We start from the raw sequence: 121,896 nt of genomic DNA on the forward strand, positions 1-121,896 counted from the left end.
GAGTGGACTGATGCACAAATTAAATAAAAAGTGTGGATAAACAAAAAAGATAGCTGTGCAGAAAGGAAGGAACAAGAGGATATGTGCTTTGAAAAAAGCAGTTGGTTTGCACAGTGGCGTACACACAGCAATACAGCTATCAGGGAGCCTTCTAGGGCAGCCCAATGAGCTACAGTGCTGAGAGAAAAAAAAAAATGTAGCTTCCACTGTCCCTGCACACCGAAGGTGGTGTTGGACAGTGGAAATCGCTACAGCACAAGCGGTTTGGTGGTTAATGGACCCTGCCTAACGCTCTTCCTGCTTCTAATGAAGCGGCAGCAACCTCTCCCTAAGCTCAGAGCAGCAGCAGTGAGATGGCGGTCGGCGGGAACGCCCCTTTATAGCCCCTGTGACGCCGCAGACAGCAAGCCAATCACTGCAATGCCCTTCTCTAAGATGGTGGGGACCAGGACCTATGTCATCACGCTGCCCACACTCTGCGTTCACCTTCATTGGCTGAGAAATGGCGCTTTTCGCGTCATTGAAACGCGACTTTGGCACGAAAGTCGCGTACCGCATGGCCGATGCAACGCTGGGATCAGCTCGGTTTCATGAGACGCCGACTTTGCCAAAAGTCGGCAACTTTTGAAAATGAACGACCCGTTTCGCTCAACCCTACTCAATACTATTACCCCACTTGCCACCGCACCAGGGCAAATGGGAAGAGCCGAGGCTAAAAGCCAGAATTGGTATATCTAATGGATGTGCCAATTTTTTGGAGGCTGAGGGTTGATGTTCTTAGTTTGAGAGGGGGCCAATATCCATGGCCTCTTCCTAGGCTATGAATATCAGCCTACAGCTGTCTGCCAAGCCCTTACTAGTTATTAAAAATAGGGGGATTACACATTGATTTTTGGGAGCTCCACTTGTTAATAATAACCATTAAAGGCTAAGTATAGAGCTGTGAGCTGATATTAATAGCCTGGAGAGCTCCATGTTTATTACCCCCTTCCCAGACTATAAACAACAGCCCCTAGCTGTCTGCTTTTGCTCATCTTGTAAATTTTCAAATTGGTTGCATGTATCACATTTGAGTATTTTCTTACAACATTGCCATACATAGGAATTGGTGACGGTAAAAAAGAAAACTTTCAGGACTATACAGTCCTGAAAGTTTTCTTTTTTACCGTCACCAATTCCTATGTATGGCAATGTTGTAAGAAAATACTCAAACCACACTGCTTCCGATGGGAGCAAAGTCTCCAGAATTGTCTCTCATTGTGCACATCTTAGACGCCATTCGTCAGCAATTACAAAGGTAGCTGACAGTAGCGGATCTTGATGATTTACACTATGTGCCCAAGTGAATTCAGCATGGCAGAACATTCCTAAGACAACGATTTATGACAATCATAACAACATGATTATTATTCTCAATATTCTCAATACTGCATAAATTAATATTTTGAAAATAAAGGTTTCAATTTTTTCATCATTTGCATATCATAACATGTCATCCATCCTGTGATTTCCATAATTCCATGACTTTACCTTCTTGGTGATGCAATTTCGATGTTGATTAATATATAAATTTACTGTGCTGTAAATACTGTAACTATATATTGAGCCTCCTTCCAAGATTCTTAAAAGAGCTGTTTGCTAAATGTTGAAGAGTGTACGTACAAAAAAGAAATACTATGCAAAGCAGAAGAATAAATTACCGCTATCCTTTAAGTAACTTTTTTTTTAACTCATCCTACATTGCAACATTCACATGCAAAACTTTGTGAGGAGTTGTTAAAGCCTTCCCATGCAGAAGCTTTAATGTAAATCTTTCTGAATGTAATTCTCTGCAATGTAAATTTCAGCTCCATCTATTCCTCCAAAGAAATATTTCCAGGAGATCTGCTCCTCCATCTTTACCATTCTGGTTACTCCATCAGTTTTAATGTAAACATCATTAAGTTTCAATTTCCAGATATTTTACACATCAAGGTATCGCTTCAATGAATACTGATTTTCCTTACCTATCATAAGTCAGCCGGCAGTGATCACCAGGAGGCCGCAACGTTTAATATAAAGGAACATACATAAGAGAGAGCAGAGAACCTTCTCCACAGATCTCACCCAGATAAGCAATATTTCCATTACACGCATAGAGAAACATTATTCCGAAGTAGACATATTGCACACCCCTTACATTTCACACTGTCAGCTGTCCATCTGTAGTGTTAATGTGGAGACGTAATCTATTTCTGCTTCTCGTTTTGCAGCTCAGATGTGGTGCCATCTTGGTCAAACTTTGATGAGAAATTTACATATTGTTATCATAATGTCTTCATTTTCTTCTGTTGCTGACTTATTTTTAGTGAGGTCTAAGAAAAAGGTGGAAGAAAAAGGTTGAAATAGGTCAAGCATTATTGACCTTATTTATGGGTTCGCCAGTTGGCAAAGGAGTGAGTGGGAGTCTGATGGCCGAGGTTGAGGTGAAAGCAGAGAAGGTGGTCGTAAAGAGTGTCAGTGGAGAGATGGAGGCAAGATTTGTTATTTCTTTGTACAACTAATTAGGTGACAGCATTTCCCATAAATGCATTAGTGAGGGTTTAGCATCTATTATAAACTTTGCATGTATCTGCAGCGCCCCAGAGTCCTGGTCGTTGCAGTACTGATGCTCCGCCACTAAGGGGGGCTATGGTACGTCTGATGGCACTGAAGGAGTTCACCTGACCAGGTATCACAGACACCAATACACTTCATAATCTGGCCTCCAGGGGGAGCTAAGGGCACTATGTATTGGGCCACTCCTCACAATCTGGTAAAACTGGGGGTTGGATAGAAAGTTAGGGAGAAGCTGACTGGGTTGGAACCAGGCAACATCCTGTGGCAGAGGGTGTTGCGGGGGGAAGATTCAGGGGGTCCCTGTCAGGGGTGGGATCCTGACAGAGGCCTAGCGAAAAGGAAAGAACGTTAAGGAACCGCGCCTGCACTACATCGCGGCGGTATCTCAAGAAAGGACAAGAAGCGAGGTTTATTGTGGAGAGTGAGAAACGAGATCAAACCAAAAAGGAGATAACACCAGTAGGAGTTGTGCTGTAAGATAGAGGCAACATCCTACTGAGGCGCGTAGCCGGTGGCCGGAACGCCGAGGAAGTATTGGGCTCTAAGCATTACTTCAAACCAACGGCAGGACAGTTAATTATAGGTTGGCTGTCTCACCTAAATCACCTAAGCAGACATAGGGGGCAACTGTGGGAGAGGGGCGTCACTAGGGTCCCGGAAGAACTCCAGGCCTACCCGTCATACGGCTGCGTCCTATCCATATCATCTGGGGGGACGGAGAAGAACATCAGAACAGACTTAAGTTGTGGGAAAGAACATCAGAAACAGACACAACAGTTGTGAGGACTATCCCGTGGTGCTCAGCAGGGAAGTACTACAACACAGGCGCTAGAAGGTAGGCGCAGATTTCCACCTGCTAAGGGAACTCTGGAGGTGCCATCGGACCGGCCGGTCTCAGACAGCCCTGTTAATCGTACTCTGGATTGAGGATCTTGAAGCCTTAAGTAAAGAGGTAAAGAGACTGCAACCCTGTGTCCTCGTTATTCATCGCGACCTGCACCACGCACCACCACCTACACCTTTCATTGGACGCCCCTTAGCAGGGTCACGGACCGGGTCTAGCCACTGTGACAACCCCAGAACTGAGACAGAGAGGCCCGGTACCGAGTACTCCGCGGCCCTGTGTCTGGGGGCGCTCCAAACCTACTGAAACCAATGAACTTTCAGTGTCTTATCGTAGAGAACACGGGTGAGGCGGCAGTACGTAAACATTTATGGTATAGGAGAGGTGAGGATGGATTTGGAGAGGAGTTGTAGGACCCAGCTGACCTTACTGAAGATACTTGGTAAACAGACGAGATGACTCTGCATTGAGAACACAACATGTGATTGTCAAGGTGATAGGGGTGAGGGTCAATTCAGACTATATATTAGGACCTCTTCATATGTTGCTTTGGCCCTATCCGGCAGATACACAATGTTTCCGATGACCCTTTTCATACATGTCCATTTGACTTATGCTAGACCCGTAATTCTCAGACTACCTTACTTTTTCTATAATTTTCTACACTGTGCCATACAAAACAATACAGTACACAAAAAACCTATACTGTAAGGTTAAATGTCAGTAGTATATGACCCTCCAGAAACATACCTCGAATGAGGTAGCAAATAGTTGGCACATGAGTGATAATGGATCAATTAAATAATCTATGGTCCTCACAACACCTCCTTCTCTCCTCCACCACTGTACCTTTCTCACCTAATCGTCTCCAAGACTTCTCCCACGTAACCCCCATCCTCTGGAATTCTGTGCTCCAACACTTCCCATTATCCAACACATTTGGAACTTTAAGACGGAACTTAAAAACCCATCCCTTCAAGAAAGCCTACAGCCGGCAATGACCCTAATGCTGCTACCCCCAACCTACCGTCTCCTTCTCCGTCATCCTGTAGACCGTTAGCCCACAAGGGCAGGACCCATCTCCCCTCTGTACCAGTCTGTCATTGTTAGTTTGTTCATTCTAATGTATGTCTGTATTTTGTATCTAAACCTCTTTTCACATGTACATTACAATGGAATCAATGGTTCTGCAAAAATAAATAATAATTGAATGATTGGAAATCAGACAGCTCTGGGTGGTGGGGTGTACTCTGAAACAGCTGCATTGAGCAACAAGACCTAACACTTTCCGGTGCCCTATTAACTAAAACAAAGTCTTGTCTGCCAGTGATGCTGCTAGAGAAGTCTATAGTTTTATCATATGTCCATAGACCGTGTTGTGCACACCTCACAATAGTCATGTCAAACCAAACTCCCTATACATAAATTATACAGGAAAAAGAGGCTTAGGCAAAAGTTACAAATATCATAAAAATATATTTTTAATAAGAAATAATTAAAAAACAATAATATTCAACAGGAAATCCTCTTCATAAAAATACTGGAAACATCATACAAGCAGTAAAAAAACCTCAATATAGTAAAAATATATGATATGGCATAACGGTCACAGTGTAGTAAATAATGCACTAATGCTCCATATCTCCTATTCAAAATTAATTCACTATGTGGTATATATAATGAGCAAAACATTTTTTACCATGGAAACCATGTTCCTATGACCATGATAAGGGCTATACACGCAAGTGCTAATAACCTCCCAATAACATATTGGGCTGAACTAAAGTGTACTGTGCTATGAAAGTGAACCGTGCTTAAAACTAATGCCAAAATGATGAAACTTAGATAAGTGTATGTTCTTGACAAGAAGTCTTCCACAGCGACCCCGACAGCGCCGTTTCGCTTGAATAGCTTCCTCAAATAGGGGGCGTAAGTGTCTGTAAGCTAGCTACTCTGCCTTTTTATCTAACAACCTCAGCTGTTGCGCGTGTCGGCATGATTGGCATCGTATAGCGCATGCGCCGATCTTTGGACGCCACTGAGCAAAAGTGACTTCCGGAACTCCGCGCTTGGAACGCGAGCGTGGAACGCTTCGCCTTCCTGTATGTACGGAGCAGGAAATCACTGTGACGTCACTGACCGGCGCATGCACAAACCACATGCAGAGGCTGCAGAGTAAACAGGTAATTAACGAAGGCAAAAAGAGGAGAATCAAGGTGAAACAAATACACAAAAACCTAGAAAAAAGCGGCTGCAACCCAAAAGAACCTAATGGCACTTGTGTGCTTCAAAAACGGGGGCTATTAAAGATACACAAGCCATGTAGACCACTATATATTAAAGTGAATAACCCCAAACCAATAAATAAAGGGGCAAATGAAGAAAAAAGACGACCATAGGGCCTAGTGTAGGCCAAAATGAAATAAACAAATAAATAAGTGTAAAAAATAATAAATATACCCAATAATAATAATAATGTGATATAGTAAATCTATACATCACGTACATAAAAAAATTTGAAAAATATATAAAAGTGCAATTTTCTAAAATTAATAAAAAATAGCTCATGCTATAGAACTACTAATGAAAAAGTATGACAAAGTGAAAACCACACCAAAATGTGTCCCTAATTAATAATAATAATAATGAATGAAAATAATGGTAAATAAATACACAACAATAAATACATCCATAAATTATAAATATAAATGTGCATTCAATAACCAAATAAAAAATACATGTATGGTAACGGTCTCCAAAAATAGTTTGTCAGTAGATATGATCTTGTAACTCATTATAGAAAAGCAAGAGCAACAAGACCTAACACTTTCCGGGGCTCTATTAACTAAAACAAACAGTCTTGTCTGCCAGTGATGCTGCTAGAGAAATCTGTAAGCATAAAGTCCATTTTTAATAAATGACCAAGAATGATGATCTTTTGTGCAACTCAAAAGATAATTTTACCCAACAAACAAGTGTTCCTAGAAATGCTTGTTCCCGAAAATTAAGCAGTGTAAATGGACCTTATGACTGTATTCTCCAGTAGAGTCAAGGTAGGAAAAAAATTGTGTGATCTTGGAAACATATGAGTTCACAGTTTAAGGAGATAAAAATCTTTTTGCTTTCCTCCAGAAGTCACAAAATTAGTAAATTGGGTCCTCCTGTGTGTAACTTATGCTCTGTATAATCACCGCTGTTCTGTGAAGGCCTCAGAGGTTTGTTTGAGAACATTATGGATCAAACAGCATCATGGAAACAAAGGTGCACACCAGACAGGTCAGGGATAAAGTTGTGGAGAAGAGTAAAGCAGAGTTAGGTTGTGAAAAAATAGCCCAAGCTCTGAACATCTCACAGAGCACTATACAATCCGTATCCAAAAATGTAAAGAGTATGGCACAATTGCAAACCTATCAAAATATTGCCATCCACCTAAATGGACATCCCGAGCAAGGAGAGCTTTAATTAGAGAAGTAGCAAAGAATCACATGGTCACTCTGGAGGAGCTGCAGAGACACAAAGCTCAGGTGGGAGAATCTGTTCACAGGACAACTATTAGGCCATATTCACATATTCCGTATTTGGAAGCCAAAAATTAGGAATGAGTGAAAAATACAGAAGTGGTGACATGTTTCTATTACAGTTTTCCTCTATTTGTTCCACTCCTGAATTTGGCTTGCAAATACTGATGTAAAATACTGACCAAATACTGAATGGGTGAATGTGGCCTTAGTCGTATTCTCCAGAAATCTGGCCTTAATAGAAGAATGGCAAGAAGAAACACATTTTTGAAAGCAAGCCAGTAGAAGTCCCGTTTGCAATTTGCAAAAATCCATGAATGGGGCACAGCTAGCATGAAAAAGAAGGTGCTGTGGCCAGATGAGGCCAAAGTAGAACTTATTGGGCTAAATCCAATGCATTGTGTGGCGAAAAACTAAAACTGCACATGACCCAGAAGACACCATCCCCACTGTCGAACATGGTGGTGGTGGCAGCATCATGCTGTGGGGATGCTTTTCTTCAGCAGGGACAGGGAAACTGGTCTGAGTTGATGGGTAGATTGATGGAGCTAAATACACTTTTTCAAGGCACTGTTTGTGCCACTTACTGGTCTGCTTGCTGTAGTTTTGATAAAATCACTGTTTTCTCTGGTTCAGATCTAACATTCCAGAATGCGGAGTACTATATAACCCCGCCCACATCAATGATTGGAAGAAAGCTGCTAATCAGTGGTGGGGGTGGGGTTAAACAGAGCAGGAGAACTAGAAGGCACAATACATCTAGTCATGTAGTGATAATCTCCTGCTGATAAATCATTAATTTTCTTGAAACAACAGCACACAGCCTACTAAGTGACATCACCGGAATCAGGCAATATGCCCCTAAATCATGTTGAGCTCACATTAAATAACAAAAATCTGATAATAGATTCCCTTTAATGAGGACTTTCCCAAAATCCATGCTGCAAGAAGAGAGAGAGGTAAAAAGTGTGGGGTTCCATTACCAACCTCCCTGCCATTCCAAACAAAAATAAAATCTCAAACCTAGAAGTAACAGTTTTCCCAAAAACTTAGTATGCAAATTGTCTCTTCAGAGAGGAAGAGGACTAGAACTCTGGCGCCACCTGTTGGAAGTAGCGATCCTGAAAGTCAACAGTGAATTTTTTTTTATTTTTTTTTTACAAGCCTTGCAATATGACTTAGGATAAACCAGAATCTCAATTTGCAGACACGGTGTTTCGGGGTACTGCCCCTCAGCAGTGCCAAGTATGAGATCTGAACTGGCAGGCGCTAGAGGTCTAGTCCTTTTGCTCTCTGAAGAGATAATTTGCATATTTAATTTCCCAGAGGAGCATGCATGGCTTATAAGTCTCCTCACCCTGACATGCCAGGCTTGGTTTTTCTCTCTCACAAGGAGAAACGTTGCCACTTAGACACCAAAAACTCAGCCAATTTATATTTCTGGGAATAAGCAGCTTCCCCTCCAGTACAGGCTGCCAGTTTCTCTGACTGCAGATCATTTCTACCACATCCTGTATATATGAAAGTGTTTCTGGCTTATTAGATGCTGAATGTACACTTTGACACATAATCTAATTATAACAGAAATTATGACAACTAATGCCATTAAAATGACAGCACAATTATGGTTCTACCTAATTAGCTCTGTCATACAAGAAATAGATTTCAGAATTAAAATTAGTTGCAGACTATAAGCACTAGCCACAGGATGTGATAAAAACAGGTGTTATGTGAAGGGGTAAAAGATTTAATCTGCCCTAGCCCCCCCCCCCCCCCAATAAACAAACAAATATGAGGGGTTTTTTTTCTTAGCCAATATAGCCATTATAACGGACCCCCATTGATTAAAGTATTACATATATTATGGACATGTGATTAATTAAAAGCTTGTTGCAAACCCTTTATAAAGGACCTGTCACGTTTTCTAAAAAATGTTTTTACCTGGTCTAAATGCCACTGTTCATCTGAATCTGGAGCCATTTTTCTCATTTTCCTGCACCTCTCCATTCCCAAGATATGGCCTGCTTCTCCCTGTATATACCGTAAATCTAACCTCTTTAGCCAACTGGGTGTGATCCTCAAAAAGACTCCCGTAGAAAATAACTGAGGGCCACACCCACTTGGCTGACAAGACACTTTTTTTTTTTTATACAAGGATGAGGAGGCCATATCTTAAGAACGGAGAGACGCAGCAACAAAAGAAAAACAATGCCGCAGTCAGGGGAACAACGGCACTTAAACAAGATAAATCTATATCTATGGCAAGTGACAGATCCTCCTTAATAAAGCAGGCCTAGACCTTTCAGAGATGATCTTAGGCCACGGTCAGCATTTGGTCAGTTTTTTACCTCAGTATTTGTAAGCCAAAAACAGGAGTGGGTGATAAATACAGAAGTGGTGACGTGTTACTATTATACGTTTCCTCTGATTGCTCCACTCCTGATTTTGACTTGCAAATACTGAGGTAAAAAACTGCCCAAATACTCATAGTGTGCACGTGGCCTTATAGTGCTATGTTAGTAGTTTCTGATTAGACATTGGCAAGTCCAATATCAGTAATATAAGTACAAGAGATGATCGAATTTTCCAAGATTAAAATTTGCCAAATCATGCGACTACCAGTTAAATTCGATTCACCTCACCGCTTATCTGTCCCGCAGTCTGCCATCTGGTCCTTCATACCTCTACTTTACGCCTACTCCACTTGAGCACATCCTCCTTTCGCCTGCTAAAATCGGAAGACAGGTTGTAACGTCACAACATGCTCCGTGACATCACCGTGCATAGTGATGTCAGAGGCCTAGTTGGTGCCGGAAGTCCGAGCATAGAACGAGCTTTACGGCAGCTTAGTGCATAGTAACATCAGAGGCATACTTGGTGCCGGAAGACCAAGCCTACAAGCTTCACGGCAGCTTAGAGCATACCGACATCAACGGCCAGGTTGGCGCCAGAAGACCAAGCATAAAATGAGCTTCACGGCAGTTTAGTGCATAGTGACATCAGCAGCCTAGTAGGAGCCGGAAGACCAAGCCTAAAACAAGCTTTACGACAGCATGGTGCATAGTGACATCAGAGGCCTAGCTCGTGCCGGAAGACCAAGCCTAAAACAAGCTTTACGACAGCATGGTGCATAGTGACATCAGAGGCCTAGCTCGTGCCGGAAGACCAAGCCTACAACAAGCTTCACGGCAGCTTAGTGCATACCGACATCAACGGCCTGGTTTGTGCCAGAAGACCAAGCATAAAACGAGCTTCAGTGCAGTTTAGTGCATACTGACATCAGCGGCCTAGTAGGTGCCAGAAGACCAAGCCTAAAACAAGCTTTACGACAGCTTGGTGCATAGTGACATCAGAGGCCTAGTTGGTGCCAGAAGACCAAGCCTAAAACAAGCTTCGTGGAAGATGTACACAATAAGGTTAGGCAATAAGAGACCTAGAAAATAGGTCTAGCTATGGGACAGGTGAGTGAGAAGGGGTTTACATTTTGCCAGAGCTCAACAATAAAGCAAAATGCAGGAGCAAATTGGAAAAAAAAAAGAAAAAATCCATATTCTAGAGAATACAAATTTTTATAAAATTCGAGGATTATTCAATTCCACTGGAATAAAATGTGCTCAGCTTTAAATCAGCACCCTTCTAAATGTTAACCCCTTAAGCCCCGAGGGTGGTTTGCACGTTAATGACCGGGCCAATTTTTACAATTCTGACCACTGTCCCTTTACGAGGTTACAACTCTGGAACGCTTCAACGGATCTTGGCGATTCTGACATTGTTTTCTCGTGAGATATTGTACTTCATGCTAGTGGTAAAATTTATTCGATATAACTTGTGTTTATTTGTGAAAAAAACGGAAATTTGGCAAAAGTTTTGAAAATTTCACAATTTTCCAACTTTGAATTTTTATGCCCTTAAATCACAGAGATACGTCACGCGAAATACTTAATAAGTAACATTTATCTACTTTACATCAGCACAATTTTGGAACCAAAATTTTTTTTTGTTAGGGAGTTATAAGGGTTAAAAGTTGACCAGCAATTTCTCATTTTTACAACACCATTTTTTTTAGGGACCACATCTCATTTGAAGTCATTTTGAGGGGTCTATTTGATAGAAAATACCCAAGTGTGACACCATTCTAAAAACTGCACCCCTCAAGGTGCTCAAAACCACATTCAAGAAGTTTATTAACCCTTCAGGTGTTTCACAGGAATTTTTGTAATGTTTAAATAAAAATGAACATTTAACTTTTTTTCACACAAAATTTACTTCAGCTCCAATTTGTTTTATTTTACCAAGGGTAACAGGAGAAAATGGACCCCAAAAGATGTTGTACAATTTGTCCTGAGTAAGCCGATACCCCATATGTGGGGGTAAACCACTTTTTGGGCACATGACAGAGCTCGGAAGCGAAGGAGCGCCATTTGACTTTTCAATGCGAAATTGACTGGAATTGAGATGGGACGCCATGTTGCGTGCTTGATAAAGGTTTATACCGAAACGTCGCCGCAGTTGGCAGATTAAAGCTGTAAGTTTTTTCTCATCACTGACCGTTGTGGCGCTGTCCTCTTTTTTACATTATGGATTGCCCTTAAGGAACTTATCTAGATGTGTGGTGAGCACTTTGACCCACCAAGTGCTTCACAGAAGTTTATAATGCAGAGCCGTAAAAATAAAAAATCATATTTTTTCACAAAAATGATCTTTTTGCCCCCAATTTTTTATTTTCCCAAGGGTAAGAGAAGAAATTAGACCCAAAAGTTGTTGTGCAATTTGTCCTGAGTACAACGATACCCCATATGTGGGGGTAAACCACTGTTTGGGCGCATAGCAGAGCTCGGAAGGGAAGGAGCGCCATTTGACTTTTCAATGCAAAATTGACTGGAATTGAGATGGGACGCCATGTTGCGTTTAGAGAGCCCCTAATGTGCCTAAACATTGAAACCCCCCACAAGTGACACCATTTTGGAAAGTAGACGCCCTAAGGAACTTATCTTGATGTGTTGTGAGAGCTTTGAACCCCCAAGTGTTTCACTACAGTTTATAACGCAGAGCTGTGAAAATAAAAATTCTTTTTTTTTTTTTTTTTTTTTTAAGAAAAATGATTTTTTAGCCCCCAGTTTTGTATTTTCACAAGGGTAACAGGATAAATTGGACTCCAAAAGTTGTTGTCCAATTTGTCCTGAGTACGCTGATACCCCATATGTGGGGGGGAAGCACTGTTTGGGCGCATGGCAGAGCTCGGAAGGGAAGGAGCGCCATTTGGAATGCAGACTTAGATGGATTGGTCTGCAGGCGTCATGTTGCATTTGCAGAGCCCCTGATGTACCCAAACAGTATAAACCCCCCATAAGTGACGCCATATTGGAAACTAGACCTCCCAAGGAACTTATCTAGATGTGTTGTGAGAACTTTGAACCCCCAAGTGTTTCACTACAGTTTACAACGCAGTGCCGTGAAAATAAAAAATCATTTTTTTCCCACAAAAATGATTTTTAGCCCCCCAAATTTTTATTTTCCCAGAGATAACAAGAGAACTTGGACCCCAAAAGTTGTTGTCCAATTTGTCCCGAGTACGCTGATGCCCCATATGTTGGGGTAAACCCCTGTTTGGGCACACGGGAGAGCTCGGAAGGGAAGGAGCACTGTTTTACTTTTTCAACGCAGAATTGTCTGGAATTGAGATCGGACGCCATGTCGCGTTTGGAGAGCCCCTGATGTGCCTAAACAGTGGAAACTCCCCAATTCTACCTGAAACTAATCCAAACACACCCCTACCCCTAATCCCAACTGTAACCCTAACCACACCCCTAACCCTGACACACCCCTAATTCTAATCCCAACCCAAATCCCAACCGTAAATGTAATCCAAACCCTAACCCTAACTTTAGCCCCAACCCTAACCCTAACTGTATCCCCAACCCTAACTTTAGCCCCAACCCTATCCCTAACTGTATCCCCAACCCTAACTTTAGCCCCAACCCTAACTTTAGCTCCAACCCTAGCCCCAACCCTAGCCCTAACCCTAGCCCTAATGGGAAAATGGAAATAAATACATTTTTTTAAAATTTTATTATTTTTCCCTAACTAAGGGGGTGATGAAGGGGGGTTTGATTTACTTTTATAGCGTTTTTTATATCGGATTTTTATGATTGGCAGCTGTCACACACTAAAAGACGCTTTTTATAGCAAAAAAGTTTTTGCATCTCCACATTTTGAGACCTATAATTTTTCCGTATTTTGGTCCACAGAGTTATGTGAGGTCTTGTTTTTTGCGGGACGAGTTGATGTTTTTATTGGTAACATTTTCGGACATGTGACAGTTTTTGATCACTTTTTATTCCGATTTTTGTGAGGCAGAATGACCAAAAACCAGCTATTCATGAATTTCTTTTGGGGGAGGCGTTTATACTGTTCCACGTTTGGTAAAATTGATAAAGCAGTTTTATTCGTCGGGTCAGTATGATTACAGCGATATCTCATTTATATCATTTTTTTATGTTTTGGCGCTTTTATACGATAAAAGCTATTTTATAGAAAAAATTATTATTTTGGCATCGCTTTATTCTGAGGACTATAACTTTTTTATTTTTTTGCTTATGATGCTGTATGGCAGCTCGTTTTTTGCTGGACAAGATGACGTTTTCAGCGGTACCATGGTTATTTATATCCGTCTTTTTGATCGCGTGTTATTCCACTTGTTGTTCGGCGGTATAATAATAAAGCGTTGTTTTTTGGCTCGTTTTTTTTATTTTCTTACGGTGTTCACTGAAGGGGTTAACTAGTGGGACAGTTTTATAGGTTGGGTCGTTACGCACGCGGCGATACTAAATATGTGTACTTTTATTGTTTGTTTTTTTTAGATAAAGAAATGTATTTATGGGAATAATATTTTTTTTTCTTCTTTATTTAGGATTTTTTTTTTTTTTTTTACACACCTGGAAATTTTTTTTTTAACTTTTTTACTTTGTCCCAGGGGGGGACATCACAGATCGCCGATCTGATAGTGTGCACAGCACTCTATCAGATCGGCTATCTCATTCACATCGCCGCAGGCTTACAGAGCTGCAGCTGCAGCCTGCTCCTGACCCGGAAGTCCTCCCTGCAGGACCCGGATGCAGCCCCGCGGCCATTTTGGATCCGGGGCCTGCAGGGAGAAGTCGCTCGGTACAAGGTGAGTACATCGCCTTGTACCGATCGTCTCAGGGAAGCCCGCACGGAGCCCCCTCCCTGCGCTATGCTTCCCTATACCGCCGGTACACCGCGATCATGTTTGATCGTGGTGTGCCGGGGGTTAATGTGCCGGGGGTGGTCCGTGACCGCTCCTGGCACATAGTGCCGGATGTCAGCTGCGATAGGCAGCTGACACCCGGCCGCGCTCCCCCCGTGAGCGCGGCCGATCGCATATGACGTACTATCCCGTCACTGGGAATTAAGTCCCAGGTCACCTTGACGGGATAGTACGTCATATGGGATTAAGGGGTTAAAGCACAGAGACAAAACACTTTTCACTGTGCTGCATAGACCAGATCTTCCCTAAATCCTGAATCTATATATGCAGTTGAAACCAGACGTTTACATACACTATACAGACAGACACATATGAATGTTTTTCTCAATATCGGACATGAAATCAGAATAAACCTTTCCTATTTTAGGTCAATTAGTATTACTATAATATTACTATAATTATTAATATTTGCCAGATGCCAGAATAATGAGAGATCGAGACAATGTTTTAAGGCATTTTTATTACTTACTGCAAAGCCAGACGTTTACATACACTAAGATTACTATGCCTTTAAACAATTCTGGACTGCCCACATGATGATGTCATGTGTTTGGAAGTTTTTTAGGCAAAATCTGAGTTAATTAGAGACACCAGTGGATGTATTTTAATGCACACCTGAAACACACTGCTTCTTTGCATAGCATCATGGGAAAGTCAAGAAATCTGCCAAGATATCAGGAAGAGATTGGGGATTTGCATAAGTCTGGCTCATCCTTGGGTACAATTTCAAGATACCTGAAGGTACCTCGTTTATCTGTACAAACAATTATACGCAAGTAGAAAACAAATGGGAAATTACAGCCATCATACCGCTCAGGAAGGAGACGGGTTCTGTGTCCCAGAGATGAACGTGCTTTGGTCTGACATGTGCATATCAACCCAAGGACAGAAGCAAAAGACCTTGTGAAGATGATGTCGGAAGCTGGTAAGATTGTGTCAATATCCACAGTGAAACGAGTACTGTATCAACATGATCTGAAAGGCCACTCTGCCAGGAAGAAGCTATTACTCGAAAAGTAACGTAAAAAGCCAGATTAATGTTTGAAAATGCACACAGGAACACAGATCTTAATTTTTGGAGACTTGTCCAGTGGTCTGATGAAACTAAAATGTTAGTTTTTGGGCATAATGACCATCGTTACATTTGTAGGAAAAAGGGAGAAGCTTTGAATCCTAAGAACACCATCCCAACCCTGAAACACGGAGAGGCAGCATCATGTTGTGGGGTTGTTTTGCTGCAGGAGGAACTGGTGCACTTCACAAAATAGATGGCATCATGGGAAACGAAGATTATATGGTAATACTGAAGCAACATCTCAAAACATCAGCCAGTAAGTTAAAGCTTGGGCGGAAATGGATCTTCCAAATGGACAATGACCCAAAGCATACTGCCAAAATGGTAAAGTGGCTTAAAGATAAAGTCAATGTTCTGGAGCGGCCATCACAAAGCCCCGATCTCAGTCCTATTGAAAATTTATAGGCAAAGCTGAAAAGGCAGGTGCGAGCATGGCGACCTACAAACCTGGATCAGTTACACCAGTTTGGTCAGGAGGAATGGGCCCAAATTCCGACCAACTATTGTGAGAAGCTTGTGAAAGGATACCCCAAACGTCTGACCCAAGTCATTCAGTGTAACGACAATTGTACCACATACTAATGAAATGTATGTAAAGTTTTGACTTCGCAATAATAAAAATATCTTAAAACATTCTCTCTCATTATTCTGGTATTTGGCAAATAATGTCTTTTTATATAGTCTATGTAAACTTCTGGTTTCAATTATAGTGTCTACAGATTGGCTACATTTATCTCTGCATGTACAATAAAAATAGAAATAATGCTATGCTAATGTGTTGCTTTTTGCAACAAAATAAAACTTTCAATTTGATATCCTTTCGAGAACTTTTCCGAGCTCCCGTGTATTTAACCCTCAGCGAGAGATAATGGCCATGGAACGGTTACGGAAGCCAGCAGTGTGAGGCCACAGTCAATCGCCTGCTTTTATAATAGCGACTATAAAGTGGCGAATGTGTGATACAACCGCAGGAGAGCTCATCTCAACCTCTGCTCACAATGACTATTAGCGAAGCGTCGGCTCCTCGCCGCCATCTCTACACTAACATGACCTGGTTTAAGCTGTCCGTTCTAATTGGGTAGGAGACATGCTTGAATGTACAACACGGCTCAGAAGAAATAGCAAGACTAACCTTTTTTGACCTATTATGAGAACAGAAATACCAGAGACAGATAAGTTTGAAAAAAAAAAAAAAAAAAAATTATATATATATATATATATATATATATATATATATATATATATATATATATATATATATATATATATATATATATATAGGCGATGCATTCCTACAGGTGCATTATGTGCTCGCAGCGTGAAAGTATATCTACTCTATGTGCCATGTGTCCTCAACTGGCCATGCACATTACATGAACATTGGCTGAACCCACCAATTTCGAAGGGACCAGCTAAATGTCTCCAACCCTATTTCCAGAGATGGGCCGCTGTCAGAGAAGTTTGGCGGCGGCTTTCTCCCTGTTCATTCAGAACACATGCACGCTTGGCTCTTAACAGACCCATATATTCAGAGTAGAAATTTCATAAATATTCATAAACAGCCACCTGGGATGTCCTATCCGATCTTACGCTGTTCAGTAGCATTTCTCTTGTCCAACTAGCATTTCGAGACATTCAATTGAATTAATCAAGAATTTTGGCATAAAACAGCTAGAAATGTTTCTAAATTTTTGAGCAAAAGTTGCACAAAAGTCTTGCGACTTGAGGTTTTTAATGCAAGTCTCGAACAGCTTCAACAAAGTTGGAAGAGATTGGGCTGGATGAGGTGAAGTCCACACCGCAAATTCCAAAATCTAGGCCACTTTAGTGGATTAAATTATGCCAGAAATGTATTCTAGTCCCTGACTGGAGTAAAATTTCTAGCAGAGGAACAAAGCAGATGTAAGATGCACCAAGTGTGACAAGTTACATGGGAAAGATTCAGTATATTATTCTCCCTTTCATTTATATAAATGCTCTTTCTACGCTTAGGTGTGCAGTACGACTTAATGATTTGACAACTATCAGTCATACATGGAAGGCTGTCACTCACTGAATAGGACTGAACACTGGACTCCTAAGCATAGAAATTGCAGGGACTTAAAGGGATCTATCACCCGGTTTTTCCTGTGTTATCTAAGAGCAGCAAGATGTAAGGGAAACCCAATTCCACTTACTGGGCTGCTAGGAGCAGTTTTGATAAAATCACAATTTTTCCTGCTGCAGATCAACCAGTTGACTGAATGCAGAGCACTGTATAACCCCGCCCACAGTGTGTACACTGTACATTGGCAGAAAGCAACCAATCAGTGGTGGTGGGCGGGGTTACACAGAGCAGGAGGACTGCATGGCACGAGACAACTAGTCCCTCTAGTGATGATCTGATGCGGATAAAACACTGATTTTATTGAAACTACAAGCAGCAACCCAATAAGTGGCACATTGTTGGAATCAGAGCCTTAGCCCCTACTTAAAGCAGCTCTCAGATAACATAGCAAAAATCTGATGACACATTCTCTTTAAAGGGTTTTTTCATATACTATTTTCAGGAGCCCTATTTTCCTGGGGTGAAAGGAACTGCCCATTGAGTGACGGTTTGGGCCACCGGCAGTTTCGTTGTCCCGCTGGCTTAAACCGCGGACTCCCACAGCTTTCCCTCTATCAGAAGTGCATCGGGAAACAGCTGAATTAGACAAAGCGACTGCAGTATTAGAGAATACTCCGGTATCCCAGCATTATTATGGACCATAATTAAGCACAGATGCTCCAAAATATATAACTTGCCTCCTGAAATTTAAGTGGTCACAGCTGGAGGCTCATTACACCATGGCTATTCTCGACTGTGTCCTATTACTGCTTCGGTGATGTTTAGTTCCACATGTCTCTGGAGATCATACTGTAAAAAGTCTGCTATTAAGAATAGAAATTGTACTGATCAGTGCTTAACCTGTACTTGCCATTTATTTCCATCTTCGTGTCCGTCACAAGTACTAGGATTTTTAGTTTTGCTAGAAAATTAATGTTTCTGGCTATTATCACATATAAACTGGTAGTTGGTTAGATCCTCTGCCATATAATGTCATAAAAAGGAGGACATGGTTTAATTTGAAACTTACTAGCTAGCTAAAAAAAGGAGATTTTTGTGTACTCACCGTAAAATCTTTTTCTCCGAGCCACTCATTGGGGGACACAGGACCATAGGTGTTATGCTGCTGCCACTAGGACGACACTAAGTAAACAGAAAGATTAACTCCTCCTCTGCAGTATACACCCCTTCACTGGCTACAATTTCAACCAGTTCTCTTTCTGTTTACTTAGTGTCCTCCTAGTGGCAGCAGCATAACACCCATGGTCCATGGTCCTGTGTCCCCCAATGAGGCGTAGGAGAAATTATCAGCGGAAATCCAGACAGAGCCGTAACAACTACTGGTTAAAGGGGTTGTCCACTACTAGGACAAGCCCTTCTTGATCAAAAATGTTGGGCCCTCCTGTGCCGGCGTTGTTCCCATGGTGTTGGCACTTGTTCTCCCGGGACTCTCACGCGGTTCTGTGACACCGGCCCCCAATCAGAGCTAGCGTCACCGTCTCCGCCTTCGGACAAATCGAACATGAAGAGGAAGTCCGGGCTACAGTTGATCTCCAACTTCCTCTTCCTGCTCAATTCGACAAGAGGCGGGAACAGTGACAGCGACATTGATTGGGCGCCGGTGTCACGTGAGCCGAGGTTATACACAGCCAACAACCGGACTCTGCTACATCTGCAGCAGAGAAAACTGGGGTTTAGCAGTAGGGGAGAGCCTCCGACTGGTGAAGATTTTACTTTCTGCCGCTAATAAACAAATTGGCTTTTCCAGTTCCAGCGCACCGTTAAGGCCATCATACAAAATGCCAGTCTTCATAATTTCCCCCGTTTAATCTATGGTCTAGATGATTGATATAGAGCAGGATTTCAAGAACAAAACTCTATCACAGTAATGTAGAAAGAGAAAACCATGTTGCTTTTTATTTAGGTTACCTTGGGAAATCAGTTGTAGAAATTTTTTTTTTTTTGCTTATTAGGGAGAAGCTGCCGACAATCAATTATTTTTAGCAATGTTAAAAATAAGTTATCTCCAGTGGCAAAATTAAAAAATTAAAAAAACACTGATCAAATTTCTTCATTTCCAATTCAAATTATTTTCCGGGATCTTTTGATACAAACCCACAATGTACAAAACAAGTTATATTTATTGAAAAAAAAAAAAAAAAAGGATCATGTAGAGCAAAGAAACTCTCAAGTCTGTAATTTCTTTCAAACCAAGTAGAGTTTCCGTAACATGTCCCAGGGGTCTGAAGCAGGACATTGAGTCACTTCACACCGCGGTCCCTCGTCTTCACGTCCTCCGTGTCTTTTGTCTTTTTTGAAGTCTTTTTGCATCCTCAGGGTTGGCGGTGTCAGCTGCAGTCTGTCCAAGAGCACGGACTCCTTGCAGACGGCTTGTCAACTGCAGCAGCAGGGGAAACAACTAGTAAAAGGGAGACAAGAGAATCAGGACTTTATAGAATATTTAGAAAAATAAAAAATATATTAAATAGATATATGGTAATTTTTATTTATTTATTTTTTAACTGAGGGATCTGGCCTCCTCCATATTAAAATTTAATTTACAAACATTAAACAGAATTCCAAAGATAGCATCCAATGTGAACGATGGTGAAAGTCAAGGTGACAGCCTATGTTCATGATCAATGAGTCGCTATTTTTGACAACTTGAAGAAAAAAAACAACACAATTTTACGCCTACGTACAAGCAGTATTATAGTAGTTATATTCTTGTACATAGGAGGCAGTATTATAGTACCGTATATACTTGAATATAAGCCGACGTGAATATAAATAGAGGCACCAAATTTTACCACAAAAAACTTGAGTATAAGCCTGGTATGCACAGCCTCCTCATCCCCATCCTGGTATGCACAGCCTCCTCATCCCCATCCTGGTATGCACAGCCTCCTCATCCCCATCCTGGTATGCACAGCCTCCTCATCCCCATCCTGGTATGCACAGCCTCCTCATCCCCATCCTGATATGCACAGCCTCCTCATCCCCATCCTGGTATGCACAGCCTCCTCATCCCCATCCTGGTATGCACAGCCTCCTCATCCCCATCCTGGTATGCACAGCCTCCTCATCCCCATCCTGATATGCACAGCCTCCTCATCCCCATCCTGGTATGCACAGCCTCCTCATCCCCACCCTGGTATGCACGACCTCCTCATCCCCACCCTGGTACGTACGACCTCCTTATCCCCATCCTGGTACGCACGGCCCCCCCTCATCCCCATATCCTGGTATGGACTGCCCCCTCATCCCCATATCCTGGTATGCAAGGCCCCCTCGTCCCCATCCTGGTATACACAACCTCCTCATCCCCATCCTGGTATGTACGACCTCCTCATCCCCATATCCTGGTATGCACGATCTCCTCATCCCCATCCTGGTATTCACGGCCCCCTCATCCCCATCCTGGTATTCACGGCCCCCTCATCCCCATATCCTGGTGTGCACGGCCCCCTCATCCCCCATCCTGGAATGCACGGTCCCCTCATCCCCCATCCTGGTATGCATTGCCCCCTCACATCCCCATCCTTGTCTGCATGGCCTCCTCATCCCCATCCTGGTATGCATGGCCCCCAACAAAAAAACATAAAAAAAATAAACCATCCTACTTACCATCCCTGTACTCCCTCGTAGCGTCTTTTTCCGATGCCAGCAGCTGCAGCGGCCAAGCGATCACATGTGCCCGCTACTAAAGGGAATGAATATTCACTGCTCTCCACACCCCTGGGAGTGGAGAGCAGTGAATATTCATTCCGTTCGGTAGCAGGCACACGATCACCCAGCTGCAGGAAGACGGCAGTGGCGACTACTGTGCCCTCTATTAAAGAGAAATATTCACTGCAAGCACAGTGAATATTCAAATCTCTTTAGCAGTGGTCACGAGGTAGCCGCAGCAGCTGGCTCCTGCCTCCTGTGAACCAATGCTCCGCCGCTGCTGCTTTCCCTCTGTCTTCTGGGACCCTCAATAGGGTATAAGCCGAGGAGGGCTTTCTCAGCATAAAAAAATAGGGATTTTTGTGCACTCAAAGTAAAATCCTTTACTCCCAGCCATTCATTGGGGGACACAGCAAATGTGCTAAAAAAAACTTAGCTTGCACTCGAGTATATACGGTAGTTATATTCATGTACATAGGAGGCAGTATTATAAAGTTATATTCTTGTATCTAGGGGGCAGTATTACAGAAGTTATATTCTTGTATATAGGGAGTAATATTATAGTAGTTATATTCTTGCACATAGGGGGCAGTATTATAGTGGTTATATTCTTGTATATAGGGGCAGTATTATAGTGGTTATATTCTTGTATATAGGAGCAGTATTATAGTAGTTATATTCTTGTATATAGGGGGCAGTATTATAGTAGTTATATTCTTGTACATAGAGGCAGTATTATATTAATTATATTCTTGTACATAGGGGCAGTATTATAGTGGTTATACTCTTGTACATAGGAGCAGTATTATAGTAGTTCTATTCTTGCACATAGGAGGCAGTATTATAGTAGTTATATTCTTGTACATATGGAGCAGTATTATAGTAGTTATAATAATGTACGTAGGCGCAGTATTATAGTAGTTACGGTATATTCTTGTACATAGGAGGCAGTATGATAGTAGTTATGTTCTTGTACAATAGAGGCAGTATTATAGTAGTTATATTCTTGTACATAGAGGCAGTATTATAGTAGCTATATTCTTGTACAATAGAGGCAGTATTATAGTAGCTATATTCTTGTACAATAGCGGCAGTATTATAGTAGTTATATTCTTGTACATAGGAGGCAGTAATGAAGTAATTACAATATTGTACAGTACATAGGAGCAGTATTATAGTAGTCATGTTCTTGTACAATAGAGGCAGTATTACAGTAGTTATATTCTTATACATAGGAGGCTGTATAGTAAGTAGTTATAGCCGTGAACATGGGGCATTATTATAGAATATTCTTGTACATAGGGAGCAGTAGGACAGTAGTTCTATTCTTGGACTGAATTATAGAACAGACAACAGTAAAAGGATTTCCAGAGTCCCTTTAAGTGCTTTCCACTGATATGATGGCAGTCTTGGATTATGCAATATGCATGGTCATAAATTCCTACAACACAAGCAGCACAAGGAAGCAGAATATTCCACTTTTTGGGTCATTGGCCATTCAGTAATGCAGAATTTCATTTTCTAGACAGCAGACAAAAAACGGAGTTTCCATTCTGATTAATATGAGCCCTGCTGGAATCAGGGACTACTGTGATACTAATTAAGCGGCATAATATGTGTAAGCAAATTATAGTGCGACCCATACATAGAAGCTGGCATTTTCTTCTGTGAGCTTCATAATTATACCCAGGGTTTATCTAATACACTTGGCTGTATAAATGCTTAAAACTTCCACTACAACCTGCTACAGTTTATCAGACGCATGAAACTCTCGAGTTGGATCTTTTCAGTGCAATTAATGACACAGTCTGACCTATTCTCCAGCCAAAAACTGTTTACACATGTCAGGTTAACAAAGTGTGACGGATGGTTCCACACATCTCACCAGCGTCTCCGGCATCTTATGTAATGAGAAACCACAGGCACACACTGGTCATTATTCAGGCCCTTAGGCCATCACTATCAATACACTAAAGGTCATTCTCATAATGAGGCAGGCTACTACACTGTAGCTGTAAAAACAAGGTAGATCTCTGGAAAAGTTACCAAGAAGGAGACAAACTATCTAATCTCCATGTTATCCTATGAAAGCAAAGAAAAAGCCAAAAATAGTCTGTACTCGGGGGTCTAAAAACCGCGATCGCAGAAGTCACAACCGGGACTGTGACGGTGGGGTCCGCCAAAGACAGTGCAAACTTCAACTGGATGTGTGTCCTTGCATGCACACTCAGCTGAAGTGTATTGAGGCAGCGGGACTAGTCGGGTCTGTGAGCGGCACATTCAATCAGAGGCCAGCCGCTGACGTTGGTGTGTAAGTGACTAGGGGCATATGGCAGTGACGTCATGCGCTCCTGACGCTTGCACGCTGACATAAGCTGCCAGTTTCGGAAGAAGACGCCGCACGAGGGAGTGGAGAGAAGGTGAGTATAATTGTTAATTTTTTTACTATGCATTAAAGAACAGCGGCAGAACGCGGGACATATGCTAGGACATACATACCAGGACAAGTGATGGTTATACTAAGATGGGGCCAGGAAGGGTAACCTATATAACAGGATGAGAACAATATACATGTACATGTGCGTGTGTGGACAAAGGAATAGGGGTAAGGTGAGCATAACTGTGCTTTTTTATTTCTATTTCAAATAAAGGAGTCTGTACCCTTCTTTCACTTAAAGGATATTATACTGTCTGTGTTGTATTTACAATATAACTATGGAGTTAGTAATGGGGGAATCTCAGACACCTCTCCATTACTAACCTGTGGGATTGATGTCAGTGACCATAAAACAGCTGACATCAACCCCACAACGATTACCCCACTAGCCACCACACCAGGGCAAGTGGAAGTGTCGGGCAAAGCGCCAGAGTAGATGCCCCTTCTCTGGGGCAGCTGCGGGCTGCTATTTTTAGGCTGGGGGGGGGGGGGGGTGGAAGCACGCAAGATCCATAGCTCTTACCAACCTGAGAATACCAGCTCCCAGCTGTCTGCTTTAACTTGGCTGGTTGTCAGAAGTAGGGGGACCACTCAATTTGTTGAAATTATTTAATTAAATACTTTTTCTTTTTTAAAGCTACATGGGGACCCCTCTATTCTTGATAACCAGCCATGATAAAGCTGACAGCTGAGTGTTGCATCCCACAGCTATTAGCTTTACTTGCACTGGTTATCAAAAATAGAAGAGACCCCATTTAATTTTTTTTTTCAATTTATTTATAGCACAGGCTCATGAATACTCCTATCAGCGGTGCATGCTCTCGCGGTCATCAGCTGGGAACTGCAGCTCTCTAACAGGCGGTAATGATCTGCATGACAGCACAGAAAACACCCGATGTTCATGGTGCCGAACACTAACAGTAATACTAGGTGTTCGGTACGGACCCCGAACTTTACTGTTCCGGTTCCCCCATCACTACTGCTGATTAGTATCCTTACAGATTACAGCAGGGGTCTTGGGTAAGGAAAAACTGCGATCAGCTCGTTGTTGCATAGACTAACCAAAAAAGGCATTGTCTGCAATGTCCAACCTATTTAAATAGGTTGTCCAAATTTGGCACGAAAGTCTGCAGTTACCGTGTTTCTACAGACTTGTGAATCTTCATAGCGCACGCTGTCAGGATTCTGCAGTGGTGGTGACGAGACTGGGCGGTCTTGTGAGGTAAGCAATATATCCATTTCTGGCCACATTTCAATTACATGTGCATGGCCTCGCTCAATCCACTTGCATTGAGTGAGGCGGCACACATCTAGTCGGAATGTGGCCAGGAATATACATATTGTATACTCGCGGTAATCTGACTGCCTGGTTCAGCACCAGCACTGGAGAATCCTGACAGCGTGCGCTGTGAGGGTTCACACGTTTGCAGTCACTTAGAGTGACTACAGACTTCTGGGCACTGTGCCTTCAAATCCATACATACTGTTCTCCTGGCAGATAATAAGATGTTATTATACCCATTCAAATGTATTCTATTGGACACGGAGGCAAATTTTTTGTGCTGACTTTTACCTGATTCTTCTCAGGAGAGAAGATAAGTCTCTTGCTGATCCTTGACCATTGTGTAGGAGCAATAACCAACTAACCAACTGTGATGTGCACAGCGATATGCATCATGTTCTATTGCATTTATAGATTTTGTAGAAATTTAACCCCTTAAGCCCCGAGGGTGGGTTGCACGTTAATGACCGGGCTAATTTTTACAATTCTGACCACTGTCCCTTTATGAGGTTATAGCTCTGGAACGCTTCAACGGATCCCAGTGATTCTGACATTGTTTTCTCGTGACATATTGTACTTCATGATAGTGGTAAAATTTCTTCGATATAACTTGCGTTTATTTGTGAAAAAATCGGAAATTTGGCAAAAATTTTGAAAATTTAGCAATTTTCAACTTTGAATTTTTATGCCCTTAAATCACAGAGATATGTCACGCAAAATACTTACTAAGTAACATTTCCCACATGTCTACTTTACATCAGCACAATTTTGGAACCAACATTTTTTTTTTTGTTAGGGAGTTATAAGGGTTAAAAGTTGACCAGCAATTTCTCATTTTTACAACACCATTTTTTTTTTTAGGGACCACATCTCATTTGAAGTCATTTTGAGGGGTCTATATGATAGAAAATACCCAAGTGTGACACCATTCTAAAAACTGCAGCCTTCAAGGTGCTCAAAACCACATTCAAGAAGTTTATTAACCCTTCAGGTGTTTCACAGGAATTTTTGGAATGTTTAAATAAAAATGAACATTTAACTTTTTTTCACAATTTTTTCAAATTCAGCTCCAGTTTGTTTTATTTTACCAAGGGTAACAGGAGAAAATGGACCCCAAAAGTTGTTGTACAATTAGTCCTGAGTAAAATGATACCCAATATGTGGGGGTAAACCACTGTTTGGGCGCATGGCAGAGCTCGGAAGGAAAGGAGCGCCATTTGACTTTTCAATGCAAAATTGACTGGAATTGAGATGCGACATCATGTTGCGTTTGGAGAGCCCCTGATGTGCCTAAACATTGAAACCCCCCACAAGTGACACCATTTTGGAAAGTAGACTCCCTAAGGAACTTATCTAGATGTGTGGTGAGCACTTTGACCCACCACGTGCTTCACTGAAGTTTATAATGCAGAGCCGTAAAAATAAAAAATCATATTTATTCACAAAAATGATCTTTTTGCCCTCAATTTTTTATTTTCTCAAGGGTAAGAGAAGAAATTGGACCCCAAAAATTGTTGTGCAATTTGTCCTGAGTACGCTGATACCCCATATGTGGGTGTAAAGCACTGTTTGGGCGCATGGCAGAGCTCGGAAGGGAAGGAGCGCCATTTGACTTTTCAATGCAAAATGGACTGGAATTGAGATGGGACGTCATGTTGCGTTTGGAGAGCCCCTGATGTGCCTAAACATTGAAACCCCCCCACAAGTGACACCATTTTGGAAAGTAGACCCCCTAAGGAACTTATCTAGATGTGTTTTGAGAGCTTTGAACCCCCAAGTGTTTCACTACAGTTTATAACGCAGAGCCGTGAAAATAAATTTATTTATTTTTTTCCACAAAAATTATTTTTTAGCCCCCAGTTTTGTATTTTCACAAGGGTAACAGGATAAATTGGACCCCAAAAGTTGTCCAATTTGTCCTGAATACGCTGATACCCCATATGTAGGGGGGAACCACTCTTTTGGGCGCATGACAGAGCTCGGAAGGGAAGAAGCGCCATTTGGAATGCAGACTTAGATGGATTGGTCTGCAGGCGTCACGTTGCATTTGCAGAGCCCCTGATGTACCCAAACAGTAGAAACCCCCCACAAGTGAACCCATATTGGAAACTAGACCTCCCAAGGAACTTATCTAGATGTGTTGTGAGAACTTTGAACCCCCAAGTGTTTCACTACAGTTTACAACGCAGAGCCGTGAAAATAAAAATCTTTTTTTTCCCACAAAAATGATTTTAGCCCCCCAAATTTGTATTTTCCTAAGGATAACAAGAGAACTTGGACCCCAAAAGTGGTTGTCCAATTTGTCCCGAGTATGCTGATACCCCATATGTTGGGGTAAACCCCTGTTTGGGCGCATGGGAGAGCCCGGAAGGGAAGGAGCACTGTTTTACTTTTTCAACGCAGAATTGGCTCGAATTGAGATCGGACGCTATGTCGCATTTGGAGAGCCCCTGATGTGCCTGGACAGTGGAAACTCCCCAATTCTACCTGAAACCCTAACCCAAACACACCCCTAACCCTAATCCCAACAGTAACCCTAACCATACCCCTAACCCTGACACACCCCTAACTAATCCCAACCCTAATCCCAATCGTAAATATAATCCAAACCCTAACCCTAACTTTAGCCCCAACCCTAACTTTAGCTCCAACCCTAACCCTAGCCCTAACCCTAATGGGAAAATGGAAATAAATACATTTTTTTAATTTTATTATTTTTCCCTAACTAAGGGGGTGATGAAGGGGGGTTTGATTTACTTTTATAGCGTTTTTTATATCGGATTTTTATGATTGGCAGCTGTCACACACTAAAAGACGCTTTTTATAGCAAAAAAGTTTTTGCATCTCCACATTTTGAGACCTATAATTTTTCCATATTTTGGTCCACAGAGTCATGTGAGGTCTTGTTTTTTGCGGGACGAGTTGACGTTTTTATTGGTAACATTTTTGGACACGTGACAGTTTTTGATCGCTTTTAATTCCGATTTTTGTGAGGCAGAATGACCAAAAACCAGCTATTCATGAATTTCTTTTGGGGAGGCGTTTATACTGTTCCACGTTTGGTAAAATTGATAAAGCAGTTTTATTCTTCGGGTCAGTACGATTACAGCGATACCTTATTTAGATAATTTTTTATGTTTTGGCGCTTTTATACGATAAAAGCTATTTTATAGAACAAATTATTATTTTGGCATCGCTTTATTCTGAGGACTATAACTGTTTTATTTTTTTGCTTATGATGCTGTATGGCAGCTCGTTTTTTGCTGGACAAGATGACGTTTTCAGCGGTACCATGGTTATTTATATCCGTCTTTTTGATCGCGTGTTATTCCACTTTTTGTTCAGCAGTATGATAATAAAGCGTTGTTTTTTGCCTCTTTTTTTCTTACGGTGTTCACTGAAGGGGTTAACTAGTGGGACAGTTTTATAGGTTTGGTCGTTACGGACGCGGCGATACTAAATATGTGTACTTTTATTTTTATTTTTTTAATTTAGATAAAGAAATGTATTTATGGGAACAATATATTTTTTTTTTCTTTATTTAGGAATTTTTTATTTTTTTTTTAACACATGTGGATTTTTTTTTAAACTTTTTTACTTTGTCCCAGGGGGGGACATCACAGATCGCTAATCTGATAGTTTGCGCAGCACTCTGTCAGATCAGCGATCTGACTTACAGCGCTGCAGGCTTACCAGCGCCTGCTCTGGACCCGGAAGTAGTCCCTGCAGGACCCGGATGCAGCCCCGCGGCCATTTTGGATCTGGGGCCTGCAGGGATAGGAGGTAAGGGATGCTTGGAGCATCGAGATCACATCGCGTTGCTCCGAGGGACTCAGGGAAGCACGCAGGGAGCCCCCTCCCTGCACGATGCTTCCCTGTGCCGCTGGAACACTGCGATCATGTTTGATCGCAGTGTGCCGGGGGTTAATGTGTCGGGGGCGGTCCGTGACCGCTCCTGGCACATAGTGCGGGTTGTCAGCTGCGATAGTCAGCTGACACCCGGCTGCGATCGGCCGCGCTCCCCCCGTGAGCGCGGCCGATCGCATATGACGTACTATCCCGTCGGTGGGAATTAAGGCCCACCCCACATGGACGGGATAGTATGTCATATGGGATTAAGGGGTTAAAGAGCTTTTCTCTCATCATACAGTGACATAAGGGGTCCGTTTCATTTGCCACTTCTATACCAACACCACTGGTGCGATGCCGGGTCTGATCTGCCTTCCAGTAAGATCACAATGGTATTGTACTGTACTGGTGAGTGAGCAGGTGATAGAGCTAAACTATAAAACAAATGACAGCTCCACGCGTTTGTCCACAAATGGCTTCAGCAGTCGTACGGCAGCTAGACATTTTTGCCTATGCACAACCCATCCATTAGTTGGGATTTTATATTAAGGTTTTGCTAAATCCATTCTAATCCTTTTTAAAAGCTCAACAAGAAACAATTCCTGTTCCCATCCCATACAGACAGGATGAATTATGACATGTTACATCACATAGAAGGCATTATTTTGGTGAAATGTATTAATGTATCAGCTGTTCTGAAGAGCATGTCATGAGCCTGTGTATGGTGTGGGGTAGTAAGTGTTGCACATTACTATTGAGCGTATGGGTTTAGTTACCTTGTCATACTTGTACCCAGCCAAAAGCAGCAGGAGGGTGAGAGGAAGCGCCAGGTACGAGCCCTGAACTACATCTTGTTCAGGTAACTTTCTCTGCAATTCAAACAAACAGATCATTCATAAGGTAAACGTACAGGTGTCACGAGGAGCAAACATCACATCTCAGACTTGGCATGCTGCTTTTCTCCTTAACTATATAATATACATGTGTACACCATTACAGTGCATGGATCTTCAGGTAAGGAGCCTTTTTAAAGTCTTTCCCAGTAAATCACAGCGTTGTGTGCTGCAGACCTCTCTTTCCCAATTCATCATCAAGAAGTGGCTATTACTGCCTGCAATGCTACTTTGGTAGAGATGTACCCAGCTTGTACATTCCTGTTGTCATACCCATATTACTCTACAGAGACTGCGTGTTTACATTAATGCTGATGCTGCTGTGATCACAGTACTATGAGGAAGTACAACAAAAAAGCGTGTGCACAGCTCTATATAATGGTGCCCAGGTAGGTTCCAAAACCTTAGTGATGCGTATAATAAAACCTGGCACTCAACTTTTATAAAGGTGTTTTTTTTTATTCCAAGCGGAAGTGCAGTAACAGCAATGCAGTAACAGCAAAACGTTTCGGTCATAAACACATGACCTTCATCAGTCACGTATGGTGATTGATGGGGAGTTAAGTGTTTGCTCTGTTTAACAAACTGTAATGCTTAATGTCCTTTAAAGGATGGCACTGATTAGAATGCTCAGGTATGGGCGAAGGCACTGATTAGAATGCTCAGGTATGGGCGAAGGCACTGATTAGAATGCTCAGGTATGGGCGAAGGCACTGATTAGAATGCTCAGGTATGGGCGCAGCCCTGCTGTAATGCTGCAGACGCGGTGTCCAAAATAAAGATATATCAGTATGTACATAAAAAGGCAAACAAATGCTAGACTGACCGTAGGATTGAAGGTGAAAGTGATGTGCTTATGGTATCCCTGTGTGCTGAAGGAAACCTGCGGCAGCGTGTAGTCATACTGGGATTTGGAGAGGGACGAATCCAGCTGTACAACGTACGTCTGAAAAACAAAAAAGTAAACAGCTAACAATCACTTCACATACACAAGTGACTGATGAGTCCGCTCGTCTGACTTCTAATTATTATTGTTTAAAAAATAAAATACATAAACAATAATTACCTCTCCATCTCTGAGCAGCGGAGGAAAATGGAAAAACAGCGACTGTCCCAGAGAAACCGACTGTATCGGGTTGTCCAAATTTTCACTTTTATACAGTTTTACCTACATTTAAAGGGAACATTAAAAAGCCAATTATACGTCACGGTTTTCTGCAAGTTTCATTCTGCAACACATTTTGAAAACTAATAAAAATGAAACCATATCACAAATTAAATCTGTACTTTAATCTCAGCAAATCTCTGCCTCTTCAATATTCTATCCATCCATCGTACAACTCCACGTTAGGACAGATTTAGGAATAGTGGACTAGCTTTTAGACAGTGCAAACTTAATTTTGCCACAATAGACGAGTCTAAATAGTTCATTATTCGGTGTTTTTTTTTCTTTTTGTGCATCTGGATTTTGTGTCAAATTCATCAGAATGGCAATTGCAAAAAGGTTTATTTTCACTTTTCATCATATACATAAGCAGGAAGTGGGAAAGCAGCAGCTCTCACAAACCGGATGTACAGGGGGTGAAATAAGTACTGATTACATCAATCTTCAAAATAAATATATTTATTAAACATATCAATAGATTGTTATCTATGGATTGATTTGCCTTTGTGGATTGGATGGCTCGTTACCGACATCTGGTGAGAATCTCATGTCAATAGCACCTTTACAAATATATTTACTTAGAAAATTAGGGACGTGTCCAATACTTATTTCACCCGCTATATGCGATTTGTCCTAAAGAGGGGAAGTGAACCCCTTTAACCTATTATGGAATACCAAAGACGTGCTGGAGGCAGTATGCCGATGGTAAACATTGCACGCTTTCCAGTAGCCCAATTTTCCTGAAATGACACATCTCAAAGGATCAAGTAAGGTCTTCGACTTAACACCAATCTGAACTAAACTTGAAGACGTACATTTTATGTATATTTTTACGCACAGCCTCTGGCAACAGAACAAAGCACAAATCACAGAGACTGCGAAGTAGAAGGCTCTCATGGATATAAGTGCAGGGCCGCTGCACAGCATGGCATCGGGAAAAACGTGGACGGAAAGGTTGTAGCAAGCGATGGAAAGGAGAGTGCAGAAAATGACTGGCTGTGAAAGGTGAAGCTGAAGAAATGCAGGAAAACAGCTAACGGCGGGCGAGTGATTTGTAATTATTTCCTGGATTATACGTTTTAGGAAAGTTTGACCTCATTTATCACGACCATCACAGGGTAAAAAGATGGGACGGGCTTGTAGGACTTAGCTTAGGCTCATGGTACCTCCAGCAATCAGCTGGTTATTGACAGAGGAGGTGTTAGAAGGTTACATACGGTAATAAAAATTATATATATATATATATATATATATATATATATATATATATATATATATATATATATATATATACACATACACACACACAAAACATAGTGGGCCCTTGGGGGGATTTTCTGCTGACCATTATGATCCATAGGCACATGTGTGGATTGAGGGCTACATTAACCATTTCAAATACAAAACATTTCTAAACCACGGATAAAGAGATAAAAAAAGACATCTGAATAAAATTATTTTGTTGAATGAGCAATGTGTGATCATCATATGCAAGTTAAAAAAAAAAAATCTAAGTAAACTTCAAATTCCCCTCTACGGGCACTATTATTATTACAGCAGATAGGGAATCACTTAAAGGCTTGTTCAGGAGTTTTATATTGTTGGCCTATTCCAATGGGGCATTGGCGTGTGGTTAAAAATGCTTGTTTCGCGATTATCTTGCCATGTAAATAGGCTGCCGATCACCTGATAAACTAAAAAAAAAAAATGCTGGTTAATCAGATGAAAATGATCAGGCATAAAAAAATCAATGGTTCTCTGGGAGCCAGCAGGAGGGTGTATACTGCAGAGGAGGAGGGCAACTTTCTTTGTAATACTTAGTGTCAGCCTCCTGGTGGCAGCAGCATACACCCACGGTCTGTGTCCCCCAATGAGGCGAAGGAGAAATCAATCACTCGGCTGCAGACTGTCCTGTGTAAACAGGACTCGCACTACTAAGAAGCATGGCAGCCTGTGCACACTGAGTGATTATAAATCGCTCACTGCATACACTTTGCTTGGGTCTGCCTGTTTAAACAGGCATTCAAACAACTGCTGATCAGTAAAAGTTTAGTAACTGGCGGTAATATCGTGCCACCGTTCAGTTAAATGGACCCTTAGGAAAGGTCATCAAATTCTGATCTGTGTTTACAGGGAACCTTTCAGCAGGATAGTGTTCAGTAACCTACAGTCAGTGTCAGGTCGGCGCCATTATACTGATTACGATGATACCTGGTGATGAAATCAGTCTTGTGGTAGTTGTTTAACTCAAAAAGGAAAATAAAGATTAATGATCTGCTCGTGCTCTGGGGCGGCCAGTATGGCTTCTGACAGGTCACTGATCCCTCACTGACCTGCCCTCTAGTTTACATAATGAATTAAAAAAAAACAACCCTTCTGCAGGCAGGTTACGGCCGTGGCTCCTGCGCGGCAGCATAATCGCATGTTTCATGTGTAGTTACTACATGTGGTTGAACTTTTCCTAAGGAGTATAACACAAAAAAAAAAAATTTGCGCCATTTTCCAAAACCCATAGCGTCTCCATTTTTCGTGATCTGGGGTTGAGTGAGAGTTTATTTTTTTGTGTGCTGAGCTGACATTTTTAAGGATACCATTTTGGTGTAGATACGATCTTTTGATCGCCCGTTATTGCATTTTAATGCAATGTTGCGGCAACCAAAAGAACGTAATTCTGGCGGTTTTTATTTTTTTCTCGTTACACCTTTTAGCGATCGGGTTAATTATTTTTTTATATTGATAGAACGGTGATATTGAAAGCGGCGATACCAAATATGTGTATGTTTGATTTTTTTATTGTTTTATTTTGAATGGGGTGAAAGGGGGGGTAATTTGAATTTTTTTTTATTTTAATGTTTTTAAAAACAAAAAAAGTTTTCTATTCTAAATAAACTCCAATGTCAGATACAAAAAAATTGCCACATTAAACAAGTATTTTTTATTTTTATTTTTTAGTGTCCGCCATATGTGAAGAACAGGAGTGCCCCCTGGTGGTCACATCATATACTGTGCTAATACATAAAACTGTACTCAGATACACATACAGATACAATAAACTCTTGGTGCATGTTATATGATAAAAAATAAACTGGTTTTGGCCACTAAGGCTTAAAATATTAATATACAAGGAGGGGATTATTCCCAATGTTTGTATAAAGGCTGTAACTTACCAATAGTGTGGAGAGGTGTTCAGGGGAAGTCATGATATTTCCACTCAGATCAAATTGGTTGATTTGTCGGAACGCAATAATATTAATATCTTCTATATCATTATCTCCAACCTTTCATACAAATAAAATGGGTAAGATGTTATAGTGAGACTGAAGTATGTACTGTATGTCAAGCTGCGGATTAAAAAAAAATGCGTTTTATATTCTAGATGCATGTAGAAATGCCATCATAAACCCAAATGTTTGCAAAAATAAATTCCACCATTGTTTTTTGGGTTTCATTTTATTGGTTTTAGTAACAGAATTCTCTAGGTCAGTACGATTATGGCAATACTAAACCTGTATAAGCCGAGGCACCCAATTTTGCCACGAAAAATGGGAAAAACTGTTGACTCGAGTATAAGCTGGGTATGCATTGTCCCTTCATCCCTGTCCTTGTATGCATGGCTCCCCGTCTCCGTCTTTGTATGCATGGCTCCCCATCCCTGTATGCGTGGCTCCTTATCCCCTATCCTTGTATGCATGGTTCCTATTTAAAAAAATCCTACTTACCTTCCCCGTGCGCCCTCGCTGCACTTCGTTCGGGCGTCAGCAGCTCTTCCGGCCGAGCGATCACGTGTCCCCGCTCATTAAAGTAATGAATATTCACTTCACGCCTATGGGAGAGGAGAGACGTGAATATTCATTACCTTAATGAGTCAGACACGTGATCGCTCGGCCGGAAGACTGGCACCAGAAGGAGATGCAGCGAGGGCACGTAGGGAAGGTAAGTAGGATGTGTGCTGGAAGGCGGCGGCTGCAATTACTGTGCACACTATAAGAGAAATGATTATTAATTTCTCTTTAGCAGCGGGCACAGTTACAGCCGCCGGCTCCTGCCTCTGTGACCCGCCGCTCCCCCTCTCCCCTCCGTCTGTCTGGGACAATGACTCGTGTATAAACCAAGGGGGCGTCTTTACCTAAAAAAAAAATGTGCTGAAAAACTCGGCTTTTAAAACAAGTATATACAATAATTTTATACAAATGAGAGTATATAACAGGCCCTGCAGGAAGTCCGCACATGTACTGTAGAGCCGTTCAGAATCCGTACCGCAAAGGCACAAAGTTTATAAAGTGCCAACTTCTACACCACTAGCGAAAAATACATGGATCTCAGGAAATTGCTGCACATATAGTATGAGGAGGAGATAGTAAGGCAGATACCAGGGAGGCACAATAATTAAGAGAAACATAAGAAAACAATACAAAATAATTTACAAGAATTTTCTGAACTTACCTGTATTACCCGATATGAAGGCAAAGCACGTTCAATATGGTCATTTCCTTCAGCCTTCAACTGCACATGGTAGGTGCATCCAGGCTGGAAACAAATGGAAAGCACTCATATAACTAGTCACTTCTGGAAATACTAGAGGCTCGCAAAAATGAAAGGGACTAAATCCTGTGGATATCAGTTAGCATAGGTGACTAAAGCCTGTCGAGATCAGTTAGCATAGGTGACTAAAACCTGTGGATATCAGTTAGCATAGGTGACTAAAGCCTGTGGATATCAGTTAGCATAGGCGACTAAAGCCTGTCGAGATCAGTTAGCATAGGTGACTAAAGCCTGTGGAGATCAGTTAGCATAGGTGACTAAAGCCTGTGGATATCAGTTAGCATAGGTGACTAAAGCCTGTCGATATCAGTTAGCGTAGGTGACTAAAGCATGTGGAGATCAGTTAGCATAGGTGACTAAAGGCCCCGTCTCACATAGCGAGATCGCTAGCGAGATCGCTGCTGAGTCACAAGTTTTGTGACGCAACAGCGACCTCCATAGCGATCTCGCTATGTGTGACACGTACCAGCGATCAGGCCCCTGCTGCGAGATCGCTGGTCGTGTCGGAATGGCCTGGACCATTTTTTGGTTGTTGAGGTCCCGCTGACATCGCTGAATCGGTGTGTGTGACACCGATCCAGCGATGTCTTCACTGGTAACCAGGGTAAACATCGGGTTACTAAGCGCAGGGCCGCGCTTAGTAACCCGATGTTTACCCTGGTTACCAGCGTAAATGTAAAAAAAACCAAACCGTACATACTCACCATCTGATGTCCGTCAGGTCCCCTGCCGTCTGCTTCCTGCTCTGACTGAGATCCGGCCGTACAGTGAGAGCGCAGCACAGCAGTGACGTCACCGCTGCGCTCTGCTCTCACTGTACGGCGGCTCAGTCAGAGCAGGAAGCAGACGGCAAGGGACCTGACGGACACCGAAAGGCGAGTATGTACTGTTTGTTTTTTTGGTAACCAGGGTAAACATCGGGTTACTAAGCGCGGCCCTGCGCTTAGTAACCTGATGTTTACCCTGGTTACCCGGGTGCTGCAGGGGGACTTCGGCATCGTTGAAAACAGTTTCAACGATGCCGAAGTTGTTCCCTGATCGTTGGTCGCTGGAGAGAGCTGTCTGTGTGACAGCTCCCCAGCGACCACACAACGACTTACCAACGATCACGGCCAGGTCGTATCGCTGGTCGTGATCGTTGGTAAATCGCTATGTGAGACGGGGCCTTAAAGCCTGTCGAGATCAGTTAGCATAGGTGACTAAATCCTGTTGAGATCAGTTAGCATAGGTGACTAAAGCCTGTCGAGATCAGTTAGCATAGGTGACTAAAGCATGTGGATATCAGTTAGCGTAGGTGACTAAAGCCTGTCGAGATCAGTTAGCATAGGCGACTAAAGCCTGTCGAGATCAGTTAGCATAGGTGACTAAAGCCTGTGGATATCAGTTAGCATAGGTGACTAAAGCCTGTCGAGATCAGTTAGCATAGGTGACTAAAGCCTGTCGAGATCAGTTAGCATAGGTGACTAAAGCCTGTGGATATCAGTTAGCATAGGTGACTAAAGCCTGTGGATATCAGTTAGCATAGGTGACTAAAGCCTGTGGATATCAGTTAGCATAGGTGACTAAAGCCTGTGGATATCAGTTAGCATAGGTGACTAAAGCCTGTGGATATCAGTTAGCATAGGTGACTAAAGCCTGTCGAGATCAGTTAGCATAGGTGACTAAAGCCTGTGGATATCAGTTAGCATAGGTGACTAAAGCCTGTGGATATCAGTTAGCATAGGTGACTAAAGCCTGTGGATATCAGTTAGCATAGGCGACTAAAGCCTGTGGATATCAGTTAGCATAGGCGACTAAAGACTGTGGAGATCAGTTAGCATAGGTGACTAAAGCCTGTCGATATCAGTTAGCATAGGTGACTAAAGCCTGTGGAGATCAGTTAGCATAGGTGACTAAAGCCTGTCGATATCAGTTAGCATAGGCGACTAAAGCCTGTGGAGATCAGTTAGCATAGGCGACTAAAGCCTGTGGAGATCAGTTAGCGTAGGCGACTAAAGCCTGTGGAGATCAGTTAGCGTAGGCGACTAAAGCCTGTTGATATCAGTTAGCATAGGCGACTAAAGACTGTCGATATCAGTTAGCATAGGCGACTAAAGACTGTGGATATCAGTTAGCGTAGGCGACTAAAGCCTGTTGATATCAGTTAGCATAGGTGACTAAAGCCTGTGGAGTCAGTTAGCATAGGTGACTAAAGCCTGTCGATATCAGTTAGCATAGGCGACTAAAGCCTGTGGAGATCAGTTAGCATAGGCGACTAAAGCCTGTGGAGATCAGTTAGCGTAGGCGACTAAAGCCTGTGGAGATCAGTTAGCATAGGCGACTAAAGCCTGTGGAGATCAGTTAGCGTAGGCGACTAAAGCCTGTGGAGATCAGTTAGCGTAGGCGACTAAAGCCTGTTGATATCAGTTAGCATAGGCGACTAAAGACTGTCGATATCAGTTAGCATAGGCGACTAAAGACTGTGGATATCAGTTAGCGTAGGCGACTAAAGCCTGTTGATATCAGTTAGCATAGGTGACTAAAGCCTGTGGAGTCAGTTAGCATAGGTGACTAAAGCCTGTCGAGATCAGTTAGCATAGGTGACTAAAGCCTGTCGAGATCAGTTAGCATAGGTGACTAAAGGCCCCGTCTCACATAGCGAGATCGCTGCTGAGTCACAAGTTTTGTGACGCAACAGCGACCTCAGTAGCGATCTCGCTATGTGTGACACGTACCAGCGACCCGGCCACTGCTGTGAGATCGCTGGTCGTGTCGGAATGGCCTGGACCGTTTTTTGGTCGTTGAGGTCCCGCTGACATCGCTGAATCGGTGTGTGTGACACGGATTCAGCGATGTCTTCACTGGTAACCAGGGTAAACATCGGGTTACTAAGCGCAGGGCCGCGCTTAGTAACCCGATGTTTACACCCTGGTTACCAGCGTAAATGTAAAAAAAAACAAACCGTACATACTCACCATCTGATGTCCGTCAGGTCCCCTGCCGTCTGCTTCCTGCTCTGACTGAGATCCGGCCGTACAGTGAGAGCGCAGCAGTGACGTCACCGCTGCGCTCTGCTCTCACTGTACGGCGGCTCAGTCAGAGCAGGAAGCAGACGGCAAGGGACCTGATGGACACCGAAAGGCGAGTATGTACTGTTTGTTTTTTTTGGTAACCAGGGTAAACATCGGGTTACTAAGCGCGGTCCTGCGCTTAGTAACCTGATGTTTACCCTGGTTACCCGGGTGCTGCAGGGGGACTTCGGCATCGTTGAAAACAGTTTCAACGATGCCGAAGTTGTTCCCTGATCGTTGGTCGCTGGAGAGAGCGGTCTGTGTGACAGCTCCCCAGCGACCACACAACGACTTACCAACGATCATGGCCAGGTCGTATCGCTGGTCGTGATCGTTGGTAAATCGCTATGTGAGACGGGGCCTTAAAGCCTGTCGAGATCAGTTAGCATAGGTGACTAAATCCTGTGGATATCAGTTAGCGTAGGTGACTAAAGCCTGTGGAGATCAGTTAGCATAGGTGACTAAAGCCTGTGGAGATCAGTTAGCATAGGCGACTAAAGCCTGTGGAGATCAGTTAGCATAGGTGACTAAAGCCTGTGGAGATCAGTTAGCATAGGTGACTAAAGCCTGTCGAGATCAGTTAGCATAGGTGACTAAAGCCTGTGGAGATCAGTTAGCATAGGTGACTAAAGCCTGTGGAGATCAGTTAGCGTAGGTGACTAAAGCCTGTGGAGATCAGTTAGCATAGGTGACTAAAGCCTGTGGAGATCAGTTAGCATAGGTGACTAAAGCCTGTCGATATCAGTTAGCATAGGCGACTAAAGCCTGTCGAGATCAGTTAGCATAGGTGACTAAAGCCTGTGGAGATCAGTTAGCATAGGTGACTAAAGCCTGTGGAGATCAGTTAGCATAGGCGACTAAAGCCTGTGGAGATCAGTTAGCATAGGCGACTAAAGCCTGTCGAGATCAGTTAGCATAGGTGACTAAAGCCTGTCGAGATCAGTTAGCATAGGTGACTAAAGCCTGTCGAGATCAGTTAGCATAGGTGACTAAAGCCTGTGGAGATCAGTTAGCATTGGTGACTAAAGCCTGTCGAGATCAGTTAGCATAGGTGACTAAAGCCTGTGGATATCAGTTAGCATAGGTGACTAAAGCCTGTCGATATCAGTTAGCGTAGGTGACTAAAGCCTGTCGAGATCAGTTAGCATAGGCGACTAAAGCCTGTCGAGATCAGTTATCATAAGTGACTAAATCCTGTGGATATCAGTTAGCATAGGTGACTAAAGCCTGTCGATATCAGTTAGCGTAGGCGACTAAAGCCTGTCGATATCAGTTAGCGTAGGCGACTAAAGCCTGTCGATATCAGTTAGCGTAGGCGACTAAAGCCTGTTGATATCAGTTAGCATAGGTGACTAAAGCCTGTGGATATCAGTTAGCATAGGCGACTAAAGCCTGTCAATAGGCATTATTCATTTATCTATGGGACGTGGTGGGAGAGTTATATTCTGCCCCTTACAGGTAAGATACAGATACTAACCCGTAATCCTCGAAGCCTGAATCTGCCCTCATCATCCGTGACAGTGTCTTCACCATAAATGGAGCAATCGTTTTGGCCTATAGCTTCCACTGACACTCCTTGCTCAGGTTCACCATTTAGAGAGGAAACTGTCCCATAACAACTACAAAGAGATGGGAAAGAAAATGCAGAAACTCAACAACAAATTCATTATCTAAAATTAGATTTATTTTTTTTTGTCATTTGACTCGAAACCATAGATACTGAGTACTAGCTCCCACATGTGCACATATAAATCTATTAAAGGGAACCTGTCATTGGTTTTGGTGCCAATGAACCAGCATCGTTCGTACAAACCCATGTGAAAACCAGTCATAGCGGTATTTGGTTTTAATAGATTTGATCCGGGATGAGTCTGGTCAGTGTTACAGATGAAGCTGAGAAGTTGTACAGTATCTGTTCAATGGCAATGCACCCACTGCCGACACACACACAACATCGAGAAGATGAGCCCTAGTCTTTTGAGAACCCAACATCCAGTTTTGGCAGAGGCATGTTTGGAAGGCTGAACCCCACAACGGCATCCTGGTAGTTTAGTAGTCTCAGGCCTAACAGACAAGGATGGGTTTTCTACTCAATCTGACTTCTTTGTCAGCACCAATCACAGCTTTACACCTTGCAGAGATAGGGTAGGTTACCCCATGGACTGGGAAAACATCCAATTGTCAATTTATTAATTAAAGGGCTTGCCTCAAGTTCTTAAGTGGCCGGTCACCTAGGGAATGAGAACAAGATGCTTGCAGGCACTATGCCTTACAGGCTGGAAGCGTTGGACGGATTAGTGGACTGGGCCAGTTTTAGTCCCGCTGAGTCAAGCCTCTAGTCCGCATGGTCAATCCTCAGGAACGCACCGCACGGTGTTAACCAGGAAGCCGGGAGGACGAGGAGCGGTGCGCACCAGAAGAACAAACATTACGGTAAATCACTCATTTAAGTTTCCAGGCATTACAGAGAAAACTGTATATATACATCTTTCATCAAAAGAGGCTTCTGAATTTTTATTTCATGAGAAATACGTGCATTTCCAAAAATGACATGTCAGGGGAGCTGGGGGAGGTGGTTCCCCTTTAGGACAATAAGGTGTACGACCTGCGATGCATATTTTTATCTTTTTCTTGCAATCATATCGATGACGCCGCTCAGGCAAATTACGTTATCACACCCACAGGGGCGTGATAACATGAAAAGAGGTCCGACTAGTCTGGGGCAACCAACGCCCCATCGACAGGTGAAAGCCCTCATTGGGATAGGAAACGAAGACATTATAAATACATTTTTTTTATACCTTGCTTTCATTCAATAACGTTATACAGGGCTGATTGGCTACTCTGATTATTCTCCATTCTTTTTTTTTTTTAAATGCAGTAGAAAAAGTAATGAAAAGCGTTAAAATTATTGGGTCAGTCAAGTTGGCACATTGTGGACATGACTAGGTGAGTGTGCAGCTATGTCCACCCATGTGCATAGCAGATGGGTCTGGGGTCTTCCTGTCATTACATGCGCTGTTTTCCACCCATTAAACGCAGGTCCGTATATCTTTAGTTTGTATGGAAAATCGCTTGTACCTTGACCAACGTTGCCCAGGGTAGAGTTTACTTGCACGCAGGGGCCACAATTATAGCAAATGCATCTAAGTGAACCTAATTTTTGTGGATCAGTGTTAATGTTAATTGACCTGTATGCCGTCCTGTATCCAGTGATTTTAATCTTCAAGTTCTGCCCTTCTTGTGCTTCTATCATCTGAGACGAAGGCTCAAAACGGAACTCTTTCATCATAGGCTTGAAGTAATACTGACCGGGGCTCTGAAAGGAGAAGAGGAAAAAAATAAGACTCACTTGTACATAACTATGTCCTGTGAATACACCCATGGTGGCAGAATACCAGAGGGAAACGATCAGAAAGAAGGCAATGATTTATTACCAGGTTGTCCCTTACCGTATCTTAGGAGAGGCTAGCTGGTAGGAATGGGTGCAATCTGGAAGTTTGGGCTTAACTCACTTGCATACCACAGATGAGATGCCAAAGGAAAGCCCCAGAAACTTTAGATAAAAGTTTGCTGATTACACAGATTTTGGCGAGATTAGCCAACCATCTAATGAGTATGGAGGCCACCCAATTCTCCACCGACAGGTTACAATGGGGGGACAAAAGGAATGGGCAGTTGGATAAAGTCGCCAAATCCTTTGGTAGTGATGAGTAAACGTGCTCAGATAAGGTGTTATCCAAGCATGTTAACCGAATGTCTTCGGCATGCTCCAATGATTTGTTTAAGTCCTCGCGCCTGCATGTCTCGCGGCTGTTCGACAGCTGAAAAACATGCATGGATAGTCTGTTTGTTAGGAAATCCTTGCATGTGTTACGGCAGTCGAACAGCCGCGAGACATGCAGGCGCCGGAACTCGAACATATTTTTTGAGCACGCTGAAAACACTCAGTCAGCACTTGAGCATGCTCCGATAACACCTTATCCCAGCACGCTCACTCATCACTATGCTTTTGTTTTCTAGGAAAGAACTTGCCAGAGTAGTTTGGCAGCGGCTCTCGCGTAAAGAACACAAGAAATACTCAGATGAACCAGAGTGCTGCCGAGTATGGGGTAGTTGGGTGGACAGTTGACAGCTATCTAACGTGTATGGCCAGCTTAAAAGGAGATTTTTGTGTACTCACCGTAAAATCTCTTTCTCTTAGCCTCTAATTGGGGGACACAGGACCATGGGTGTTATGCTGCTGTCCACTAGGAGGCGACACTATGCATAATCTGAAAAAGATTAACTGTGGCTCCTCCTCTGCAGTATACACCCCTGGACGGCATCAGCCTTCTCCAGTTTTGTGCAAAAGCAGTAGGAGGAACGTAACATGAATAACATAATTATGCCTGTAAGAAGGCCACTATGTAACATGAATAACATAATTATGCCTGTAAGAAGGCAACTATGTACGAGCTCAAGAAAACAATATGAGAACTCAACAGTTACAACGGCCCGGAAAGGGCAACAGGGTGGGAGCTGTGTCCCCCAATTAGAGGCTAAGAGAAAGAGATTTTACGGTGAGTACACAAAAATCTCCTTTACTCTATCGCCTCATTGGGGGACACAGGACCATGGGACGTCCTAAAGCAGTCCCTGGGTGGGAAGCAATGGACGAATATTGTGCAGACAGGCCCCTATACTTAGGGCACCGCCGCCTGCAGGACACATCTACCCAGGCTCGCGTCCGCTGAGGACTGGGTATGAACCCTGTAGTGTTTAGTAAACGTGTGTAAGCTAGTCCAAGTGGCCGCCTTACACACTTGTTGTGCCGAAGCCTGGTGCCAAATGGCCCAGGAGGCCCCTACCGCCCGTGTAGAGTGTGCCGTAATACCGGCTGGAAGAGGAGAATTCTTAAGGCGGTAGGCCTCTTGTATGGTGGATTTGATCCACCTGGCAAGGGTAGCTTTGGAAGCTGGCAGACCCTTGTGGCCGCCTTCCGGAAGGAGGAAAAGAGAATCAGACCTCCGGAAGGACGCAGTCCTAGACACGTATATACGCAATGCCCTGACAAGGTCAAGCGTATGCAGAGCCTTCTCCACTCTATGAACCGGAACCGGACAAGGGGATGGTAGTGAAATTTCCTCATTGAGGTGGAAGTTGGACACAACCTTCGGAAGGAAGGATGGGACCGTACAAAGAACTACCTTGTCGTGATGAAAAGCCAGGAAGGGCCGTCTGCAGGAGAGTGCTGTCAGTTCAGACACCCTGCGTAGCGAGGTGATTGCCACCAGGAAAACCACCTTCTGGGAAAGAAGGCGGAGCGGGACCTCCTTAAGGGGTTCGAAGGGTGGTTCCTGCAATGCTGTCAGGACCAGGTTGAGGTCCCACGTCTCTAGTGGTCGTCTGTAGGGGGGAAACAATCGGGAAACCCCCTGAAGGAAAGTCCTTACTTGCGGCTTGGTAGCAATGCGCCTTTGAAAAAGCACTGAGAGGGCTGACACCTGGCTCTTAAGCGAGCCCAATGACAGCCTGGCCTCCAGACCCGATTGGAGAAAGCCAAGTACTTTGGGTAGGGAATAAGGGAGTGGGGTCTGGCCACGAGATTCGCACCAGGTAAAGAAAGCTTTCCAGGTACGGTAATAAATCTTGGCAGAGGCTGGCTTTCGTGCCCTGATCATGGTTCCAATGACGTCCGTCGAGAGCCCTGCCTGGGTTAGAACCCAGGTCTCAAGGGCCACGCCGTCAAATTGAGAGCCCCTGAGTTCTGGTGGTAGAACGGGCCTTGTGATAGAAGATCGTGGCGGTCGGGGAGACGCCAGGGGGCGTCTGCTGTGAGTTGTACGATGTCGGCGTACCATGTGCGTCTGGGCCAGTCTGGCGCAATTAGGATGGTTGGAACTCCCTCTTGTTTGATCTTCCTCACCACTCTGGATATCAGGGGGGGGGGAGGTGGAAAAATGTACAGAAGCTGGAACTGGGTCCAGTCCTGAACCAGGGCGTCTGCTCCGAGCGACCGCGGATCGTGTGTTCTGGCCATGAAGTTGGAGACTTTGGCATTGAAGTGGGATGCCATTAGGTCCACATCCGGGGTCCCCCAGCGGAGACAGATCTGGTGAAAAATTTCGGGATGGAGAGACCACTCTCCCAAGTCTATTCCTTATCGGCTGAGGAAGTCTGCTTCCCAATTGTCCACACCCGGAATGTGGACCGCCGAAAGAACCGACCCTGTGTCCTCCGCCCAGCGGAGGATGTGTGACACTTCTCGCATCGCCTGGGAACTGCGGGTCCCCCCTTGGTGATTCACATATGCCACAGCCGTGGCATTGTCCGACTGTATTCTGATGTGAGAGGCTGCCAGTAAGTGATGGAAGGCCGTCAATGCCAGAAGGATGGCATGAATTTCCAGGATGTTGATGGGCATGGTCGCTTCCACTGGGGACCACTTGCCCTGTGGTGTAGGTGCACCGCACCCCAACCCGTCAGGCTCGCGTCGGTGGTCAGAACCTTCCATTGACCTGTGAGAAAGGATTTCCCCTTTGCTAGCAAGGTTGGCTTGAGCCACCAGTGCAGGGACCTCCTGGTTGACGACGTTAGCTGGAACTCCCTGTCGAGAGAAAAGGGATTCCTGTCGCAGGACTTGAGAATGGCTAGTTGGAGAGGTCTGAGGTGAAACTGGGCAAATGGGACCGCTTCTATTGCTGCTGCCATCTTGCCGAGGACCCTCATGGCAAACCGGAGAGATCGAGGGGGTTTGCGGAGGAGGGTGCGAACTGCTAGTCGGAGAGCCAGTGCCTTGTTCTTGGGAAGGAGCACTAGACCCCTGGAGGTGTTGAATAACATTCCCAGGAAGGTCAGGGACTGACTCGGGGTTGGTGATGACTTTTGTAGGTTGATTAACCAGCCCATGCAACTGAGAGTATCGGTTGTGATTGAGACGCTGAGCTCGCAGTCCTTGAAGGTGGGAGCCTTGATGAGTAGATCGTCCAGGTATGGAACGACTACTATGCTTCTGGAGTGCAGGACGTCCATGGTGGCTGTCATGACTTTGGTGAACACTCTGGGAGCCGTGGCGAGTCCGAAAGGGAGAGCCACGAATTGGTAGTGGTCCTGGCCTATTCCGAACCTGAGAAACCTCTGATGGGCAGGTGCAATGGGTATATGCAGGTATGCGTCTTGTATGTCTATGGAGGCGAGATATTCTCCCTTCTCCATGGACGCAATGATGGACCGAAGGGACTCCATGCGGAAATGACGGACCCGTACATATTTGTTGAGCTGTTTTAGGTCTAGTATGGGCCGTACGCTGCCTCCTTTCTTGGGAACTACGAACAGATTGGAGTAGAACCCTCGGAAGCGGTCGGTCGTGGGTACCGGTACTATGACTCCTGCTTGAACAAGCGAGGAGACCGCTTGGTGGTAGGCACGAGCCTTGGCTGGCGGTTTTGGGGGGACAGAGAGGAAAAGTCGGTCCGGTGGGTTGGAGGTGAAGTCTATTTTGTATCCGGAAGACACTAGTTCCCTGACCCACCTGTCTTCTGTAATAGGCAGCCAGACTTGATGAAAGAGCAAAAGTCGGCCGCCTACTGGTGTGGTGTCTTCCGGAGTCCATGAGTCATGATGAGGAGAAAGTCTGAGGCTGGCCTGCTTTTGACTGCCAGGTCTTGTCCGACCTTTGCGTCGATCGTGAGTTGTCCCTGCGAGGGGAACGGTTACGATTTTGTGCTGGACGCGAGACGGACCAGCCGGGGGAATTCCAAAAGGATCGGAATCGAGTTTGGTTACGCTTCTTGTAAGTGCGTTTAGGTTTCAGTTGGGGAAGAGAAGTACTCTTACCCCCGGTGGCGTTGGATATCATAGTGTCCAACTGTTCACCGAAAAGTCTCCCACTGAGGTAGGGGAGGTGCGTGAGGGACTTCTTTGAGGCTGCGTCCGCTTTCCATTCCCGCAGCCAGAGGATACGCCGAATCGTGATGGCATTTGATGCTATCCCCGCTACTCCCCTTGCTGAATCCAGAGCTGCATGGAGCATGTAGTCTGCTACAACTGCTATTTGAACCGCTTGGTCCGACAGCTCAGGAGCGGATGCTTGGAGAGCTTGTAAATTATTTGCCCAGGCCAGAATGGCCTTGGCAGCCCAAACTGAGGCGAACGCGGGAGCCAGAGATCCCCCCGCTGCCTCGAAAATTGAATGAGCCATGCGTTCTACCTGCCGGTCTGCTGCGTCCCTGAGGGTTGAGCTATCTGGCAGTGAAAGGAGGGTCTGTGCTGCTAGCCTAGAGACTGGGGGGGTGCACTTCAGGTGGATCTGTCCATTCCTTGGTGTCCTGTGGGAAGGGGTTTTTTCTCAGGCTGTGAGAGCTGCTTTTTAAGGATCGCCTTAAACTCTGGGTGGTTAGAGAAAACCTTAGGCGGCTTCAGAGGTCCTTCAAAGGAAATCTTATGTTCTGGGGCCTCTGGTGGCGGATCAGAAATGTCCAGCACCCGATGGATGGAAGAAATTATGTCCTCAACTAGCGCTGTATTGCTAGGAGGGATTGGGATCAGGGACCCCTCCGTTTCTCTGTCTGAGTCAGAGTCGCAGATGCCTTCCGAATCCTGTGTATCACTGAGGCGTCCCCTGCTGAGTGGGCCGGGGAGGAGGCCTTCTCTGGTCGGGGATTGCGGAGATCTGCATTGTCTGTCCCTGGAATGGGACGGTCTAGATGACCTGGAGCTACGGTGTCTCTCCCTAGAGGGGGATGACCGTGTGCTATGGGATGACGCAGATGGACTTGATCTATGGGTCCACTTGCGTCCTGACCTAGACGTGGATGTGCCAGGGTCATCTTGTTCCTGAGTCAAGCTCTCCCTTTGCTGGGTAACGGTCATAGCCGGGGCATGACCCTGCAGAGCCTGAAGCAATGTGGAGGTTAGGTTATCTATAGACTGCGTCATAGATTGCGATATCTGAGTAGCCCATTCCGGCGTGGCCTTAGACACCAAGGAATTGGCAGGGGCTTCTTGGGGCTCTGACACATTAGTTTGTATACAGTTCTGACAATGCGGGTACCTGCTGCTACTGGGGAGAGCGGTCCCGCAGGCTGTGCAGAATGCATAATAGCAGTTCTGCCTGGTTCTCTTGGACCTTGAGCCCGGCATAGTGCCCCGATGCCGGCAGAGGACCTTGCAGGGGTAGAGAAACTTATAGGGGAGCCTTATAGGTAATATGGATTCACAGCTGAGTAACAAACCCAGCTGTGATCTTACCCCACCAGTGTGCCCCTAGGTCCAGCGCCGAAGATCCACAGTCCTGTGCCCCCCGGACCGGAGACTGGCTGCCTGGTCCTGCAGACCGGGAGATGCAGGGTTAATCTGCAGCAGAAAATGGCTGCTGAGAAAGAGAGGAAGGAAGAGAAGGGGGCGGAGAGCTGGAAAATGGCGGCAAAGCTGTGTAAAAACGCGCCCTTTCTGTCTCGATCCACCCCCTTTATGACACTATAGAGTCATATTTGTCATCCGGGGGGCGGGCCGGGGGGCGGAGAGGAGGCGGCGGCTTCAGCTAGGCCAAAGCCGGGGCCTAAATTAGATGCCTGAGGCCCAGAAGGGCTCCAGGCCGGCGCCAAAGTCCGGGAGGGGGTCGGATGTGAACCGGACCCCTCCGGATTTAAAGGCAGGATGGCGGTGGGGCTATAAGCGGAAGGGGGAGCCCGGTTGGGGTCTCCCTGAGGCAGTATAGAGCTGGTGCTGCCGCAGAGACAGGGGCGCAGGGAGCCCTGTGTCTGTATGTGCCATGCCTGCCTGCACTCCCCCTGGCCCCAACAGGAGCCCGCAGCTGGGCTGGGGTCCCTGGATGCAGGCGCAGTGTGCTGGCCCATTGCTGGGAGCTGTAGAATGCTGCCTGTACAGGCCCTACCTGAGGTGTCTCAACCTAATACCCCCAGAGGGAGATTAGGGAGGGTGCTGTTGTCACACCTTCAGGGGCCTTTATCCTCGACTCGACCTCAACCCAGAAACCAAAAGGAATTGGGGAAGGATGGGGGGGGGGGGTCTCAACTTCGAACCAGCACCCGAGGGACTGGGGAAGGAGCAACATGGGAAATAGCCATCTCTACTTCAACTCGGCACCCCATAATAGGGGGCCGAGGAAGGAGCCATGCCGGGAGTCTCACAGGAGACCCTCTTTTCTTCATCTGTAATCCCGTTGGAAAAAAACGGAGTAAAAATCTTTTAGGTGTGCCTCCTATGCGACACTAAGCAAAAACTGGAGAAGGCTGATGCCGTCCAGGGGTGTATACTGCACAGGAGGAGCCACAGTTAATCTTTTTCAGATAATGCATAGTGTCGCCTCCTAGTGGACAGCAGCATAACACCCATGGTCCTGTGTCCCCCAATGAGGCGACAGAGTAAGAGGGTTTTCCAGTTTAAGAAAATCACCTCCCTCAGCTGCAGTTTGGAAAAAAAAAATTATTTCACCTTCCTGGGTCCAGCACCAAGTCTCCACCACTGTTTCCAGTGTCTGTTATTGTATGCAGCACCGACAGTCAACAATGAGCAGCTCCAAGTAGCTCATGCCATCCACTCAAGCAGAGCAACTAAGCTCAGCAATTGGCTGCAGTGCTGTCACCAGGATGTCAGCGCTGCAGACAATCACAGAAACCTGGAGCAGCAGTGGGGACTCAGCACCGAAAAGAGGAAGACTAATAATTTTTTTTTTTTTTTAAAGAATGTGACCCCTTTCACTTGCATTATGCTGCGGTGTAGCATCGGCATACAACTATCAGTGTGTACACATCCATATACAGGAAAGATATATATCTTGGTACCGTGTTAGCCAGTAGATAGAAAAATGTTTAGAATTGAGAGTCCTCAGTGGTCCTCCCCACTGAGGACTCTCAATACTAAACATTTTTCACATCCATATAGAAACCAGAACGTGGTAAATAAAATGCTGGTATTACCAGGTTTGAGAAGGTTAACATCCCATTGTCCTGGGTGAGGAGATTGGAGCGGAACATCCCACCACTAAGAGACAAGAGAACTCCAGCCAGAGGCTGCTTGTCTTCTGATCGGATCTATGCAGAATTAAAGAAAGAAAACAATGTGAAAATCTTTAAAAAATAAATAAAACCAAGTAGAATTCTAGAAACGTAAGGTGACGTGACCTATACTGATACCTCAAATGTAACTCCTGCAAGGGCAAAAGCATTGAAGTCTCCCACAGTTCCATCCACAGCAGTCAAGACAAAGCCTTCTTTCTGGGCAGTGATGGCGTACTCCAGGTCACTGTGTAATGGGCCCACACTGTGCCATTCAGTCGTCACATGTGGGAAGAAACAGACAATGCAAAGTCACAGGCGCAAACATTTCTTCACTTAATGTTCATTTCAACCTTAGCTGTATTTTACAAGATTTTATGCTTATTTCAGGAACGCTTCTTAGATCAGTTAGGAATTATTTAGCATTCTCCCCCCAGCACCAGATACTTTAGTCAAAATCCACTTTAAATGCTTTATGTAGATATTTAAATATAGAGTACTTGCTCCAATTGACACTGATCCACTAATTCTGGAACAGGTTTTCATGTTCTCCTATGCACCTCTGTTTCAAAATTATTCCTCCTAGAGAAAAGGTGCAAATTTTCACCTTCAAACACCTGGGCGTATTGCACAGAACTTCTCTGTGGGCGTGTGCTTTTACTCCTCTGACGCTTGCTGGCCAATCAAAACACGACTGCACCTACAGAGAAGTTCTGTGGTATACGCCCCATTTTTGAAGGGAACATTCTTTACCTATATTACCAAGGGGGGCAAAACTTGGCCACAGAGAGGCACAGAAGTAAACGGAAAACTGTTCCAGAATCAGCGGAATAGGAGCAAAGAGAGGTACTCCGCTTAAATAGAAAAAAATCCTCTTTAAAGTTCCAGAAATTTGCTGAGATGACACTTGTTAATGGGTAAATGAAGGTTAATAGGCCCTATTCATATTTCTCACATACGATTAGGTGCAAGATTCAATACCTCCTCCGTCCTTGAGCCAGAAGGATGCAATTAACACATACATACAGAGTGTGAGTGTGTGTGAGTGAGTGTGTGTCACTTGATTTATAATGGGTGCTTATGGTACATGTAAGATGCCATTGGTGCATAAACTGGAGGCTACAGAGGTAAATATCTGGAAATCTTCCCAACATACGATGCAAGGCTCAATCGTAATGTGAATAGATCTTGATAAGGATCCTCACAGCCAGCTTGTCTTACAAGGTATATTCTGTAAAGTACCTGGACCTAGTTTTATGCACTTTTCTAATTGCTGTGTATGTACCCCATGTTCTATAAAAACTATAAACATAAGAAAAATTTTCACCAACCTGTATGAACCTTTATCATCAGTAAATACGGTGATGAGAGGTGAAGCTGCTCCTTTCTCACTGATTACTATTTCTACGCCCTCTAATTCGGGGTGTATCTGTCCTTCCAGAAATAAGCCAGCCTTCCCATGAATTTCTATCAGCTTTCCTGGGCAGCTTTCTGAAATTGAGAGGTCAATGTGATTACAGGCTGCACAATTTCTAGCAATAGGAGTTAATCACATACATCAGACATGTGTGATGACATCTGCGTACCTCCGCTCACGACAGCCTCCACAGAGGGGGGATAGAAGAGAAGTTCTTTAGATGATGGAGTCACAGTGATCTTCTCGCCAGATCTAAATATAAGAAAAAAAAAAACGTTCACCTTCATGACCAGGCCAATTTTTCAATTCTGACCAGTGTCCCTTTATGTGGTAATAACTCTGGAACACCAACATATTCCACTGTTTCTTAGACTGTTTTTTCGTCACACATTGTACCTTATTGTTAGTGGTAAATTTAGGTCAATATTGCTTTTATTTCTGAAAATATCGAAAATTTAACTAAAAAAAAGGGAATATTTAGCAATTTTGAAACTTTGAATTTTTAAGCCCTTAAATCGGAGTGTTGCATCATTAAAAAAAAAAAATTGTTAAAGGGGGTTGCTCACTACTTGGACAACCCCTTCTAATACCCCACGCTTGGCCCCGAAAAGATAAAAGCTTATACTCACTTCCTATCAAGAAGGGTTAAAATAGGGATTTTTGTGTACTCACAGTAAAATCCTTTTCTCCGAGCCAATCATTGGGGGACACAGGACCATGGGTGTTATGCTGCTGCCACTAGGAGGACACTAAGTTAACATATAAAGAATAGCTCCTCCCCTGCAGTATACACCCTCCTGCTGGCTCTAAGTGAACCAGTTCGGTAACAAAGCAGTAGAAGCTTAACATTTAACAAGAATGAACTATGTCAGAGCCAAGTCAACACAGAAAAAAACTAAAGCCAATAGGCTAACAGGGTGGGTGCTGTGTCCCCCAATGATTGGCTCGGAGAAAAGGATTTTACGGTGAGTACACAAAAATCCCTATTTCTCCAACGCCTCATTGGGGGACACAGGACCATGGGACGTCCTAAAGCAGTCCCTGGGTGGGAAACAATCCACTGCAATTGCTCCTTGTATCCACAAGTTACAGATGCGGCACTGCCGCCTGCAAAATTCGTCTGCCGACGGATCTATCTGCTGAGGCCTGAGAATGGATATGGTAATGTTTCGTAAACGTATGCAGGCTGGACCAAGTCGCAGCTCTGCAGACTTGTGCTGCCGACGCCTGGTGCCGGATGGCCCAAGACGCACCCACTGACCGAGTAGAATGAGCCTTAATCCCTGCTGGGATGGAGTGACCTCTAACTCGGTAGGACTCCTGGATAGCTGAACGAATCCACTTGGCTATCGTAGCTTTGGAAGAGGCTAGACCTTTCCTTGGCCCTTCCGGGAGCACAAACAGGGCATCTGACCTGCGGAAAGACGCCGTCCTCGAGACGTATCTCCTAAGAGCTCTCACCAAGTCCAGTGCGTGAAGAGCCTTCTCAGTGCGATGTACTGGTGCCGGGCAAAGTGAAGGCAAGACAATTTCCTCATTGAGGTGGAAAGATGAGACAACTTTCGGTAGAAAAGATGGGGATGTTCTCAAAAGCACCTTATCCTGATGAAAAATGAGGAAAGGAATTTGACAAGACAAAGCCGCCAACTCTGAGACTCGTTGGATGGACGCGACCGCAACCAGGAAGGCAACTTTCCATGACAGAAAAGACAGGGGAACGTCCTGCAGAGGTTCAAAAGGGGCCTCCTGCAAGACTCCGAGGACCAAATTAAGGTCCCATGGTTCCAACGGCATCTTATAGGGTGGCACCACATGGGAGACTTCCTGAATGAACGTCTTCACCTGTAATCTGTTGGCAATTCTACGTTGGAACAGGACTGACAAGGCTGAAATCTGCCCTTTGAGAGAACCTTGGAATTTAGCCATGAGGCCATCAGATCCACGTCCAGGGTTCCCCAACGACAGCAGATCTGGTGGAAGATCTCCGGATGGAGAGACCACTCTCCGGAGTCGAGACTTTGACGGCTGAGGAAGTCTGCTTCCCAATTTTCCACTCCCGGGATGTGAACCACTGAGATCATTGAGCGGTTTTCCTCGGCCCAGCGGAGAATGTGGCTTACCGCGGCCCTGAGAAGTGTGATGGTGGAACACTACTCCCCAGCCCAGAAGGCTGGCATCTGTTGTCACGACTAGCCAGTGTACTGGGAGAAAAGACTTCCCTTGATTCAGGGAGGACTTCAAAGTCCACTACCTGAGAGACTGACTCGCTGGGGAAGGAGGAAACGATGATCGAGAGAGGACGGGTTCCTGTCCCACACGGCCAGGAGAGCATGTTGTAAGGGGCGGAGGTGTAGTTGAGCGAATGGGACCGCATCCATAGCTGATACCATCCTGCCGAGAACTATCATACTGAAACGTAGGGAATAAGTATGAGGTTGGGAGAGCTTCTGAGCTTCCTGCTGTAAGAAGAAGTACCAACCCCTGGGACGAGTCCAGTATCATTCCTAGAAAGGTAATTTGCTGAGCCGATACTGGGGAAGATTTTTGGAAGTTTATCTTCCAACCCAGGTGAGAAAGAGTATCTATTGTGATGGTCATGGCCTCCTCCTTGCAGGTGCGGAAAGAGGGGCCTTTGATGAGGATATTGTCTAGATACGGTAAGACCGCCACACCTCGGGTATGGAGGATGGCCACGGCGGTCGCCATGACCTTGATGAATACCCTGGGAGCGGTGGCGAGGCCGAAGGGCAAAGCAGCAAACTGAAAGTGATCTTCCTGAACTGCGAAGCGAAGAAACCTTTGGTGAGAAGGTAAAATAGGAATGTGGAGGTACGCGTCCTGGATGTCTATGGACGCCAGGAACTCGCCTTTCACCATGGAGGCGATGACAGAACGAAGCGATTCCATCCGGAACCGTCGCAACCTGACAAACTTGTTCAGCAGTTTTAGGTCCAGTATGGGCCGTACTGTACCGTCCTTCTTTGGAACAATGAACAGATTTGAATAAAAACCTTGAAACCTTTCACTTTGAGGAACCGGGATAATAACCCCATCTTCTTTTAGAGAGCTTATGGACTGGAAGAACTCTGATGCCTTTGCCCTGGGAGGAGAAGACAGGAAAAAACGATTTGGTGGAAGATAGGAGAATTCTATCTTGTATCCGGAGGACACTAGGTCACGGACCCATTCGTCGTGAACGACCCAGAGCCACGCATCGCTGAAGGAAAGCAGGCGGCCGCCTACTTTGAGGGTGTCCTCCGGATACCGCAGGGAGTCATTGTGTGGGAGTCCTGCCCAGTCTGGACCCTCTGGACCCCGACTGCCTAGGCCTGCCTCTCCAAGAAGGGGAAGGTTTGTAAGAGGTTTGGGGACCTCTATCCCTACAATGTTCCCGGCCAGGTCCGGAAGATGTGGAAGTAGAGGACCAATTTGAGTTGAAGCGAAAAAAATCGGGACCAAGCCTGCTGCTGCTGGTTCAGAAATGGCCGAAAGGGTCTCTGTTGTGGAAGAAATTTACTCTTCCTTCCAGTGGCATGGAAATTAATTGCTCGAGCTTTTCGCCAAAAAGGCGACCGCTCTGATATCGAAGAGAAGTCAATGACGCGGTAACTACAAAATCTCCAGCTCTGGCTATCTGAGTAGCGAGGTCTGCTATCTCGGAGGGGAGATCGGTATCCATCACCGCTGCAGACAAGACCTCAGCCCAGTGGATCATAGCCTTAGGGTATGTGCACACGTCCGGATTTCTTGCAGAAATTTCCTGAAGAAAACCGGAAATTTTCTGCAAGAAATCCGCATTTTTTTTTTTGCGTTTTTTTAGCATTCTGCAAGCGTAATTAGCTTGCAGAATGCAAAAGTTTTCCAAGCGATCTGTAGCATCGCTTGGAAAACTGACTGACAGGTTGGTCACACTTGTCAAACATAGCGTTTGACAAGTGTGACCATCTTTTTACTATAGATGCTGCTTATGCAGCATCTATAGTAAAAGATAGAATGTTTAAAAATAATAAAAAAAATAAAAAAAATGGTTATACTCACCTGCAGGCGTCCGTTCCTATAAATGCCGGTGTGGTTCAGGACCTTCCATGACGTCGCGGTCACGTGAGCAGTCACATGACCGGTCTCGACCAATCACAAGACCGTGCCGTCATCGCAGGTCCTTCACCGCACACAGCGGCAGCATGCAGCTGAGAGGCGGGAAGACATCGAAGGTGAGTATAGGACTATTTTTTATTTTAATTCTTTTTTTTTTACCAATTATATGGTGCCCAGTCCGTGGAGGAGAGTCTCCTCTCCTCCACCCTGGGTACCAACCGCACATAATCTGCTTACTTCCCGCATGGTGTGCACAGCCCCGTGCGGGAAGTAAGCAGATCAATGCACTCCTAGGTGTGCGGAATCCCCTGCAATTCCGCATTTTAATGAACATGTTGCTTTTTTTTCCACTATGCGATTTTTTCGCGGAAAAAAAGGCTACATTTGCACAAAAAATGCGGAATACACTGAAAATAATGGGAGGCATATGTTAGCGTTTTTTTCGCGTTTTTATAGCGAAAAAACGCGAAAAAAACCGCGAAAAATACTGAACGTGTGCACATGGCCTTAGCCACCCACGTAGTAGCAAAAGATGGGAAAAGTGCGGCTGCTGAGGCTTCAAAGGCTGAATGCGCCATATTGTCGATCTGACGATCGGTTGAGTTTTTAATAGAGGCGCCCTCCGAAGAGGATAAAATAGATTTAGTAGCCAAGCGTGATACCGGAGGATCTACCGGGGGAGATTGAGACCAATCTTTTCTTAGATCCTGGGAAAAGGGATATTTTGATTCCATGGGCTTCTGCCCTGTGAATCGTTTACCGGGACGGATCCTGTGAGATTCAACGATTTCCTTAAAGTCAGGATGAGTGGCGAACACACTGTGAAGCTCGCTTGGTCCTCTTAAAGGACACAGCGTGATCCGTTTTAGATAAGGGTTCCTCCTCAACTCTCAAAGCCTTATTCACTGACTCAATTAGAGAGTCTCCTGATCGTGATGAAATTCCTGATCTAGGGACGTGTCAGAATCGTCCTCTGAAACAGGTTCTCTACTAGCCCCAATGGAAGGGGAGCAAGAAATGGAGCTCTCAGAACCCGATACCCGGTGATGGTCTGGGGAAATGGCATGAGTTCTTTTTCTGGAAGGGCGAGAGCCCCATGGCAAGGTACGACCCCTAGAATACGAGGGGTTTTGAGGATCGGAAGCGTCGTCCGTAAGAGTGCCCTGGTTAGAGGAGGGGTCTCAGAATGATTCTAACGCTTTTGTCAGGGATGCCATAGACCGGGTAAGGGAGGTAGCCCACTCAGGGGGACCAGGCTCACTAGGTTCGGTATCAGTAACAGGTGGTTCCTGAACAGTCACGGGTTCACAAGCTGTGCACAATGCAGTATTGTGACCCCGGGGTAATGAGACCTTACAAGAGGTACATGCAGCGAAGAATAGTGTGGGTTTTCCCAGACTTTTTGTGAGGCCTTGATTGAGACATAGTAGACTTGAGGAGAGCGCTTAGTAGCAGGGGAAGGGTTAAGCTATGTGTCTGCAGCTTACCCAGGTCCTGTGTCTTGAGTCCCCAGGGGAGGTCCGCAATGTATGGTCCTGAAGGCTGTAGATCGGTATCCAGAAATTAGGAGGGCTGGAGCAGCGCAGCAGGATCAGCGCTGGGAGTACCAAGATGGCCGCCGAGATCTGTGAGAGCGCTTCTCAGGCTGGAGTCACACTCAGCGTAAGACAATACGGTCTGTTTTTTACGGCCGTAATATGGAGAAATGTTCCCAAAATAGTGGTCCGTATGTCATCCGTAGGCAGGGTGTGTCAGCGTATTTTGCGCATGGCATCCTCCGTATGTAATCCGTATGGCACCCGTACTGCGATATTTTCTCGCAGGCTTGCAAAACCGACATCTAATGGATTTATGTGCTCAAATGTCCGTTAAAACATATATACATTATGTATATGTGTGTATATATATATATATATATATATATATATATATATATATATATATATATATATATATATATATATCTATCTATCTATCTCATGGAGACACATATGTATATATCTATATATCTATCTATCTATCTATCTATCTATCTATATATATATATTCTGCATTTATATTTAACCCCTTAGTGACGGAGCCAAATTTTTCAAATCTGACCAGTCTTACTTTACGTAGTAATAACTCTGGAACACTTCAACAAATCCCAGTGATTTTGAGATTGTTTTTTCGGGACACAATATACTTTATGATAATGATAAATTTAGGTCGATATGTTTTGTGTTTATTTATAAAAAATATCCGAAATTTTAGAAAAATGTTAAAAAAATAGCAATTTTCAAACTTTGAATGATTATCCCTTTAATCCAGATGGCCATACCACAGCAAAATATTAATAAATAACATTTCCCTCATGTCTGCTTTACATCAGCACTATTTGTAAAATGTTATTTTATTTTATTAGCATTTTATGAGGTTTAAAAATGTAGTAGTAATTTTTCATTTTTTCAAGGAAATTTACAAAATTTATTTTTTTTAGGACTTATCCATATTTGAAGTGCCTTTAGGGGTCCTATATATTGGGAAACCCCCAAAAGTGATACCATTTTAAACACAGCACCCCCTTACATATTGAAAACGGCTGTCAGGTAGTTTATTAACCCTTCAGGTGCTTTTCAGGAATTAATGCAAAGTGGCATGACAGAAATGAAAATGTGTATTTTTACCACCTAAATGTCTCTAACTTCTTAACAGATTACTATAGCTGACAGACTCCAAGGCCACAATTTGGTCTTGAAGTGCCATGGCAAACATCAGGACCATACAATCATGAACTGAGGGCACCAATTGGGATAAAGAGGAAGCCCCCACACTCTGTTAACCATTTATAATGATGTAGTCACTATTGACAGCAGCATCTAAGGGGTTAAACAGATTTGGACTGTGCAAAAACTGATCGTGGCTGATACAGCAAGTTGTCAGCTATAGTGTACAGCCAACAGCTGCTGGATTGTCACCTGTATGGGGATGCTATTCTCTTATATCTTAGGTCAGTTAAAAGGCGTATTGGCTGTCATTAAGGGGTTAATTCAGCGCGATATATGTGAAAAGCCGGTAATTCAATTGCCGGCTTCTCATTTCTCCTTCCCAAACCCGACAGGATATGAGACATGGTTTACATACAGTAAACCATCTCATATCCCCCTTTTTTTTGCATATTCCACACTACTGTTAGTAGTCCATGGTTATTGGCCCCCCTGTCTACAAACATCTGCCCCCAGCCACCCCAGAAAAGACACATCTGGAAGATGCGCCTATTCTGGCACTTGGCCACTCTCTTCCCACTCCCGTGTAGCGGTGGGATATGGGGTAATGAAGGGTTAATGCCACCTTGCTATTGTAAGGTGACATTAAGCCAGGTTAATAATGGAGAGGCGTCAATTATGTCACCTATCCATTATTAATCCAATTGTATGAAAGGGTTAAAACACACACACACACACACACACACACACATTATTAAAAATTATTTTAATGAAATAAACACACCGGTTGTTTTAATATTTTATTGCTCTCTCAATCCACCTGCAGACCCTCGCTTGTCAAAATAATAAACCCACAATATACATACCATCCGAGGATCTGTCAGGTCCCACGATGTAAATCCTTCTGAAGGGGTTAAATCAATTTACAGGCAGGAGCTGCGCTAAAGCACTCGCTCGTGCCTGTCGTGCCTGTAATCCCCGGGTGCTGAAAGGAAAGCTGAGTGATCTGTACTTACATTGAGTTGTGGTGAGGCGCCCTCTGGTGGATGAACTCATATGAACTCGAGCGTGGGAACTTTTCCAAGGCTGCAGTTCATGAGGACATCCAGCAGAGGGCGCCTCACCGCGACTCAATGTAAGTACAGATCACCCAGCTTTCCTTTCAGCACCCGGGGATTACAGGCACGAGCGAGTGCTTTAGCGCAGCTCCTGCCTATAAATTGATTTAACCCCTTCAGAAGGATTTACATCGGGGGACCTGACAGATCCTCGGATGGTATGTATATTGTGGGTTTATTATTTTGACAAGCGAGGGTCTGCAGGTGGATTGAGAGAGCAATAAAATATTAAAACAACCGGTGTGTTTATTTCATTAAAATAATTTTTAATAATGTGTGTGTGTGTGTTTTTTAACCCTTTCATACAATTGGATTAATAATGGATATGTGTCATAATTGACGCCTCTCCATTATTAACCTGGCTTAAAGGGAACCTGTCACCACGTTTTTGGAAGATGGGATAAAAATAGCGTTAAATAGGGGCAGAGGTGGGCGTTACATTAGTGTGTGTGTTATGCGTTTATTACCCACCTAAGTTGCCGAAATAACTTTGCAAAGTCTCCGTTTTCGCCTGTCAATCAGGCTGGTCAGGTCGCATGGGCGTTGTCTTCCCCCAGATTTGGCGTAGTTTTCCGTTGGTGGCGTAGTGGTGTGCGCATGCCCAAAGTCCGGAATCCTCTTCCAGGGGATTTAAAATAGCGCGGTGTTCGTTATTGCATTGGTGATCGGTGGGCGCGGCCATCTTCCTTTGGCCGCGCGTGCGCAGAAGCGGCGCTCTGCTGGTCGCGGCTTCAGGAAAATGGCCGCCGCGATATCCATCTGCGCACGCGCGGCATCCCGCGGCCATTTTCCTGAAGCCGCGGCCAGCAGAGCGCCGCTTCTGCGCACGCGCGGCCAAAGGAAGATGGCCGCGCCCACCGATCACCAATGCAATAACGAACACCGCGCTATTTTAAATCCCCTGGAAGAGGATTCCGGACTTTGGGCATGCGCACACCACTACGCCACCAACGGAAAACTACGCCAAATCTGGGGGAAGACACCACGCCCATGTGACCTGACCAGCCTGATTGACAGGCGAAAACGGAGACTTTGCAAAGTTATTTCGGCAACTTAGGTGGGTAATAAACGCATAACACACACACTAATGTAACGCCCACCTCTGCCCCTATTTAACGCTATTTTTATCCCATCTTCCAAAAACGTGGTGACAGGTTCCCTTTAATGTCACCTTACAATAGCAAGGTGACATTAACCCTTCATTACCCCATATCCCACTGCTACTCGGGAGTGGGAAGAGAGTGGCCAAGTGCCAGAATAGGCGCATCTTCCAGATGTGCCTTTTCTGGGGTGGCTGGGGGCAGATGTTTGTAGCCAGGGGGGCCAATAACCATGGACCCTCTCCTGGCTATTATTATCTGCCCTCAGTCACTGGCTTTACCATTCTGGCGGAGAAAATTGCGCGGGAGCCCACGCCAATTTTTTCCGCCATTTAACCCTTTATTTTAGCAGCTACAGCAACCAAATTTTGCACATACACACTACTAACATTAGTAGTGTGGAATATGCAAAAAAATAGGGATTTTTGTGTACTCACCGTAAAATCCTTTTCTCCGAGCCATTCATTGGGGGACACAGACCATGGGTGTATGCTGCTGCCACCAGGAGGCTGACACTAAGTATTACAAAGAAAGTTAGCTCCTCCCCTGCAGTATACACCCCTCTGCTGGCTCCCAGCTAACCAGTTCGGTGCAAAAGCAGTAGGAGATCAATAACAACATATAAGCGTATAGCATGTCACATTATATATGAGAGTATAACATATCAAATGATAAAAACAAATACAACTAATAATAGGGAGGGAGCTGTGTCCCCCAATGAATGGCTCGGAGAAAAGGATTTTACGGTGAGTACACAAAAATCCCTATTTCTCCTTCGCCTCATTGGGGGACACAGACCATGGGACGTCCCAAAGCAGTCCATGGGTGGGGACAACATCAGATCAGGCCGTGTAACCGCTACTTACAAGTGCGCCAAGGCGGCCTGCAAAGTCCGCCTGCCCAGATTCACATCTGTGGAAGTGTGTGAATTATAGTGCTTCAAGAATGCATGCGGACTGGAGGAATTCGCAAGCTTGCGGTCGTGCTTGCCGACGCCTGGTGCCTAGAGCCCTGAGACAGGGAGATAGGCTGACATCTAGCACGGAAGGACTCCTGGATGGTGAAAAGAATCCACCAGGCTAACGTGGCCGATGAACGCGGCTAAACCCTTCCTGTAACCGTCGGGAAGCCTACTTACCATCGAGAAGCCCAAGCAAAGTGTCCAACCTTCGGAAGGACGCCGTCCTCGATACGTACCCACTTGGAGCACTCACTTCTTCCGGATTATGGAGAACCCATTCCGTTGTGTGGACTGGAGCCAAAAGAGATGAGAGGACAATGCCCCTGCAACAGTGGGAATACAAAACTACCTTGGCAACGAGGGAAGGGGCTGGCTTGAGGGCAACAATGCATTGATGGTAATAAGGAAAAAAGACTGAAAGGAACAGAGTGGCAAGCTCTGAAGACTCATCAGGATGACAAGAACGCAGAGAAAAAAGGGGAGTGACGTTCCCTGATAGTAAAGTCTTTCTGGATCGAAAAAGGAGTCTACTGTAAGATCCCCAGGACCATTAAGGTCCCCCAGATCTAACGGTACGCGGTAGGGAAGAACTACAGGTGAAGGCTCCCTGCGAGAAGGTACATATTTCCAGTTTTGACGAAAAAAGACGGAGAAATACTAGTACCGCAAGCGAGAAAACCTGACATGGTCAGTGCGGGTCTCCCGGGATCACTGGGGGCCTTTTCTGCTTCCAAAAAGATCTCAGACGTAGTGGAAGAGGAGTTATGGAAATTGGTACCGTGGAAGAAACGGAGCATGCACTGCGATGGACTTGGATCTTGAAGACAAACCATGAACTGGAGTACATAGGCGTTCAGCTTGGACGCCATCCGACCTACATCTGGAGTACTCCAGTGAAGGCAGATGTGAAGGAAGACTTCCGAGTGAAGTTCCCACTCACTTGAGGAGAAAATCCTGACGGCTGAATATGTCAGCCGCCCAGTGTTCTACTCCAGGGACATGTACTGTTGAGATCACCGAATGATAGATCTCGGCCCATCAGAGAGTGCGAGGTACCTCGGCCATGGCGCTTGACTGTGGGTACCTGCGAGATGATTGACGTATGGCACAGCCGTGGCATTATCCAAATTGAAGACGGATGGTTGACCCGCCTAAGGGCAGTGGACCTGCTGTAGGATTAGCCGTACTGTTCGGGTCCCCAGAGAAATGATCGGGAGAAGAAGACGGGCATTGGTATCCCTAATAACCATTGGACCAGAAGAAGGCTCTGGATGAGGAAGGAGCTTAGAGACTACCTTTTGAAAGCCTGATTGACTTGCTGAAAACGAGCGGAGCAAAAGAAAACTACTTCCGTTTTTGTCTTATTGCTCAGAACCCTCCTAGCTAATTGAATGAACCGAGGGAATGAGAGATCAAGTGCACAAGCTCCGTGTTGAAGGGCCACGACCTTGACTCGAGAGAGAGAATTACCATCCTTCTTGTGCAGGATCATCGTCAAAGAGGATCTGCTGGGCTGGGAATGAGGAAAAAAACTTGTCTAAGTTTAGCTGCTAGCCCCAGTGAGAGGGTATTGCAAGTGATATAGACGACTTAGCGTAGTCCTTGTAGAGCGGCTAGAAAGTCGACCGAGTAGGGCAGGACGACCATGTTTCTAGGGTGCAAGAAGCACATGACAACTGCTATGAGCATTGCGACCACTGTGGTGCGGTAGCCAGGCTGGAGGGCAAGGTCGTGACTTGAAAATGCTGTTCGCGAATGGAAAGGAGAAGAGATAATTGTAGAGGGGAAAAAAGTAGACATGTGAGGGTAAGAAAACCGAATGTCGATGGATGTCAGAAAACTCCACTTTTTTTTTTTTTTTTTTGTTGAAGTAATGGCTGAGCGGAGGAACTGCATCTGAAAAAGGAGGGCCTTGTCAAAGGTTGTTAGAAGTTTGAGGTCCAGGAATGATCATAGTTTTCATTTTCTCCTTCGTGAAACCAAGATCCCTTAGATCTAGACTGTCCAGGACAATGGTTCTACTGCTGGATGGGTCTGTAGAAAAAATACGATCCCTTGTTAGTCTCCTGCTCAGAAGATTTGATTTGAATTGAAGTAGATAAGGTCTGACCAGGAGACTATTGGTCAAGCAACATCATGTGGCGCTAAAGAAGGGTAGAGCGCTGAACCCGAAGCCACAAGACGGAACGAACCAGATTTGCTATCCGACCGTCTGTGGTTTTTTTAATTGATGATACATCGGGCAGGGATACTGGTAGGTATACCTCAAGAAATTCCACCTGGTTAGACTGCCAAGTGGCAGAATGCGGGGCTGCAACCAGCAGGCCTCTTGCCATCTTCGTGCAGAGTAGAAAATTAGGAACCTTCGATCCACCATTCTGTTAACAGGGACGTGGAGAGGAATCGTCCGCTTTCTTGCATCATCCCCTAAATTGATACAAAGGGGGGTGCTCGGACGCCAAAGATGTGTGCCTCTGTACATCCCCAGAGTTGAGGTCCCCGGGTGGACAGGGCAGGTTGTTTGGCATTAGGCCTGGATGCAGAAGAGGATACATGGAGGCGACACTGCATGTGTTCGTCTGTTGAAGATGTGGGGGGAATCGGTGCCCTTAAAAGGACCCGTCGCCCATAAAAATCAGACCAGGTATGGCAACCTACTTAGCGGTTTCTGTCCAGTGAATTGCTCGTCGATTTGTTGATGGTATAAATAGGAGAGTCCCTCCTTTTCTGAAGCTCTTGCAATCCAAGGCAATATGCGATCCATATTCAGCGTTGTTCTCAACAAATCATGGGGGAGAGATTAGGAAATGAAAACTTCCGTTTTGCAGACGCCTGTACGTTTTTCTAGAACACTTGCGGCCCCTGCTAGCGGACGCTCCCATGTAGGAAAGGGACCATGTATATCTGGGTTGCGGTTAGGGATGAGCGGCGGAAGGCTCCAGAGCTCAGTTAGGGTGACCAGCTTAGGATTGATGATGTGCCCATAAGACCAGTAAATACTGGTCATGCGCCTTTAAGACTAGGGAACACTGGTCGTGCGTCTTTAAGACCAGGGTATACTGGTCTTGTGCCTTTAGGAGGAGGGCATGCTGGTCATGTGCCTTTAAGAACCAGGACATACTTGTCATATGCTTTGAAGACCAGGGCATACTGGTTATGTGTCTTTAGTCCAGGGCATATTGGTCACGTGCCTTTAAGACCAGGGCATACTGGTCATGTTCCTTTAAGACCAGGTCATACTGGTCATGTGCCCTTAAGACCAGGGCATACTGGTCATGTGCCTTTAAAAACCAGGTCGTACTGGTCATGTGCCTTTAAGACCAGGGCATACTGGCCAAGTGCGTAAGACCAGGGCCTACTGGTCATGTGCCTTTAAGACCAGGACATACTGGTCACGTGCCTTTAAGACCAGGACATACTGGTCACGTGCCTTTAAGACCAGGACATACTGGTCACGTGCCTTTAAGACCAGGACATACTGGTCATGTGCCTTTAAGACCAGGTAATACTGGACATGTGCCCTTAAGACCAAGAAGTACTGGTCATGCGTCTTTAAGACCAGGGAATACTGGTTACGTGCTTTTAAGACCAGGAATACTGGTCATGCGCCTTTAAGACCAGGGCATACTGGCCATGCGCCTTTAAGACCGGGAAAAACTGGTCACGTGCCTTTAAGACCAGACAATACTAGACATGCGCCTTTAAGACCAGACAATACTGGACATGCTCCTTTAAGACCAGACAATACTGGACATGCGCCCTTAAGAACAGACAATATTGGACCTGTGCCTTTACGACCAGCCAATACTGGACATGCGCCTTTAAGAACAGAGAATACTGGACATGCGCCTTTAAGAACAGACAATACGAGACATGCGACTTTAAGACCAGCCAAAACAGGACATGCGCCTTTAAGACCAGACAATACTGGACATGCGCCTTTAAGAACAGAGAATACTGGACATGCGCCTTTAAGAACAGAGAATACTGGTCATGCGCCTTTAAGACCAGACAATACTGGACCTGCGCCTTTAAGAACAGACAATACTGGACATGCGCCTTTAAAACCAGACAATACTACATGCGCCTTTAAGAAGGGAGAATACTTGCGCGTTTAATACCTTGATGTAGAGTGGTTGTGCCCCCTTAATGCTAAAAATCGTTGCCTCAGTGTGAGCCGGCCGGGTGGACCAAGATGGCCACTGTGAACTGCAGAGTAGATAAAATCTCGCAGAGAGCGAGAAGCGCCAACTCGGGGGGGCGGAGCGACGAACACGATGCTGAATAGGCCCAAGCCGGGGCCTAAATTTCTGTAGCAGGCGGGCGACACCAGCGGGGCGTTTCAGGAGACTTCCGGGATGCGGCCTACGCATCGGCCGAAGCCAGGGGCTAAATTTTTATAGCCGGCCAGAGCGTTACCTCAGAGAGGTGGGCCACAGGAAAGTGGCTGAGGCTGCCTGCGCCTTTATGGATATCCCTCTGAAGATGGATCCACTCACCATCGTTGCGCGTCCCGGCATGGAGCCGCCGCGGATGTGGGTTTCAGCGCTGTTCTGTGCAGCGTGGACGGTGCAGGGATAAACCTCAATCCATCATCCGTTTGTTAGGGAGGAGGAGAGGAACCGTCCGCCTCCTTGTACCATCCGCTCTTAATAGTGGTGGTGCAGTGGGGGCTGCTCGGACGCCACACTGGATTGTGTCTCTGAACAGCCGAGGGTAAAACCTGGTGGTCAGGGCTGAATGTCCGGCAATAGGCCTGGCTGCAGAAGAGGATACTGAAGGTGACACTCCAGTGCTCGTCTGATAAGGGAGGGGGGAGATCGGTGCCATGAAGGGGCCCGTCGCCCCTAGAATCAGCTCAGGCAGTGGCTTCCCACGTCGCAGGAGAGGATACGGAGAGGTAACACTCCCGTGCTCGCCTGTTGTTGGTTCGGGGGAGATCGGAACATGAAAGAATCCGTCGCCCCCTTCGTCCGGTAAAAGGTAAAAGTAAAAAGATTCTTTGGGTCTGAGTAGCAGACCAGTCCGTGTGCCTCCTACGGACACTAAGCAAGAACTGGTTAGCTGGGAGCCAGCAGAGGGGTGTATACTGCAGGGGAGGAGCTGGGAGCCAGCAGAGGGGTGTATACTGCAGGGGAGGAGCTAACTTTCTTTGTAATACTTAGTGTCAGCCTCCTGGTGGCAGCAGCATACACCCACGGTCTGTGTCCCCCAATGAGGCGAAGGAGAAAAAGGGGATATGAGATGGTTTACTGTATGTAAACCATGTCTCATATCATGTCGGGTTTGGGAAGGAGAAATGAAAAGCCGGCAATTGAATTACCGGCTTTTCACTAACACCGCTGCGTATTTCTCGCAAGTCACACTGCTCGTCTGTGTGGAATCCGTACTTTTCTCGCCCCCATAGACTTTCATTGGTGTATTTTTTGCGCAATACGCTGACAAACACAGCACGCTGCGATTTTCTACGGCCGTACAAGACCGTATATTACGGATGCGTAATATACGGCTGATAGGAGCAGCCCCATTGAGAATAATTGTGCCGTTTGTTTGGCGAGTTTTACGGACGTATTTTCTGCGCTCTTACGTCCGTAAAACTCGCTAGTGTGACTCCAGCCTCAGGGAACGAGAAGCACTGGAAAAGATGGGCGGCGGTAAATGCCAGTGGGCATGGCCAAGAACTCTGGCCTGTATGAAGGGGAAAAGCCGGGGACTAAATTATAAAATCTTGCGGTTGCGGCCTGCGGCGTCGCGACCGCTATTAGTGCCATCCTGAGCCGCTCTCCTTCATAAAAAAAGCTGCACTGCGGACCACCCACGGACCCGGGCTGTATGCCCTGCTAGAGGTGCGGACCTTCCATACCCCGGGGACCAGGACCCCCCAGCGCCTCGGCCCCCTCAGTGTACTCACGGTAGATGTGGTGGGCCAGTGCTCTATCCACCGTCGCCATAGTCAGGGAGGGGGTGGAGAGCTTCTGCCGCCTTGCGTCATCCGCTATATCAGTGGTGATGCAGAGGGGGGCTGCACGGACGCCATTCATAATATGTCCGGCTATGCACCTGGCTCCAGGAGAGGTAGATGGAGGGCCACTCCATGTGGTCGCCTGCTATGGAGGGGGGAGATCGGAACGCGAAGGAACCGTCGCCCGTAATATGAGCTCAGGGCTGGCATCCAACGGTGCAGGAAAGGATACGGGAGGGACTCTCCACGTACTTGCCTGTTGGTGGTCCAGGGGAGATCGGAACCTAGAAAGGGTCCGTCGCCCCCATTCGCTCTGTTAAGGGAAAAAATAGAGTAAAAATAAAAATAACAACGTTGGGGTCTGAAAGCAGACCCTAGTGCCTCCTACAGACACTAAGCAAGAACTGGTTCACTGAGAGCCAGCAGGAAGGTGTATACTTCAGGGGAGGAGCTGTTCTTTATGTGTTAACTTAGTGTCCTCCTAGTGGCAGCAGCATAACACCCATGGTCCTGTGTCCCCCAATGAGGTGTAGGAGAAATATATATATATTTTACCACCTAAATGTTGCTAACTTCTGAAAAGGTCACTATATCTGGCAGACAAAGGCCATTTATTTGGCTGTGAATTGCCAAGGCAAACATCAGGATAACGCAATCATAATCTCAGGGTGCCGATGGGCGTTAAAGAGGGAGCCTCCTCACTATTGACAGCAGCATCTAAGGGTTTAAACGACCGTGGTTGTAACACTGATCGTGGCAGAGGCAGCAGGTTGTCAGCTATAGTGTACAGCCGACAGCTGCTGGATTGTCACTTGTCGGGAGATGCTATTCTCTTACATCTCAAGTCAGTAAAAAGACACATTTTTGGTGGTCATTAAGGGGTTAAAAAGGACATGGCAATTATTCTCCAAGTCAGCACGGTTATACAAATACCAAACCTGTATAATTATTATTTTAAGTAGATAAGTAGTTAAGTACGCTGATAAAAATAAAAAAAAAAACCTACTGTAAGTACCTTATGTATTTACCGTTTACAGCAATATGTGAGTTCATGTATTCATTAATGGCAGTATGCTGACACATCATGTAAGAATACATTTGTATATTGGCCACAGTCTACAGGTGCACAAATACACTAATATTGAAGGCGTCAAGGCCCTATTTTTTTTTCTCCTTTTTGTGCTACAAGGAACTATCTGGGTGCAGTATACTTTTTTCTTCACATTCTCTCTGCCTTTACCTTCACCATTGACATAAAACATGAAAACTTTACCAAATGGCCCTTACCTTGCCCAGTAAGAGAATTCATACGTGAAGGGCCCCTGGAGCTCCTCCACTACCTCCTGGACCGGTGGTTGGACATCAGTCTCTTCAGCATCAGATTTTTGTCTCTGCAGCCTACGTGCCTCGATCTCCGCCAGCTGCTGCTCTCTGCGCGTCTCTTCTACAGACTTCAGTGGCCCTAGGACCAGGGCCGGTTCTGTGTCTATGGAAGATCTGAGGGAGGAGAAGAATAAGCATTAGATGTTACTGCTGCTCAGTTGACTAAGTCTCATCTATAAGCAGCTGTGTATTTCTGAAGATCTTGTGGCACTCACAAGTACTTCTTTAGAAATGTGCCGCTCCTCTGCCCCCTGGCACTACTCTTCTTCTCTGCCACTACAAGTCAAGAGGGTGGACAGACACTGGTGTGCATTACCAAAAACCAGCGCCTTTCACACCATAGGGAAGACTGTGTGGACATCACCGATTAGGCGCCAGCACAGTCTAAGCTCATAGTTTGCGATAACTTCCACCACAAAACGGTACCAAGAAAACAAAATTTTAAAGCACCACTCCAGCGGGTATTATTTTTTTCAGAAGAGTGAATATTAATAAGGGCGCTGCACTTTAAATGTATACAATCAACCTGCTGCAGCAAATATTAAGAACCAACTACCAAATAGTTCAAAGATATATAGGCAAAAAAAGCCAAATGTAAAACTTTATGGGGAAATATCTGCGCTGCAGGTGTGTTGGGTGTCCCTCAGAGAAGTCAAAATCACAATTGGAGATAAAACCAAAAGATTTTTTATATATAAAGAAGTGATAAATGGTGCATCCTGCACTCTCTATTTACTTACTTATGTGCAGTGATCATGATGAACATGAAGCATTTCCGAAAGGTCCTTATTGCTTTCAAGTAGCTCTCTCAAAATATCCGCGTGTGCCTTGAATAAATCCGTAGCTTTTCCAAGATATGAAGTACTAGGGCATAAACCTGTCCCGGCCGGTGACAGGCGCCTGTGTACTATTATATATAATAATCCACTTGCAGAACGGTGAAGCGTGCTTCCAGTAGCGGTTTGCCGACGAGGTACAGCAAGGCTGCAGGACCTCGCGTGACGTCACAAGCACGTGGGGTATCACGTGATCGGCTGGAAGATGAATACGGATCGCACCACAGACCAAAAACTAATCCAACGCGTTTCGGAGTCAGCAGACTCCTTCCTCAGGGATGGCGTGGTGCGTGACAATGAGATTTATATAGTGTTGCAACTGGAAGCGCTGTGTTTCTTAATTAAACGCAAAAAGTTCTATTTCACTATTCAGACCATTCGGAATTAGAGTGTTCATTTCAAATATGCATCTGCTTTCTTCTTTTGACATCTGATGTATAAAGTTGCCTTTTCGCCAGCTTCTCTTCACCACCTTAATACCCGTAATAATGGTGCCTTTTATTGAACCTCCGTGATGTTTCAAAAAATGCTGTGACAAGGGGTGCCCTTCAAATTTTTTATTAATGTTCCGCAAATGTTCCCCAATGCGTACATTCATTGCTCTTATAGTACGCCCCACATACCATTTCCCACACGGACACTGAATACCATATATTACCCCCTGGGATGAACAACTCATAAAGTCCTTAATTGCTATAGTTTCTCCATCTGAGCTGGTGATATTCAATTGTTTTTTGGTATGTAATTTCCGGCACGGCAAACATTTGCCGCATGGGTAGAAACCAGGCAAGGTGTTTACTTTATATGACGATCTAGGCGAGGATGGTTTGTGGATTGTGGGGGCTATAAAATTCCCCAGACTTTTTGCTCTTTTATAGACAAATCTGGGGTGCTCCGCTAATAACTCACCAATTATTTTATCCTCTCGCAGTATCTTCCAATATCTATTTACAATTTTTTTCAAAAAATGACTATTAGAATTGTATGGAGTAATAATCAGATTGTCATATAAAGTAAACACCTTGCCTGGTTTCTACCCATGCGGCAAATGTTTGCCGTGCCGGAAATTACATACCAAAAAACAATTGAATATCACCAGCTCAGATGGAGAAACTATAGCAATTAAGGACTTTATGAGTTGTTCATCCCAGGGGGTAATATATGGTATTCAGTGTCCGTGTGGGAAATGGTATGTGGGGCGTACTATAAGAGCAATGAATGTACGCATTGGGGAACATTTGCGGAACATTAATAAAAAATTTGAAGGGCACCCCTTGTCACAGCATTTTTTGAAACATCACGGAGGTTCAATAAAAGGCACCATTATTACGGGTATTAAGGTGGTGAAGAGAAGCTGGCGAAAAGGCAACTTTATACATCAGATGTCAAAAGAAGAAAGCAGATGCATATTTGAAATGAACACTCTAATTCCGAATGGTCTGAATAGTGAAATAGAACTTTTTGCGTTTAATTAAGAAACACAGCGCTTCCAGTTGCAACACTATATAAATCTCATTGTCACGCACCACGCCATCCCTGAGGAAGGAGTCTGCTGACTCCGAAACGCGTTGGATTAGTTTTTGGTCTGTGGTGCGATCCGTATTCATCTTCCAGCCGATCACGTGATACCCCACGTGCTTGTGACGTCACGCGAGGTCCTGCAGCCTTGCTGTACCTCGTCGGCAAACCGCTACTGGAAGCGCGCTTCACCGTTCTGCAAGTGGATTATTATATATAATAGTACACAGGCGCCTGTCACCGGCCGGGACAGGTTTATGCCCTAGTACTTCATATCTTGGAAAAGCTACGGATTTATTCAAGGCACACGCGGATATTTTGAGAGAGCTACTTGAAAGCAATAAGGACCTTTCGGAAATGCTTCATGTTCATCATGATCACTGCACATAAGTAAGTAAATAGAGAGTGCAGGATGCACCATTTATCACTTCTTTATATATAAAAAATCTTTTGGTTTTATCTCTAATTGTGATTTTGACTTCTCTGAGGGACACCCAACACACCTGCAGCGCAGATATTTCCCCATAAAGTATTATTTTTTTCAGCCCTGAATGGTGCTTTAAATGTAATTCCCCATTCTTATTCTCACCTTCTTCACCTTTTACCAACGCCACTCCAGTCCTGCGGTGCCATCTTGTGCCCGTAACTTCTGATTGGCCGGAAGTCAGAAGTTGCGTCACCAGATCTCAAGAGGCCAGAATGAGGCCCTTATAGACTTGAATTGAAAAGTGACCTCCACGCCACTCCATGAAACACTGGAGCCACTGGCAGGTCACTTTTCGCCGAGACAGACACTGAAAAAGGATGAAGGCGGCAGCAGGTGAGTATGAGACAGTGGACTTACATTTAAAGCAGCACTCCAATAAAAAAAAAATACTGGAGTGGCGCTTTAAGAAGGAATTATTCTCTTACTTAATAGTGACAGTCACATCCATTAGTTTATCTGTGGTTATGGCCCCGAGGACATGATGACGTACTGCAGTCAGAGTAAGGATACTCGGTGAGGACCTGTTGAGCAAACAAATGCAGTGAAATCAGGGTTCAGCAGAATATTCACATTAAATATTACTAGTAGGTTAATTCGTCACTTCAACAATCTATGCATAAATCACAGTACAAGCAAATGTAAGACCCTTCCAATATATCTTATCAGAGAAATAGGCTTCTTTCTCCACTTATGAGCCACTTCTCCTCCGTGCCTTCTGAACTATTCACTCTGAATACTGCCATTACCTGCACTGACAGGGATCCAACTACAGCTGCCCATTGAAGACTATTGAGAGGGGGAGAAGCAGAGGGAGAGAGACACAAACGGGCTATGCTGCTTTCTAGTAAGTATTTTCTCTCACCCCAGTGCTGTACGGCTGTGTAATGGTCTCAATCGTTTGACACATTTAAGTAAAACATTCTGAACCAGTAACTACCGTATTATACTCGAGTATAAGCCGAGAATTTCAGCCCATTTTTTAGGCTGAAATTGCCCCTCTCGGCTTATACTCGAGTCGTTGTCCCAGGGGGTCGGCAGGGGAGGGGCAGCTGTGTAATCATACTCACCTGCTCCTGGCACGGTCCCTGGTTCTCCGGGCGCTGACAGCTTCTTCCTGTAGTGAGCGGTCACATGGTACCGCTCATTACAGTAATTAATTTGGACCCGACTCCACTCCCATAGGGGTGGAGCCGCATATTCATTACTGTAATGAGCGGTACCATGTGACCGCTCAATACAGGAAGAAGCTGCCGGCGCTGGAGAACCAGGGACACCGCGCCAGGAGCAGGTGAGTATGACGGGGGCAGTGCACGATATTCACCTGTTCCCCATTCCACCGACAGCCGCCGCTGCGTCTTCCCCGTTCTCTGCAGTGATGCGCAGGTCAGAGGGCGCGGTGACGCGATTAGTGTGCGCGCCGCCCTCTGCCTAAACGTCAGTGCAGAGGACGGGGAAGACACAGCAGCGGCCGTCGGTGGAACGAAGGACAGGTGAATATAGCAAGTGCCGGGGGCCTGAGAGGTGAGTATGTGATTTTTTTTTTATTTTTTTTTTTAATCGCAGCAACAGCATATGGGGCAAATGTCTGTATGGAGCATCTTATGGGGCCATGTGCAGCATTATATGGGGCAAATATCTGTATGGGGCCATGTGCAGCATTATATGGGGCAAATATCTGTATGTGGTCATGTGCAGCATTATATGGGGCAAATATCTGTATGGGGTCATGTGCAGCATTATATGGGGCAGATATCTGTATGGGGCCATGTGCAGCATTATATGGGGCAAATATCTGTATGGGGTCATGTGCAGCATTATATGGGGCAGATATCTGTATGGGGCCATGTGCAGCATTATATGGGGCAGATATCTGTATGGGGCCATGTGCAGCATTATATGGGGCAGATATCTGTATGGGGCCATGTGCAGCATTATATGGGGCAAATATCTGTATGGGGTCATGTGCAGCATTATATGGGGCAGATATCTGTATGGGGCCATGTGCAGCATTATATGGGGCAAATATCTGTATGGGGCCATGTACAGCATTATATGGGGCAAATATCTGTATGGAGAATCTTATGGGGCCATGTGCAGCATTATATGGGGCAAATATCTCTATGGAGCATCTTATGGGGCCATAATCAGCATTTGTGGAGCATTATATGGGGCACATGTCTGTATGGGGCCATGTACAGCATTATATGGGGCAAATATCTGTATGGAGAATCTTATGGGGCCATGTGCAGCATTATATGGGGCAAATATCTCTATGGAGCATCTTATGGGGCCATAATCAGCATTTGTGGAGCATTATATGGGGCACATGTCTGTATGGGGCCATGTACAGCATTATATGGGGCAAATATCTGTATGGAGTATCTTATGGGGCCATGTGCAGCATTATATGGGGCAAATATGTCTATGGAGCATCTTATGGGGCCATAATCAACATTTGTGCAGCATTGTATGGGGCATATTTTAATATGGAGCATCTTATGGGGCCCATCATGAACAGTATGGAGCATTATATGGGGCTCCTGATTCAATATGGATATTCAAAAACACTTAACCTACTGATGTCTCAATTAATTTTACTTTTATTGGTATCTATTTTTATTTTTGAAATTTACCGGTAGCTGCTGCATTTCCCACCCTAGGTTATACTTGAGTCATTAATTTTTCCCAGTTTTCTGTGGCAAAATTAGGGGTCTCGGCTTATACTCGGGTCGGCTTATACTCGAATATAAACGGTGCTAATATACTCTTAAGATAAGGCGTATGATCTGATGATCATGATAACATTTGCTGGCATCCTAGTATCAGAAAATTAGGTTATGATTGTATCTGTAAAAATTGCAGACAGTTTACAAAATTAAACATGTAAAAAAAAACAAAAAAAAAACTGCTTACGTGTCATAAGTGTAGTATGCGTGTTCAAAGCGATGGCAGGATCGCGGGGTGACCTTGTAAACACCTGGAAACAATATTAATTATAAAGAGGGAATCTGCAGCTGTATTCAGGAGGGAAAGATAGAAATAGATTCATATTGTGCCTTCGATTCAAAATATTTCTAATACCGACGGATCCTGATCCTCCGCAGTCACATTAATGATGAATGAAAAGGCTAAATGTAACGCCAATTTATGTAATAAGAAGCTTGACTCTGTGTCTTATGTAAATATAAGTGGCAAACAACCAGTACCTTTATGGGTTATTCCCACTTTATAAATGCATATTGCTAGGACATACTATCACTTAAAGGGGTTGTCAGGGTCTTTAAAATTGATACTTCATCATACTTACGGTAGGTCATCAATGTCTGATCGGTGGAGGTGCAACACAGCACAGCTCTGGCGACTGTATAGTGGCCGCGGCCGGGTATTGCACATCCGCCCCCTATACAAATTAATGCAGTACCAGGCTGTGACCGGTATTCTGTCCACAGATCTGTGCAGCCGGGCTTCCCCACCTCAATGTTCAAGTCCAATACAACCCTTTTAAGACTCGCTGAAGGTCCAACTGCAGAGCCCCCTCTGATTCTGAGACTATAGGGGCCAGAGTGACGCATCTCCTTAACTTTCCCCCTTCCCTACAGCGGTGCTTTCATGGTTGTGAAGGGAAAAGCAGTCAGCCCCATTGACATGAATGGCACGTGTCAGGGAAAACCATGTGCTAAAAATACTAAAAGGGGATGCAATACCGTACCCCCTTTATACTAAGGAATGGTGGTGGTAACAGAGGTCAGATCTTCATCTATCATTATCCCAAAATCATAAGTTAGCACCTATCCTTTGGATATGGTATAACTTATTGATCCCAAGAGGGTTCAACCACTGGATAGGGGATAAATTACGATTTTTGAGAATGCTTAAAGAGACAGCATACCCTAGATGACGCGGGTTATACAGCCAAGTACTTTTTACCATGTTACAGGTGCACTCAGTTTTTGCCCATTGTATTCTGCAAGTGAAAACCTTTTTTTAATTATATTTCTGTCAATGTAGTGGTTGATCAAGATAAATATATTAAAATGAGAAGTCTTGTTAGGACAATCCTTATTTATATGCCCTATTAGGGTGTATTGGTGTCATGTTGGCGCCCCAAGAGCCAACACGGGCATTTCCGAACTAACAAACTGTAGCTATGATGGAGTAGGTGGGTTTGGGAATTGAACTGGAGTAACCGAAAAAGGAGATTTTTGTGTACTCACCGTAAAATCTCTTTCTCTTAGCCTCTAATTGGGGGACACAGGACCATGGGTGTTATGCTGCTGTCCACTAGGAGGCGACACTATGCATAATCTGAAAAAGATTAACTGTGGCTCCTCCTGTGCAGTATACACCCCTGGACGGCATCAGCCTTCTCCAGTTTTGTGCCAAAGCAGTAGGAGGAACGTAACATGAATAACATAATTATGCCTGTAAGAAGGCAACTATGTACGAGCTCAAGAAACAATATGAGAACTCAACAGTTACAACAGCCCGGAAAGGGCAACAGGGTGGGAGCTGTGTCCCCCAATTAGAGGCTAAGAGAAAGAGATTTTACGGTGAGTACACAAAAATCTCCTTTACTCTGTCGCCTCATTGGGGGACACAGGACCATGGGACGTCCTAAAGCAGTCCCTGGGTGGGAAGCAATGGACGAATATTGTGCAGACAGGCCCGTACACTTAGGGCACCGCCGCCTGCAGGACACATCTACCCAGGCTCGCTGAGGACTGGGTATGAACCCTGTAGTGTTTAGTAAATGTGTGTAAGCTAGTCCAAGTGGCCGCCTTACACACTTGTTGTGCCGAAGCCTGGTGCCGAATGGCCCAGGAGGCCTCTACCGCCCGTGTAGAGTGTGCCGTAATACCGGCTGGAAGAGGAGGATTCTTAAGGCGGTACGCCTCTTGTATGGTGGATTTGATCCACCCGGCAAGAGTAGCTTTTGGAAGCTGGCCTACCCTTGTGACCGCCTTCCAGAAGGAGGAAAGGAGAATCAGACCTCCTGAAGGACGCAGTCCTAGACACGTATATACGCAAAGGCCTGACAAGGTCAAGCGTATGCAGAGCCTTCTCCACTCTATGAACCGGAACCGGACAAAGGGATGGTAGTGAAATTTCCTCATGGAGGTGGAAGTCTGACACAACCTTCGGAAGGAAGGATGGGACCGTACGAAGAACTACCTTGGCCTGGTGACAAGCCAGGAAAGGCCGTCTGCATGAGAGTGCTGTCGGTTCAGACACCTTGCGTAGCGAGGTGAGTGCCACCAGGAAAAAAACCACCTTCTGGGAAAGAAGGCGGAGCGGGACCTCCTTAAGGGGTTCGAAGGGTGGTTCCTGCAATGCTGTCAGGACCAGGATGAGGTCCCACGTTTCTAGTGGTCGTCTGTAGGGGGGAACCAATTGGGGAACCCCCTGAAGGAAAAGGCCTTACTTGCGGCTTGGTAGCAATGCGCTTTTGGAAAAAGCACTGAGAGGGCTGACACCTGGCTTTAGGCGAGCCCAATGACAGACTGGCTTCCAGACCCGCTTGGAGAAAACCAAGAGCTTTGGGTAGGGAATAAGGGAGTGGAACCTAGCTACGAGATTCGCACCAGGTAAAGAAAACTTTCCAGGTACGGTAATACATCTTGGCAGAGGCTGATTTCCGTGCTCTGATCATGGTTGCAACGACCTCTGTCGAGAACCCTGCCTGGGTTAGAACCCAGGTCTCAAGGGCCACGCCATCAAGTTGAGAGCCCTTGAGTTCTGGTGGTAGAACGGCTCTTGTGATAGAAGATCGTGGCGGTCGGGGAGACCCCAGGGGGTGTCTGCTGTGAGTTGTACGATGTCGGCGTACCATGTGCGTCTGGGCCAGTCCGGTGCAATGAGGATAGTTGAAACTCCCCCTTGTTTGATCTTCCTCACCCTCTGAATATCAGGGGGAGAGGTGGAAAAAATATACAGAAGCTGGAACTGAGTCCAGTCCTGAACCAGAGCGACTGCTCCGAGCGACCGCGGATCGTGAGTTCAGGCAATGAAGTTGGAGACCTTGGCATTGAAATGGGATGCCATTAGGTCCACATCCGGGGTCCCCCAGCAGAGACAGATCTGTTGAAAAAATTTCGGGATGGAGAGACCACTCTCCCGAGTCTATTCCTTGTCAGCTGAGGAAGTCTGCTTCCCAGTTGTCCACACCCGAACGTGGACCGCCGAAGGACCGACCCTGTGTCCTCCGCCCAGCGGAGGACATATGACACTTCCCGCGTCGCTTGGGTACTGCGGGTCCCCCCTTGATGAGTCACATATGCCACAGTCGTGGTATTGTCCGACTGTATCCTGATGTAAGAGGCTGCCAGTAAGTGATGGAAAGCCCTCAATGCCAGAAGGATGGCACGGATTTTCAGGATGTTGATGGGCATGGACGCTTCCGCTGAGGACCACTTGCCCAACAGGAGCCCACAGCTGAGCCGGGGTCCCTGGATGCAGGCGCAGTGTGCTGGCCTATTGCTTGGAGGTGTAGGATGCTGCCTGTACAGGCCCTACCTGAGGTGTCTCAACCTATACCCCCAGAGAGGGATAGGGAAGGTGCTGTTGTCACCTTCAGGGGCCTTTATCCTCGCCTCGACCTCAACCCAGAAACCAAAAGGAATTGGGGAAGGGAGTCTCGACTTCGAACCAGCACCCGAGGGACTGGGGAAGGAGCAGCATGGGGAATAGCCATCTCAACTTCAACTGGGCACCCCATAATAGGGGGCCGAGGAAGGAGCCATGCCGGGAGTCTCACAAGAGACCCTCTTTTCTTCATCTGCTAGTCGGAGGGCCAGTGCCTTGTCCTTGGGAAGGAGCACTAGACCCCTGGAAGTGTTGAATAACATTCCCAGGAAGGTCAGGGACTGACTCGGAGTTGGTGATGACTTTGTAGGTTGATTAACCAGCCCATACGACTGAGAGTATCGGTTGTGATTGAGACGCTGAGCTCGCAAACCTTGAAGGTGGGAGCCTTGATGAGTAGATCGTCCAGGTATGGAACGACTACTATGCCTCTGGAATGCAGGACGTCCATGGTTGCTGCCATGACCTTGGTGACACTCTGGGAGCCGTGGCGAGTCCAAAGGGAAGAGCCACGAATTGGTAGTGGTCCTGGCCTATTGCGAACCTGAGAAACCTCTGATGGGCAGGTGCAATGGGTATATGCAGGTATGCGTCTTGTATGTCTATGGAGGCGAGATATTCTCCCTTCTCCATGGACGCAGTGATGGACCAAAGGGACTCCATGCGGAAGTGACGGACCCGTACATATTTGTTGAGCTGTTTTAGGTTTAGTATGGGCCGTACGCTGCCTCCTTTCTTGGGAACTACGAACAGATTGGAGTAGAACCCTCGGAAGCGGTTGGTCGTGGGTACCAGTACTATTACTCCTGATTAATAAAGCGAGGAGACCGCTTGGTGGTAGGCTCGAGCCTTGGCTGGCGGTTTTGGGGGGACAGAGAGGAAGAACCTGTCCGGTGGGTTGGAGGTGAAGTCTATTTTGTATCCGGAAGACACTAGTTCCATGACCCACCTGTCTTCTGTAATAGGCAGCCATACTTGATGAAAGAGCAAAAGTCGTCCGCCTACCGGTGTGGTGTCTTCCGGAGTCCGTGAGTCATGAGGAAGAGAAAGTCTGAGATTTTCATCCTCTGGGCTTAGACTGGCCTGCTTTTGACTGCCAGGTCTTGTCCGACCTTTGCGTCGATCGTGAGTTGTCCCTGCGTGGGGAACGGTTACGATTTTGTACTGGACGTGAGACGGACCAGCCGGAGGAATTCCGAAAGGATCGGAATCGAGTTTGGTTACGCTTCTGGTAAGTGCGTTTAGGTTTCAGTTGGGGAAGAGAAGTACTCTTACCCCCTGTGGCGTTGGATATCAGTGTCCAACTGTTCACCGAAAAGTCTCCCACTGAGGTAGGGGAGGTGCGTGAGGGACTTCTTTGAGGCTGCGTCCGCTTTCCATTCCCGCAGCCAGAGGATACGCCTGATGGGGTTTGATGCTATCCCCGCGACTCCCCTTGCTGAAACCAGAGCTGCATGGAGCATGTAATCTGCTACAACTGCAATTGAACCGCTTGGTCCGACAGTGGAGGAGCGGATGCTTGGAAGGCTTGTAGATTCTTTGCCCAGGCCAGGATGGCCTTGGCAGCCCAAGCTGAAGCGAACGCAGGAGCCATGGATGCCCTTGCTGCCTTGAAAATTGAACGAGCCATGCGTTCTACCTGCCAGTCTGCTGCGTCCCTGAGGGTTGAGCTATCTGGCGGTGTAAGGAGGGTCTGTGCTGCCAGCCTAGAGACTGGGGGCTCCACTTCAGATGGATCTGTCCATTCCTTGGTGTCCTTCTGTGGGAAGGGGCACCTCGCCTCCAGATATTTGCGATTAGCGAATTTTTTCTCAGGCTGTGAGAGCTGTTTTTTAAGGATCGCCTTAAACTCTGGTGGTTAGAGAAAACCTTAGGCGGCTTCAGAGGTCCTTCAAAGGAAGTCTGATGTTCCGGGGCCTCTGGTGGCGGATCAGAAATGACCAGCACCCGATGGATGGACGATATTATGTCCTCAACTAGCGCTGTATTGCTAGGAGGGATTGGGATCAGGGACCCCTCCGTTTCTCTGTCTGAGTCAGAGACGCAGATGCCTTCCGAATCCTGTGTATCACTGAGGCGTCCCCTGCTAGGTGAGCTGGGGAGGAGACCTTCTCTGGTTGGGGATTGCGGAGATCTGCATTGTCTGTCCCTGGAATGGGACGGTCTAGATGACCTGGAGCAACGGTGTGTCTCCCTAGAGGGGGATGACCGTGTGCTATGGGATGACGCAGATGGACTTGATGTATGGATCCGCTTGCGTCGTGACCTAGACGCGATATCTGAGTAGCCCATTCCGGTGTGGCATTAGACACCGAGGCATTGGCAGGGGCTTCTTGTGTGACACAGTAGTTTGTATACAGTTCTGACAATGCGGGTACGTGCTACTACTGGGGAGAGCGGTCCCGCAGGCTGTGCAGAATGCATAATAGCAGTTCTGCCTGGTTCTCTTAGACCTTGAGCCCGGCATAGTGCACTAGCAGATGGACCTTACAGGGGTAGAGAACCTACAGGGGAGCCTTATAGGGAATATGGATTCACAGCTGAGTAAAGATAACCCAGCTGTGATCTTACCCCACCAGTGTACCCCTAGGTCCAGCGCCGAAAATCAACAGTCCTGTGCCCCCCGGAGACTGGCTGCCTGGTCCTGGTCCTGCAGACCGGGAGATGCAGGGTTAATCTGCAGCCGAAAATGGCTGCAGAGACAGAGGAGAGAGGAGGAGAAGGGGGCGGAGAGCTGGAAAAAGGCGGCAAGGCTATAAAAAACCCGCCCTTTCTGTCTCGATCCGCCCCTTGTATGACACTGTAGAGTGTCATATTTGTCATCCGGGGGGCGGGGCGGGGGGCGGAGAGGAGGCTGCTGCTTCAGCTAGGCCGAAGCCGGGGCCTAAATTAGATGCCTGAGGCCCAGAAGGGCTCCAGGCCAGCGCGAAAGTCCGGGAGGGGGTCGGATCTGAACCGGACCCCTCCGGATTTGAAGGCAGGATGGCGGTGGGGCTATAAGCGGAAGGGGGAGCCCGGCTGGGGTCCCCCTGAGGCAGTATAGAGCTGGTGCTGCCGCAGAGACAGGGACGCAGGGAGCCCTGTGTCTGTATGTGCCATGCCTGCCTGCACTCCCCCCGGCCCCAACAGGAGCCCGCAGCTGGGCTGGGGTCCCTGGATGCAGGCGCAGTATGCTGGCCCATTGCTGGGAGCTGTAGGATGCTGCCTGTACAGGCCCTACCTGAGGTGTCTCAACCTAATACCCCCAGAGGGGGATAGGGAGGGTGCTTTTGTCACACCTTCAGGGGCCTTTATCCTCGCCTCGACCTCAACCCAGAAACCAAAAGGAATTGGGGAAGGAGGGGGGGTCTCGACTTCAAACCAACAGCCGAGGGACTGGGGAAGGAGCAACATGGGGAAAAGCCATCTCTACTTCAACTGGGCACCCCATAATAGGGGGCCGAGGAAGGAGCCATGCCGGGGGTCTCACAGGAGACCCTCTTTTCTTCATCTGTAATCCCGTCGGAAAACGGGAAACGGAGTAAAAACGGAGTAAAAATCTTTAGGTGTGCCTCCTTTGCGACACTAAGCAAAAACTGGAGTAGGCTGATGCCGTCCAGGGGTGTATACTGCACAGGAGGAGCCACAGTTAATCTTTTTCAGATTATGCATAGTGTCGCCTCCTAGTGGACAGCAGCATAACACCCATGGTCCTGTGTCCCCCAATGAGGCGACAGAGTAAGTATTGGGATGGACAGTGATAAAGGTGGGAGAAATAAGTAGAAGAGGCAGACGGAGCTGTGACTCTGTGGTTCCTCTGCATGCATATATCAGGGACCTTTATGTTCAGGGCAAAGGGTTCGTCTATAAAACATTGGCCAAATTTATTTTAGTATATAATGGTACAAGGTAAGGCAATGCTCAATATATGTTCTTTTTACACTTTGCCCAGGGCAAAACTGAATATGTTTTTTTTTCCATTGGACAAGCATGGCTCAAGGTGTGGTTGCCTAATTTTAACGATAAAATCTGAGAAAATTACCTGGTTTTGATAGGCAGAATCGATTGACACCTTTTGTTAGATTGTACACACCAACATGCTCTGGGGCATTTCCATCTTGGTAAAATTCCTGGGGATGAGAAATTCAGAGGATTCACAAATTATGAAAAAACAAAGATCAACAAAAGAAAAAATATATATAAATATAGAAATAGAGAGAGACACCAAGAAAGCAGTAAACTAACACCTTGGGTGGGATTTCTCAGTACAACCATCCATTTTAGAACTGAAGCTTAAAGCTGGGTCCTCCTTGGATAACCGTCTGCCTGCACCACCTCTGTATCACTTATGCTACACTTAAAGGGGTTGTACGGCTAAAAGTCTAAAATCACACGAACTGCAGACTTGTATCCTCACATAGCGCACACTACACACGTGAAGATTCCCTGATTCTTGACCGTAAGTATGTGACTTGTCCACATGCGGTCACACGCCAACTAGATGGGCTCGGCCTTGTTCAATGCCAAGTGTATTGAACGAGGCCGGATAAGGTTCAGTCGGAAATGCAAATCGCATGCTTGCCCAGCAGTGGAGAATCCTAACAGCACGCAGTGTGCACAATGTGAGGATTCACAAGTCTGCAGTCACAGCGTGACTACAGACTTGTAGCCTAAACCCGGACAATCAACGGAATGCAGCAAAAAGTAAAGTTGGTTGTAGAGGACCTGTACCACCCAGGAAGAGCTTCTTTTGCTGAAAACGTTGTGTTGGAGACTCTGCTAGAAGAAGCATCTACAGACTCCACCATAAATGCCAGACACTATGGTGGCACCATTAGTTTTAGCATGTTTCCAAAGCTTGAATTCTGTTTTTCAATTCCTATGCCACAATAAAAAAAGGAGATTTTTGTGTACTCACCGTAAAATCTCTTTCTCCGAGTCAATCATTGGGGGACACAGGACGAATGGGTGTTATGCTGCTGCCACCAGGAGGACACTAAGTTAAACACACACAAAAGATTAACTCCTCCCCTGCAGTATACACCCACGGCTGGACAATCCGGAGCCAGTTCGGTAACAAAGCAGTAGGAGTAAACCAGTTAAAAACAGAAAACATGTTATAGTCAAAAACACAGACTGAAAAGAATAACCAAGCCAAACTAGGCTAACAGGGAGGGTGCTGTGTCCCCCAATGATTGACTCGGAGAAAGAGATTTTACGGTGAGTACACAAAAATCTCCTTTTCTCCTACGTATCATTGGGGGACACAGGACGAATGGGACGTCCCAAAGCAGTCCCTGGGTGGGCAACAAGAAGTTATAAATGCTGTGCGTGCCTACGAGCTACAGATGAGACACTGCCGCTTGTAGGATTCGCCTACCGACGGACGCGTCTGCCGAGGCCTGAGAGTGCACATGGTAGTGCTTCGTGAACGTATGTAGGCTGGACCATGTGGCAGCCTTACAGACCTGTGCTGCCGATGCCTGATGCCGGATGGCCCAGGACGCGCCGACTGACCGGGTAGAATGAGCCTTGATCCCCGGAGGTGCGGCGTGACCCTTGACACGGTAGGACTCTTGGATGGCGGAACGAATCCACTTGGCAATGGAGGCCTTGGAAGCGGGTAGACCCTTCCGTGGCCCTTCCGGAAGAACGAACAAGGCGTCTGACCTACGGAGAGACGCAGTTCTAGAGACATAACGTCTGAGACCCCTCACTAGGTCCAGAGTGTGGAGCGCCCTTTCCGTGCGGTGAGAAGGAGCAGGGCATAGTGAGGGAAGAACAATCTCCTCATTAAGATGGAATGAGGAAACGACCTTCGGAAGAAAAGTCGGACATGTCCGTAGAACTACCTTGTCCTGGTGGAACACGAGGAAAGGAGGTTGGCAAGACAGGGCTGCTAGCTCAGAGACACGTCTAATAGACGTGACAGCCACGAGAAAGGCAATCTTCCACGATAAGAACCGCAAGGACACTTCTTGCAAGGGTTCAAAGGGTGGCTCTTGAAGAGCACAGAGGACCAGATTCAGATCCCATGGTTCCAAGGGCATCTTGTAAGGTGGAACCATATGAGAAACTCCCTGGATGAAAGTCTTGACTTGCAATTTGTTTGCAATCCTTCTCTGGAAAAGAACCGAGAGGGCAGAAATTTGGCCCTTAAGAGAGCTGAGAGCAAGGCCCAAGTCTACGCCTGATTGGAGGAATTCCAAAATGTGAGGAATAGAAAATTGGAGGGGAGACCGACCCCGATCTCTGCACCAGGCGAAGTAAGCCTTCCAGGCGCGGTGGTAGATGCGCATGGAGGAAGGCTTGCGTGCGCGGAGCATGGTAGATATAACCGTCTGGGGCAAACCCTTCTGCCTCAGTACCCAGGACTCAACGGCCACGCCGTTAAAGATAGGGCCTCTGAGTTCGGGTGGTAAATGGGCCCTTGAGACAGAAGGTCTGCGCGACTTGGCAGCCTCCAGGGTACGTCTGAGACCAGTTGCACCATCTCGGCGTACCACGTCCTGCGCGGCCAGTCCGGGGCGATGAGAATTACTGGAATCCGTTCTGCCCTGATCTTCCTGATTACCTTTGCCAGAAGAGGAATTGGGGGAAAAATGTATGGGAGTCTGAAACCCTGCCATGAGAGGACTAGAGCGTCGGCTCCGAAGGCTGAGGGGTCGTGAGACCTGGCCATGAAGACGGGAACCTGGCAATTGAGGCGAGATGCCATCAGGTCCACGTCCGGAGTCCCCCAACGAGAGCATATCTGGTGAAAGACTGCGGGATGGAGAGACCACTCTCCGGGATCGAGGCTGTGGCGACTTAGAAAGTCCGCTTCCCAGTTTTCCACGCCCGGGATGTAAACTGCTGATAGTATGGAGTGGTTGGTCTCGGCCCAGCGGAGAATGAGCGATACCTCGACCATGGCCGCCTTGCTGCGAGTGCCCCCTTGCCGGTTGATATAGGCTACCGCAGTGGCGTTGTCGGACTGGACTCTGACCGCGCGGCCGGAAAGAAACGGCTGAAACTGGCGGAGTGCCAGTCGGATTGCCCGAATCTCTAGGATGTTGATGGGCAGCTGGGATTCCTGCGGGGACCAGCGACCCTGAGTCGAGTGGCATCGGAACACAGCGCCCCAGCCGAAGAGACTGGCGTCCGTTGTGACGACCAACCAGTGCACCGGAAGAAAGGACTTCCCCCGAGTCAGGGAGGACCTCTTGGTCCACCACCTGAGGGACTGCCTGATTGATCGAGAGAGCAGGAGACGGCGGTCTAGCGAGGCAGGATTCCTGTCCCATACTGCTAGAAGGGCGTGCTGTAGGGGACGGAGGTGAAATACCGCAAAGGGCACTGCCTCCATTGCCGCCACCATCCTGCCGAGAACCCTCATGGAGAAACGTAGGGAGTGAGGGAGAGGTTGGGTAAGCTTTCGGACTTCTCTCTGCAGAGTGGATACCTTTTCCGGAGGTAGAAGTACTAGACCCCGAGAGGAATCTAGGATCATCCCCAGGTAAGATATGGTTTGAGCCGGGACTGGAGAAGATTTTTTGAAATTGATCTTCCAACCCAGGCGCAAAAAGGTATTTATCGTGACATCTACTGCTTCTGAGCAGGACCGAAAAGAGGGACCCTTTATGAGAATGTCGTCCAAGTAGGGCAACACCACTATACCTCGAGCATGGAGAATGGCCACGGCAGCTGCCATGACCTTGGTGAATACCCGAGGGGCAGTGGCAAGCCCGAAGGGTAGGGCGACAAACTGAAAATGGTGTCCCTGGACCGCGAAGCGGAGGAACCGCTGATGAGACGGTAGGATGGGGATGTGCAGATAAGCGTCCTGCACATCTAGAGATGCAAGAAACTCGCCCTCTTCCAGAGAGGCAATCACCGAGCGGAGGGACTCCATACGGAAATGATGTACGCGTACGTACCTGTTGAGTAGTTTGAGGTCTAGTATTGGACGTACTGAGCCGTCCTTTTTTGGTACGATGAAAAGGTTGGAATAAAAACCTTGGTACCACTCGTTCTGAGGTACCGGGATGATGACCCCATCTTCCCATAGCGACCTTATAGCCTGGAAATACTGACCGACCCTTGCCCTGGGAGGGGGGGACTGGAAGAAACGAGGCGGGGGAAGAGAGACAAACTCTATCCTGTAACCGTAGGACACTAGGTCGCGGACCCATCGGTCGGAAACTACCGAGAGCCACGCGTCCCGAAAGAAAAGTAGGCGGCCGCCTACTTTGTCGGTGTCCTTCGGTGTTTGCCAAAAGTCATTGAGGTGGGGACCTGCCAGGTCTGGGCCCTCGGGATCCCTGTTGTCTGGGTCTGCCTCTCCAAGTGGGAGAAGGCTTGTAAGACGGCTGGGAGGCTCTGTCCTTGCGCTGACCTCTCCCGACGCCAGGTGGCGCGGAGGAGGGATTGGACCAATTGGAGCCGAAACGGAAATATCGGCCTCGGCCCTGTTGATTGCGAAAGGGGCGAAAAGTACGTTGCTGGGGAAGAAATTTGCTCTTTCCTCCTGTGGAGTCTGCGATTATTTTGTCTAGTTTATCCCCAAATAGACGTTCGCCCTGGTATGGAAGAGACGTGAGGGATTTTTTGGATCCCGAGTCCGCTTTCCAGTCCCTGAGCCAAAGGGATCTGCGGATCGTGACAGCATTGGCCGCTGCCTGTGAGGCACAGTTGGCCGCGTCTAAGGACGCGGAAACTACAAAGTCCCCCGCTCTGGCGATCTGAGTGGCCAGGTGTGAAATTTCTGGGGGTAAGTCGGCCCGTAGTGCCGTAGAGGATAAAGACTCTGCCCAATGGGACATGGCTTTTGCGACCCACGTGATGGCAAAAGAGGGAAAGAGAGAAGCCGAGGAGGCTTCAAAAGCCGAGCGAGCCATCTGGTCAATTTGTCTATCAGTGGGATGCTTGACGGACGCACCCTCGGAGGAGGATAGAACCGCCTTGGTGGCTAGCCGCGACACTGGCGGGTCCACGGAGGGTGACTGAGACCACTCCTTAGTTAGGTCCTGAGCGAACGGATACTTTGATTGCATAGCCTTCTGACCTGAGAAACGTTTATCCGGACGGACTCTATGTTGATCTACAATATCCTTGAACTGAGGGTGCGTAGGAAAAAATTTATGAGCCTTTGTGGCTCGCCCAAATGACACGGGATGAGCCGCCATGGACGGGATTTCATCCTCTAACTGAAGCGTCTGACTAACAGAATCTATAAGAGAATCTAGAGTCTCTTGATCGTGACGATACTCTGGAGAACAGGACGCGTCGGATGCGTCATCCAGGAGGGATTCCCTGCTATGAGTCGGGGAAGAGTGACGAGAGACATCGCTCTCTGAGTTTGAGGGCTGATCACGGACCGGAGACATTACTCTGGACCTTTTCTTGGATGAGTGAGGGCTTCTAGAAACAGTACGACCTCTAGACCGCGAAGGGTTCTTAGACCGCGTTACAACCTCCGTGGAAGTTCCCTGAGTAAGGGACGGGTCACGGAAGGACTTGGTGGGGTCCTGAGGACCCAAGTGCCTCCTGAGACACTAAGTAAGAACTGGCTCCGGATTGTCCAGCCGTGGGTGTATACTGCAGGGGAGGAGTTAATCTTTTGTGTGTGTTTAACTTAGTGTCCTCCTGGTGGCAGCAGCATAACACCCATTCGTCCTGTGTCCCCCAATGATACGTAGGAGAAAATATGGAAAGCCCAAAGCAGATGGGTACATTCCTTAGAAAACTAATAATCACTCATTTCCTTTAAGGAACAAGGCACGCTCTCCATTGTTCAGTTTTTAAGTGATGTGACTGACATTTTCTTCTTCAAGGACCCCAGGACGATCACAATGGTAGCCGTGAGTATCTCAGATGGGTCTTCACTCACCAGCGTTATGCCATGTGAGAGGGAACATCTCAGCATGTAGCCAGTCTGCCTGAACTCAATGCCAACAAGGTCGTCTTCTTTAACTTCAAACTCCAGAGATTTATTCTTCCAGCACCAATCCTCCTGGATAATACTCGCTTGCAAAAAAAAAAAAAAAGAAAAAAAAAGAAACCTGAACATGTATTTCAGGAAGAAACAAAATACAATGTTAATTTACTCTTTAACTCAGGAGCTTCTGGACCAGGGATGCCCGGGTAATGTCCGCCTCTAAATAAAAATTGGCAATTATGGAAATAGACTACAGATTTCCAAATATAAAGCATCAAATTTTGCAGCAGAGTAATGCAGCTAATATGCAGTAGGATCCGCAGCAGAAGAATTCTGGCATGTGTGGACATGTCTCCAGCGACAACGGCTTTACATACAGTGAAGAAGCCAAAACAAGTCATTATATATTACTGTACCTTTATATTTCCCAGGTAAAACATCCTCAAACGTGAAAGTCACTCCTTCTGATTTGCTGGAGACCTGCACAGAACGCTTCTCTCTCTGTCGGGTCACTGACTGCAATGTCACAGACAGATCCCCACACGCATCTGTAAAAATAGTGGAAAAAATAAAGACATTGTACAGTGCAATACACTAAAAAGAAATAAGTATCTAATTATCAGGGCAGTTTTTTGTGTGGGACGAGTTGTACTTTTGAATGACACCATTAAATTTACCATATAATGTATTGGAAAATGGGGGAAAAAAATTCCAAGTGCAGTGAAATTGCAAAAAAAAAAATAAAAAAAAAATTGCAATTCCACAATTTTGGGGGGTTCTTTATTTCTCATGTTCACTATATGGTAGAACTGACCTGCTAATATGAGTCTCCAGGTCAGTACAAATACACAGATACTAAACATGTAAAGTTGTTTTTTTTTTTTTATTTAAGTGGTGAAAAAAAATTTAGAAATTTTTCTTTAAAAAGAAAATGTTTGCCTTTGTCGACATTTTCCGAAGCCCGTAACATTAAGAGACTTGAAGCTGTGATCTTCCAATCGCTTGTGCTACACATAGCTGGGCTTCAGCTAAAATCACGATCTCCTATGAACTCCGGACACAAAATTGAGCTACGTATTCGCCACCAGCGGCAATGATTGCGACTGATTGATATTTTGGACATAGGATGTAGGTCACCTGTCAGTCAAGGAACACAGATTTCCTAAAAAAAAAGGTCTAATTTTATTCTGAAATAATGGGCCAGCGTAGCCATGTCTTTACTTTACAAGACAAAATCCTGCTGACAGGATCTCCAAGTTTAGGAAAGAGTATAGACCGTTCATTAATAAAAAAACTAAAATGCTCTACAATCTATCTAGTGTCATTGTTCCATGTTAAACATACCAAGGCAAGATACTTTTCCAGAAACAGAAGCCATAAATTGGGAGAAGGACACGTCCATCACAGGTTTGTCAGTTACAGTCACGGGGAACACAGATGGCTTTAATGCCAGGCCTGCTTTAACCTCAGCTTCTGGTATAAAGACCTGCAAAATGGACATAATTCTAGACAGACAGAATGACGCTGACTTGGTACACGCTAAAACAGACCATGATCAACAGGAAGAAAACACCAAAATCCTCCTTGTTCGGGCTGAGATTTATCAGAACTAGAGGCAGGGAAATGCTCTTTGATTTATCTTGGATGATGAGTCCGAGACAGGTCCCTGATGTCTTCAAATCGCCCCACTCCATAGGAGAAGCTGCTGAGGACCTTCCTTGGACTAGTCATCCAAGACACATAGTCCCTGGCCGGCTTGTCAAAGTATATTTTATCTGAAACTATGTGGCTGCGGAGTACAACATAACTACCTGCAATTACACAGCCATCGTCCAATTCATACTACCCGTGGTTCAAGCAGCATAAATCTAGCTTTCAGGTTCGCTTTAATTATCCTTTCTCATAATTTGAATATCCAGTGATATAAGAAAAGTTGCTCGTTTTATTAAATTATAAATTTTTATTACATTTATTCATGCTTTCTATAAGGGTCAAGTCCCCTATATGACTGAGAACTTAGTTTAATTTGTGTTTTTATAGGGAAGGGTTTGGGTGACAGACTCCCCTTAAAGACGCTGTCCACTCTTCAGACAATCCCTTCTTAAAAACTACTTCCCCCCCCCTGTAAAAAAAATAAAAAATAAGAGACACTCACCTCCCGCGTCTGTGATTTCCAGTGATATCAGCTCCAGGTCTCCAGGACTTGGGTGACACTACGCCACGTGAGCCCTGCAGTCAATCAGAGCCGCTGATGGGCTGCAGTTTTCACACTTCTTTTAGACATCTGAGGTTCTTCTGAAGAAAGTGTGAGTGATGCAGACCATAAGCGACCAATGATTGGCTGCATTGGAAGGTGCATATTTTTTTTACATTACTTATTTTAATTTTCCTATCTTTCAGGTTTGAAAAACTCATTTTAGACCATTTACTGTATATACTCGAGTATAAGCCGACCCGAGTATAAGCCGACCCCACTAATTTTGCCACAAAAAACTGGGAAAACTTATTGACTCAAGTATAAGCCTAGGGGGGAAAATGCAGCAGCTACTGGTACATGTCAAAAGTAATAATAGATCCCAATAAAAGTAAAATTAATTGAGACATCAGTAGGTTAAGTGTCTTTGAATATCCATATTGAATCAGGAGCCCCATATAATGCTCCATACTGTTCATTATGGCCCCATAAGATGTTCCATATTAAAATATGCCCCATATAATCATGCATAAAGGTTAATAAAGGCCCCATAAGATGCTCCATAGACACATTTGCCCAATATAATGCTGCACAAATGCTGATTATGGCCCCATAAGATGCTCTATAAAGATATTTGCCCCTTATAGTGCTGCACAAACGTTATGGCCCTATAAGATGCTCCATACAGACACTTGCCCCATATGCCGTAGTGCCCTACAAACGTTATTTATGGCCCCATACAGACACTTGCCCCATATAGTGCTGCACAAACATTATGCCCCTATATAGTGCTGCAGAAACGTTATGGCCCCATATAGTGCTGCAGAAACATTATGCCCCTATATAGTGCTGCAGAAACGTTATGGCCCCATATAGTGCTGCAGAAACATTATGCCCCTATATAGTGCTGCAGAAACGTTATGGCCCCATATAGTGCTGCAGGAATGTTATGGCCCCCATATAGTGCTGCAGGAATGTTATGGCCCCCATATAGTGCTGCAGGAATGTTATGGCCCCATATAGTGCCGCAGGAATGTTATGGCCCCCATATAGTGCCGCAGGAATGTTATGGCCCCCATATAGTGCCGCAGGAATGTTATGGCCCCCATATAGTGCCGCAGGAACGTTATGGCCCCATATAGTGCTGCAGGAACGTTATGGCCCCCATATAGTGCTGCAGGAATGTTATGGCCCCATATAGTGCTGCAGGAATGTTATGGCCCCCATATAGTGCTGCAGGAATGTTATGGCCCCCATATAGTGCTGCAGGAATGTTATGGCCCCATATAGTGCCGCAGGAATGTTATGGCCCCCATATAGTGCCGCAGGAATGTTATGGCCCCCATATAGTGCCGCAGGAACGTTATGGCCCCATATAGTGCTGCAGGAATGTTATGGCCCCATATAGTGCTGCAGGAATGTTATGGCCCCATATAGTGCTGCAGGAATGTTATGGCCCCATATAGTGCTGCAGGAATGTTATGGCCCCATATAGTGCTGCAGGAATGTTATGGCCCCATAGATGCTCCATACAGACCCTTGCCCCATTTGCTGCGATAAAAAAAAAAAAAAAAAAATCACATACCCACCTCTCCGTCGCTCAGGCCCCCGCACTTTCAATAGTCACCTGCTCCTCGTTCCGGGTGCCGATCTATCTCCAGCACTGACGTTCAGCAGAGGGCGCGCACTGACCACGTCACCGCGCCCTCTGACCTCAGCGTCACTGCTGGAGACAGATCGGCGCCCGGAACGAGGAGCAGGTGACTATCGCGCAGCGCTGCGCTCCCCTCCCCGTATACTCACCTGGTCCTGCCGCTGTGTAGATCCTGCTTCCCCGACGCCGCAGCGCTTCATCCTCTACTCAGCGGTCACATGGTACCGCTGATTACAGTAATGACTATGCGGCTCCACCCCTATGGGAGGTGGAGACGAATATTCATTTACTGTAATGAGCGGGACCATGTGACCGCTCAGTACAGGAAGAAGCTGAAGCTGCTGCTGCTGCCGGCGCCGGTGAAGACAGGGACCTGCAGGGACCGCGCCTGGACTAGGTGAGTATTTTTAGACAGCCCCCGCTCCCCCCCCTGCCGACCCCCGGGTATGACTCGAGTATAAGCCGAGGGGGGCAATTTCAGCCCAAAAAAGTGGGCTGAAAATCTCGGCTTATACTCGAGTATATACAGTAATTTCTGTCTCAGGTCCTTGAACAACTTTTTTTTCGGAAATTCCTACAGATATTATCCATTAGGTAGCAATGGCTAAAACTTCCACAAAGTAGACTCAGTAAAACAAAAGACGTGCGCACTGTTCAGCCTGAGCTACCTGTTTCACCTCTCTTCGGCTTAGGAACGTTTTACTACCACTACGGACCAAGGGTGCTCATACAGAAAAAAAGCTAATCCACATGAATCCATAGAAGAAAAGAGAGCGCACTCACCATCCGTGTGTTCAAGTCCGGTCTTTATTAAAGTGGCTTTACGATAAAAAACAGAGCATGGCAGGGAGATGCAGTGGAGGGACGACAGCTGTTTCGCGCTCCTGCGCTTCAACAGGTCCGATGGTGACTGCAGGTGGGTGATACCTTTACTTATGCACTTCCGCTCTGGGAGTGCAAACCCAGCTGGAGTCATCACCACTAACCATACTCCTACTAATGGATAAAAACAATTAAAAACAACTTAAATAGAGCAACACTGTGATTGAATCCTTAGTGAATACAGAACACACCATAAATGATTATAAAAAGACAGACATATCGGTTCTCTCATTGAGCCCCAAGGGACCCGTAGCATTAACCCTTAATATCCACCTTCCTTCACTTCTTAGCAATAGTCTATTGTGGTCTCCTCCATGTTCCGGTAACTCGATTTTTTCTATTCCCGCAAATCGCATACAAGTCGCGTCACCGTCATGAACAGAACGTATATGGTTAATGAGTCTTGGGACTCCTTTACCAGTACTAATAGATCTAAAGTGTTCCCTGAAACGGACAAATAAGGGGCGAATGGTTTTCCCTATGTAATAGAGACCACAAGGACAAAACAATACGTATACCACATATGTGGTCCTGCAAGAAATGAAATCTTTCACTACTTTGCGTATGGGGCCAATTTGTAGAATTTTACCTGTAAGATGATATTTGCAGAAATTACAATGGCCACACTTTATATTGCCCTGTGGAATCCCCCGGGATAGCCAATTTTCGCGATTAGTTTTAACCCTATTGTGCACCAAAATATCTTTTAAGTTTGTGCCCCGACGACAGGCAAACAGAGGACCTGCATTTACCGGATCATTTAATACCGGATCACTTTCTAGGATATGCCAGTGCTTGCGTATAGCCGTTCTGATACATTTGTCCATAGGGCCATATTTAAAGCTGAAAACAAATTTTCTAGATTTGGCTTCTGGTGCAGTGTCCTGTTTCCTTTCCCTGTTTGCCCCAGTATTAGCTCCTTCTGTTCTCGCCAAAGCCTGGTCTAAAACGGGGGGAGGATAACCTCTGGCTCTAAATCTGTTATATAATTCGCGTGACTGACGTGTGAAACCTTCCTGACTGCTATTGACTCTTTTCACCCTGAGAAACTGGCTGTAAGGGAGTGATGTCTTGGTGTAATGAGGATGCGCACTTTTAAAATGTAAGAGAGAGTTTGTTGCTGAAGGTTTTCGAAATATCTCCGTTTGGATGGTGCCTTCGCTAATCCAAACTTTAACGTCTAGAAATTCAAAACTAGAACCCCCAAATACTGATGTAAATTTCATGTTCATATCGTTCGTCGACTCTAGGTGCATTACAAATGATTGAAAGGCCTATTGGTCTCCATCCCATATAATGAGGATGTCATCCACAAATCTTATGTCATCTCCCTGCCATGCTCTGTTTTTTATCGTAAAGCCACTTTAATAAAGACCGGACTTGAACACACGGATGGTGAGTGCTCTCTCTTTTCTTCTATGGATTCATGTGGATTAGCTTCCACAAAGTAGTCTGCATCAGTGCAGCTTACCAATATATGTTAGCTAAATTATAGCCTCACCTTAATATAATAGGATCCCCTTCTGGCCTGAAAGCAGAAGGCTCCGTGGGTGTCGGACTCGGTTGTCAGGACAGATGCTCTCTCCTTGTCATGCGATGTCAGAGTGACCTTATATTTACTCATCGTCTTAATACTTTCAGTAAAGTGTGTGATAGAAATGTCTCCGCACACACTGAACCTAGAAACAAAGTAAAAAACATAAAATTACCCAAACAGCCTGGAGAACACTGCTACATCTAACAGCGATTTCCAGATGTCTTACCTTGCCACCACCATGTCAGCAAGCTGCGGAGTGTTCGGTGCAATTTTCACAGTGAGCGTATCAAAGAAAATATGTTCCTTCTGTGCATCAATACTGTATGTACCAGCCGTCATGTTCTCCAGACGGAAGGAGCCATCACCATTCGTCATAACTAAGTAAAAATAAAGAGAAGAGCGATGAGAACAATACAGCTCCGCACATTGTTTAATAACCGATAATGGCCAATTAAAGTGGTCAACACAAAAACGACTGATCAAACCAAGCGCAAGTGCTCAGTGCACACTAAGTCTGGCCGAGCAATTCAGGGCACCTTCTGAATTACTTGTTTTCCATCTATCTCTGCGCTCCTCCTCTTTGATTGACAGCTCTGGTTTATAAGAGCCAAAAAGGTGGCAGAGATCGAAGGAAAGCAAGTACGGTAGGTGAGAAGGTGCAGTGATCTGCTCGACAATCTAATGGTGAACCTCGCTTATGGCGATTTCATTAGCCATTTGGAGCTGACCCACTCCCTTTAATAGAGAAGAGGAGCTAAGCTACAATAGATGAGAATGACGACTACATGATGTACAGAATTGTTGGGTTCTGGCTTCGCACACCAGGTACATTCAGTGGCTGCAGGACCTGTAACATCTGACCGGTGTCAAACCCCAAGTGATCCAATATTGATGACGTACATTAAGGATAACTAACAAAGTTGCATTCTAACGCTATAGCAGGCAAACATGAAATATATGTCATCTGAGTTGTATTACTGGTCTAGAAAATAGGAAAAAAAGAAGATACTTGCCTATTCATGTGTGACCCGCAGCCATATCATGGTGATCCTCTTTGTTGGGAACCTACCCTAATATGACACCTCTCCTGGGCTGATAGTCTATGGGTAGGCAGGTACACACCGTTTTTCTGTTTAGAAGTTACGGTCAGTCTTTGATCTTATATACAAAGGTCTTCTGACGGAGCTCTCCACCCATCAGCCTATGGCGGTTTTAATCACAGGATCCTACCTTCCCGTAAAAATGACGGCTGTCAGCCCAGGAGAGGAGTCACATTAGAATAGGTTCCAGCAAAGATGATTACCTTGTTGTTGGCTGCTGACCATACATGAATTGGCCAATTTATGCGCTAAGTATCTCCAAATTTACTATCTTCTAGAGCAGTAATGCAGTTCAAATTTCACATATTTCATGTTTGCATGATACAGCGCCAGAGTACAGCTTTGTTATATATGGAGGAGGTTACTCCTAGCTTGCACCTGTTCACACCTATTTTCTGTTTGGAAGTGACGGTCTTCCATAAAAGGTATATCTTACACTGTTATAACATATCACTACGTCCAACCTCCACGACCCTCCATCACCAAGACAAGATGTGACATCTTAAATGGTGGTGATGATAGTAGCACAAAGAGGACAGTCAATGCCGGTACAAAGGAGTAATGATTGCCTATTGCTTCCCACATGTACAGGTTTATAGCTGTGACTATTAGGAGCAAGAACGTTGTGAGATCTATATATGCACCGTGACCGTATCCAATGCATCCTTTGCCTTACTTTATATATTGATGGTATAAACTGCAGTGCTCAGCAGCGGCCCGCTAAACAATGTACGGAGCGGCAGGGATCTGGCTGCTGTCTGAGCAAATCTCAGCTGATCACTAGGGTGCCGGGTGTCAGACACCCACCACTTTCTGTTTGATGACCTATCCTATATATCAGTCAAAGACACAACCCCATTAAAGAAGCAAAAAAAGTCACATAAGCACATGTAAAATAAAATGTTAGTTTTATGAAAAGCATCGATACCGGCGCTACCACAGATAATCAGATGCAGGAGACTTGTCCCTACCTTTCATCTGGTTGTTAAGTGTGACCACAGCATCCGCAACACCTTCACCATCGGGTCCATTCAATACACGTCCAGTGACGGAAAATCCCATCACATGGAACAGCGGCTGAAATAAAAGAAAGCAAAATGCAGTTATCCTCAAAAGTCTTGCTACATTAAAAAAATAAATAAATAAAGGCAATTAGGCCTATTACTTATTTCAGAGTGCTGGAAAGTACAAGGAACAGGGGCATTTCAATCCCCTTTAGAATGCAGCAGCAGCGCTCATTGCAAGACCCTCATTCCATTTATTTCCTGCGTTCCTCTCGGCTTTATCCGACAGCCCCATAGAGAATGAATGGAGGAGCAGTCTGGCATTTGCACTACTGCTCCATCCTAACCAGGATTATACTGCCGCAATAGACCGACCCCAACAGAAGCAGAAGTTATCATCTATCCTGGTAGACAACCCCTTTAAGAAACACGGCAAACTTTAGCCTCTTTGAGATGTCCTGTAGCATTGTTATCTGAATAACTTACCTTTGTCACGGCATACCATATGACAAACCCTTTCCATCTGCTGCAGGGAATAACGACATGATGGGGCAGGGGGATTCACGTGTGGGTGTCCCCATTGCGTCAGAGAGCAGAGCTGCTAGATGCCATCGAAGAACAGCTCTCGATTTGGCAACTTCCGGCAATCTTTGGAACGATCACCATGATATAACTGTGCAGGGCCACGATGGACCAACCGGTACTTCCAAAGTGGTAGTTCTTTGTGAGACCACCCATTAAAGGGAACCTGTAACCCCCAAAATGGAAGATGAGCTAAGTACACCGGCATCATGGGCTTATCTACAGCATTCTGTAATGCTGTAGATAAGCCCCCGATGTATCCTGAAAGATGAGAAAAAGAGGTTAGATTATACTCACCTGGGCGGTCCCGCTGCGGTCCGGTCCGATGGGCGTCGCAGTCCGGGTCCTCCCATCTTCTTACGATGACGTCCTCTTCTTGTCTTCACACTGTGGCTCCGGCGCAGGCGTACTTTGTCTTCCCTGTTGCGGTCAGAGCAAAGTACTGCAGTGCGCAGGTGCCGGGAAAGGTCAGAGAGGCTCAGCACCTGCACTCTGCAGTACTTTGCTCTGCCCTCAACAGGTAAGACAAAGTACGCCTGCGCCGGAGCCACAGTGTGAAGACAAGAAGAGGACGTCATCGTAAGAAGATGGGAGGCCCCGGACGGCCCCCCAGGTGAGTATAATCTAACCTCTTTTTCTCATCGTTCAGGTTACATCGGAGGCTTATCTACAGCATTACAGAATGCTGTAGATAAGCCCCTGATGCCAGTGGGCATAGCTCATCTTTGATTTTGGGGGTGACAGGTTCCCTTTAAGGGCTGGTGCAGACGGCTGTAGATGCTCTCATCGGAGAGAATCGGGCTGGTTATGCAAATTACAGTCTGATCAGCATTTGATCAGTGTCAACACAGTGAGACGAGAAGATGGAGAACAAAAGGTCTCCACCTTCTCCATTGTGTCAGTGCGTGTAGATCGGACTGCACTCAGATGTCATTGGAGTGGAATCCGATGATTTCCACACACTGATTGACTTGGATATCCGAGAGCGATCGGAATATCAGATCAACCCCAGATAGACTGCGCAAGGGGAAAAGATAAATAAACTGGACACGTGCACAGCCCCATAGAACAACATTGGTCCAGGTGCGATCTGATGTTTTGTCAGATCACACTTGGATTGATTATCCGGCCATGTGATTAAGCCCTAACTGAAGAATTAAATTAGACATATCATAGTATATATAAAGATTAAATTTCACAGTAAAATTCCAGGGTAAAGTAACTAATAGGACAATAGAAACCAGATAAGGCAAGAGCAGGGTAACTCAGGTTATTATTTTACCTCTAATTGAAGACTGTCATGTTCTACAGTGAAATCCAGCCTGGATGGGGCAACGTCAAATGTAATCCTCTCCCCCCGGTAAAATGGGATCTAGAAAAAGAAAATATAGAAAGAGGATGAAAGTACAAACAACTAACACTGAACTCAAATCTATGAAGAGTACCAGTGCAGCAGCTTCATACTGATACTGGACGAGAGAGCGAGAGAGCGAAACCACAGACGGCCAAAAGCCACATACGAGCGAAACCACAGACGGCCAAAAGCCACATACGAGCGAAACCACAGACGGCCAAAAGCCACATACGAGCGAAACCACAGACGGCCAAAAGCCACATACGAGCGAAACCACAGACGGCCAAAAGCCACAGACGACCGATCCAGTGGCTGAGCCGAGTTTTTGTAGCTGAACAGATTAAAGCACTGAGCATTTGTTGGTGGATTTAGCTCATAAATCTCCCGCAGATCCCCCTACTGAGAGATTAAAAGTCCAGTCTAAACCTACAAGCAGAAGGTCCATTATAGCAGACGACCCCCTCCACACTTACCACACTGTAATCCCCACTTGGCAGTGATAAGAAAGTAAAGGATCCGTCTTCTTTAGATGTGACGTGACACAGGTAGGAAACAGATTCATCTTTTCCCTGGAAGCCGTCAACTGGAGACAGATTACAGCCCAAAATATCCTGGAAGCACATGATATCAATAATGTACAGTCACACGAGAAAGAGGAGAAGGCAAGAAAAGCCCCGGGACACCCTCCCTGTGGCAGCCCAAGGGTCAGGGGACAAAATGGTAAATGTGGAGGAATATTGCCTGGAGCCCCACTTTTGCACCCCTCTTTCTCTAGTCAGCGGTTAGTTCCATCCCCAACGTGTTGTCACAAAATGTTGGCAGCGCTTCTTAGACTACATGATGTATGCTGCGCCTGTGTGGTCTGACAGATTCCCTTTAACGAGCCTTGGCTCCGATTTGGCTTTTATCCTAAGTGATGCGATGAGGCTCATTAAAGGGTCGATATTGACTTCCAGGATTGCTACTCCCAATAGGTGGCAGTAGAGTACTAGTCCAGAAATACATGCATGGCTTAGAAGCCTCCTCACATTGGTATGCCAGGCTTGGCGTGTTACTCTCCACAAGGAGAAACATTACCCTTTGGATCCTGATGTGGGGGATGTGATCTATGCTCAATTTGCAACCTAAGGGCAAGATTGACTGAACAGGGATAGATTAACCCCTTGCAGCCGCACCCATGTCACGTGCTAAGAAGTGTGTATGTGACAATGTGCAAAACCCTCCGAAGAACCATCACTTTGACTTTACCTCCCGGCTGATGGATGATGAGAACAACAGAAACATGACGCCTTTCATTGGCTCGCCGTCACTACGAACAGAACCGGACACATCGTAGCCAGCCACGAGAAGGGGGCTTGCTGTTTGGGCATTGGAATTTTTCACTTGTACCATGGTCACTGCCTGAAATATAGAAATTAAAGGCTAAAAAGAATCTTACATTTATGTGTTTGAGGCTTCTGCTGCTTTTCTGTCTAAAACCCAATACAAGATGAAACCGTAACCGGATACCGGACCTAACCATGATCATGGCAGCACATACCTCCTTCAGGGTCCAAGTGGGGTGAGACGCAATAATCTCATAGTCACCTGGAAGCACTTTATTGAAGAAAAACCTAAATGATAAAAAAAAATGGCCATATTAGATGTTAGCATTATATCTGCCGTGGTTATTTCTAACATAATATACCCACACAACTGTAATATAACATGGGGGCAGCTCATCCCGCTGCTGGACTGGCATGGAAGCGGATTGTCATCATATCATTTACTTTATGCGACTTACTTCCCACCGGTCTGAGTCACCGTCGTCTGCAAGTTCCCTCCACTCCCCGCTCTTCTCATCGCCACCTGAACTCCAGCTGGGCCCAAATTCTGATTCCTGCTGAGAACCTGCAAGTACAATTTTAGATTTTAATGTGCAATTTAAAAAAAAAAAAAAAAAAAAAGGGCTCATATCAAATATAAACCTGATGAACAAATTTACATAGGAAGAAAATGCGATAAAAGCAATGAGGCATAGACCAGGGGGCTGCACTATGTTCACAAGTTGTTCCCTATCCATAGGGTACGGGATGGATTACTGATGGGACCTGCAGAGCTCCTAAGATTAGGGCCTCTACAAAGCCCAGTCTGATTGGAGTGGAGGTCCAGCAGCAGCCCTCAGCAGGAGGCCCTCAGCAGCAGCCCCTCAGCAGGAGGCCCTCAGCAGCAGCCCCTCAGCAGGAGGCCCTCAGCAGCAGCCCCTCAGCAGGAGGCCCTCAGCAGCAGCCCCTCAGCAGGAGCCCCTCAGCAGGAGCCCCTCAGCAGGAGCCCCTCACATTCTCTATGGGACTGCCAAAAACAGCTTAAAGAGAACCTGTCATCACGATCTAACATGTTAAAGTAAAGGTACAGCCATAATAGTCTTGTTATACTGATTTAATAAATAATAGAAATTAAAAAAAATGTATAGCCTGGTTCTCGTTTAATTCACCTTAGATGTTTGGGTACAATAGCCTCTACAACCATCGGGGCAGGACTGCGGGTAGGTCTTCGGCTCGGTCGTGGCCCCTCCACATTTGTGAGCGGCGCTTGCGCACATTCATGTCCCTGTGATCTCCAGCAAAAACAGCCCTGGAGGCAGCGCACGCACAGATGGAGATCTCAGCTCTTCATTGAACCAAGATCCCAATCTGCGCATGAACAGCCACCGGCACCATTTTGCTGGAGACGACTGGAGGTTAATCTGTGCATGCGCCACTTTCCTGGAGAACACTGGGACATGAATGTGTGCAAACGCGTCCTGCGGCAGGGGGCAGTGCTACTGTGAAACAAAAAAAAAAAAAAAAAAAAGGAGCAGGATCATACAAATGAGGAGGGGTCACGGCAAAGAAAAAGACCCTACCCACAGTCCCGCTCTGATGCGCGTAGAGACTACTACACCAAAACGTCTAAGGTGAATTAAAGAACTAGACTTCTTCCCTACAGACATCCATTAAATCAGTATAACAGGGCCATTATGGCCGTACATTTACTTTTACTGGTTAAACTGATGACATCTTCTCATTAATATAGAGCTGGACTATTTCCTGCTAGACCTTGTTCTTGGGATTGGAAGGGGCAGTAGGGCAGGTTGTCTGGACCCCCAGTGATCAGTGAGGTATCCCCTTTTACTACAAACACACAATATTATAGTGAAGTATGATATTTTTCATACCTTGCCATTGACTGAGAATCCAGTAAAGACAAAATTGACATCCTCCCCTTTGGTGCAGATATCGGTCACCCCGTCCACATGCAGGGGAACACTGGTTGGCTCTGCAGATAAAGAAGACGACATTTCACTCCCACAATAAATCTTCAGTGTCAGGATCTATAGACATAACGCTATTCACAGTTTGTGATTTCAGATCCGCACAAAAGGGTCGGCCACCTTCAGGGAGCATTTTTTACTTAAATGCATGTATTTTGAGCAACAAATCATTTTTAGAAATTGGGTTTAAATTAAAATGTGGCCGTATTTCAGGTTTGTTGTGCTCTGTGGTCATAAATCAGCCGAAGGGAGCCCTGATTAGAGTTACAAGCCATCTGAATGAGCTCACTGGTGGATCCTCCGTTAGCTCATTCTGCAGCCAGCAATAGGCAGTGCAACATAAGAGTCTATGGAAGGCAAACTGCTACATTCTTAATTAAACCCAATTGCAAAAATATTTTTTAACCCTAAATACATAGATGCAAGTTTGGTGTCTAGTAGAAAACATTCTAGTTGTATTACAATTCTAGTACTGGAAATCTCTGAGCAGAGCGAGCAATCTTCTAAATCCTTTTTAGACTCTATACATGGTGGGTGCCTCTAATGGAAGCATCTGGAGCCGGATCTGGGTGTCATTTAGCCCCTTAAGCCAGGTTACATGGCACCCAGCCCTAAATATACTTATGAGACGGCAAATTTTGCCTGTGACGAATTTGTTTAACCGGCTGATCAAGATCCTGCAGTGTTGTTCAATGGAAGGGAGCAGAGAACCATGCTGCGGTACCTTTAGTCCCGTGCAGGCAAGTGCAAACAGGATTGCAGCTTTTCAATACAACCAATCGGAGGGGATGCCGATAGCTGCACCCCCACCAATTTAATACTGTTGTCCTTGGCAGGATTTGAACCCAGGACCCCAGCGTTGCAAGGCTGCAGTGCTAACCACTGAGCCACCATAGATTTGCCCGGCCTCCCTCAATTCACTTGTATCGAGTGCGGCTGCGCACGTATGGTCGGCACATAACCACGTGTATAGAAATCACATACTTGCGGTGACGCACTTGCCCGCACCCGGTGAATTCTGATGGCGCTGTAAGGTTACCAGACTAGAACCCCAAGCCTAGACAACTCCTTTAAGGAATTGTTAGTTGAGCATTTTTATAATATATCTACCCCAAACTGAGTTTGTTACAGCAGCAATGCCTAAAACCCAGGAATAACAGAAGAACACTGACCTTCTCCATTCATTATATAGATAACTAGCTGTACTACCCGGCTTCGCCCGGGTTAATGACTGCTGTTAGCAAAATAGAATGTGTTAACAAAAATTTATTCTGCACACAAAAACCACAAAACAAATAGATAGAAATGTAATTATTAAAAGGCAAAAACTAAGCTAATAGAAGAATTTCACAACATATATTAGCTTTGTTATACTGAGAATGTCTTTGTTGCCTATATTAACCAATCAGAGCTCAGGTTAATTAACTGTAGCAAAATAGAAGCTGAGCTGTGATTGGTTGCTATTGGCAGCCTGATAAATCCCCAGCCAACAGGAAGCCCTCCCCCCTGGCAGTATATATTAGCTCACACATACACATAATAGACAGGTCATGTGACTGACAGCTGCCGTATTTCCTATATGGTACATTTGTTGCTCTTGTAGTTTGTCTGCTTATTAATCAGATTTTTATTTTTGAAGGATAATACCAGACTTGTGTGTGTTTTAGGGCGAGTTTCATGTGTCAAGTTGTGTGTGTTGAGTTGCGTGTGGCGACATGCATGTAGCGACTTTTGTGAGATGAGTTTTGTGTGGCGACATGCGTGTAGCAACATTTTGTGTGTCGAGTTGCATGTGACAGGTTAGTGTAGCAAGTTGTGTGCAGCAAGATTTGTGCATGGCGAGTTTTGCGCGTGGCGAGTTTTATGTGTGGTGCGTTTTGAGTATGTGCAAGTTTTGTGTGAGGCAACTTTTGCATGTGGTGCAACTTTTGTACATGTGGCAATTTTTCTGTGTGTGCAAGTTTTGCATGAGGTGAGTTTTCCATGAGGTGAGTTTTGCACGTGTGGCGAGTTTTGCATGTAGCGAGTTTTGCGCGTTGTGAGTTTTGAGTGGTGACTTTTGTGTTTCGACTTTTATGTGGCGAGGTTGGTGTGTGTGTGGTGAAATGTGTGCTGAGGGTGGTATATGTGTTCAAGCACGTGGTAGTGTGTGGCGCATTTTGTGTTTGTGTTCATATCCCCGTGTGTGGTGAGTATCCCATGTCGGGGCCCCACCTTAGCAACTGTACGGTATATACTCTTTGTCGCCATCGCTCTCATTCTTTAAGTCCTCATTGTTCACATCTGGCAGCTGTCAATTTTCCTCCAACACTTTTCCCTTCACTTTTTCCCCATTATGTATATAGGGGCAAAATTGTTTGGCGAATTGGAACGCGCGGGGTTAAAATTTCACCTCACAACATAGCCTATGACGCTCTCGGGGTCCAGACGTGTGACTGTGCAAAATTTTGTGGCTGTAGCTGCGACGGTGCAGATGCCAATCCCGGACATACATACATCTGTTGAGGAGAGCCATAAGATCAAATACTTAATTAACCTCAACACATAAGGTAATTGAGGGAAGCAACCTATAACATGTATTGTTTAACCTTACATAAGTTTTCCTCAGACAAAGTGAGACACTGAAGATGGCCGCCATCTCCTCTACCAGAGCCGTGTGCTCTGGTATCCAAGATGAACAATGAAGACACTGAAGATGGCCGCCATCTCCTGCATCAGCATGCCGTGTGCTCTGGTATCCAAGATGACGCCCACCCTGATGACCTCATGGATCCACCCACAGCGACGCCCACCCTGATGACCTCACGGACCAACCCACCCTGATGACCTCATGGATCCATCCATGGACTTGCTCATGCCCAACCCACTAACCAATGAAATACATCCGATCACTCCCATTTTAGAGCTAACCGAGCCCCCTTACAGGAGATATATAACATTGTGTTTGACTAATAAACTCCCCTCCTTCTTGGAGCTGAGCCACACATTGATCAAGGAGAGTTACAGCTGACTGTGTCTGGTGTATTTCTTTAGTGCACATGATCAATATCCATTAGGCCAGGAGTAGGCAACTAGAGAATTGAACATTATATTAATTGTTCAACCCTAATATTTGGCCGCCCAACCTGGGGCCAGCAGAGGAGAGCCCTGAACCCTGAAAACCGGCGAGTGGAACGGCTGGATGCACTGAGTACCCCGAACCTGGAGACTGATCAACTCCTTAACAGAACACGGTAAGTCTGCTGATTTTTATAATCTGTAGTCTTTACCTGTGTCCTTCGGGGTATCCTGTGCAGATTGCCTGACCGTGTCCGGTTTCCTTGGTATCTGTAAGACGGCAGAAGGGTCTCTCCGCTGCTGGTCATTTAATTGCAAGAACCGTCACATGTTTTAGTTGCCTACTGCCTGTTACATGTTGTGAAGAGGGGAGATGACTAGTAGGTTAAAAGATGCAAGTTTTTTTCTCTACAGAGGGCTAGAGGCAAGTGATAAAACAGGAAAAACAGGTTTTTACAGAGGGAGATGACTGGTAGTTAGGAGAAGCATTGTGTAAGGACAGTCAAAGCAGGTTTCTAGGAAAGAAAAAGAAGCAAGTGTTTACAGAAGGAGAAGCATTGTGTTTGGAACAGGATGAGCAAGTTAAGCAATGTGTGTTAAAACAGGAAAAGCAGGTTTTTTTAGAGAAGGATAAGCAAGCAAGTGTAGAAAAAAATAAAATAATTTTTGTCTGTGGTATACGGTTGTCGCCTGTGATAAGATTTTCAGTTCTGTATAAGAGAGACTAGGACCTGGAGTGAATTGACTCGGCCTAGGGGGGCCCGGTAAAGCTTGGAGCGAATTGGCTCAGTTCGGGCATAATAAATTGTGTAGCGGCTCATTGAAACTTGGAGCGAATTGGCTCAGTTCGAGCCAATTAAATTTATAGTTTTTCGTTTTTTTGCCCCGTGACATCGAGTGAGTTGACTCTGCACGGGGACTGGTAAGTTAGGGAGCAATTTGACAAAGTAGGGAATAATTGGTTTGTAAAGTACAGAGCACGGATGTCAGACAGGGACCACGTGACAAGAAGCAATAGGAACTGAGTACTGCAGACTCAGTTCCCTTTAGAATCTCAGGTTTGAGTCATCTCCCCCGTCTTGTTTGTTTGGTGTTTGTTATCTTGATAGATATATATACTGTATATCTATAGAAAGATGGAGAAATTAATGCAGTTCTGCCGTATGGGCACTAAGCCAAATTCAGATGGCAAGTTAGACTCATGCACATTAGTGGAAATTGTGTGGAATGCCAGAAGGGGGGATGGTTACAGCCCCTGGAGTGGAAGCTTGTCTTAGAAAAAAAAAAAAAAAAAAAAAGGAAAAGAAAGAAAGAAAAGGTATCCTAGAAGATAATGGATTGTTGTCTATTGCTAGGGCAGGAGAAAGAGTCTCTGAAAGTCTGTATAGAGAAAATTGGGTAGAGGAGAAAAGGAATAGAAAGAATAGAGTTTTGAGTTGTGTATTACAAAAATATATCCTGTGAGCGGCCACCACCGTATAATGGTGGCCCAGAGCCATGTGCTAAATATAATTCTGACGGCGGCCATTTTGTTGGTGGTAAAAATAATTCTGACGGCGGCCATTTTGTTGGTGGTAAATATAATTCTGACGGCGGCCATTTTGTTGGTGGTAAATATAATTCTGAAGGCAGCCATTTTGTTGGTGGTAAAAATAATTCTGACGGCGGCCATTTTGTTGGTGGTAAAAATAATTCTGACGGCGGCCATTTTGTTGGTGGTAAATATAATTCTGACGGCGGCCATTTTGTTGGTGGTAAAAATAATTCTGACGGCGGCCATTTTGTTGGTGGTAAATATAATTCTGACGGCGGCCATTTTGTTGGTGGTAAAAATAATTCTGACGGCGGCCATTTTGTTGGTGGTAAATATAATTCTGACGGCGGCCATTTTGTTGGTGGTAAAAATAATTCTGACGGCGGCCATTTTGTTGGTGGTAAATATAATTCTGACGGCAGCCATTTTGTTGGTGGTAAATATAATTCTGACGGCGGCCATTTTGTTGGTGGTAAAAATAATTCTGACGGCGGCCATTTTGTTGGTGGTAAATATAATTCTGACGGCAGCCATTTTGTTGGTGGTAAATATAATTCTGACGGCGGCCATTTTGTTGGTGGTAAATATAATTCTGACGGCGGCCATTTTGTTGGTGGTAAATATAATTCTGACGGCGGCCATTTTGTTGGTGGTAAATATAATTCTGACGGCGGCCATTTCGTGGATGGCAAATGTAATTCTGACGGCAGCCATTTCGTGGATGGCAAATGTAATTCTGACGGCAGCCATGTTGTGGATGGCGAATGTGCTGCTCCTGGTGGTGAACATCTCAGATTAAGGCTACACGCCACATCACCAAATCCTTGATACCCAGTAATGACCACTAACGGCCAATACTATATTCCTTCGGGAAGTGAACAGGCTCTACCCATGTTTCCTATCTCAGTTGTTTCCAATGGGGCACCAACCCTTTCCCCTATCACTCCTGTTGTGAATCCAGCAGTCCTCCCACCTGGATCGTCCCCAGCACCTACCCTTTCTACTATCACTTCCAATGCCAATTTAGCCACACACCCACATGAGATGCTCCAAGCAGCGGCCTCTCCTCCCAATGCTTCCACAACAGCACTCTCATGCAGTCTACCTAACCCTATACCTGGTACCTCACAGGCTGTCTCGCAGCCAAGCGCACACCTGTATGGGACGGTGGCGACTGTATCAAGGGGGGGCTCAATCTGGGAGGGGGATACCAATAGCACAGGAAGCACAAAGGGGAGGGAATGTTGGCAACCTATTTTTGAAAAAGATCTTCCTGAGGGACCCTTGTTAGTGGTGGGAAAGGGTGACATAACAACAATGGAGACAGACGCTATTGTTAATGCTGCCAATTCTCGGTTAGAGCACAATGGAGGTGTAGCTAGAGCTATAGTGGAAGCAGGGGGGGGGGGTGACTATTCAAGCTGACAGTCAAATCATTGTTGAGTCACGTGGTCAGATAGCTGTTGGGGACATAGCGGTGACTAAAGCTGGCAATCTCCTGTGTAGAATGATCATACACACTGTGACCCCTACTTATGACCCTATTCATCCAGACGTTAGTGCTCAGCAACTTCATGCAGCAATAACTCGCATTAATGAGGACAGGACTGTTAAAAGCTTTTAAGACTGCCTGCGTCACCTGGAGCCCACACCATGATACTGGAGCTGCCCAAATAGAGCCCCCCATTCCAGGACTGTTACCTCCTCCGGCTCCTCATACACAAGGGACTACATCTGCACTCCCGGTGCCATCTCTACTCCCGCTTCAGGTGCCACCGCCAACAGTGCCAATGCTCATGTCTGAGGAGCCCACCCTCTACGTCAAGTTTACACCCCAGCAAGCTGCTACTCTGTTGAACCAAGTTCTAGATCCAGAAAAACAGCCGATGCCTTTCTACAGGGGCATGACGAGACATGGGACTCTGGTATTTTGTTCTGCCAAGAACCTAAGACAAGGGCCTCGGATGAGTTGGCTGACCTATCAATGATTATTGTTGCCAAAGGTTTCCAGATGCCTCAAAGCTGATGCAGCCATTGTACGATGACCTCAAGACGTCAGCGTTTCCACTATGTACCAAATCCGTGGAAGCTTTCTACGCTCTTAAACAGGCCATACAGTCTGCACCAGCTCTTGGAATCCCAAATCCTGATATCATCTGAGGACATCCAGTTCTCTTAATGGCTCCACACGATATAATTGCTATTGTTGGAACCTAAACATCTGTTGGTGCAGCATCATATGAGACTCCAATGTTGGCTCTTGGTTCCGGATAATGTCACTCTTGTCCGCTGCAGCATCTTCAAACTGTCCACGCTACTTCCTCTTTCCAGGGGGGATGTGGATGATACTGATGCTCTCGGAGAAGATGCCTCTACACACTCAGAGGTTCATGACTGTCTTGAACAAATGCATGAAGAAGTAGCCTCCCAGAAAAACGTGTCTGAAGACCCATTCCCACATGCTGACCTGATGTTCTTCACTGATGGTTCCAGATTTGCAGATGAAACAGGAAGGTTCCATACGGGATATGCCATGGTTACACATGACCAGGTCATCTCAGCCGGATCCCTACCACCGCACGTCTGCACAAGAAGCGGAACTTAAGGCTTTGAAGTTGGCTTGTCAGGAAGCAACAGAGAAGGTGGTCAACATCTACACGGATTCAAGATACGCTTTCGGAGTGGCTCGTGACTTCGGCAGTATCTGGGCAGCCAGAGGATACCTAACGTCCAGTGGAACTCCTGTAAAACATGCTGCTACCATGCAAGAACTTGTGGTCGCTCTGAATCTACCTTCAGAGGTTGCAGTGATCGAGATCAAAGCTCACGGGAGACTGGATTCTCCAGAAGCAAGGGGGAACTTCTTTGCTGACAAAACAGCAAAAACCTATGCTGTGGATCCATTTGGGAAAGAAAAAGCAGCGGTGTACGTGTCACAAGACACTGAAGAAGGGACTAAAGGCTCTCTTATGAGGATCATCCATCTACATCAAGACAAGACATCAGATGATGAAAAGAAGTCATGGCAAGAAGGAGGAGCTAAAAAGGATGAAGATGGAGTCTGGAGGATGAACAAAAAGGTCTGTCTACCCCGTAATCTGTACCCTTCAGTGACAGAATGGGCACACGGTATCACCCAGAGGCAAGAATCAGATGAATGACCTAATTTGGAAGACTTATATGGCACCTGGAATCTCTACTGTTACCCAAAAATATTGCAAGTCCTGCCTTGTGTGTGCGCAACATGCAATCCAGCACCGCCTCAGAAAGTTACCCAGAAACATTTGGCTAAACCACTCTATCCCTTTCAGAGGATTCAGATTGATCACATTCAAATGCCAAAAGTAGGGAAGTACGAGTATGTACTGGTAGTGACTGACATGTTCTCAGGATGGCCCGAAGCCTATCCAGTAACAAACATGACTGCCGGAGTGACTGTTAAGAGACTGATGACTGAAGTAGTCTGCAGATATGGGGTCCCAGAGGTAATTGAGAGTGACCAAGGACCTGCGTTCACTGCAGCACTGACTAAGGAACTATGGACACTGGTGGGAGCGGATTTGGGTTTACATACTCCATATCACCCTCAGAGCAGTGGGAAAGTAGAAAGATTGAATGGCACCTTGAAAAATAAAATACTGAAAGCCAGTCAGGAGGTCAGACTTCCTTGGACAGACATTTTGCCCATTGCCTTATACTCGGTCAGAAACACTCCAAGGGGTCCCACTAAACTCACACCATACGAGATTCTTTTTGGGGGGCCTCCAAGGTTGGGTCAATATTTTCCACAACAGCTAGCCTTAGGAAGTGATACTTTGGTAAAATATGTCATTGCCCTTACTAAAGAACTGTCAGTAACACATGCACGAGTTTTATCATCCATTCCAGGTCCAGATTCCAGTGAAGGTACCCATACTTTCTAACCTGGTGACTATATGCTGGTAAAGAAGTTCATCAGAAAAGACATTCCTGGAGTCGAGATTTGAGAGTCCCTACCAAGTGCTCCTGACTACTCATACTTCAGTCAGGATTGCTGAGCGCCTCCTGGATCCATCTCTCACATTATAAACTTGTTAGACAGTTAGGGACAGAGTAGGATCTGACCTGCTTGTCAAAGTCCAGCTACAAAGGGAGGTTTTCCACAAGGGAAAACTTGTCTCAAACTGGTGAAAACTCCAATTCCCCCCTCCCGGGCAAGACGGTCAGATCTAGGATGTGTATACCCATAATTAGTCACACATGTGTATTTTACTCTAAGTAACCATGGAGATGGGAGATTGGAGAGTAATAGATCCAGCAGGTAGGGAAGTCCCGAGGACACTGGTAACGCGCTCCGATATACCTCCTCGGTATACCCATAATTAGTCACACATTCTCTGGTGTCTATAGCATCCATATTGTCATGAAGCCTCTGATGTCATAGTGACACTTAACATCGGTGGGTTAGGGAACCACGGTGGGATCAAGATAAAAGAAAAGGTTAATAAAGTATTTAGGGGGGACTGTTGAGGAGAGCCATAAGATCAAATACTTAATTAACCTCAACACATAAGGTAATTGAGGGAAGCAACCTATAACATGTATTGTTTAACCTTACATAAGTTTTCCTCAGACAAAGTGAGACACTTAAGATGGCTACCATCTCCTCTACCAGAGCCGTGTGCTCTGGTACCCAAGATGAACAATGAAGACACTGAAGATGGCCGCCATCTCCTGCATCAGCATGCCGTGTGCTCTGGTATCCAAGATGACGCCCACCCTGATGACCTCATGGATCCACCCACAGCGACGCCCACCCTGATGACCTCACGGACCAACCCACCCTGATGACCTCATGGATCCACCCATGGACTTGCTCATGCCCAACCCACTAACCAATGAAATACATCCGATCACTCCCATTTTAGAGCTAACCGAGCCCCCTTACAGGAGATATATAACATTGTGTTTGACTAATAAACTCCCCTCCTTCTTGGAGCTGAGCCACACATTGATCAAGGAGAGTTACAGCTGACTGTGTCTGGTGTATTTCTTTAGTGCACATGATCAATATCCATTAGGCCAAGAGTAGGCAACTAGAGAATTGAACATTATATTAATTGTTCAACCCTAATACATACACACATTCAGCTTTATATATTAGATATACCTGTATGTAATCTCCTGTATATAGTATATATGTGTGTCATCTCCTCCTGTATATAGTATATACCTGTATGTCATCTCCTCCTATACATAGCATATACCTGTGTGTCATCTCCTCCTGTATATAGTATATACCTGTATGTCATCTCCTCCTGTATGTACCTGTATGTCATCTCCTCCTCTATATAGTATATACCTGTGTGTCATCTCTCCTGTCTATAGTATATATCTGTGTGTCATCTCCTCCTGTATATAGTATATACCTGTGTGTCATCTCTCCTGTCTATAGTATATATCTGTGTGTCATCTCCTCCTGCATATAGTATATACCTGTGTGTCATCTCCCCTGTAAATAGTATATACCTGTGTGTCATCTCCTCCTGTATATAGTATATAGCTGTATGTCATCTCCTCCTGTATTAGCCCTCGTTCACACGTTATTTGGTCAGTATTTTTACCTCAGTATTTGTAAGCTAAAATGGCAGCCTGATAAATCCCCAGCCAACAGTAAGCCCACCCCCTGGCAGTATATATTAGCTCACACATACACATAATAGACAGGTCATGTGACTGACAGCTGCCGGATTCCTATATGGTACATTTGTTGCTCTTGTAGTTTGTCTGCTTATTAATCAGATTTTTATTTTTGAAGGATAATACCAGACTTGTGTGTGTTTTAGGGCGAGTTTCGTGTGTCAAGTTGTGTGTGTTGAGTTGCGTGTGGCGACATGCATGTAGCGACTTTTGTGAGATGAGTTTTGTGTGGTGACATGCGTGTAGCAACTTTTTGTGTGTCGAGTTGCATGTGACAGGTTAGTGTAGCAAGTTGTGTGCAGCAAGTTTTGCGCATGGCGAGTTTTGCGCGTGGCGAGTTTTATGTGTGGTGCCTTTTGAGTATGTGCAAGTTTTGTGTGAGGCAACTTTTGCATGTGGTGCAACTTTTGTGCATGTGGCAATTTTTCTGCGTGTGGCAATTTTTCTGCGTGTGCAAGTTTTGCGTGTGGCGAGTTTTCCATGAGGTGAGTTTTGCACGTGTGGCGAGTTTTGCGCGGCGACTTTTGTGTTTCTACTTTTATGTGGCGAGGTTGGTGTATGTGTGGTGAAATGTGCGCTGAGGGTGGTATATGTGTTCGAGCACGTGGTAGTGTGTGGCGCATTTTGTGTGTGTGTTCATATCCCCGTGGTGGTGTGGTGATTATCCCATGTCGGGGCCCCACCTTAGCAACTGTACAGTATATACTCTTTGGCGCCATCGCTCTCATTCTTTAAGTCCCCCTTGTTCACATCTGGCAGCTGTTAATTTGCCTCCAACACTTTTCCTTTCATTTTTTCCCCCATTATGTAGATAGGGGCAAAATTGTTTGGTGAATTGGAAAACGTGGGGTTAAAATTTGGCCTCACAACATAGCCTATGGCGCTCTCGGGGTCCAGACGTGTGACTGTGCAAAATTTTGTGCCTGTAGCTGCGACGGTTCAGATGCCAATCCCGGACATACATACACACATTCATACACACATTCAGCTTTATATATTAGATGGAACATATTTTATAAAAGCCAGATGCTGCCCAGAAAGCATTAATAACATATCTGGGATTAACGCCACATGAAGCGATTTCAGAAAGGATTACACATGGAGCATTTCTGGCCTCGGGGGATTCACTGATTATATCTAACTAATGCAAATAGGAGAAACTAGGGAATGTGGAGCATAAACATGCACAGGGCCCCGGGGACGAGAACACTGTGATTACAGCAACTTACCAAAGCTCCACCCTAGGGGAGGCTCAATCCTGAGAACAAAATCCCCCTGCAGGATCAGGAAAAGACAGAGATCATCATTATTGTATGGCAGGAAACAAGTACATGATGGCATCACATATACACAGGGCACAGAAGGCGGCACAGCCAGTTGTACCGGTTACACATGGATGCCAACACATTTGGCTTTTATTGTTATCTCTGCACCTGCTCTGCTGGAAAAAAAAAAAATTATGGAAAAAAAATGTTTTATTACGCAATAAATGACCTAAAATTGATGAAAATGGATCTGCGGCCATTTGTCAGGAGTAGTATGTGACGTCCACAAGTTCCACCCAGTGCAAGGATGGTAGGCAGATATGACAGGCATTAATAACATAGGAGAGCCTCGGACCCTAGATGTCACGTTACAGGGGGTTTATGGGTTGACCGAACCTCGGTCAGACATTATAGAGGATTGCTATCACTACTGACTACAGCAAAGAGGATACATTGCTATAAAGGGATCCCATAGGGGACGTATGCCACTATATAGCTGAGAGACATAATAAGGAAATCTTATTTCAGGGATCATTTGCTTACTTCAAAATTAAAAGGGATTGCTCTATGCCCTACTTAAAGGGGCTGTCCACTAATTTTAGATTGACGATCTATCCTTAGGATTTAGGTAATCAGTATTAGACAAGTAGGAGCGCGACACATCCACCCCTACTTGATTGAATACAAGTTGATCTGCAGTACCCCGCCGCAGCCACAACAGTGCAGAGCGGAAGAGAAAGAGCTCATCTGTTGATGAGAGGTGAAATGGAGCCACAGAGTCGCCAGCTGAGCAGGGAAAGCTCATCCCCAATCAGGTGCCGATAAGTTGTTAGCCCCATATACAAAAGCAATAAAAGTCCTATAAAACCCCTTATAACTTAGGGCTATGCACAGAGCTGGGAACTCACCTTGTCATAAAGAGGAATCATGAAGTAGCCGTTATTAGGAGCGCAGTCTGTCTGGTATTTGAGGGTACCTTGCTTGGTATATAACTTTATCTGGAAGAGAAGAAATGGCAAATGAAGACTCAAAAAATAAATACAAAAAAATATTAGATATAATGGTAATCTCTGCATGTGTTGCGGTTGTTGAGCAGCCACAGGACATGCAGGCACGGTGACTTGAGCATTTTTATTCGAGCACGCCGAAAATACCCGATTAGGACACGAGCATGCTCAGATAACACCTTATCCAAGCATGCTCACTCGTCACTAATTGGGACAGAAAACCACGTCGGTGTGTAGACATATAAGATCACAGATATCCTTACTAGTTTTTGAGCGGTTGTAACAATATCCAAAGTAAATGAGGGTAGGGGCGTACAGTATATAACAGCCGACAAGCAGAGTGCACGTGGCCTAGGGGAAGCACGCCGTAAGTGACAGCGAGAGCCGCGCACTCACCGCATGTGCAGCAAAGGCCGATCGCTACATGTGACCCTACTGAAGGAAACATCAACAATGTTGTTGTTGTCTTCGTTTATAGCATTCAACTGAAATAAACAGTGTGTCATGTGCCATTGGGTGACATATTAAGGCTATGTGCAGACGTTCAGGATTTTTTGCGATAAAAACGCATAAAAAATGCATACATATGCATCCCATCATTTAGAATGCATTCTGCAATTTTTGTGCACATGATGCGTTTTTTTCAGTGAAAAAAACGCATCGCGGTAAAAAAAGCATCATGTTCATTAATTTTGCGGATTTTTTGCGTTTTTCCCGCTATTTAATGCATTGGGAAAAAACACGCAAAAAACGCACAAAAAAACACGCAAAAAAACACATTAAAAAAACGCATGTGGATTTCTGGCAGAAATGTCCGGTTTTTGTCAGGAAATTTCTGCAAGAAATCCTGAACGTGTGCACATACCCTAAAGGGATTTTCTGGGTTTGAGATACATTTTTGCAGTCACTAATTTTTTTATTTTATTTTATTTTTTTTACAGTATTCAAGGACAGACTTTTGTCCTCAGTCTGATGGAGGCTGCAGGATTTATGTAGCATCCATTGGGAGTTCAGTGCTAGACCAGGGGATGGAGAGTAAAGGGCCCATTTATTTTATTTTATTTTTTACAGGGAGGGGGTGGCTGTGTTTTAAACCTCAGGATATGTGCATACAATGTCTTTTCCAGGTGGGTCCGCTCCGTGACCTGAACGAAAAAACGCAAATTAAACGTAAAAAAAAAAAAATTAAACATTTTTACGTATAATAACATGCTATTCACATCTTCAGGCTTTTGAGCATCTTTTAACCACTTTAGGTTTCCAAAGAAACAAAAGCAATTAAAAACCATGGGAGGATAAAAAAAAAATAAAAAAAGGTGCCACAAAAAAAGCACTGGGAAAAGCTAATAAAATAGAAAAATGTTGGGGAAGCGACCAAGAAAATGGTAAAAGAGACACTTCAGGTTTACAAGACAACAGAGAAAAGCAGCGTTCCCTGGACAAGATGTAGTGGGGACAGAACCCCTTGCTGGTGGGTACAGAACCCATACTGGTGGGCACAAAAGCCAAAACCCCTCGCTGGTGGGCACAGAAGCCAGAAACCATACGTGGGCACAGAATCCATACTGGTGGGCACAAAACCCCTCGCTGGTGGGCACAGAACCCAAAACCCCTCGCTGGTGGGCACAGAACCCCCTCCCTGGTGGGCACAGAACCCCTCCCTGGTGGGCACAGAACCCCTCCCTGGTGGGCACAGAACCCCTCCCTGGTGGGCACAGAACCCCTTCCTGCTGGGCACAGAACCCCTTCCTGCTGGGCACAGAACCCCTTCCTGGTGGGCACAGAACCCCTTCCTGGTGGGCACAGAACCCCTTCCTGGTGGGCACAGAACCCCTCCCTGGTGGGCACAGAACCCCTTCCTGCTGGGCACAGAACCCCTTCCTGCTGGGCACAGAACCCCTTCCTGGTGGGCACAGAACCCCTTCCTGGTGGGCACAGAACCCCTCCCTGGTGGGCACAGAACCTCTCGCTGGTGGGCACAGAACCCCTTCCTGGTAGGCACAGAGCTCCTTCCTGCTGGGCACAGAACCCCTTCCTGGTAGGCACAGAGCTCCTTCCTGCTGGGCACAGACCTCTACTGAACCTGCAGGCAGGGGGCTGACGAGAGAGCACAACCCCTGTGAGGGAGCAGAGGTCACAGGGAGGAGGCAGGAATGAATGGAGGCTGCGGCCTGCCCCCCGCCACCACTGGCAGCTCACACCGCGGACCCCACTGGCTCACCCCGGGGGCTGTCACCCCACACTGCCGCCTGCGCCTCACACCCACCTCGATCAGCGAATAGTTGATGTCCACGTCGGATTTGACGAAGCCCCCGCAGCCCACCACGATGTCCTCCGCTCCGCAGCGCAGGCACAAGGCGCAGAGCAGCGCACACAGCGCCCAGCCCCGCACGGTCCCGTCCATGCCCCCGTCGGTTGGTTCCCCTCTCCCGGGCCCGCACAGCACGTTGTCGGCCTGATACGAGTTGCCTGCTTTTTGCTGACACAGTCGAGAGCTGTCAGCTGCGGGCCGTCCGGGCTCCTCCGCGCATGCGCCACTCGCTCTCTGCCATCCGGCTTTGGTTGTTACTATAGTCACAAGTCTATAGAGAATAGGTGCAGTGCTGTGCTGCCATCTGTCGGCGTGGAGGAGTGACTGCGTGTGCTCATAAGCTGTTGCTCGGCTGTCTGGAGCGGTGTGGAGACCGAGTGGAGTGGTGGTGCGCATGCGCGACGTCCTTAGCCACAGTCAGATGGGATGGTGCAGTTTTCTCAGTTAAAGGGAGGCTGTCACCCCCTCCAACCGTTATAAACTAAAAGAGCCACCTTGTGCAGCAGTAATGCTGCATTCTGACAAGGTGGCTCTTTTAGTTCTGGGTGCTGTAACTTGAGAAATAATCAGTTTTATACTTTGAAATACCTGCTCCTCAGTCAAGGAGGCCGGCGTTTCCCCCCTGCTTCAGACGCCACACAGCTGTCACTCAAATCTTCTTGGCGCCGGACGCCGCCTCCTCAGCGCTGTTTTCAAAAGTAGCCGGCGCCTGCGCTCTTATCCCCCGCCTGGTGCAGGCGCAGTGAGCGCTGCCTGTCTGTCCTCATATGCAGTCTCGGTGACTGCGCCTGTGCGGCCGCCCTGCCTGTGAATCCCAGCCCCGCAATGTGAATAAATCATAAGTCGCTGCGGGGCTGGGATTCACTAGCAGGGCGGCCGCACAGGCGCAGTCACCGAGACTGCATATGAGGACAGACGGGCAGCGCTCACTGCGCCTGCACCAGGCAGGAAAAAAGAGCGCAGGCGCCGGCTACTTTTGAAAACAGCGCTGAGGAGGCGGCACCCGGCGCCAAGAAGACTCGAGTGACAGCTGTGTGGCGTCTGCTGCAGGGGGGAGACGCCGGCCTCCTCGACTGAGGAGCAGGTATTTCAAAGTATAAAACTGATTATTTCTCGTTACAGCACCCAGAACTAAAAGAGCCACCTTGTCAGAATGCAACATTACTGCTGCACAAGGTGGCTCTTTTAGTTTGAAACGACTGGGGGGGGGGGGGGTGACAGGTTCCCTTTAACATAAGCAGTAGGTTTCTTGTGCAAAATACTGGAGTGTGGTGTCATTAACCCCTTCACCCCCGGAGCTTTTTCCGTTTTTTCGTTTTCGTTTTTCGCTCCCCTCCTTCCCAGAGCCATAACTTTTTTATTTTTCCGCCAATGTGGCCATGTGAGGGCTTATTTTTTGCGGGACGAGATGTACTTTTGAACGGTACCATTGGTTTTACCATGCCGTGTAACAGAAAACGGGAAAAAAATTCCAAGTGTGATGAAATTGCAAAAAAAGTGCAATCTCACACTTGTTTTTTGTTTGGCTTTTTTGCTAGGTTCACCAAATGCTAAGACTAACCTGCCATTATCATTCTCCAGGTCATTGCGAGTTCATAGACACCAAACATGTCTAGGTTATTTTTTATCTAAGTGGTGAAAAAAATTTCCAAAGTTTGCTAAAAAAAAAATAAAAAAAAAAAATTGCGCGATTTTCCAATACCCGTAGCGTCTCCAATTTTCGTGATCTGGGGTCAGGTGAGGGCTTATTTTTTGCGTGCCGAGCTGGCGTTTTTAATGATACCATTTTGGTGTAGATACATTCTTTTGATCGCTCGTTATTGCATTTTAATGCAATGTCGCGGTGACCAAAAAAATGTAATTTTGGCGTTTTGATTTTTTTCTCGCTACACCATTTAGCGGTCAGGTTAATTCTTTGTTTTTATTGATAGATCGGGCGATTCTGAACGCGGTGATACCAAATATGTGTATGTTTAATTTTTTTTTTATTGTTTTATTTTGATTGGGGTGAAAGGGGGGTGATTTGAACTTTTACATATTTTTTAAGTTTTTTATATTTTTAAACACTTTTTTTTTTAAATTTTGGCATGGTTCAATAGCCTCCATAGGAAGCTAGAAGCATGCACTACACGATTGGCTCTGCTGCATAGAGGTGAAATACAGATCACCTCTATGTAGCAGAAAGGCAGGTGTACTTTGAGCGCCGACCACAGGGTGGCGCTCAAAGCAATCGGCCATCAACAACCATAGAGGTCTCAAGGAGACCTCTGGTTGTTATGGCAATGCACCGCTGACCCCCGATCATGTGACGGGGGTCAGCGGTGCGAGCACTGCCGGCCGCGCGGCCGGGAGCGCTAGTTTAATGCCGCTGTCAGTGCTTGACGGCGGCATTTAACTAGTTAATGGGCACAGGCGGATCGCGATTCTGCTCGCGCTCATTGCGCGCACATGTCAGCTGTACAAAACAGCTGACATGTCGCGGCTTTAAGGTGGGCTCACCGCCGGAGCCCACCTTAAAGCAGGGGATCTGCCAGCTGACGTACTATTCCGTCAGCTGGCAGAAAGGGGTTAAATGTGCCTTAGAGCGCCATCATGAGGCTGAAAAAGGGCATGAAAGAGGCAGTTTTCCATGTATAGTTAGTTTTAAATAATTTATTACCTGAGAAGTCACCAAATTTTTCCAAGGAACGTATTTATTTAGCGATCATTATTTTCCACTGTAACTGGGGCCTTCACAGTGAGCATTATCACCACATGTGGGGAGCTTGGGAATGGAAGTAATCTTACTGAAGGTGGATGTCCTCAGGGTAAATTACTATATATGGCAGAAGTCAAGGGGCAATACTACTACATATAGGGGAGCATGGACATTATATAATACTATATGTAGTGGCTTGTAGAAGTATTCACCCACTGTTAGGGGTTGAGTTCCTGCCTCTGCACAGGGGGAATCTCGGGCCATCACCGCTGCGGTCTCCCATTCCTCTCCAGCTGCAGTGGAGCCTGCTCAGCAGAGACATCAGTCCCAGCGTCTGGCTCAGGTAGATACTCTGCGTCTGGCTACTGCTGTTCTTCCAGGCTCTGCCATTATAGCTAGTACTGGGCAGCGGCGAGGGCTCGCTTCTGGGACTAAGTCCTGCTTTTCCCCTTCTGAGCATGCCCGGGGTAAGACCTCTCATTGGAGGTCAAGGGTCACATGCTCAGGTACTGTGGCTGCTCCCATTGGTCCTCTAGGAAGGTCCTGAAGTTGCTGCAGCTATAAACTGTTTGCATGGCCGCACGGCCATGCGCTAGTATCAGCTTATGTTATGAGCTTTAGATACTCAGTGGTCTTGTCTGCTTGTGGTCTGGGTCCGGCTGAAATAAGCCACTAGAATACCGGCACCTCCGGAGAGGAGGTGTTTGTGTGCTTGCTACTCCCTGACCACTGATTGCGTTTGCTCTGTTAGGCAGCTGTGTTCCCCTGTAATGCTAACAGGGCACAGCGTTTTCCCTTCTGAGCGACTCTGTGAAGTAACAGAGTTCACTTCTACCGCCATATCGTGCCACCATTTGCTAGCAGCAGATTCATCTCCTGCACGGTCGACCCCGGGCTGCGAACGCACCAATAATAATATCTAAATATACTCGGTGCGTTCCGCAAGCCCTAACATAATACTAGCACCAGGGTCTGGCTTGCAATGGCGGACACACAGCAATCCATGCGGTGCATCCAGCAGCTGGAGGGTAGGTTGGCGGCTCTCGAGTGCACAACCTCAGCTGTGGATGTTACCGCAGTTGCTGTTCAGGCTGCAGCAACCTTGTCCACTGCCACCACTGCTCTGACTCTATCTCGCCTCCTGCTGCCAGAAAAATTTTCTGGTGCTAGTTAATCTTGTAGGGGTTTTGTGAGCTAGTGCTCTATACATCTCGAGCTTCTGGCAGCACGTTTCCCCACAGAGTGGGCTAAGGTGGGATTTATTGTGTCTCTCCTGTCGGACAGGGCGTTGGAGTGGGCTACGCCGCTGTGGGAGCATGGCGATCATGTGGTGCAGAGTGCTTTGTTGTTCCTGAGCACTCTGAAACAGGTCTTTTTAGGACCTCGTGTCACCCATGATACGGCGCTCCAACTGTTGCCATTGACTCAGGGCTCGTCCTTGGTCAGCCATTTTGCCGTCCACTTCCGCACCCTAGCATCTGAGCTGGAGTGGTCGGATAAAGCCCTTATTCCAATATTTTGGGGGGGGCTGGCTGACCACATGAAGGACGCTCTGGTCACTAAGGAGATTCCCTCCACACTGGAGGAGTTAATAGCTGTGTCCACTCGTATTGACCTCCGTTTTCACAAGCAGAGGTTAGAGCGAGCCCAGTGTAGGCAGAGTTTTCAGCTGGCTCCCACCTTTGCCAAACCTTTGGATTCTCCAGTCCTGGCCCCTGAGTCACATGAGGCCATGGTAGTGTCACGAACAGGATCTAAGTCCCGGACCGCTTGCGCACTCCAAGTGTCATGTTTGCCAGCAGTCAGGATATCTTGCCACCAGATGTCCCCAGCGGTCAAGGAAACATCAGCGTCTAGTGGTAGTAGATGGAGGTACACTAGACACGACGACGTTTGCCTCCAAATTGTCCTTTAAGGGGACAATTACTATAGGCTGGCGGTCTCCCATTCCTCTCCAGCCGCAGTGGAGCCTGCTCAGCGGAGACATCGGTCCCAGTGTCTGGCTCAGGTAGATACTCTGCGTCTGGCTACTGCTGTTCTTCCAGGCTCTGCCACTATAGCTAGTACTGGGCAGCGGCGAGGGCTCGCTTCTGGGACTAAGTCCTGCTTTTCCCCTTCTGAGCATGCCCGGGGTAAGATCTCTCATTGGAGGTCGGAGTCACATGCTCAGGTACTGTGGCAGCTCCTATTGGTCCTCTAGGAAGGTCCTGAAGTTGCTGCAGCTATAAAAGGTTCGCATGGCCGCACGGTCATGCACTAGTATCAGCTTATGTTATGAGCTTTACTTACTCAGTGGTCTTGTCTGCTTGTGGTCAGGGTCCGGCTGAAATAAGCCACTAGAATACCGGCACCTCCGGTGAGGAGTTTGTATGGTGAATTCAGGGCTGGCGTAAAGTCATTAGAATTCCGGCTCCACCAGAGAGGAGGTGTTTGTGTCCTTGCTACTCCCTGACCACTGATTGCTTTTGCTCTGTTAGGCAGCTGTGTTCCCCTGTGATGCTAACAGGGCACAGCGTTTTCCTTTCTGTGCGACTCTGTGAAGTAACAGAGTTGGCTTCTACCGTCATATCGTGCCACCATTTGCTAGCAGCAGGTTGGTCTCCTGCACAGTGGACCCCGGGCTGCAAACGCACCAATAATAATATCTAAATATACTCTGTGCGTTCCGCCAGCCTTAACACCCACCCTTGACATTTTTCATGTTTTGCTACCTCACAACCTAGAATTTCACAGTTTTTTAGGGTTCTTCATCAGCTCTTGTAAAGAACATGCCTCCAACTGTGAACATTTGGTTTTCTTGTTATTGCGAAGCAAGCAGCAAATAGGACAAAGTAACTGAAAACTTCAGCATGCATAACTTTTTACCCCCAAAATGTCAGTACTTTGTAGAGCCTCCTTTTGTGGCAATTGCAGTTGCAAGCTGCTTTGGATAAGTCTCTGAGCTTTTCCCATCTGGCCACTGGGATTTTTGCCCATTCCTCAAGGAAAACTCAAGTCAAGAGCACTGGATGAGAGGCCTATGTGAGCACCTCGCCATAAATCCTATTCCAGTCCCTGCTGGAGTAAGATTTGTGGTATAGCGAACGCCAACACTCATCATGATTTTGACTAGGGGCAGTTATCACATCCCCACCCAGCTCCGTCCATTTTGTCAAAAATGGGGTGAGAACTTCAAAAGTTGCAGAATTTTTGTGTAGGCAAAATTATATTATTTTTTCGTACCTTTTTGCACCAGAATATTGGAATAAAAGCTTTGATCAATCAGGCCCACAGTCTTTACACAGACTGAACAGTGGAGGAGGGATCCGATGATTATCTGCTTTACCAGTATGTTCTGCTGTATCTGTGTCTAGAAGACACAGCTGAAGTTGGGACATACTCTTGACCT

General features: G+C 45.9%; 1 protein-coding gene across 1 annotated transcript; it reads right to left on the reverse strand.

The window, feature by feature from the left end:
- Positions 1-19,298: 19,298 nt before the first annotated feature.
- LOC143785967 (BOS complex subunit NOMO1-like) lies at positions 19,299-116,040 on the reverse strand. The gene is made up of 31 exons (XM_077275111.1): positions 115,766-116,040; positions 113,401-113,490; positions 112,457-112,502; positions 100,862-100,962; positions 99,449-99,555; positions 99,206-99,278; positions 98,914-99,066; positions 98,139-98,276; positions 97,594-97,683; positions 95,697-95,802; positions 93,852-94,002; positions 93,590-93,767; positions 88,703-88,844; positions 87,775-87,906; positions 87,311-87,447; positions 81,482-81,569; positions 73,792-73,855; positions 71,304-71,399; positions 67,942-68,151; positions 50,883-50,965; positions 50,628-50,787; positions 49,435-49,561; positions 49,219-49,332; positions 41,488-41,615; positions 39,774-39,915; positions 35,148-35,231; positions 33,872-33,982; positions 30,606-30,707; positions 30,366-30,485; positions 29,423-29,515; positions 19,299-19,828 (listed from the first exon to the last, which is right to left on the reverse strand). Exons 1-31 carry the CDS (start codon positions 115,901-115,903, stop codon positions 19,697-19,699), a joined length of 3,636 nt encoding a protein of 1,211 aa, XP_077131226.1. The 5' UTR covers positions 115,904-116,040; the 3' UTR covers positions 19,299-19,696.
- Positions 116,041-121,896: the final 5,856 nt, after the last annotated feature.

This window comes from Ranitomeya variabilis, chromosome 7 (assembly GCF_051348905.1).
Source record: "Ranitomeya variabilis isolate aRanVar5 chromosome 7, aRanVar5.hap1, whole genome shotgun sequence".
Lineage (NCBI taxonomy): Eukaryota > Metazoa > Chordata > Amphibia > Anura > Dendrobatidae > Ranitomeya > Ranitomeya variabilis.

Bases quoted from the DNA above. Each gene is read 5' to 3' on its own strand.
- LOC143785967 (XM_077275111.1), bottom strand. From the start codon at position 115,903: ATGGACGGGACCGTGCGGGGCTGGGCGCTGTGTGCGCTGCTCTGCGCC. The intron at 112,503-113,400 runs GTGAGTTCCCAG...CTGATCCTGCAG, and splicing joins TGATTCCTCTTTATGACAAG to GGGGATTTTGTTCTCAGGAT. The intron at 97,684-98,138 runs GTAAGTGTGGAG...TTCTTTTTCTAG, and splicing joins CAAGTGGGGATTACAGTGTG to ATCCCATTTTACCGGGGGGA.